The following is a 144,179-nucleotide window of genomic DNA, read 5'->3' on the forward strand; positions in this document are numbered from 1 at the left end:
ATTTTGTGTCGTTTGCAAAGCTAGTTTCGCTACCGACAAGAGCGATTACGTCACAGCTGCCAGTCATTTTCATTGGTGAAAAAACAACGGTGGAGAGCATCACACAAAATCAGCCGTTCTAATGGTTCTAAAAGTTTTTTAAAGAACTATTAGGAATTGTTTTTCTCAAGTCTAAGGTAAATTTCCTCAGTTTAGTGCAAATCTAAAATAGTTTGGTTAGATTTATGCACTTTTCGCTGTGTGAAATTCACAGTAATCGAGATCAAGTAAGCTTCACTACTTTGTTTTTGCTAAAAATGTGAAAAGGGGAAATGCTTACATAATTCATACAATTGATATTCGGAGGTGTTAAGAAACATGTCAGTTGTTTTCGTATTCACGACATCCAGTTATGTCTCTGACATAACCCACCCGCCTTTTTTCGTTGAACAAATCTGGCAGACAGAGGTCTATCGTTGAGCCATTTTTAATATGAGGAGTTGGAGCCCCGTTGGACTAGTTTTACTGGAGAATTTCTGAAATTTATTCCACTCATTTTTTTAAACTAACACTACATACCTGCACAGTCCTTCTACATCACGTAGAATAACAACAAATCTTATTTCTATATGAAGGTAACACCTAGATTTCACACTATTTTTGCAAGAGAAAAAACAACAACAAACCGTTGCAGCAAACTGAACGATTATTTCGTGCAGTATGTCGTTCAATAAGGTGGGTAATAAGTCTCATATATCATTAGAATAAAATCTATCTGAGAAAGGGTCAACTTGTATTCATGACAAGACAATCAAAGTGAGTATTTAAAAATGTTATGGGTGTTATGATCAAAAGTTGGTCAAACTAGATTCAAATCATGTCTATATTCCAAGATCATTTCATACAGAGTATAGATAAATTATTCACTCTTGCTTAGCAAGTACATTATTCGGGCATTTTGTTTGACTCATTCCATCAAGTTTTGTAGTGCATTTCCATTTTGGTAATTTCCCTCACCATAAGAACCGCAACTTGTCAGTTTTCCTTAAACTGCAACTCGCTGACAACAGCCTGCTGCTTCTTCTGTGGGCAGAACCACGGTACGCAAAAGCGGACAAATAGACCGAAAAAGGAACCGAGAAACAAGTCAAACACATTCGATATAACAAAAGGTTTAATTCACGTGTTTAATGTACAAAGTACTTCAGGACAAAGGAAAAAAAGTGGCATGTCTATGCGCTCTTGCTTTTTGTGTCGTTGAGGTTGGCGATCGTCTGCTGTTGGTAACGGCCAAGATGATTAAACGTGAAGGTGACGTGTTGTTATCTCCTACATCTTCTTGAGTCCCAATATTTTTCTATAGGACATAGCTATGGCGACCCGAGAGCACGGTTAATTTCCTTGAGCAGGACGTTGTTCGTGAAATACCATTCCATGATGCCGAGATGACAAAAGTACTACTTCAGGAAAAGAAACAAAAGTTTATTCAGGCGCTCCGGTACATATATTTTATGATTGATCATTCCGGTCGTAATTTCAATGACGCTCATCAAGCCATTGGGACAGATGGTGAGACAACACGCGATATTTCTTTAGCTCAATGTATTTGAAAATCCCTCTTCCAGTAGTCGTTGAATATTCCTGTTCAAGAAATCTTGTATGGAGAAGTTGGGACTCCGCTTGAAACAGATGAACACTTTTTTTGACAATTTTGCGACATCCAGCGTTCGATTTCAACCCATCCCGATTCAGTCTTGCTGGCGATCGATGAACTTTCTCCGAATACTTTTATTACAAGAGTACCTTACATTACCTAACAGTTATGGTCCTGGGGTGTCCATTGCTGTATCAAGCATGCGTTTCACATAACTCGGTCTATGGCTGCTTGACGCCAGCCCAGCCCATCGTAGAAGTCCGATTATAGATGTCCGTTTGATGGGTGGATCTAGAAGCTGTTGTAATTCGTGATTCATCCACGTTCCATCTTTCATCTGCACTGCACATAGATGGTTCTCAGCACCTCTCTTTCGAAAATACTAAGGGAGCGTTGGTCGGTTTCGAAAACACTAAGGGTTGGTTGATCAGATCGATGTATGTTTCCATCATCTTCTCAAGGTTACGTGTCACAATATCAATATCGTCAGCGAAGCCAAAAAGTTGTACGGACTTTCGGAAGATCGTGCCACTCGTGTCGATCCTCGCTCTTTGAATCACAGAGCAATATTGAACAAAATACAAGAGAGTCCATCACCTTGTCGTAGCCCTCTCCGAGATTCAAAGAGACTCGAGAGCGTCCCAGATACTCGTACGTAGCACATCACTCTATCAATCATTGCTTTGACCAATCGCGGTAGTTTATCCGGAAAACCGTATTCGTGCATGATCTGTCATAGCTGTTCTCGATCGATTGTTTATTACATAAGTTACGGTTAGTTTTAACAGATTAACCGAGTAGTTATCAATTTAACTAAGACAAAAACTTTTGAGTTTCACATGCTAGTTTTTTACTTTTAAACGCCATATTGAATGTTAAAAGTTTATACAATCTTCGTATCTCGTCCAACGACAGGCTAAAGATGGAGATCTTCAGGAATACTGCGCACATTTAAAATTCTTTCAGAAGAACTTTCCAAAGCAATAAGAAGTTCCACAATTACTTAAAAATCTACTTTCTTGCTGCTTAAAAATACAATCGAAACTTTTGAGAACTTAAAGTACAGAGCAAGATTCGCGTGAACTTTCTCGCTGGAGTACGCGTTTTACTTTTTGTGTACTTGAAAGTACAGAATAAGTTCCGCGTGAACTTTTTCGCTACATAGAAGCTGAACAATGTATTCTAGAAGCAGCTTAGAAGTTCGTTCGGTTGCGTCGTGCGAACTTTTAAGTGTGGATAATTACTTAAAATGGGCTGCTTAGAATGTTATTGATGAACTTTGAGAGCTGCTTAAGCTGAATCAGTCCCTTTTATCCGAACTTTTGGTTAGTTTGGTTATCTTCAATATAGGTGTCCCTGTTTGTCAAGGTGTAATAACCAATATCAAACAATATGAATAATTACAGAAAAATACACAGATTTGGCCACATACGCCTTACTCAAACTTTACCTGGTAAGCACTTTAAGCACTGATGAGCCGAAGGCAAAATGCGAAGAAAATTAAATTAAATTTGTGATTCTCAACAACAGAACATAGGAAATTTACACATGCGCCTTTGAGGCACTGCGACAATTTTTTCCAGGATGCAGTATTCACATTACAGCCACAATACATATAATATCTGATTTCGAAAAACGTCACGAAAGAAATTTTCAGCATTGCAAAATGTTTAATTTTTATTTCGCGCAGAATCTAATAAAACTGTTGAACTTCTGCATGCTGAAATACTGGTGATACATAAATATACAGTTCGGGACGCTGCCAGAACGTACGTACTATTATCCGCCAGAGCACGTGTGTTTGTCCCGGTGTTTATGAATGGCTGTAATAGAATAAATAAGCATCCAAAATTTTCATGACAAGAATTTATTATGCTGGCTATTTTCAACACGATCGACAATGTCACAAGATAAAAATTTCTGCAGTTCCTAGTAGAAATTATAATTTTCACTAATAATTGTTATTCGAAGGAACAATCCATCGCATGTGTACATATTCGTTAAGCTATTTTGTCTCCTAATGGTTTCTACGATTCCCACTAAATTTTAAATTAGATAACAATATTTTGATCGTCTACAGTGTCATATCGAATATGTATGAAAGATGGCAGTATTTATGTTATTACCACTATTTTGTTGCGTTAGCTAATCGCTTACCAAATTGAGATCTCTGGAAAACCTTTTAGATCGAATTAATTTAATTTTGCGGACTTGTTTGCAGCCAGCCCGATTTAATGAGATACTTTCTCACCATTCCCTCTGCCAGTGAACTCATGCCGTGGTCCAGAGAAGGCCGCCCAAGCAATACAGTTTTGAGACTAATGTATCGAGTGATTGGCAAGTTGAGCGAATTGCATAGCTGCAGTTCGTTTGACGTGAGCAGCTGCGCTCCAGGCTGCTGAGCCGGGTCCGGAAATGTCTGATTACCGGCAAAAGTTTGATGCTTCGAGGAATCCGTTCCCCGTAAGCTATCCGAGTAATTTCTGCTGCTGAATGATCCGTCGAAGGAGGCCCGGTCTTCGGTGTGGTGCATGAGCTTTTGTCCGATGGAATTTAAATTTCGGCCGTCGTTTTCGCTGTAAATTAAGCATCGTTTAATTCATCATTCATCATGCAGAAAAAAAAATATCTACCTTTTTCTTATTTGTGAGCTGGGCAACGCCATGGATCCCTTGGTTGTTTCGCATGAGACGCCTTTGTTTCGGTTGTCCTGTTAAAATTTGTCTTATACTGCCGGATATCGATTGGCCGTTGATACCAATTATACATGCAAGCTATTTTTGTTTTTCGATTGTTGAATTTTTCATTCGAAAAGCAACACGATGGATACAAGGGAGAAACATAAGAAATAATTATTATCATTAACATATCACATGATCATAGCATTCGATCGGACTCAAAATAGCTCTCATGTATAATTGAGTAGAAACGATCTCGGAAAATTTATGACTCATTCACATATCTTAGCATAACTCTCCGAGATCGGAAAATGTGTCGTATTTAAAATATACACTTACCGTACGTCCATGACCGTAAGGTCCAGTGTTTCTATGCTGTGCGGCCGCTGCATGCTGTTCAAAGTGAACGCATTCGTCTTTCCGTTGAAGTCCGTTCCAGCGGTATCTATTCAACTCAGACAATCTTATCCGAAGACTACGTTCTCGCTCAAGAGCGGCAATCAGTCTTTCGAATTCTTGTGACGTATAGAATTGAGAGAAAGTCCGCAACCGTTCTCGGAACTCGCGTTGATCACGATTCATACGGGCTCGTTTGGCGTTACCCCGGAAAAAATTCACCACCAATTGATAGTCACGGACAACTCGTTTCCGTCTGGCCCTTTCCCGGAGTCTTCTGGTGTAGATGTCAACTTGAGCCAATTTTAGTAACATATCGACATCATCATCGTCAGGTTGTAGCGTAAGGGTGGACACGAGTTGCTCTGCTGTTGGATCATACTCTCGCTCAAAATCATCACGATTTGGCATATATCCTAAAGCTGCTGCTTCTTCATTAGTACAGTCCATAGGAGGAAGCTTTTGTGTAAGTAACTGACTAAGAGGGCCCGTATCATCAGAAGTGTGATCTATCAACTGAGGACGGTGGTCAGGTGCCAATGACCAGGTATGGCGTCCTACAGTTCCATTAAGGAACTTAGTTACATATTCATCTTTAGCCTCTTCAGGCGTACGCGTTTCGATGTGTTTGCTTATGTCCTCCCAGTTACCGAATCCATATTGTTCAATTGCATCCAATAGATGAAGTTCCTCTCGGGCCGACCAGCCATTTTTTCCCCGGTATATAGAAAGAATTCCCGAGTCCATAAACTGATAAGAATGATCATTGCGATGCTGTCCGATTTCAGCTCCTGCACCAAAGCACTGCAAATACACACAAATTGTTATCAGCTGAGATCACTCATTACGCGGGTTGTTTTTTTATTTCATTCCCGACACTCATTCTCAACAGTTGATTCATGACGTCATCATCGGTTTTCTAGAAACGCCCGATTTTCACTCACAAAAGGTTATCTATTTTTTTACTTACTGCGAGGCAGAGCTCAAAATCCGAGCAAACGACGCAGTGCACCCTTATTCCAGGAATATCTTCCTGGCAATTCGTACAAGTATACTTGGCGAAGAGTTCTGCGTAAAAAAAATAACATGAATATGTCTAACATTACGATTTATGTGGTATATTATTTCTGAAAGGTATGAATGGTGTTGAGTACTTACCCGCCATTTTAGATGTACACTTTTGATGTGTGTAACTTTTACTGGATGCATAAGCCAATCTCAGTAACTCAGCCCAATCGTTTCGGAACGAGGATCGAAAAGTATGCCTCAGCAAACGGCAAAACGAGACGCAGTGCTCACCATTCCATTGCGAAGAGGAATGAATTCACAAAAATGAGTGTTAGACTGTAGAGTCCTCTCATTTTTCTGAGTGTACGAGAAATTAAACCACATCGAAGCTTTTTATAGCACTTCCAGTGCTCCCAAATCCTCGATAACAACAATTCACAATGCCACCTGTCAACTTCCATTTTCGAAACAAATTATAAGCGAGCTATGAGAGATAGATTATTACATTTAACATCAGACGAAAGAGAAAACTTTTGTCTGCCGTTTACTATTATGAATTACTCTCAGCGAGTGCCGAGTCATTCGAAATTACTCTTCAAAGTGAATGTTGATGGATGGCTTATTGGCCGTTTTCAAAAAAAAAACGCGTGAATTTTCCTAAGGTTGAACACTAAAATCACAAACTTTTTGACTAAGGTAACCGGCAAAATGAGTAGTAAAAATCATAAGACAAATCTTATGATGCATCAAAAATCATAAAAATCAGTAGTTCAAAAGATTAATATGAAAAATATTCCTCTATTGAAATGTTTATGATTCTGCAATAAACATATCATCTATCACTATTATAGTTTTCATACGAACAACTTATGAATTCCACAATATATGAGAGCAGTTTTGTTTGTCATAGAAATTTCGCACAATTTTCCTAAAAATTTCGTATGAATTTCATAAGGCTTTTGCATGGAATTCCAATTTTCGTGATTTCATAAAGCGGTCTTATGATTCGCAGTAGTCATGTTCGAGCCTCGACCTGGAAAATTTCTTAGTGTCGATAGGCTCAACCAACAGCAACAAATTATCAATAATCTCTTTTGCCTTCTGAATACTGAATATGGACTCGGGAACCGAATTTTGGATTGGATTCTGGAACAAAATTCGAAAACTGAATTCAGAACCTAGATTCTGATCTACCTGAATTCTGAGCACAATTTCAGGTTTAGAGTTTTGTTTCAAAATTCTGTTTCAGAATTTAGATTCAGATTATAGGTTCAGAAAATTAAGCAATGACGCTGGAACTGAATACTAATTCCGAATTCTGGAACTGATTTCTTGACTAGATTTGGGAGCTGAATATATTTCCTTAATTTATGTTCGGAATTTTAGGCCAGAATTGTGATTTCAGATTTCATATTCTGAATTCAAAACAGATTTTTGAACTTCGATTTCAGATTTTTGAACTGAATACAATTCCTTCACATTCAGGTTCGGAATTCAAGTTCAGAATTCAATTCTAGAACTTCTAGGATTATGAAAATGAGTTCAGTTTCATAACTTTAGAACTAAATGCATGTACTTAATTCATGATCTCGATTCCGAATCAGAATTTTGCAACTGAATTCGGAGCCTGTCCCAGATTTCGAGTCTAGTTCAGGAGTCCAGTTCCAGAATTATTGATCGATTATCGATATTCGGAGGTGTGAAAAAAGCTTGTCAGTTTTATTCTTATTCACTTCCATCACTTGATTATTCACAGTAATCATCTAAAAAAATCATCTTCTCTCACATTAAGAATCAATGACGGTGATCCTCAAAAAACTTTTATTCCACACTGCAGTAACAAAAATTTCAAATTCGTGTATTTGCTTATGCCAATTTCAACCAATCGTGAGTTGGTCCAAAACTGGCTCTAAAAGCGAATACAAAGTTGTCTGGTCCTGTCGTAGAGCTCCACCTTAGGTTGATGTCAGAGTGAGCGCGGAACGCGGACCGAAGCGAAGCGATTCAATGCGATGTACTGTTTTCGCATCGCATTCACTCTGACAGGTTGGCTTTGATCAACTGCAACTAGCTCGCACGCGCGCCTCGACGCTTCGCGTGACGCTTTCACTCTGGGGGAGGGGTCTTTGGTTTTGTGACAATTTGTGACAAAGGGGGGATGGGGAGTCAAAAATCGTCAAAAAAAAGCGTGACGTCTTTTAATGGACAGCTTTGATTAATTGAGTAAAAAAATACATCACAAGCCAATGCATTCTGTGGAAATCGACAGCCAACTTTATACATACAATTTGGGAACATCTCCAAACCGATTTCTCGTCAGAGAGCGCTTTTGGTGTCGTTGTCATTTAAACTATTATAGTCGGGTCTCTAACACATGGATCAATAAGTCCCGAGACTAAAGCAGAGATGGCGCTCGTAGTAAACCAGTAACCACGTCTTTCTAGAGTACTAACCTTTGCTTGAAACGGGTCAAAATTTTAAGTCGATCCGACCAGAAACAGCTGAGTTATCGAGGTTGGAGTAAAGTCGTTTTGTAGTTTGTTTAAAAAATTGGAAAACCCGAGTTTCGTGTTTTGATAAAACATTGTTTTTTAATGGGTAAAAACACCGTGCAAGCGAAACAATGGATTGAAAAATGTTATCCGGACTCTTGTCCATCAAAAGCAACGATTTGTCGGTGGTTCGCCGAGTTTAAACGTGGTCGTACCGACACAAATGACGCGGAACGCTCGGGTAGACCTGTGGAAGCCGTTACACCGGAAAATGTGAGTGAAGTGACAAAAATTATAATGAAAGATCGTAAAATGAAGCTCCGTGAGATTGCTGAGATGACAGAGATATCATATGGAAGTGTATTTACTATGAAAAATTGAGCATGAAAAAGGTTTTTTCCAAATGGGTGCCGCGATTGCTTTCGATGGAACAAAAACAGCAACGAGTCGATGATTCAAAAAGCAGGCGAAATTGAACGAATTGGGCTTTGATCTGCTTCCCCACTCCCATACTCGCCAGATTTAGCCCCCAGTGACTACTGGCTGATCTTAAAAAAATGCTCCAGGGTAAAAGATTTGGCTCATATGAGGAGGTCATCGCTGAAACTGAAGCTTATTTTGAACCGAAAGATAAATATTTTTAAAAACATGGTATTGAAAAATTGGAAAAACGTTGGAACCATTGTATCACCCTAAAAGGTGATTATGTTGATAAATAAAAAAAAATTTTGCAAAAAAAAGTTGTTTCCATTATTAGTCTCGGGACTTATTGATCCATGTGTTATATGTATATATTTTGTCTCTAGATGTACAGATTTTAAAGTATGCGAAGCGTTTTGAACTTACACTCCCTTGTTAAAAACGGCATAAATTATCATTTCAATCAACTGCTAAATTCATAATAATGAGTTGGATATTTTTGTGGTTCCAGCGATTAGGGGTGTACAAAATTGTCAATGACCCTAAAGAAACAGTACAAAACAATAGACGCTATATTCAAGAGAAATCAGATTCAAAATGCGTCGAGCTCGAGCTAAACTGCCTAAAACCATTCAACAGTGTTTTCAAGAGGCGGAAGTGAAATTTTGGCTCGCGATCTCGAAACCATTGATAACTCAAAGTGTAGTCGAAAATCGCAGTGTGTTTTTTTTATCTTTTCAAACCTGGGTATCTGTTTATTGAAGCAGTTAAAAAGAATTCAAGGATATTTCAAGTGAGTCAAGAAACGGTGATCGTAATTTGTACTATTTTGTATTTTCATGTTACATCAAGTCATGCATTGTTGATTATTCACTAGCATTTCAGTTTGTGCGATTATCGATGGAGATGAAGGAAAACGGAGACTACAATAAATGTTCATTTTCATGTATTTTCAATTGCAACTTACTTAATTCGACACAGTTCATTTCCTTTGCTTATATACACAGACAGAAGCTTTTCATTTCATGCACAATGAATGTTTTTCTCTAAATGTACGTATGTTAGAAATTATTACAAGTAATATTGCATCTGGCACTCTTTGATTTCTGTTTGACTCTACGGTGAGTTCAATCTGTACAGTATATTACGATGTCATGTAAGTTTTTTACGAGTATTCTTCTATATTTGTTATAATACGCTTTGGTCTTGTTTGACATTCATCTTAAATTCAATGCCCTTATTTATTCTTAATATTGTATTTACAGTTATTACTCAATACGGACACGTTTCTTATGGCCTCAGCTTCGTGAATGCAGGATTTCCTGACTAGTTGCTCACTTCTCTCGATGTAGTTGATTGATTAGTTGGATTTCATAAAAATTAAAACACTTTAATAAATACAGTCTTGTGCTTTGTTCTTAACAAATAACAAAATACTATCGCACTCACACATACGCATAAAATCAATCATACTCGTTTTAAAACAGATGTTTCCTAATGTTAAATGCTCGCGGAATTTACTTCCGCGCTCGTGTAATACAGTGTCCATGGCTCGGCATCGTATCTTCGTCTATCAAAAGGTACTTTCGGTAGTATGGCTGTGATTGAATGGGTACATTCGCATCCGTTCGCAGCCGTCGTTGTCATCTGACTCCTCGTCACTAGACGGTGGCGTCTCCAGAGTCGGTAATCCGAGATCCAGATACTCCTCGTTGGATGTTATCGCAACCAGTCGGTCCAAATTTTGAACTAACTCGCTGAATGTTGGTCGCACCTTTGGCTTGTAGTTCCAGCATTCTCGCATCACCACATAGCTGTAAAGAGTACGAACGATTAGGATTTGCAATTCGGCTAGAAACAGGATCCAACTGCTTACATGTGAATTGGGCAAAGAGGTGGTTGCTCCAGTCGCTTACCCTTCTTCAGATGCTCTAACAAGTTATCCCAGGTAGGAATAGAAGAGTAAGGATTTCCACCGAGCGTCATAATTTCCCAAAGTAATACTCCAAATGACCAGCTGCAAATGAGCATGAGATTTTGAATAAGATTTTGAAACAAATTCTAGTGATAGGATAATAAAAACTTACACGTCGCTTTGGGAGTCATAAAATTTCTCTTCGAGAGATTCTGGGGCCATCCACCGAATCGGTAATTTTCCCGTCGTTGTTTTCCGGTAATACTCTTGACTATGGATGTCGCGCGCTAGTCCAAAATCGGCAATCTTCATAACGAATCCATCACTAACCAGTACATTACGCGCTGCCAGGTCACGATGAATACACTAATTGCAGAGTGAAAACGATTAGAAATAAATTTTGTTTTCAAAATTTGCTAGTTTTTTTACCCTGCGTGATGCTAAATGTTCCATTCCACGCGCAATCTGGTAGGCAAACGATATCAGTTCCTTCAATGTAAGGATTTTCTTTTCTTTCTCTCCGATAATCGAATCTTCATAATTAGCCGTTCCGAAACGGTGACTTCGTAGAAAATCCTTCAAGTTTCCGTGTGGTGCATATTCGACAATAACATACAATGGTCCGTCTTTGCAGCAACATCCAAGCAGATTGATGATGTTGACATGTTTTCCAATCATTTTCATGACCTCCATTTCACATACCAAATCTTTAACATCGGCGTCAGTGTGACCCTCTGCAGAGCAAAAATAATGATTAATTTTTCTAAAACTGTCGTATTGGTTAAAAATATTACCTTTTAACATTTTGACCGCTACAACAGTGGAAGTTTGTCCTTTGACTAGCCCTTGAGCTTCTGCCATTACAACCTTACCGAAGGCACCCTCGCCGAGATTTTTACCTAGTGCTAGCTTATTGCGTGGAAACTCCCAGTTTAGATCGATGGGAAATTCGTATTCGGAGATCAGCGTTGGGTCACAGTTTCCACTTTGAACCAGAGTCGACCGTTGTTTTTCTATTCGAACGATCGGCATTTGCTGTAAGAGGGAAATAGTTTATTGTGATACGGAACTGAGTTTATGAAAACTAATGGCATTTGAAGCTTGAGTCGTATGAAATCTGAAATTGGGTAAATCAATCGTGTCAAATCACAGCAAGCGTTGCATTGGAACTAAGAATCGGAAGCTGTATTTGAAGTAATATGATCAGTATCTAACGGGGAAACAGATTGGAAAACCGACATGTGAACACAATGATGTAATGAAAACCGCGAAAATGTTACCGCAGAGACGGGACTCGAACCCGTAGCTAACTCCTAACCGGGGAAATTGTTTTACCAATTAAACTACCCTGCATATGAAAACACATGAAGAGAAAAAGTCCAATTGATTGGACGAAACTAAGCATGCTTCGCTCTACTTAGCCACTACGGTATTCACTTACAGTCCCGTATCGACGGAAACAAATTCAACAGAAACACATACAATGATCACGAGTCTATTTCTACCCATCTGCTTTTGCCGCACGATACTGATTTGAGACTTTTGTTTTTGTCTATTTCGCTATCTACGGGATAACACACGATAGTTTCATCCATCGATTTAATGGATCTCCACTAGTGTGTGGTAGCAGCAGTGACGATTGTGTGATCTCAAACACAATGGTAAAGGTAGACAAACCTTTTATTGTCCTTCAACGATTTTGTTTTAGGCTTTGTTAAGCCGTAAAGTCGCCTTGAGCTAGTTTTAATATGATCAGTATCTAACGGGGAAACAGATTGGAAAACCGACATGTGAACACAATGATGTAATGATCGATACGGGACTGTAAGTGAATACCGTAGTGGCTAAGTAGAGCGAAGCATGCTTAGTTTTGTCCAATCAATTGGACTTTCTCTTCATGTGTTTTCATATGCAGGGTAGTTTAATTGGTAAAACAATTTCCCCGGTTAGGAGTTAGCTACGGGTTCGAGTCCCGTCTCTGCGGTAACATTTTCGCGGTTTTCATTACATCATTGTGTTCACATGTCGGTTTTCTAATCTGTTTCCCCGTTAGATACTGATCATATTAAAACTAGCTCAAGGCGGCTTTACGTCTTAACAAAGCCTAAAACAAAATCGGTGTATTTTGAAGGTTCGGGGAGAAAGCAACCCGTAAGCAATCAAACAGGACACTTAAACAGAATCTAGTGACCAAAAGCCGTATCCGGAAGTTGCACAATTAGGTACTTAAGAAAAACAAAGGATACATCTTTATGGACGACGAAACGCTCGTGGAGCCATTGATTGAGGTGCTGTCCCTAGCAAGTCTAAATTCATTTCGCAATATCTGACAAGGTATTTGCAGCAGTGACAAACTAGACTATAAATTTATTAGCTGCCAAAAAAGCGTATGCTTCCGTATATAGAAGCACGAATTGGCCTGATTCGGCAAGCTGTCACTAAAGCGAAGAAGTGATATCCAGACAAAGCGAAGAAGTGGTATCCAGACAAAGGGATGGATTTCAATTCCGCTCAATTGAGAAACATTGAACAGTTGTCTAACAGAAGTTGAAGAAAAGTGAAAAGGTGTGACGAGATGTGACAGAAATGAGGTGGTGGAGGGACAAATTGGCCGCTCAGGTTAGCCAAAAATGTGTACAAAATATGATATTCGGTGATATTCTGAGATAAGCTAGAGGCATCCATCTCCAAAGAAAAACTGGAATAATTCTGTTATTATTTTCCCTTCAAAAAGTGCAATCATTTTGGGTACTTAACATTGATATCTCAATAACATGTTTCCGAGATAAAGAAGTTCAGAGATTAAATGATTCAAGCTTCAGTAATGTTGAGGTACGATCGAAAACTCGCTTACGAATTTTGCTATTACTCACCATAGCCTCCGTAACACCTGGAATGTTATTCTCTATAGGTGGCTGCTTCAGCACGATTACTTTTTTTGTCCATTGATTGACATGTTCCATGGCACGATGTTTCATCTTTTCTCGTTTTAGTTTCTTACACACGATCACAACTATTATTGCGAGAATCATGAAACATCCCGACAGAACAGTAGTCATTATCGTTATAAGCGTTGAGTGTGGTCTGACAGGATGCGCCGTTGGTGCGTCGTCCTCCGGGAATTCATCCACAACACGAAGATACGCACTCTCATAGGATGCACCGAGTGTGTTCGCCGCCACACAGGTATACCATCCTTCATCTGCATGGGTGACGTTCTCGAGACTAAGAACTTCTGGATTATCCGAGTCACGCTGTTTGGTAAGAAATGAATTTTTAGAATCAGCTACCCGATAAACGCAGAAAAAAATCTTATCATGCAAGGTTAGTAAGAGTAGGTACCTATCTCTAGGTTAGTCGATCCTTTTCATGCAATTACGTTTGCTCTAGAAACAACCATCACCTTCTTATTTTTAATAAATGCACATTCCGTACAGAATCCCTTGAATTTGACCCATTGGATGATCTTGGTAAGATCACTCAACACTTTACATTCCATAGACACGTTAGAACCGGCAACGGCAGTAATGTTCGTTAACGATTTTGTAATTATCGGCTTGTGATTAACACGATCTGTAAAAGGAAAGATATTTCGGTTCAAGCTAATACTAAACAAACCAGCACCAAGAAAACATCAATCGGAACAATCTGCCACCAAATTTAAAATCAACCATCGAGCTAATCAATAAACCACCACCATCGCAAAGAAACAGCTTCATAATACCTCCAACTTGGTAATATTCTCCGGTATCTCCGGATTAGCCATATTGATGATGTGGAATTTAATCCACTCGATATGTGGTTCGAGATCCGAAATCGTCCGGCACTCAAACATGGCCGTTGAATTTACCAATACGGTAGTGTTTTGTAGAAAACCTTCCTTGATATAAGGACGCGCCGGAAAGCGATCTAAGAAGGATCGATGTGTTCGTTACGTTGTCTCATTGGTGGGTTATGGTGAATATTGACAAACTGTACAAATCTTAAATAAACTCTTACCTTTCACTTCCAGTTTAGTGGTGAAGCTGACACATCCAAAGTCATTACACACATTACACGTGTACGCTCCGGAATCTTTCGGTACCAAATCTTCCAAAACGATCGACCACTTGGCATACTTGACCGAACCCATGCTGCGCACTATTTTTTGGTTGTCCTTCGTCCATGTTATGTTCGGCATCGGATTGCCGTCCGCTGGACAGCGAAGACGGACCATATTACCGGATGGTTTTGGCATCAATCCCACCATGTGTTCACGTTTAGTAAAAAATGGCAGTCCAGGGCTCAATTCGCCATTGGCGACTACGGCGGTTGGATGATTCTCCGTGGTTTCTCCAATAGGAGCCCCTTGCTCAACAACTCCAGTTTCTTCTTCATTATCCTCTTCGTCATCAGTTTCTTCATAGTCTAGATAATTGTGTTCGTCATCTACGTAGTCAGGACTATCTGGTTCTTCACTATCCGATAGTTGTGAGTGACTTTCCATGTTGTTATACTGAATATAAGGCACTTCTGGGTTATCCTCTACTTCTAGCTTAGTAGTGGAGTTAACACACCCGTTGCTGTTGCAAACTTTGCATGCATACACTCCACTGTCTTCTGGATCTAACGAGCGCAGAAGTATACTAGATTTATTTCCAACCTTTGTATTCAACATTCTGTCATCTTTAATCCAACTTATTCGAAACTTGGGCTCCCCCATGATCTCGCACTTCAGTTTGTAACTATCCCCTGCTTTTCGCATCACATTGATTACTTGATCTTTACTCCCAACCACGAACACCGGAGGTCCTTCGAGAAGATAGTTGTCAACAATTTCCGTAGGTACTCGTGGTGTGGTACCTTTCGACGATTCTACGATTATTGCCGAAAGCAAGCTTTTCTTCTCCAGATTGGCAATACGAGCAACACTTGCACCGCCTGAGCCGCTTCCTGGCGAATCATTTTGGTAGCTATCGGCCGCCTCGTGTTGACTGAACACCGACAGGGTCAAGTTTGACCACTCGCTGAACTCCGACCCACACGAATAGTACCCGGCATCGGTTCGTTTGACAGCGTTGAATTTTAATCTGTTGAGATCGAAAATAAAAGAAATCCTTTAGAAAAATGGGGCCATGTTTACTGGGAATAGCTATTGGTTGAAAGATACAAAATCTAGACCCAAAAACTCTCTGTGTTATTATTTTTCAGTATTCAATGAAAGACCACCTAGAAGATAATTTATGAATAAAAACTTTCGCCATTACAAACTAAATAAAACATTTGTATTTGATTGTTGTGATTCGAAGGAATTCAAAAGTATCGGCTTCTTCTATCTAATAGATATAATCGTTCCACACATGAAACAAAAAGATCAAATGAGTTCAGGCGCTGTTGAACAGTCCCTCGCACTGTGCTTCAAGAATTTTTTGGGCTACCTTTTACCAGAGGATAAATTTTGAGAAAGCTTCCCATAATAAAGTAAGAAGTATTCACGTCAAAACTAAAATCTTCCTCGGACTTCGAGACCAATACTGCCCATACTTGCATATCAGTCCCATATGGAAAATCGGCATGTTGAGAAAAAGACGATTAAAATTTTATTTTCGAATTTTTTGATTTATTGTGCTACCTAATGCTAAATCGTGGTATTATTACATGAAATATCGGTAATACACCTTTGCTTTTCCAATATTGAAACAAATGAAATTATTGATATTTGCACTGAATGGGACTGATATGCGGGTACTTTTCATATGGGACAGACATAAGTTGATATTTTTTTCACATTTTTCTGAACAAACCATAAACTTTTATTGCAACTTCTGAGAGTATATTAAGGATAGATTGCATTCCTGAAGCTAACTCAATATTGGCGAAAATCGATATGGGACTGATATGCGAGTATGGGCAGAATATTTAATATGCAATTTAACACTAGTAGCAATAATCCTACAAACGTTAACCAGTTTATGTAGTCAGTGACCTCTTTTATGATAAACCATTGAAACTTATGAAACGTGAAAAAATCATATGTAAATCGAGGCGATTAAGTAAAAAAACTGCTGTAATGTAAGCTTCAAATGTGTAATCCAAATGAATCACTTAAATTCAAATCACTGTCTTTTTTTAATTTGTTTTGAAGACCAGAAAAAAATACCATCAATCGAACGACATTCTATCTATTAAAGTGTCAATATTTCCATCAACCCCTAGTTAAAAATTTCCGATACTGAATGGGAGATCCACGCGCCAACCATTTTCTCACTCTATACATTTTCCAAATCATAAATCGCAATTTTATCGTTACGAACGGTTGATCTTTCCGTTTCCGCTTTCTACGCCGACACAGGTTAAGAGTTCAAATGAGACAACCTCGTGAACCTTCTTCAACTGCTATTCGCTGAAATCCCTCAAAACATCAAAACAATATTCATTCACATCCTACAGGGGTCGGATCGGTCGTACGATGATCATACCGCAGTGTGTTTTGTCAAACAAGAGGAAGGGAAATGTTTTCCGAGAAGTAGGCACGTGGATTGCGGGATGCTTCCTTCTGCGATGTATGTATATATGTATGTTTATTTTTCCATCATCCAATAAATGTATAGTAGGCTGTTGTATTTTCACTCTCCACGACGCTACTTATGACTGCTAGGTAGACAGCTATGAGAGCGCAGAAAAAGCAGATGTGTTTCAAGGCATAATTGGAAGTAACACTGCCAACAGAGGATTGAACCGCCCAAGGTTATGAGGAAAGGAAATTGTTAAATTTTCATGAAGTACATTTCGCAAGGCTAAAAAGTACAGTCGATATGGATCTATTTCAGCATTTTTTTTTCGGTTTAATCATTCTTGATAACTTAAATACTTTTAATAATTCATAACAAGAAGAAAACAGTATTTCCTCACAAACCACGAGAGAAAATGCAGCATTGAATTTTCTTCTACTTTGTAGTTTCGGAATTCGTATACATTTCGAAAAGTATTATAACCCCTTTTTATTTTTAGCCTGCCAGCACAGCAAACCCCGAGTATTATTTTTACTGCTTCCACTGTTACGGGGGAGTAATTTCATGGATCTGTTGAAATTGCACGCTGCGTGAAATAGGTGCTCTTCTGACAGATGAAATGTACTTAACCATACTTTTCGTTCGACCTAGCTAGATCTGCAGTATTTCCCCGAACGATGTGCTATTCACGCAAAACAAATTCACCAGTACGTCACCGAAATGCTTCCAATTCACGATTGCCACTCAAACGAGAGGGAAGAGCTTATCGGAATTAGACGTGTTCAGGAGCTGTTTTGAATTCCAATGGCATCAAATAAATGCCTGGTGGTTACTTATTTGAGAATTTTATAGGTTTCTTTTGTCTGTTCTAAACAAGGACTGCCAAACAAACATATAATCTAGTGTAACAATCAAATAAGCACGGATCAACATGCAGAACACTTTAGCGGTTGGATTGTTTGACAGACCGATTATCTGCGCCGAACAGCATTCGGTACTACAAACCGCGACTATGTCAAATCGAGCATGGCAATGTTGAAACAATAAATTAACATGCTCTTAGCGTACTATTACCTTTCTTGTGCGGCTTGTTAGTGGGGTATGTTGTACATTCGATGCTGGTCACCCGAGAAACAATACCGATTGATATTTATGTCACAATTACCAGGCTCGTTCAGGGTCCTACCCGAGTGGGGCGGACGGCGATCCAAATGGATTTCAAAAATGATCGCCACATACGCCAGCTTGACAGTTTTGAATTTTGTAAACAAACGAGCTTTCTGATTGACACTGGCTTTCGTTGTGTTTACTGTTAGACTATTGCTTCGACGGTCTAGACAGCTACCGAGATTCATTGCCTGTTGCATGCGGTAGTGGTAATTGCTTTAATGGATTACAAATTGATGGTTGCTAGCTGCAGTAAAATGCATTCTTCGCAAAGAGCTTGGCCGTTTGCAGCAGAAAGAAAGTCATACATTAGCATTCGGTTCCTGCTTTATAATTAACTGTTTCACTTACTGGTGCATCGGATGCTAGAATCGTACCGTCGTTCACTAACGGTTGATGCGATCCCCTATTCAACGGAACTCGAAGCGTAAAATGCGTGTTTATTTGGACTTTCGATAAAATTAAACATTTTTTGATAATTTTGTCGATAGAAAAAACAACAGGAGAGCACGCGAGCTACCACATAAACATTTGGTACATCTGGTATCGGTTTGGGTTTGTTTTATGATTTACAGTCGAATCTAAGCTAATGGCATGTGTTGGTCACGTGAAAGGTTGACTGAATGTTTCTTTCTCGGTCTTTAAATTCTGTATTGAGCGTGGCAATGTAATAGGAAATGCATGAGAAGTAAAGACGTATATTATCCAACTGGAAAAAAGAACATATAAATCTTTTTTTTTTATTCGTTTTAAAACTGACCTATCGAATAAACATTAGTAAGAAAAACGCCATAATGACACGCATGAAAGTCTATCATTTTGTGGAGTTACTACTTTATAGAAATCACTAGTGTACGTAAAAGCAAACGTAAAAGTTTGATGTTTCACATTTTTATCACAATTTAGATGTGCAAAAGTCTTTTCTTTTATGGGCCACTTGTCAAAAGTGTAACCTAACTACTTCCTATTTTGTTTAGCATTAGTATTAGAGACCGCTTCTAAATTGCTGCTCCTTTATTGATCAGAACCAATTGAGGTTTAAGAATATTCTCTTTGAAACAACATGCTTGTGAATAACACGTTTCACATTGTGCAAACTGCTTTGATCCTGTATGCTGATCAATACCAACACCAACTACATTGGTAAGTGAAAGGCAATCCTTTCAATTGTTGGAGGATAGACAAGAATACTAGCAACAGACAGATTCTCTGAAATCCCATATGCATAACCGGAAACACATATTACAAATATCAAAGATTCATATATACTATCTCATTGAACATAACTCAAAATTGAGTGACACACTACTCAAATTCATTAAAAAGTGCACGTACTCTGAACTTGAGTTACCACCTATCTACTCATTTTTGAGTAAGGGACAAGGCTGTCAAAATTTGAGTATATATTACTCAAAATAAGGAATAAATATTTTTTTCACAATTTAAATGAATTTAACTCAAAATTTGAGTTTTTTGCGCTCAAAATAAATAAATTCTTTTTCGTTAATGTTTATATAAAAGGATTCGCTGATTAAAATCATTCTTCTTTCTTTTAAATAGGAGGGGCAAAAAAGTGATTGAAAACCGTTCAATTTGACCGCATTGGAGTCAAAATTGAACGATTTTGATATCCTTATGTACACTCAAATAAAAATTCACGTTCGATTCACTTGAAAAATCACGTAAACTGGTTTCAAATGTCAAATTGAATGTTTTACGTGACGAAAATGAATGTTACACGAACATCCCCTAAAATGAATAGAGTCATCACATAAGATTTACGTGAATCGACCAAACGTCAAACAATCTACGTGAATTTCCAGTGTGAAAAACTCGATTTCGAAAATGGTGAACAGTGGCCCTCAAAGTGCGAGAAATGTTATTTAATCACAATTTTTTACTACATCGACCGGACCATTCCAGTATGAAAGTTTCCATGTGTTCGACTGGACCGAGTGTCTGCGTGAGTCCGGAAGTGTGCCCGCTCCTGTTGAATGCTTCAAACAGGCCGTTGGTCCACCGAAAAACAAGTTCAGAATCGGTATGAAGCTAGAGACATGTAATGCGAACTCAACCTGCATCGGTAGTGTTGTGGGAGTTCTCGGACTTCGGCTTCGGTTGGATGGCAGTGACAACAAAACGATTTCTGGAGGCTTGTCGATTCGAGATCCTACGACGTTATTAGTTGCTTTTTATTTTCAGCCGTTAAAATTCTATGCTAATTTTCTGAAATAAATGTTGCATTTTTCATGGCATTTTTCATTTCCTAGCTTTATATAGATATCTATGTAAATGTGATATGAGCAGTACATTATATTTTACCTATGAAACACGTAGCTTTTACTGGATTATTCATTAAACAGTTTTTAATTGTCAGTCCATTAAAATCTATGTGAAAAGTAGGGTGGAAAATATTCACATAACTTTCCACGTAACTATAACATGATTATTATTTTGAGTGTAGGATCTCTCACTTAGCATAATTGAAATCACAAAATTACTATTGAACACAACTATGATTGATGATAAGAATATTTGGAAAAGAAAAACGCTCTGAACTGCTAGAAGTATTTTTTCACTCAAATGTTTGAAAACTCAACGCTTACTCTAATGTATGAATAAATGCGAGAGAACTCATGGCCTTAGTAAATTTTACTCAAATCCATACTCAAATTTTGACATATTGTTCCAGTTTATGAATTGGAGTAAACGCAACTCAAACCATGAGTTATGTTTAAAGAGCGTGTAGAACAAATCATAAGCGGCATTTTCGCAAGCATGGCGCCCCAGTCGAGTCCGAAACTTGTACATCTAAGTACCCTCTTAGAAAACAACGTTCAACGGTGGACTTTCGTTTGTCCAATAGTTGGATCATTGGTCCAATGAACGTCCAATCAATCGTTCAACGGGAGGCTAACATGAGACCTTCGTTTGCCTATTTCGAAACAGATCGTTGAACCGAATGCCATTTTTTTCGTTCAAAACAAGCAGACCATTTTTAAGATGCGGATTGGAGCCCCGTTGGACTAATTTTACTGGAGAATTTCTGAAGTTTTTTCCACTTTTTTAACTACAACTCTTCTATTTCACGTAGAATAACAACAAATTTTCTTTCTATATGAAGGTAACACCTAATCTGAACCCAGCAAACTGAACGAATATTTCGTGCAGTATGTCGTTCAACAAGCGCTCAACGACCAACAAATAGAACCGCTTGCTGAGAGGGTAGGTAAGGAAAATGTCAAACTCGTGCGTGAGAAATTAGCAACACTGCGCATCCGTACATTTGACATGATATGTGAAATGTGAAAACGTGTGATGGCGCTGCTGAGCTGAAGACTAATTTCACTCTAAGCTGACAGGATCTGCAGATATACAGGCTCGCATACGAGCTGTATATAAATTTTTGAATGAGCAATGGGGAAAACACTTGCAGATGTCGCCACGATCGACACTATTTTGGGTGCTGCTCAAGTTTTTTTGTTTTTTTTTTATTCTGGTTGAGTTCACGTGTGATTGAAACGAATTGGGGTATAATGTCTTTTTTACTTTTGTGGATATCATGTGAGAATTGTTCCAATCGTTGAAGTTGTAATATTTCTGTAATAGGCAAGAGAACTTCGTTAGCGTTTTGAAAGATCGCGACGAACAGTCGAGTAGATGTAGGTAGTAGGAACTGCCGATTTGGATCGCCAATATTTACCTGATTTTACTGATTGTTCGGGAATCTAAAATCGATTCCGGGATTCGTTGAAATAACAATCTGATATCTCGGTGAAGAGCATTTTTTTGTCTTTTTGGCATAAGGTTGTCAGCAAATAATAAATATACCGATATCAGCAAACGCGTTTGCTGAGATTCTAAACAGTGAGTTAGTTTTTACCGAATTTCTACGATACACTTGTCATTTAAGACCACTTATCGGTTTTGCACGTCGGCATTTCTCATTTCTCATGGAACGGGAAAAACACAAATAGTGCGAAATTTTTTTTTTTATATTTCGCGAATGAGACTCAGCGGCGTGCCGAGTGAATGAAATTAAAATCTAAGAATTAACAAATTATATACATATTAGTAAACATCCCTTGCTTAGCCCTAGCTTTTATGTTCATGCTTTTGGATTACCGAGATTCTCAGTAATTATTGCTCTGAGAATCTCGCATTTTGTCGTGAATACTACTTACTTTACTATGGATCGCGCTTTCGAAATTTACCCTGTGCAAGAATGGGTAGAACTTAATCGTGAATATCTCTTGTTGTTGTTAACCCAACAACATGATTTTTTCTATATGCTATTGGAAATTTGATCAGCAATCAATGGTACAATTTTTAGTAGTATGAAAAAAAAACACAATTGACTCAAAATTATATTTTGCTAAAATGTTTGGTATCAACGAGTATTAAAGAGAAAAACTCATGGCGCATGTTTGCCTTTCTCGTACTCAGATGACGGTTCTGATGCAGATAGCAACATTGCACAGTGGTCCGGATCCACAATTTAGGGGGACAAAAACATTTGTGGCTTAGCCTTACACTTTAGAGCTATGATGTCTTCGGAACAAATGATCAGTGAAAGATAAGCCATATTTTGAAGCATATGGTATTAGGGTGGTTCTAATTATTAGGGTGATCCAAAAATTATTTTCCGTATGTGTTGAGATAGAGGACTGCATCCTTCGGCAAAATTGTAGGAAAACTTATATCAAGCAACTTTGCCGAAAACACTATTGTAGTATCTCTAACGGTTTTAGTGTTACAGCTATTTTAATAGATCAACTTAGGGTGTTCCTAAAAAAATCAGATTTTTTGCTCTAGCTTTCTTAATATTCACTTCTCGATTTTGGTGTCTTTGAATATCTTTTAGAGTTTGTTAAAACCAATTTTTTCATGACTAGCGCATTCAGGTAGCGTTTTCTGAACCGAAGTTATGAGCAAAACTAGTTCAAAAACAGATCATTTTTAAACTGCTATATCTAACATTGGAGCAAACGAAAAAAAAATCGGTTTCTTTCATTTGATAGAAAATACTTTCGAGCATGTTTATAGAAAAAATGGCGGAGGAGATATTTTTTTAAATTTTTTAAATTGTGTTCAAACATTGGGTTTTTTCATTGAAAAATGCTCTTTCATGTAAGACATTTATTAGCTATACATATTAAAATAAGGTATTGCTGTCTTCTAGCGTGTTAAAATTAAAAATGTTAATTCAGCTGCATAATCGGGAAGATGGAGTACACTCACGTTGGTTGTTACTCTTTTCGATAATGCTATTACAGGATCAGACGTTAAAAGATGTTAAAAGTACATTTTCTAGATTCACTAACTCTCTTGCGCTTCCTTACTGTACATACCAATAGGAAGCAAAGCATGTTTTATAATTGCAGTCCCATGCACCAGAAGTTTATGCACGGTTGGCGACAGAGCATACCATCCATACAGCTCCACAAAACGAATTCTTGTTTGTTCAGTAAACTCCTGGAAAGCAGGTACCGAAATCTTCACATTGCTGTTTATCAACGTTAAGATTATAAAAAACCGTTCAAGTATATTTCCATTTAACTCGATGATTTGCGCTACTGTGTTATATTCTTTGAAAAATCTACGACCCCAGATACCATCATTCGAGTTACCGCCTCCAGGTAATGGTTCACCAATGCTAGATCCTGTCAGCTTGGAGCGAAATCAATCTTCAGTATAGGAACGCGCAGTGCTGCTATTTTTGCGCGCAAGAATTTGACATTTCTCTTCCCTACTTCTATGTACGAGATTCGATGCGGACTCACCTGAGGGCACCATGCTCGCGAAAAAGGATGTTTCCAATGATTTATTCTGGAAATGTGCGGGCTGGATATCTTGTTAATATGATGTCTTTGCTAATACGTAACCCTAGCTGCTCTTTTAATGCCGTTAATATGTTTGTCTCTTGCTCCTTGACATGCTGATTTTGTCGGGACATGCGCCATTTCGGTTTCTCAATAGGCAAACAATAACTCACTTTTAGCCAAAGTTCCATAGATCGAATCATTGCGTGTAGAGGCGAAATTCCAAATTGATATTTGTTTGGATTATTCTCATTTGTTTCAGTTCTTGAAAAATTCAGAGCTTTTCCTGAGCGCTTGCATATGTACCAAGCTTGGGAGTGTATGCCTGTTATGTCGTTTAACACTTTCGTATCGTTCAGGCAGAACACTAGCTTCGTTGATACAAATACTTTCCCCAGTACTGTGGGAGAAAGCTCTGCAATTTCTGCATTTACTTTGTCCACTTCCTGCTGTTAGTTCCGTGTTTTCCTTTTGAAAGATTATTATTCTGGGCAGCAAAGGGAAACAGATGAAGGATAATTGTTGTTCCAGATTATCCAGCCTTCTTGCTCAACAATCAATCGCAAGGGAACCAAACAGATAGCAAATAATGTACAGTAAGGAAGCGCAAGAGAGTCGAAATAAATCAATTCGCAAGTATAGGCAGTTTCATCCGCAGATCTTCAATCGTTTAGTGAATCTAGAGGATGTATTCAAACGATTTCTTTTAACGTCTGATCCTGTAATAGCATTATCGAATAGAGTAACAACCAACGTGAGTGTACTCCATCTTCCCGATTATGCAGCTGAATTAGTTTTAACACGCTAGAAGACAACAATACCTTATTTTAAAATATATAGCTAATAAATGTCTTACATGAAAGAGCATTTTTCAATGAAAAAACCCAATGTTTGAACACAATTTAAAAAATTTAAAAAAATATCTCCTCCGCCATTTTTTCTATAAACATGCTCGAAAGTATTTTCTATCAAATGAAAGAAACCGATTTTTTTCGTTTGCTCCAATGTTAGATATAGCAGTTTAAAAATGATCTGTTTTTGAACTAGTTTTGCTCATAACTTCGTTCCAGAAAACGCTACCTGAATGCGCTAGTCATGAAAAAATTGGTTTCAACAAACTCTAAAAGATATTCAAAGACACCAAAATCGAGAAGTGAACATTAAGAAAGCTAGAGCAAAAAATCTGATTTTTTTAGGAACACCCTAAGTTGATCTATTAAAATAGCTGTAACACTAAAACCGTTAGAGATACTACAATAGTGTTTTCGGCAAAGTTGCTTGATATAAGTTTTCCTACAATTTTGCCGAAGAATGCAGTCCTCTATCTCAACACATACGGAAAATAATTTTTGGATCACCCTAATAATTAGAACCACCCTAATACCATATGCTTCAAAATATGGCTTATCTTTCACTGATCATTTGTTCCGAAGACATCATAGCTCTAAAGTATAAGGCTAAGCCACAAATGTTTTCCTTTGAAATTATTGCAATTCGTACCATTTGTACTACTGCAAGGAAAAAAATTTTTACAATATTTTTGCCCTATCATATAGATTTGTGTTAAATTGAATTCATCGTACTTTAGTATAGGTGGACCGTTACAACTCTGGTAGTAAAAAATAAAACCTTGCACAATTCACACATTATATTAACTTATGAGAACGATTTTATATATTCAGAAGTGTGATGGAATGTGTTAGTTTCATTCGTATACGCACGTTATCCAGTGATGTCTCTAACAATATGCAATACAACGGTGGCTCTACCAACTTCACATGTCTTCAATATTTTATTAATCTGAACCAACGTCAAAAAATTTCTAAGGTGCTCTGTTCTAATCTACTCAGACTAAATAATGTGTATTTAGTAAGCAGTATATATACACTAAATTGGACCAACCCATCTTTAGCCAGAAAAGAAAATTGATATTTTTTTTGAACCAATAAAAGAAGCGGGTGATATAAAGAGAACTACAAATAAACAACTGCTGACAAATCACTACATGAGAAAATGATATTAGGGACGCGAACGAAATTTATTCATTTAGTTGTTTTTATCCGATTCTTACATTCAAAGTTGTATTGTTCGATTCTGGAAAAAACAAGGCAAAACTCTGAGAAATCAAATCAATTTCCATTCATTTGACTGCTATTTCTGAGGCCTCCGGATAAACACTATGATTATTGGGCTTCAATTGAACATCAATACGAAAGATTTACAGAATGACACTTTTAAATGTAGGGGAAAGTGTTCGGTTACCGGCACCCTTTTCTTTTAAGCTTATAACTTATGACTAAGTGCACATTATGCGGACATATATACATCAATGGAAAGCTAAAGTCCCTAGCTAACAACTGAATAAAAAACTAAGTTGATTCAATCGATTGAAAAAACTTTATTATCAATTTAGTAAAGTGATAAATTTTGACCATTTCAAAAAAAGTGTTCGATTACCGGCACTCCAATATATTTCGTTAAAAATTAAAAAATATAAGTAAAGACTGCAATTATTCAAAGAGAAAACGGAATTTTTTCGTTTCGGAGGCATTTTAGATAAAAGTCTTCAATGTCTGATGGTGACTTCGCCTTGGCTCTCTTGGCCAATGATTTGGATGGTGGCGCCTTTAGTGTTGATTTGGCCGGTCTTCCACCGGCTTCGCGGGATTGAATACATTGCTGCAGTCGAATTTATTGGCTTCAATCAACTAAGCAATGTTTAATGGCACTAAGGAGTGCATTAAAGTTCATTTTCCTTGATTTAGACGATTTGTTTGAAGTCGCCATGGCTTACAGAACCAGAGAACCAAAGTTTTTACTTATATGACGGATGTATTGAAGTCGTCAAGTTGTCCACGTGTTGCATATCATCAGAGATGCCAGGTAAGGTAATACAATAAGTTTAGCTAGCAAAAACGAAAAGATCGTGCCAATTTTAGAAAGTCTCTAATTTCTTACGAATGTCTGCAAACAATCGAAGTTTCAAAAGTCTTTTCAATTTGTGATACTATAAAAAAGTCATAAAAAAATTGGTGTTGATTTTCACACAATTAAAATTTGTTTTAACCGCATCAAAAAGTTGAAGCGTCTATTTGCTTTAGTATTTGGCACAAAAAGAACGTGCTGCTATTACACACACACACATGATATTTGCCGGGATGACGCTATCTGCTTTCTGTCAAAAGTTACGGTGGGGTGCCAATCGAACACTATAGTGATTGCTTTTCCATAGAAGAGAGGGAAAAACTAATCGTATAATTTCATTCGGTAAACCTGACAGTGAGTATTCACTAGAACACGTATCTGTGAATAAGGTCATGGTAAAATACTTGAGAAAAACAGAAACATATCTAACCAACTTAAGAGATAAATTAAATAAACGATGGGTCGTTAAACTGTCAATCGTACGCCATCAAGCAAAATTTAAATCCAAATTGCAATGAAGAATATTCATTACCTATGGTTTATCAAAATCAATCCTTATGCACAACCGACATTTGATTAAGAATATCATTTATGTAAAAGGGATGTAATGAAATATCAGTTCTATTTCAGAACCAATTGGTAAATAGTTTTTCAATATCAGTGGACATAACACATGAAATATGTAAGACGATGAATGACCTCAAATTATTATAGTCTCTTATAACATAACAAACAAATACCTATGTAAAGTAAGTCCAAAATTGTCAAAAAACAAAAAGTTTATAATCGAATATAAAAAACAATCACAGTTTCATCGAAATTAAGAAAAAGTATTTTACTCTTGAGGTCTAGTATCGAAAAGCAATGTATTTTTTACTACTGATCGTTATAATCATTCAATAAGTAATGAAACGAAATTACACTCACGATTTCGCTCTCCTGTTGTCAGTTGGAATCGGTTTGCCGTTTTTGTACCAGATCGGTGTGTCGAAGTTGCACTTGATTAACAGTTTAGAGTTGAGAGGAACAGTTTCCTTCACAAGTCGCTTATTTCCTGAAATATAATAAATGAAACATCTCTAGGTTAATTATGGTTTCTATTGGTTTTAGTGAATATTTTGTATTTTTTTTTAATATTTACTGATTGGCAGGGCCGCTTTTACCAAGGGGCAGTGGGGACACGTGCCTCCGGGCACACGGTCTTAGGGAGCCCTTGATGGAACCCACCGAGCAAAGAAAAAATGGAACCCACCGAGCAAAGAAAATCATTCAGTTAGTTAAGAGCACACAACTTAATTTTGCTCCCGGAGTCATTAATACGTAAAAACGGCGCTGCTGGTTAGTAGTATTTATTCTAAAATTTCACTCTAGTTGAGAAAAGATGTAACAATTACAGGAATTATGTTGTTATCCCAATGTTACCCATAAATCGTTACAAGAAATACACATAACGATAGAAGATTGAAATGTTTTCCTGACACAAAAGGCTCAATACACGTGGAACTTTACAGCGTGACGACGAAGGAAATAAGAGAATAACGAAGTGTTGAATTTATTAAATTTGTTTTCATTATGTTCACACCAGATTGGTTGTCCAAGCGGAACAAGTCAGTCCCAATACATTTGTCATCTGTCAGGTTACTTCAAATCTCAACTTTCGTACACCAAAAGTCAGAAGGGAATCAGCAGATATCGCATCCGTAGATACAACACACATGGGACTTGTCGTATTTTGTGTATCACCTTCACAAAATTTCCACAAGATCGGAACATCAACTCGTGAACCTAACCGTACTTGCATTCCGACAGTTTATAAATGTGAAACCTTATGCCTTTTGTTTCAGATAGTTTCTTGTTTTTTTTTTGTGTACGGAATGAAAAATTAGGGGAAGGGTTTTCCCTTCGTTACACTTTTCCACTGATGACGATCACCCATGGCGTGGATGGATCTGTAGCAGTTTTCTGACGCGGTATAGTTGGTAGCATTGTCAGTGGACCGCGGCCATCGTTGAGATATCCGTAATGCAGGAAGCGAGTGTTCTACATGAAGGCAAACCGAAAAAAGATGAAACCGAAAACTAAAAATATGGAAAAAGGCAACGATGTGAATATTAAATCTACCGCGATATTTTTATTGCCTGAAAAAAAAAACAGACTAATGAAGTTCATAAAATTATCATTGGATGCGATACTTTTGAGGGTGAGACTGAAACCGTATTTTAGGAGAAGTTCTATTGAAGCTGTCGTTCAAGATATGTTTCGGATGCTTCGACACATGTTCACGTGCAGAAATCGTCGCGATTTTTACAGCGACCATATGTGATCGCACCGTCTAACGACTACGAAGTTGATCCAGTGATGTTAATCTTGTTCTATGATTAGCTCTCGCTTGAACTGGAATTGAGTGCGCTCGTTATAGACGAATCATTTTTGGATTTAATTAAATATTACGCATCGTGAACATTTGCAACCATCGTGTTTGGTAGCGCGACAGCTAGACTTGCTGCTGACGATAAAAGGTAAGTGTAAGTGCAGCACTGAAAAGTTGCTTGGTTCAACCGAGTTTGATGGAAAACTGTCCTACTAGTTTTTTTTACTCCCGAGATGGTATACAGCACCGCGACGGGGAGTTTGCCTTCATTTCGTGTCTGTAATGATAATTTAGAAATAATTACAGAACTTCACAGTCGTTTCCTGGCCTAACGGTCGGGTGCTAATCAGATCTCGGTACCCAAAGGCACTAGCCAAAGGCCTATCATGTACCGTGTTTTCTATACACATGTCATCCCTATCAACAGTTGTGTCTGTCATATTTGGTGACGAGAAGGCCTCAAAACGCACCCGTCACTGCGAACTTACTGTTTGAGAACATCTGCCTTCTCATCATCAAACATGTACCGTTCAAATTGGTGACATCGTTGGGAGCAAAATTTAATTAATGCAACATTTTCGAAACATTTTCCCTATCATATGACACATTATTATTTATTAGGCTTTTAATAACAACAGTCCTAGTTTTTAAGTAAAAATATTGTTTTTGAAACAATAGTATAATTTCCGAGTGTTGCAGAATAGTTATTTAATAATTACATCAAAGTTTGCGTTTAGGTTATCTTTCGAAAACTTTTATTTCCGTAGTAACATTCCATTTAAGTTCCAATTGAAATCAGCTAAAATATTGCTTATCAAAATGTTCATTCATTGATCTTAATATCTTAAATTGAAACATCCTTCATAACTCGAATCTTCAGGGAAATTCAGTGAACATATTCAATAAGGGGGATGGAGAACATTTCAAGGCTTGGTAGGTCTGGATGATAGTTGAACTAGAAGAGAATGAAAAAACTTTGGTTCTATATCCGCGCAGTCAACATTGTCAAGCTCGGTAAATAAAAGTGCGTGCCATCCCAAAGTTTACCTCAGGAAAATTGTTGCGATTCATGTAGAAGACAATACATCAACCGGTACAATATTATCAAAAGAAAAATTCCACGTCGCATTCGATAGGATTTGGCAACCTACTATATCAGATCTTCTGCAAGAGAAATCATGTTTAAACATGAAACGAAGTGATTTAGTCAAATGATGCGATTTAACACCAGTTGCACATATCAATATCAATACCGAGTCCCAGGTTGTAGAGCAAATCAAACTCGAAACTTCTGAAATGCACAATATTAGTAATTTGCTTAGAAGCGGATCATTTCGTCGAAAGCAATTTAGCTGAAGGGCATTTCACCTGAAGCTGTTTCATTGAATGGGTCATTTTGCAAGTGATGCTTAGTAATTAATAAAGTCAACTAGCTTTGCTAGAAATTCTTTTCTGGAGATCATACATAAATCTAGAAAGTTCAATCAACATAGTATTCTGAATTAAATACCAGGAAATAACTACGCTGAAGTCTTTTTTTATGCGAATTTACGTACCGCATAAAAAAAAACCGCATAAAAATAAACCGCATAACTCTGAAAATTCGCATAAAAAAAACCGCATAACTCTGAAACTTCGCATAAAAAAAGACCGCAGAAGGGTAAACCGCATAACTCTGAGAATTCGCATAAAAAAAACCGCATAACTCTGAAAATTCGCCTAAAAAAAGTCGCGTAAAAAAAACCGCATAAAAAAAGACCGCATAATAAAAGACCTCAGTGTATCCTTTATTTTACGTAGGCAATGTTTCAGATCTACGATTTTTGAAAAACAAAACAGGCGATACACAACCAAATTTTTGTCTCGAACAAGCGTAAAATTATTTAAATGAGCTCATTAATATCCTACACGGATAAAAATCTATTGTAAGTCCCCGGTGAACGTAGATACCATGATTAAGAAATTATGAAATTCATGAAACATGTCTTCCTATGGGATCATGTCTACTACTGATGATGCTATAAACAAAATGATGAGTTATTGCCCATGATATGAATCATTTTGATCATGGAATCATGGCCAGTTCTACTGTTAGAAAAAAACTGGTATACGCTGCCATTTCATTTTTTGTATTTTTGAAACACAAGTAAAACGCTGTTAAGGCTGCCAGTTTTTCTTGTTATAATTTCTAGATTTAAATTTTAAACTGACATAAATTATGCATCTAGAACTGGAACACTCCTGAACATGACCTAAGTGACAACCATTTGGACTTCAAACCTGTGTATTGAACGAATAGCAGTTTTCAAACGAACCAATCCTTGTTGAAATTAGCCATTGAACCTTGTTGAAATGAGCCATGAAACGGAAAGAAAAAACGCGTTTTGTAAATTATGTTGCTTATGCCATTATATCTGCGGACCAGAATTTAAAAAATCCAGTAAAAGCTTTAAAACGAGCTTAAGTTTATAAAAATCTAAATGATTTTTATAAACCTAAGCTCTTTTGAAAGATGGAATGCCATCTCTGAGATAACTGAGTGATTAAAAACAACGCATTTTGTCGATTACGTTACCTATACCATTATATCGTCAGAACCAGAAGTGATAGTCATTCGATATATGAGCATTCTCAATGGCTCAATAGTAGCTCTCAAACAAGCTTTATCGGAAAAAATTGAGCGATAAAAAACAACACGTTTTGGCGGTTAAGTCATTTATGGCATTATATCCGAAAAACACGCATACACACATACATACATGGAGACATTTTCCATTTGAAAGTTGGTATTGCCTGAAATTCTATTACCTTTCTATAGAGAAAGGCAAACAACCTTTTATATATACTCCAAATAAAACCAGTTTCAGCTGAGACATATGCTTGTATTAAAACGTTCTTATATTTAAGGGAAAATAACTGAGTTTACAGGGACAAGTTTAAAAAATGAGAAGTTGGGAACTATATGCTAATTTTTTAAAAAATGTTCATAGCATTTGAATTATATGTGCTTTGTAAAAAGATAACTGAGTGTGTTGTTTGTTCAATAATCGAGGACAATTAACCGTATTTTCTGCTCCTCGTCCGCAGACAACTCGGAATTTTGTTTGTCTGTATGCGAAGCTAAAAACCTGACATTGAGTGAAATGAGGAATTAAGTAGAAAAATACTATTATATCTTTTCCGATTTATTTTACTATAACTAGAACTTTTTTTTCGATTGTGGAAGATGTGTAGGGGAGACCGGGGCGCAAAAAGCCACTCGTAATAATTCGAACACCAAATGTCACATCCCATCGGTTAAGCCCATTGTACGTGGGCCCGAGCATTAGCTACACTCAGAAAAATCCACACGTTGATCTTATGTAAAAAATCACGTAGTTTCCAAAAATGGCTTTGTCATCGGAATTCACGTGATGTTCTTAACAACAATCAGATCATGATTGAATATGAAATGTACCGTGTGTCAGAATTATTGCTGTTGTCATATATTTTTTATGTGTCACGTACTTACTTGAATTCATTACACTCAAATAAAAATTCACGTTCGATTCACTTAAAAAATCACGTAAATTGGTTTCAAATGTCAAATTGAATATTTTACGCGACGAAAACGAACATCCCCTAAAATGAATAGAGTCATCACATAAGGTTTACGTGAATTGACCAAACGTCAAACAATCTACGTGAATTTCCAGTGTGAAAAACTCGATTTTGAAAATGGCGAACAGTGGCTCTCAAATTGTAAGTAGTGTAAATATTTGCGAGAAATGTTATTTAATTACAATTTTTTACTACATCGACCGGAACATTCCAGTATGAAAGTTTCCATGTGTTAACTGGACCGAGTGACTGCGTGAGTTCGGAAGTTTGCCGCTCCTTCCGAATGCTTCAAACATGTCGTTGGTCCATCGAAAAACGAGTTCAAAATCGGTATGAAGCTAGAGACACTGGAACCATGTATTGCGACTTCAACCTGCATCGGTAGTGTTGTGGGAGTTCTCGTATCTCGACTTCGGCTTCGGTTGGATGGCAGTGACAATACGATTTCTGAAGGCTTGCCGATTCGAGATCCCACGTTATTAGTTGCTTTTTATTTCCAGCCATTAAAATTCTATGCTAATTTTCTGAAATAAATGTTTTATTTTTCATTTCCTAGATTTATATAAGAATCTGAAATCTCCCTTTTGACTTTAACCAATATATAAAATAATAATTCTCTGGTATCTAAATTTGATATGAACTGATAGGTAAATGTGATATGAGCAGTACGTTACATTTAACCTATGAAACACGTAACTTTTACTGGATTATGCATTAAACAGCTTTCAATGTCAGTCCATTAAAATCTACGTGAAAAGTAGGGTGGAAAATATTCACATAACTTTTCACGTTACTATAACATGATTATTATTTTGAGTGTATGTCAACCATATGTTCATTTTGTGCTCGGATGCAAATACAATATGGCGTCTGTTGAAAAACCTAGAACAAACTACATAGGCCAAATCCTTTTTTGACCCTTTTTGGGTATTTATCACAGTGATTTTAAGGTAAATAATTGCTTATTATTTTCATCAACAGCTAATTTCTGTGATTCTTTCAAATGTTATTATTATGCGGTATTACGCGAGTTCTGTGTACCAAAAATACGAAACTGAAACACAATTCAATTTTTCTTTTCTTACAGTTCTAAAGAGGGGACGGGTGTATCGTAATGGTTAGTCGATGCCTTTCATGCAGCTCACCTGGGTTCGAAGTTTTTCACAAAGTTTTTCAAAGGCGAAAATTTCAAAGGCGCAAAAATTCGAATGAAAAGTGCGTCATCCACAATATCGACACTGTGAATTCTGAAAACAAGGTATGAATTGTCAAGGTATTTGAACTTTTATGTAATACTTATTACTCATGGAACTTAATGTTGAAAAATCTTCCATGGAGGGTGGTTATAACCCCAAGTTCCAACCCGGTGACCAAAATTAGGTTAAAACCGGGTATAAATAAAAAACTTTTAAATAATAATAATAACCCCAAATTCACCCACCCCCCACTTTGTGCGGGCCTGTGTTCATTTGACATGCCGCTGAGGCTTAGTAGTCGGTGAGTGTTAAAGTGTAAATTTTTTAAATTCTCTAGTGCCAGAACTTTTGGATGTATATTTCCAAGAACAAATCATATTCGGTGAATGTTTTTAGCTGAATGAAATGGTACTATTGTGTTTTATGATAAAATAATTTTAATTTATGGTTTGGCAAAATTGAAATAAATGAGTCGTACATTAATTGCTGTTTTTATACAAAAACTTGCTGATTTTTTGGAGCTCAATACAATTTTCGAGTATGTACCAACAAAATAGAACAAAAGATAAATGATGATTTGGACAAATTCTGCGTTCACTATGGCAATTTACTCAATATTCAACGTTTCAAAGTTTGCATTGAACGCTCCCGCAGAGTTCTCTCGGATAGTGCGCACAAGCGACAGCATTTTCACGAATTGTTTCCCTGAGCCAAACAGTGAATCACATTATAAGTGAAACGTTTTCAGTATTCATTTAAATTTTGGTTTTAACTAAAAAACAACTGCATTTTATTTCTCACTATTTTTTCTCATCATTTGTTATATTTCTTCAATACACAATATTTTGTTATGTTCTATTTTTTCCTGCGTCAAAATGTGACTAGACATTTTCGCCCCACCCATTTTGAGATTCTCGATTTCGATCTTGGTGCACTCCGAGCCAGATTGCACCCGTGAAAGCAGGGTTATGAACCTCAAACAAAATGCGTTTTGTTACTGAAGGTGGTATCTTTCGAACAGTATATAACATTCCGAGTGGAAGTATTATTTTCCGCACTATTTTTGCACAAGACCAAAAGTGGCCATTTCCGCCCCGGTCTCCTCTAATAATTATTTTATTTATCGTAGCTTTGAAAGTTAACGTTAATTTTAGTTTTGATTCAGCTATATACCCTGAAACCTCAATTTACGCGCAGAGCCGGGGGTGCGTAAATTAAATTTCGCGTAAAGTAAATAAAACATCGCGTTATATCAATTTTTTTGCGTAAAAAAAGGTTTTTCGAATTTCATTTGGTTTTAGTGTAAATAACATGAACAATCCTACTACGTCCGCTGCTTTAGCATCTTAGACTTTCTGAGTATGTTCTGAGACTAGGAAAATGCTGAAGAGATGTTCCAAGATCCAAGAACTACTTGGAGTTTCGTCCTTAGGGTTAGTCCCTGTGACACAGCAAGAATTACAACGGCTAATACATTTTTTGTTTGTGGTTCATACTTTTAGAGCTACACATTGCTTGCTTGTCTATTTATAGTTGTTCCATGCAGGTTCCCAGTCGTCCAAGAACTTCAATGAAAACAGGTCTTAAGCTTTATACGAGCATTCAGTAGTATATGTATAGTCTTTGAATGCTTCTCATAGTCGTAGAGCTACATACTGCTTACTTGTGTATTTTGATCTTTTCTCGGAACATTCCCTGTCGTCCAAGAACTTCAGTGAAAACAGGTCTAACGATTATATACAATATTTGTTTTCCAGATAATTTTGGATGCCCAAGCTCTTATTTAGATTCTTTGAAACTAAACAATTCATTAAAATAGTTTTCACAATATTCAACTCCCTGAAGCATGTTAGATTATGTTGTATATGTACGAGGTTTGTTCAAAAAGTACCCGGAATTCTCATTTTTCTAAAAAAATATTTATTTACTCGTCTACATCTATATGGTCCCCTTCAAAGTAATCCCCCTAGATATAATACACTTATGCCTGCGTTTTTTCCAGTCTTCGAAACACCCCTGATAGTCACTTTTTGTAATGCTCTGTAGCACTCTCAGCGATTCTGCCTTTATCTCTTCAATCGATGAAAAACGCTGTCCTTTCATGGGTCTCTTCGACTTTGGGAACAGGAAAAAATCACACGGAGCGATATCTGGTCAATAAGGAGGTTGGGGCATGATTAAAGTCTTGTTTTTAGCCAAAAAATCACGAATAAGCAACGATGAATGAGCAGGTGCGTTGCTGCCACTCGTTTCATACCCAAAACATTGGAAAAAATATGATGGCATGAGCCAACTGATATGCCAACTTCATCAGCAACTTCTCTAATAGTGATTCGGCGATCATCCATAATCATTTTTTCCACTTTTCCCACATTTTCATCGATTATTGACGTGCTGGGTCGACCGGAGCGTTCGTCGTCTTCAACGTCTTCGCAGCCATCTTGGAAACGCTTATACCACTCGTAAACACTTGTTTTTTTCATAGCAGACTCACCGTAGGCTCTCTGTAACATTTCGCACACTTGGTTACACTTTATTTCATTTTTCACGCAAAATTTAATACAAATTCTTTGACTCTTCAATTCTTCCATTGTTTGAACTAACAAAAATCGCCGAGCTCAAAAAAACACGTCTACACCAGCCGCTACAAGACAGAATGTAAACAATGAATACAGCTGAAAATTTCACCATACATTAGGGACATATGTACCAACACAATAAAAAAAAATTTGACCACCGGACTCTCCAGACGCGCGCAATTAAAAAATTCCGGGAACTTTTTGAACAGACCTCGTATATAAATTGAAATTTCCATCATTATGCAAAAATCTTTTTTCACACGATCATCGCGTAAATTAAATAAAAAATCGCGTTATTTCAAATAAAAAAAAGTCTCGTAAATTCAATTCGCGTAAATTAAGTTCGCGTAAATTGAGGTTTTAGTGTACTATAAACTGAAATTCAAGTTCGGCATAAAGAAATGCCGAATTAGATAGGTAACACGATATTTTACTGATAGCTGAGTAGCACAAATGTTTTTTTCAGACTCGTTAACATAATATTCTGATATCTCGGCAAAGCGCATTTTGATCCAAAGTTTGGCATAATAATTTGTAGTGCACATGTCAGTACAACTCAGACACTTATTTCTCATGAATGGCACAATACTTCAATACTTTTCAAATGTTTCGATATGCCAAATGAATTATGAAGGCTGTGATTATTTTATACTATAAATTAACGGAATTTTTACGGTATAATCTAGTATTTAATTATTTAAAAATGCCAGATTAGTGTTTAGTAACCTAGAACAGATAAAATATTACTCATCCGATCATTTATGGCGCTACTGTCAATATAAATCCTGTTGCTTGTATTTTCAAAAATATCGTCATAGCAAATGTGAACAAAATTTTCAATATTGAATGAAGCAGTAGTATTCAAATGTGTACGTCAATATCGGAAATTCCCTCCTGTCAATTATGTTCAATTGAAGTGATCCCATTAAGAATAACATAACACACCAAGCAATAGATTAAGTTTATCATTTGCTAGGATTAGCTAACCTACAGCTATTCAAATGGTCTATATATCACCCTTTTTCCTGATAGGCATCTCCAATTGTACTGACTATCACTAAGGCTACCCTCCGTCCGGACCCATTCCACATCCTGCTCAACTATGCCGATAGTTGGCTTACGGACAGATATTAGATCCACTTTTCACAGTACATTGGCAGAGATGCTTCGACTACCTCTATTCCTGCCTCGCTATTCAATATCTCAATGCCAAGCGTATACTTTTAACGCAATCGAGAAAAACACTCCGAGGGAGAGAAAGGGAGAGAAAGAGCAGAGGTCTGCTTATGCTGAAATTGATTGGTTGTTTATTAAGACAACGCAGTTAATTTAGGTTAATTGAACTGCGGGTCGTCTGGAATCGAGAAAACGAAGACACGTATATTGGTAAGACTGAGATTTCCTCGCTGGGACTCGGGGCCTGCTATGCCGAACCTGTAAATCATCCGGAAAACTGGCAGTTTTTCATAGGTGAATTACGTTCTCTTTGTGGAAAAGAGGAAATACGGAGCCAAGAATACTTCGGAAACATGTATCCGAGCTGCCTCCTGGAAGGCAGGAAATGTGCCCAGATTGACAGATAGAATTCTACTGCTGCAGTTCGTCCAATCAAGCATGCATCGGGAGACCGGGCATGAAACGGGAAAAGAAGCCGCCACAGTCCAGCCAATCGTGAATTGAAAGATAATAAAAGAGGAACTCCCATAAAGGCAACCCTTTTGAATGATTGCATATTCATTTATTTTTATTAGGAATTGCTTCTTGTCGGCAGATCGGGTTTGACTTCCACGTTGGCGGTAGTATCGGCAATAGCGCAAGTTGTATGGTGCGCTTTGAAGTTTAGGAAGGTTTCCGTTCGAGTTTCAGCATTTCCGGATTGAGCAGTACTGTAGTGCTGCCGTCATAATATTACTAGTTTAATAGTTCTCAAGATTTCCACATGTTATTTAGCTATGTTATCATACGACAGACCACCGTTGCTAATTGTTGAGATTCCAAAATGTCTGGATCGAGACCCAGTTCAGTAAACCCCACCACGAGGATTAGGAATTCGCGACAAATTTAGAACTGCCATAAATTAAAATTTCTGTCAGAATGATGCTCTCGCAAACAGCCACAGAACACGACTAATCACTGCGAGAGTAATTGAATGTCATTTCCGTTCTACGAATCTCGGTCTAGAATCGCATACTGCACGCATCATGCTGACCTGAGCATCACGTATAAACATCAGCGAAGCATAATGAGAAGAAGATGTGCATCTTGTCGTATGCTTCAACTTATGAATGAAACAGAATCCTACAACGTCATCGACATTGGGGACTTTCGGTTTGCAACTGCAGTGGAATTGCGATGATCTCCGTGAAACAGGGAACGAAATTAAAGCAGGTGCAGCTACCTTTCATTGGAATAATTAATTAAATAACCCAGAGGCACGCGTGGATCAACCGCAACTAACGATGAAACATACAACGGATGACGGATTGTTTTTTGAGAGCAAGTTCCTCCGGGACTCTGTAACATGGTATAGAAAGCGTTTCATAGTGTTTTCATGGAATATGAAAAATGTGTGTATGATTTACGGCTCAAGCTCGGTACGATGCGGATTCAATGTTTTGTCATGAAATGCAATTTATTTTGGTGCATTATGGATGGAACAAAAAACATTCACAATACTGATCGAACTGTTGAAAAAACTGCTGTCATTGCCCTCTTTCAACACAAAATAAGAATATTGACTTACACAATATTTCTTTTATTTGATGAAAATAATCAAAAAGACCATCCCGTACATAGCATAGTTGCTCCATTTGATTCGCTTGATGATTATATGTAACACATGGATCAATAAGTCCCAAGACTAAAGCAGAGATGGCGCTCGTAGTAAACCAGTAACCACGTCTTTCTAGAGTACTGACCTTTGCTTGAAACGGGTCAAAATTTTAAGTCGATCCGACCAGAAACAGCTGAGTTATCGAGGTTGGAGTAAAGTCGTTTTGTAGTTTGCTTAAAAAATGGAAAAACCGAGTTTCGTGTTTTGATAAAACATTGTTTTTTAATGGGTAAAAACACTGTGCAAGCGAAACAATGGATTGAAAAATGTTATCCGGACTCTTGTCCATCAAAAGCAACGACTTGTCGGTGGTTCGCCGAGTTTAAACGTGGTCGTGCCGACACAAATGACGCAGAACGCTCGGGTAGACCTGTGGAAGCCGTTACACCGGAAAATGTGAGTGAAGTGACAAAAATTATAATGAAACATCGTAAAGTGAAGCTCCGTGAGATTGCTGAGATGACACAGATATCATATGGAAGTGTATTTACTATCCTTCATGAAAAATTGAGCATGAAAAAGGTTTTTTTCCAAGTGGGTGCCGCGATTGCTTTCGATGGAACAAAAACAGCAACGAGTCGATGATTCAGAAAGCAGTTTATCGCTATTTACTCGCAACAAAAAAGATTTCTTGCGTCATTACGTGACCATGGACGAAACATGGATACATCACTACACTCCAGAGTCGAAGCGGAAGTCATCTGAGTGGCGCACAGCTGGCGAAAGCCGTCCGAAGCGTCCGAAAACGCAGCAGTCAGCTGGCAAAGTCATGGCGTCAGTTTTTTGGGATACTCATGGCGTGATTTTCATTGACTACTTCGAAAAAGGTAAATCGATCAACAGTGATTATTATATTGACTTACTGGTGCGTTTGAAGGAGGAAATCGCAAAAAAACGACCGCACATGCAGAGAAAAAAATCCTTTTTCATCAAGACAATGCACCCTGCCACAAGTCGATGAAAACAATGGTGAAATTGAACGAATTGGGCTTTGATCTGCTTCCCCACCCCCCCCATACTCGCTAGATTTAGCCCCCAGTGACTACTGGATCTATGCTGATCTTAAAAAAATGCTCCAGGGAAAAAGATTTGGCTCAAATGAGGAGGTCATTGCTGAAACTGAAGCTTATTTTGAAGCGAAAGATAATTTTTTTATAAACATGGTATTGAAAAATTGGAAAAACGTTGGAACCATTGTCTTAATTGTCTTGGAAACGTTGGAACCATTGCTTAATTGTCTTAAAAATCAATAATCGATAAATTTATTGATTTTTAAGACAATCGTTCTTCGTTTTTAAGACAATGTGCTCAAGAATGTTCTAGTTCTAGATGCTTTTTGATGACAGTTTTTAAATTTGTATCTGGTGCTCGGCAATCGTCTCAGAAAAATGTATGATGGCAATCCTTATTTTGGTAACTGTCAATTATTGTCGAACTTGTCAGCCGACAAAAGCGTTCTAGACTGGATCACGAATTACCGAGTAATCAGTAGTCAAGGGTAGAAAGAATTTTGCTCCATTGTTGATGAAATTATTATTACAAAAGTTCAGATTGGCCATGAGAAGTTTTTTTCAATAATAACTCATTACAATTAAAAAAAGACTGGCAAATCCAAAAACAAAACGTCACAAATTGCAATAAGAAAGACAACACAATGTTTAAAATCTCGATAGACGGAATTTCTGATTTCGGTACATACGTCGTTTACAGACAAGTTCAGCAATATATTATGCCGAACTTCGGCAAATTAAAATATTACTTTAACGAATTTCGGAAAAGAGCGCGGGAACTATCAATAAAATTTCGTGTGTAGATTCAAAATTGACATCAGAACTATTCGAATGACTAAAACTAAATAGTCGATTACGAAATAAATTTATTTCAGTTTAAGCGGTATTCAGTTTTCGATTCGAAATGTACACCCTAATTTTAATTCGCACTACAATTTCTTAAATATGTCTACACACTCCTCAGGTGAATTTAAGTTATTTCGGCTACACCGATTTTAGAACTCCGGTTCCAGTATCGAATCGTTTCTCAAAGCTGAATTATTTTTTCAAAAAGGCCAAATCGAACTTCAAAAACAAAAATTCAAATTAAATGACTTAAGGTCCCATACAAAATTGAAAATACGTATTGAATATTTTTGAGTTCTAAACAGAAAAAATAGTTAGATGAAAAAAATGTCTATGTGGCTGCTAGAGTTCAACGATAGATTCAAAAGTAAACTACACTCTTAAAAAATTTGAATTTTACAGGTGACTTAATCCCTCATACGATGTAATTCATAAAGACCTAATTTGTCAAATGACGAAAAATTATATTTGTAATGATTTAATGTTAGATGCGCTTCAATTTTACTGGTTTCAACTGTAACTTGCGTTCAACTAGCAGGTGCGACTATATGAATTTAAATGCACCTTTTACCAGCCAAGCAGATGCATGCTTCTGTGGATCGGTCGATTACCAGACGTACTTGCGATCCAATGATTCTCGATTCAAGTCGCGACGGTTGCTCTCAGTATTATTTACAATTATTTTATCATTAGACACATTATCACAGCGATGGTTTTTTGTCGCATTTGGCATGACGTATAATATATAACGTATGAAAAATTGTAAAAAATAAATGGAAGTTTATTTCTAATGACTACTTTCCGAAATTATAATAAGTAATATTAATGCAACCATGTCACAGTCACTTTAAATCAAAGTAGCTATTCGGTAGTAGCTATATTTCGAGCACGGAGGGTAAAATGCCCGCAAAATTCCGATTTCCTCAAAAGGAACATCGAAGTTTTTTGAAAATTTGTGGGCATAGGAATATCATCGAATTTAGAGAATTTTACATTCATGAACTTAACAAAAAATTCACAAACCAAACGTTTTTTATTTTCAATATTTTTTTTTTGAAAACTTAAAAGCATATTTTAAATCTTCGAATCTCCGGGCCTCCTCAAAAGTCCTAGCCCGGCTAATTCTCCTCCTTTCCCCCTACCCCACGGCGGCCCAGCAAACTGTTACTAGGCGCAAAACCTAAGAAAATCTAAAATAAAAGTCTAAAAAATTTGACTCGAAGGCAAATATTTAAAACAGATAATCGCCCTTATTCTGAATAACGACGTATTGATTTTTCGATCGAATGTGGTTCGATCGAATCATAGCTACCTTTGATTTTGCTAGCGTTATGGAGAATACCAATGAAATACGAGTGAAAAAACGATACGACGTTATTCAGAATAAGGGCGAATATCTAAATTCTAAAGAAAAGTATAAAAACATAGTTTCCATTGTGTATGAACCATGAAAACTGTACATAATAAGCTATGAGTTTAAAAGTAGTCATTTCTGTAATAAATCGATTCTTTCAAGCATGCTTACATCGAAACTGTCTTTAATGATAATATGAATAGATACGGCTCCAATGTTTTTCGATGAGGATCTTACCAAATATGACAAATTGCTGAGATATCTGTAGAGGATGAGTGAACATGGAGAAGAATTATGCTTATCAATTAAATTTGCAGTAGAACGAATACTCCAAATTATCGTATGTACATTTCGATATTATTTTTCGTGTGCTCGGCGTATTTGACCATGCATGTGAACGCGACCAACAACAATTGGCCGATTTTTGCTATACATGCTATACACCAAAAACGTCCAGTATGTGAAATCAGACAACACAAGGTGGTCTTTCGTGATGACAACGCACCACCACATCGTCACAAAAAATTTGGTTGAGTAGTACAATTAGAAAGTTCTTGCTCATGCAGATTACTCACCAGACCTGGCGCCATCAGATTATTACATGTTTGCATTGCTGGAGCATGCACGTGGTGATCGGTTGGCTATTATTGTTCCAAAGTGGTCCGCGACTTAAAAAGGTTGGGAATTACAGATCTAAGGTTTTTCTAAGAAACCAATTATTTATTTAATTTATCATAAATTCCATTACGATCAAAGTATTCACAATGATTGAAAAATCGCTCGTTGCCTCTTTGGCTCTCGGTACTGACATCAGTTAGAAGTAATTATTCTGTAATGGTTCTCGGAAATAATATCTAACGATTACAAATCGAAACGAATCCGTATTTATGGAAGAAGCGAGGGTTATATTCGTTTAAATATTTAGTTTTGCTGTATAGTAAAATACACACATTCCCCACATTTTTTGTTTGACTACGTTATCAATCTGTTAAGTGTATCTTCATTGAATACAATGACCACTTTCATAAATGCTCGTTATTTGTGACGCGTGCATCAGACTTTTCCAACTCATCCGTATTGTTTGCGTCAGAGGAATGTCCTTGTACCGCCCATAATCGATCCATAAATGACACCGTTTTTGACGGATTTTCAATAAAAAAATAGACACTTTGTCCGTGACCAGCATTGTGAGTCGTTTCCAATCCTCCCGTAATGGTATTCATCGTTCCTGCTTCCTTCAGCGGAACCTTCCCGACGATCAGCCGCAAATAGCGCGGTTCCCTATTTTCTCATGGTTCGGTAACGTAATTCCTCGAGACGGGAACGCGCGATGAAATTATTCTAACACCTGCGACTGTGCGCACATTCCAGAACAAAAACGGCTGGCCGTGACTGGAATTAATAGGATGACGATTTGTCTACTGTCGAGACAGATTGGAGAGCACGCATTGGGGCTTGGTAATATCATTGGCTGTCTGGAAACACTGTTTGTGTGATCGACCGTTGCTAGTCTGCACAAACAAAAACGTGGATGTAAATTTACACGCGCCTACGCTCGAGATTACGAGTGCAAAACCGTTGAAAGCTACCATTTTAATTTAATGTTTCAATTTAGCTGCTGTCGGTTTGCTCTCCCCGAGAGTGGAATCCTCTCGGTTGCCAATTGATCATTTCCAGATAACTACACTGACTCATCATCCCATCGTCATGCCTTGCCTGTATGTCTCACCAATTTGACGTTTAACGCAACGAACAGTACCGGTCCATTGAGAAATATAATTACAAAGTAAAGCATTCACTCGTGTGTCACTTGTAATCTGCTTTATTCACCATCAGACAACCAGGTTGCTTATTGCTTCGTGTTAGCGTTCCTTACAACCGCTCCCAGTAGTGCTCCCCCCTTTCTATTTACCGAGTGAAAATTTACTCGGAATAATATTTACAGACTCTCTGGTCCACGATGACGCAGACCCATCAGCAGTGGCCTGGCCACCATCGATGCTGACCGGGCAGGCACAGCAGTAGTTCGTACGTTGTTTGTTTGTCTTCTGGGGCCAACTAATTTTGGAGAGTGCCGCGAGCTAAACGCGCTAATTTCACAAAACACACCCCGGTCAGCGGCACGGTAGTTCCAAACACGCCTGTTGGCGGTCGATTCCGGAAACGATGCATCGAAAAGGTTGACGACTAATCGAATTTATAGGTTTGAAGCCATACTCTGCCACTGTATGGAAACCGTCCATTCGTGGATAACTGCAATTGACAGCTCGAGGCGTAATAAAATCCCAGAAAGGAAAACAATTAAATGTATAACCTAAACAATGGATACTTCCTGAATGTCTTAGGGCAACATGGTAATTACTAAGGACTCCATTGGTGAACATTTGTCCAATCGAGACGGGCTCGTTGCATGCTTGTCAGTTTCTAAACAGTTAAATTAATTGGCATTGCTGCAATTTCTATCTCGATTCCCTATTCAAAGAATTCAAATATTCATACCAGGCTGACATTGATTCATTGAGGCTGACACTTGTTACGCTGCTGCTAAGGAAAGGACTGACTGCAGTCAAATAGTCATCTCGTTAGTTTGACATTATTTTGCTACTTTCTTGTCCTGCAATCTACGGACTACGATATAAAAAAAAACACGAATACTTCCCAAAATTTATTCACGATAAAATGCTCTCCTTATTTTATTATATCATGCTGGACAGTCACGAGTCATCTGTGCTTCCTGAATACATAAATAAAATGATTATGCTACCGTAAGATACCTTATTTCTAACGGAAACCTACCAAAATGGCAGTACACGATTCGTTCTAAGAGGTAAAAAGTTGAAAGATAGCTTCATGTATTCGCTAGATAGTTTCTAGGAAACTGAAATGAAAACACTTGAAACTAACCAGATCACCAGCCTCTTACGAAGTCGACTTAGAGGAACAAAATTACACTTGGCTTCCGTGCTCCAATGCGTACTTCACAAACACTTAACATGTTTTAGTACAATCTTGCTTATAGTAATTGTTTATAGTATAAATAAGACGACTATCTCAAGTATACAAGAGAATAATTCAAGAATTTGCATCAGATTCAGCCTTTCCCAAGCGTCAAAGGTAATTTTGTATTTCATCACATCTTGACGCCTTATAGATTGTGGTAGTAATATTTAAAGTGCTTCCTCCTATCCTTAAGCAAACTCAGTCCATGCAAATTGAAGGTGTTAAGAAGGGTTATGAAGAAGGACGAGTATGGCGTGATGGATAAGTCGATACCTTTCCCGCAGTCCGCCTGGGTTCTGTTTTGCGATGATGCTCTTTCATTAGTTATAAAAATCTTTCAAGAGATATAAAAATAAAAAGTTACTATGAGCATTTCTTTGTTTTCGATCTTTCGAAACTTATTTTAGTGTTTAAATTACTTGAACATTAACTCAAGTATTGATTTAATTAACAAGCTTGACATAATAATTTTTATAACTGCGACAAAGTTATTGGATTCGAATATTTAAACCATTGCCGAAGGCGCCAAGGTCGTAGCTATTTCATTAAAAATGTTTTTGGAACAAGGTTTTTCACTTTAAAGTAATAATTAAAATTATAAATAATAATTTTGATCATCCTAAGCTAAATAATTGCTTATAGTGAATACATCAAACAACTTGGATGAACCGTGATAGTACAATAAAAAAAATCGTATTACAAGCAGCAATAGGTATACTAAGGAAAGCTTATCCTGTAATTGGGGTTTTTCGTTCTTTTATTTTGAGCGTAGATTAAAAGACTTTGGGTTTTCTAATCTGTATTTTTATTATACATGATATCGACTCTCATAGAAATAATATAAAACCAATATAGAGTGAAGGCTTTTAACTAGCAATAATCGCACCTCGGTTGAACCTCACTGGGTACGATATTGCCACTGCGCAAAGCTAAAGTGAAAGACATGTGCACTGTTAATTTACTATTTATTTAGTAATTTAATGATTGACAGTGATCGTCGTTCACGCTGCCTTTATCTCTTTCCAAAATTCATGAGATTTTTAGGAGAATGAAACAGTAATTTTGAATTTTGATTTTTATTTTTCGGATTTCCATTCATTCAATCCATGTGGCACCCATTTTTCACACTTTTGGACTCCTTCCATAGTTTATAAATGGTCAGGAATTGTTAGTTGTGCAACATTACACATTGCTGCCATTCGCTTTTGACTGGAAGTATCATCAAAAATAAAAAATGAAATCAAGCTTTCGAAAATCTGTATGATATAATGATAATAAATTAATGCACAACGAAGTAGTCTTTAGAACCCAAATTTAAAGATACCAAAACTTTTCTTCGTCTGAATCTTATGATGAAAGAACATTGGAAGTGATTTTTGCATTTGAGCGTCCCGAAATAATGATTTGATGAAAAACATGTAAAATCACATCTGAAAATGGAAACTTATTTTGTTAATTTCCACTTTCGTTTATTGGATATAATGTAATTGGTAATCTTTCATTTTTACCACTTTACATAACTACCGAGGCATTATCTTATCAGAAGAAAATAACCTTAAGGGTAACATGAAAATAGATGCATTCACTACGAGTTCTCGCGTAGCTATAACGGCCACATTGAACAATTCTCGAACTATTTTTTCTGCGGTAGTGCTTCTTAGAACCAAAGAAGGGTATTGTATTCGATTTTGTCTTGATTCGTTTATTGAAAGTCGAGTAATCGGCAAAATAAAATGGAGACTCTACTAATGAGATGACTATTGGCAGGGCTTTTTTTGTCAGTTCCCCCTAAGAGGCACGCTAGTGCACAATTTGTTGTACCCCCTCCATAATGTTTTACGGAGAAAATATTTAAGTCATTCCTTGTTTCACTGGTGGAAAACATAATATTTTAGTAAATAATAATAGATGCTTATTATGTTTTTATTTAGTTTTAATTGTTATCACAAAGTATCTGTTGTTTAGAATCTACGCTGTAAATTTTAAAGCAGCCTTAAAATTTTAATCAGATTTTGCTCTCGAATATTTTCGTAACTATTCTCTCGTTGTAGCTCCTATGGTATGGACAGTGTTGATGAAGAGAGTCAAATTCAAATGAATCTCTTTCGAAATTCTAGTTTTGTGAGTTGTAGAATGATTAGTGTTAAAAATTCCCACCTCCATATGGTTGATGACTCAAAAACAGAGACGGTATCAACATTATTCCGATTTGGTCTGGTTAGTTGATGATCAAAGTCATTCACAGAATTATAAGTATGATAAGCCTAAAAATGCTCAGATTGAGCACGCGTGCCCCCACAAAAAAAAACCCTGACTATTGGTATAATAGCCTTACATAAATTTATACACAAATAAGAAACCATTAGGTTGTGTTCAGATTATGAGGCAATTATTACCATTTTTGCTCTATATAGTGGTATATGTTTGCTTCGGCTCTATGAAGTAAATAAAATAGTTCAAAAATTTTTCAATATTACTGTTATAGCGGCTCGAAGCGAATGCATCTATTTTCATGTTACACTATCATCTATCGAACAAAGACAGCAGATCTCACTCTAGCTAATTGTTGTCGTATATAATCTAACTAATGGAGCTGAGATGTCTACTGAAGCCGTTACCCTATAAATGCATATATACAATAATACAGGGATTTGATTCGCACTGTCGCGAAAAACAAACTATTTCATACGACAGGACCCGCCAGACAGTGTTTGTTGCGCAAGGTATGAAACTAAGTCGAAGTCGATACATTTGTTCAATTTTTTAAAGAGTGGGCGCACTCTTCTTAGTTTCATTTTACTGTCTGGCGAACGTTTTTGTATTTCGTATGCGTTACTTTTGTCCTCGGCATCCTAACGTTGAGTACCACGTCGGTAGGAGTTACTGTGCATCATTTGACACCCGTCCCAGATGGAAGACATATGTCCGCCCGTTGGATGGTTGCATTTAGTTATTTTCAGTGAATCGATCCTTGGTGTCCGTTCAAGGAAGAGCTATTCTATGTTTTACTAGCTCTGCTTTGGGCCACGAAGTTTGAGAAGCTAAAACAAAAAATAATTCACGTGATTCATGATACCAATCTTCTCGTGCAAATAAATATTAGTTCGATCAAGTCATTAAATTCAAATTTGCTCCTACATTGATAACAATTAGTATACTGAGCGCCTCGAAAAAAAAGACACTGAATTAAATTACAAATTCTTCTGTAGACATTGCTCTGTCGTGAAAAAACCAAGGCATCTCGTCGAAGTGGCCAGATTTCTAAACATGTGTCATCACAACTTGCCGGCATCCGCACGCAACAAGCCGGCGACATCTCGGAACGTTTTTTTGCGCATTCTTCCTGTTCAAAATTAGTGCAATGCTGCTGCATCACAGTCTGCTTCTGTGGTTTTATTGTCACCGAAAATGACGATCAGACAGCGGTTCTGACTACCCCGAAGCATACAACTAAGAAATGGTCGGCGATAATTATCTGCTCTCTGCCGTGTTCGGATTTGGACATTTAATCATGACCTGTCATGGCGGGGAAGTTTGTCGAGTCCGTGATGATAGAGGATTACGTGACCACGTAGAAATCTAGAAATACAAAAAGTAGAGGCGCTGACAGATGGTGATATGTTACAGCCACATCCGACCATGCAACCACTCAAGAAAGTGTTTGAGTTTCGGATGTGGATCAAATCTCAACGCAACACGATATCTCACTTGTTCGGGTCCGTGATTTATAAATTCTCCAAATATATACCAATGTTTTCGAAAATTCTTATCGTGCAAAGTCTACTAATAAAACTGACACTTGTGTAGATTAAAATAAATTGATAAACATGTTCGTTGCTATTCTACAATTCATCATTCAGAGTCAATATTTTAATCCAAACTAACCGAATGTTATTATTTTGGCATCTCAAAATCTCTTTTGGCGGCAGTCGTGCCGCCGTTGAATTGTGTTCGTCTTTATGTATTTATCATTTTGGCAAACTTTCTACCTCCACATTTCGTAAATCATACCTACTTGACGATGTGGACTACTCGTAGACGATTAACACGACGACGACAAAAAACGATGTCGAACCGTCGCGTCGGTCAGCCATTCAAGCTAGATACTTGAGTAGTCATTTGTTCTCAGAGATCCTATTTATTGAAACACGCAAAGTGAAATAAAAACAACGGTGAAAGATGTATTGTGTACACACCTCGAAAAGAATGTCGCAAAACGTCCGAATGACGACACGCCTGTTAATTCGACGGGAAGATGTATGAGTGCTTATCGGGCAGAGATAAACATCGCTCAATAAATTGTCGATATGAACAATGGGCTGAATTCAATGGATTGTTTTTTCGAAATGTTTTTAGAGATGGATGGGAATCTCGGATGAATTTCCATTAGTTGTGGCTAAACAAGTTTGACAGCGTCATTAAAGCCATGCAGCCGTGAATCGTGATGAGATATAAAGTTAACAATTTTGTAATTTTTGCTTTGAGACCTCTCTCTCTACCGTTGCCAGCAGGTTAGAGTTAGCTTTCAACATGTAATATGATCTTCGCATATTGAAACACCTTGCTAAGTCCTTGCTTCGATAACTACAACATGGGAGAAATAATACACAATAACGATACTTGGCTGTGGGATATGGATACGACAATACTATACGAACGAGCAATACGTCTCGATCAAGTCAAGTCATTTGGCGCACTAATTCTTGACCACAAACAACAACAAGCAGCGACTGACGTCGACCTCTTTCAATCACAAGTTGCTGACAAAACAAGATGGTAGAGCTGATGTGTGGAGTGATTCCCTGCAGTTCCGTCGACAATTTCCACATTGTCCTGTAAAAGATTTTTTCTCTCATTGGTTAAATTATCATTAGCTATTTCTCTGTTACATACTAAATAAATACTTCGATGTCCGGAACCAATGCTACTTTCTCCTAGAAATCAGGTCAGTAAAAGATTCATTTACCGAATAGTCGGCATGATGGTCTCCAAGTACTGGAATTACCTGAACGTCATGAAGAGTTCGACATTACGACTTTTTCGCTACAGCTCGATGATCGAGCCAACCATATTTCGTATTGTGATTCCCTATTTGACCTCGATCGAGTTTACAGTTTAAAAAGTATTAGATTATCGAGAGATCGAGAGATAATCTATACAGCAAAAAAATTGTTTCAACCTTGATGTGATTCTCAATCGATGTGAACAAAATTTAGACGTACATCAAATAGAATAATTTTGTGTTTTTGAGAAATATTGCAGATCACACGTTATTACGTCGAAACAACGTATTGAGTATATTACATCAGCTTGACAGTATACTGAATGCGATTCTAATAGGAAATCATGAATTTTTTTGTGTAATATTACAACCCTTAGAACGACATCAATACTTTTCTCATATTACATCGTAATCGCTGCACATCAGTAGTGAGTAGTGATCATCATCGAGATTGTTACCATTCTTTTTTTTGCTGTGTACACTCGATAAGAAATACTCAAAATCTATGTTCCTATATTGCAGTTGGCCTCAAGTTTTCGGATACGTAATAACAGCGGAAATTTAAACAATAATGAAGGATTAGATTCAGTTGCAAGCAGAAATTGAAAAAAACTATCAAATCATGTTTCTTTTTCAAGTGAATTGCATGCATGCAGAATATTTTATACAAAAGTATTGCTTTTTCTCTGTAATTGCAAGATGTCAAATCCAGCCAAAACAAAACGGAAAAAATTTCGACATATTAGGAGCACATTTATTACCATAACGACGGTTGGTTTGGTCGCATCAAACAAGCAAGCCCGTATTTTCACGCATTACTCATCTTGCTTCGATGCCTTTTCCACAACTAAAATATAAGTCAAATAAAATACGTTATGCTACACACATATTTTCAAAATCCGTTTTTTTTTTCAACATACCGTGTGTCCGTTTTTTTTTCAACACACGGAAAAAAGCATTATGTAGAAGTTGACCAATTTTCGATCTCAACACCCTTGAAATGCGAAAACTACCAAAACAACCTTCACATATTGATGGGTTGGAAGTCACAGATTATAACATGATAAGTCCAACCTAAATATGTCTTCACGATTCTAATTCAAGAAAAAGATTTAATGTTATGCTAGCGGCAATATTAAACAAATGAAAATCTTTTCTGATAAAAGGTACTTACCTTACCTAACAGCTATAGACCTGGGGTGTCCTTTGCTGTATCAAGAATACGTCTCCACATAACTCGGTCCATGGCTGCTCGTCGCCAGCCACTCAAGGCACGGATGCTCCTGAGATCACCCTCCACTTGATCGATCCACCTTGCTCGCTGCGCTTCTCTTCTTCTTGTACCAGTCGGATTAGATTCAAGAATCATTTTCACTGGGCTGTCGTCCGACATTCTTATGACATGCCCAGCCCAGTTGTACAGACTTCCGGAAGATAGAGTTTTCGTGTATCATTTGCGCGGTACAGCAGTTCCATCGCTTCGCGATCTTGGTCTTCCTGGTGGCGCTTTTTCCCCCGAAAACCGTGTTCTGTCTATTCCACGCCTGTCTGTATCGTTCCTCGTTCGCTCTAGTGCGGTGTTGCAGCATCCTCGCCCTTGCTGCATTCTTCTCTTCGACCAACTGCTGACATTCGCCGTCAAACCAGTCATTTCCTCGATTCGATAACCTCGTACCTAGAACGGTTGCAGCAGTGCTACTCACGGCGGACCTTATGTTCCTCCAGCCGTCTTCAAGAGTCGCCGCGCCGAGCTGCTCTTCCGTTGGTAGCACTAGCTCCAGTTGTTGCGCGTATTCCTCTGCAGTACGAATGCTACGTAGCTGCTCGAGATTGAGTCCCGGCGTTTCTATGCGACGAGTATTGTGCACCATCGATAGTTTGGAGCGCATACAAACCGCGACAAGGTAGAAGTCAGAATCAATATTGGCACTGCGGTAAGTGCGGACATTGATGACGTCGGAGAAGAATCGCCCGTCGATGAGAACGTGGTCGATTTGATTTTCCGTATGTTGATCAGGTGATCTCCAGGTGGCTTTGTGGATATCTTTGCGGGGGAAGAAGGTGCTTCGAACTACCATTCCTCGGGAGGCTGCAAAGTTTACGCATCGTTGACCGTTGTCGTTTGTTACCGCGTGCAGGCTCTCCAGCCCGATCACGGGCGTGTACATTTCCTCCTGGCCTACCTGAGCATTCATATCGCCGATGACGAGTTTTACATCCCGCCGTGGACAGCTGTCGTAGGTTTGTTCCAGCTGCGCGTAGAATGCTTCCTTCTCGTCATCGGGTCTCGTCTCATGTGGGCAGTGAACGTTGATGATGCTGTAATTGAAGAAACGGCCCTTGATCTTCAATACGCATATTCTATCACTGATTGGCTGCCACCCAATCACGCGCTGGCGCATCTTGCCCAACACTACAAATCCCGTTCCTAGAACGTTGGTTGTGCCGCAGCTCTGGTAGAAGGTAGCCGCTCGATGCCCACTTTTCCACACCTTCTGTCCCGTCCAACAATGTTCCTGCAGTAGCACTGACATCGGACATCGAAGCCGCGGATTTGAAGCTCATCATGCAGCATTCGGTCGTATCCTGGGAAGCCAAGCGATTTGCAGTTCCATGTGCCAAGCTTCCAATCGTAGTCCTTATTTCGTCGCGTAGGTCTTTGCCGATTATTCCGAGTCGTACTTATATCCTGGTTATTCGTAACAAGTGTTTGCCGAGCGGCTTGTTAGGCCTGCACCAACCTTCTGTCTCGCCGGAGGGTCATCGTGTCAGCACTGTTTAGAGTCCCACACTGACACAAGAACGGTAATCAGCCGCTCCTAACATGGAGAACAAACGCTGTTTCGAGCCGCCACAACATGGGGAACAGACGCTCGGGTAGGCTTGCTCTCTGTAAAGAGAAAGCAAGCCCCCCCTTCCCTGTCAGCATACGACCAAGGTCCCACCGGGGTTGGTTACCCGATCTTTCCTATGGTTACTCGCACCCCAGCCGGCACCGCGGAGAGGTAGGGATAGGAGTTACTGGACAAGATGCTATGAACCACATTGGGGCCTGAATTGCGCATTGTCTAGTCGTTTACCAACTAAAAAAAATCTGATAAAAGGTAATGTTAATAAATAATTTAAGTTTTGAAACTTTAACTTTAGTTCTAGTTGAACAATTTATAGAGGGTATATCTGCGCAATTTTTTTTATGACAACCCGGACAATATGTCATTGCTTCTAAACTGATTCATAAAAAAATGAGTTGGCTTTAATTCGCCGTCTATAAAATCATACAAAACTGCAGCGTTTTCAAACATTATTTCAGAGCTAAATTTGTATTTCTGATCTATAATGTTGTTGTTTGTTTTGAAAACGTCCACTATACCAACAAGTTCTGAGATGTTCCAACAATTTTCATTATCAATATAGGTATATTACAGTAAAATAGGTGTATTACAGTAAGTCCATAAGCTAGACTTTCGATTAATTGATTTACACACAAAAATCCTATTCAAACGCGAACTTCTGGCGGGAGTAATAATTATTGCGGACAACATTTACTATACGCATGGATAGTCAAATAACTACGGAATCAAAACAACACAAATCACTGCTCGAGTTGTGCACGAACATAGATGTACAGTATTAAACGTGTTGATGTGTGAGTGGCCCTTACTTAACGAATATGCTCTCGTATATTTGTAATGAAGCGTGTTTTGAAGAAAAAAAAACACACCGCATTTTCACATGCGCTGAAACTTTAAATAAAATGATGTGCTCGCTTCGATGCAAAAATCAGCTTGGTTAACTTTGAAATCAATGACTATATGGATGTTGAATTGTTGTTTTCACGTGTAAATTTCTATCCATTGTGACACTTACTGTCATTCTGTGCAAAACATGTTAACTATAGCATAGCAGTCGTAAAATATTAAATTTGGCCGAAATGTTTGCCAATTAATTGTCCATTCTTAGAATCGTTCGAGTGACTGGGTAGACAAACGCAGCCCAGACGGGAATTAAACTACGGTTAAGCAGACCGTCAAATTAAATAAATCATGAACATGCCAGAACTCTTGACGGTCGGCGCCTGATGATACCAGAAAGAATAAACTTTGATTCACAACAAATAGCTCACGAAAACAAATACGAATCTTAAAAAAAATTCTAAATTTGCGTCCTTCTATGCTGCGCTGATTTCAAAGCCCAAACACACATACGGCGGAACACGATTGTTTTGACACAAAACAGAGGTTTTCTTTTACGTCTTTTGATTGATCTTCACATCGCTCCATGTGACCCGCAACAAGTGTCAGCTGGCATTCCAGCGATCAGTTACTCATCGTTATTTGCCGTTGAGGTTCAAGAACTGGTTATTTTTTCAATTCATGTAAAATATGATCCATTTGTGAAACGCGTATAATCCATCTGAAACAATCAACTTAGACTATAATGAGTAAATCAACAAGATTTGGTTTTTCATTTTCATTGTTGTGCCCGCGTATTTTTTAGTACGCGTAAATTTATTTATTTACACGAATTATTTACACGAATGGCACGAAAAACAAGAAATGAAATTGATAACTTCAAGAAAAGTGTCATTTGTGGAAAATGTCTAAGAATAGACACAACCAACTTGCTGAAAGTAAAATGTAAAAAAATAATAATATTGAATGAAAGTGTACGAATAGAGTACATTTTGAAATTCATTTCGGCTGTACACCAAAGTATTGCGTCGGATCAAACTTTGTCAGTGCATATAGTTAATAAATCATGGTGACGATTTCTTATGTCGCGCAAGCACATGACATGACAGTCGAAGCAGTAAGACGCTCTTTGTGAATCCAGTGTTGGGATTTTATGTTATAACTGAAAAATGATAGTTTGTCGCACAATTCATGTTCGCAAAGTGCACATCCATATCGATCTTATTTTTTTCTGGTTGTTGACTTTTCGTCGGAAACACTCCGACTGATTATGTTTCACGAAGAAATATGTAGAGGGGAAAAACACAAACAATTTTTTTTGTCTGAACCAGAACGCGGCAGACATCCTCGCATAATTGAGGCTATAAATTATGCCTGCTTCGCGTCTAGCGACATCGCACTCCTGACAGATTTTTACGATCTCTTGCCTCTAATAAAGACATCTATTAATAAAAAAAAACTTCGCTGCTGGTCTACATCACATTGAGCGCGGCCGAGAAATGCATGCAGCGTTGCTCCATTGTACACCGGTGATTCACGTATCTTTTGTTTCTTTGATAGCTGGAAACATACTTCGCTGACAGGCGCCGCCGCCGCTGCAACCGCCTACAACGATTTGGCAACACTGACGAAAACTCAAACATTGTAACTGATGCACTTGATTGGCCACTAGGGATTCTCGTGTTCCGGACCACCCAGACGGTCACTGGCCTTAGTCCCGTAGACGTAGTCTGTGAAAATTTCGCACGAGACATGAGAACGCGATCTGGGATTTTTTACGTATTCTAAATGCTTTAATGACTTGGCCGACTGAACACGGCTTTCATCGAATGGTGCAATATTCCATAGTAATCAACTCATCATCATGTATAACGAGGTTATTAATGCCTAGTTCTGTGATATGGACTTGTCTGGAACAAGTCAAGCAGAATCGTAAATGAATGCCATTCGCAAGATGATCATTGGAGATCGTTTGCTTCAGCATCGAGCTAAGCTGGTTACAGATAATCATTTCATTTTTTTTTAACTTTTACTATTGTTTGAATGGCCGATTTGTCTTCCTTCGAATTCCAACTTCAAATCGGTTGAATGTCTGTAAGGGCATCTCGTATCAATTTCGCCTACAGCAATGACACGTTTTAGATACGACTTTTTCAAACTAAACATTGGCGGGCGATGTTGGGTGAAGAAAACACTTTTCTCAAACGTTTCCAAATTTCTCTAAAGAACAATTCTAATGAGTAAGATCTGAAGAGTTTTTAGAAAGTTCAGTTTTAGTTCCACGCAATATGTTCTAGATGCTTAAAAGTACATGCACGTAAAATTTTTGCCAACTTGAATGTACAGATCAAATTCCACTTTTAACTAACTTCGCTCCCTGGAAGTACATATGGAACTTTGAGTAGCGGGATAGTACAGAATAGTGAGAATGTTTTCAAACCGGAATTGTTACTTGAAAAACAAGCTACTCTAGCCAAATCGATCGCTTTTTTGGTGAACCTTCTGACTAATTTACAATGACGTTTCAATTCAGATTGGGTATCTGAATTCTGAAAATGGATTAGTTTTCAAAGTAATTTTTAACGCCTTCAAGTCATAACTTGAAACTGTTATTATGTGAATCTCAAATTGAACTGCTAATAAAGGGTGATTTTTTAAGAGCTTGAGAACTTTTTTAAACAATAAAACGCATAAAATTTGCAAAATCTCATCGGTTCTTTATTTTAAACGTTAGATTGGTACATGACATTTACTTTTTGAAGATAATTTCATCTGCCACAACGTCGAATTTTCAGTGAATGGGCCCTAGAAAAGTTGGCAGAAAATCCGCTTTTTTATCGACAAATTTTGTTCAGCGATGAGGCTCATTTCTGGTTGAATGGCTACGTAAATAAGCAAAATTGCCGCATTTGGAGTGAAGAGCAACCAGAAGCCGTTCAAGAACTGCCCATGCATCCCGAAAAATGCACTGTTTGGTGTGGTTTGTACGCTGGTGAAATCATTGGACCGTATTTTTTCAAAGATGCTGTTGGACGCAACGTTACAGTGAATGGCGATCGCTATCGTTCGATGCTAACAAACTTTTTGTTGCCAAAAATGGAAGAACTGAACTTGGTTGACATGTGGTTTCAACAAGATGGCGCTACATGCCACACAGCTCGCGATTCTATGGCCATTTTGAGGGAAAACTTCGGAGAACAATTCATCTCAAGAAATGGACCGGTAAGTTGGCCACCAAGATCATGCGATTTGACGCCTTTAGACTATTTTTTGTGGGGCTACGTCAAGTCTAAAGTCTACAGAAATAAGCCAGTAACTATTCCAGCTTTGGAAGACAACATTTCCGAAGAAATTCGGGCTATTCCGGCCGAAATGCTCGAAAAAGTTGCCCAAAATTGGACTTTCCGAATGGACCACCTAAGACGCAGCCGCGGTCAACATTTAAATGAAATTATCTTCAAAAAGTAAATGTCATGTACCAATCTAACGTTTAAAATAAAGAACCGATGAGATTTTGCAAATTTTATGCGTTTTATTGTTTAAAAAAGTTCTCAAGCTCTTAAAAAATCACCCTTTATCATCTGACAGTTCAAATTAAAATGACAAACGCTATTCTCGTGCTAATGGAGAAGATAGAAAATGTCCGTAATTTTGTCACGCCTAGTCTTTCAGAGTTTATCTATACATCAATAAAATAAATTTCGAAATCTGAGAGAAACCAAGAACGATTTCATATCCAAGAGTGGCAAAAACTCGCTCATGAGGCTCGATTTTTTTCTATTCATCAGCTCACCTCATGGTTTACGATGCAATCCGTGGTAAAGATGAAACTCATCGCAATGATGGTGAAGATGAAACTCATCGCTGATTTAAACAAACACACTCACCTATAAGAACACCGCTGACATCAAATTATGATGGTATTGATGGTTCTCAGGTTCGATTTCATAGCGTCTAACTCTCATTCCTAGTTTTAAAAAGTGAGAGCAGAATGTGGCATCACCGTACCGAGCTACACCAGTGAGTGTATGCTTAAACCACAGAGCTGCCAACACAACCCAGATTTTCGGTTTTGTTTTTGCTGGTACTCAAAACGAGCACGAGCATTAATGTACGAAAACCAAAGTCGAACCGTAGCGGTATGTAAACCGTAAACGATTGAATTTCATGTCTCGAGCTATACACAACTGGCTACTGAACCGAATGGGTTTTCAAGCATACGAGAACATGTGTTGAGAATTCGATTGAAATGGCATCGATTCGAACGTTGGCCGCCCATGGCAACTCTGGTTGATGGGGAATACAAGCGAATCTGATTCAATACGTTGATGTACAAACTCATCAAATCACAACTCACAAATCGTCTCTCAGTGGGTTCTGACATTTGTTGTGCACTCAGCGCTCATCTGCTGATTGCTTGACACAACGATGTTGAGACGATGTTTTCTCTACACAAATGGTTACCCAGTTACTCAACTCGCTCAGTGATGCTCCTGAAACCAATTTGCAGGTGAGCTGAACTCAGTGATGATGAAGTACGGAGCAGCGATGTCAGATCTACCGAAATCTCCGTAGATCTACGGATTCGAACATTTTCTACGGATGTACGGATCCGTAGACAAAATTTACGGAAATTGGATTTTTTTCTGCGGAAATCTACGGAAATTTAAATTTATCAACGGAGAACTACGGAAACTAGTTTTGTCAGACGAGCAAAAAAAAAAGCTTTTCACCGCGAGAGCTTCCGAGAAAAATGCCAATCTACGGAAATGATACTACTGCTATCTGGCATCGCTGGTACGGAGTTAATTATTGCCAGGCCTGTTCATATCTAGTAAAATGGCGGGTGGGTAATGTCAGAGACATAACTGGGTGTCGTGAATACGAAAACAATTGACATGTTCCTTAACAGTTCCGAATATCAATTAGTTGATCAATTGTATGAATTATGCAAGCATTCCCCTTTTTCACATTTTTCGCAAAAACAAAGAAGGCTTCACTTGATCTCGATTACTATAAATTTCACACAGCGAAAAGTGCACAAATCTAATCAAATTGTTCTATATTTGCACTAAATATCCTCAGATTTGCCTTCGATTAGCGAAGAAGAAATCCTAATAGTTCTTTAGAAAACTTTCAGAGCCATTAGAACGGCTGATTTTGTATGATGCTCTCCACCGTTGTCCTCTTTTCGTTGTTGTTTCACCAATGCAAACGACTAGCATCTGTGACTTAATCGCTCTTGTCGGAAGCGAAACTAGCTTTGCAAACGACACACAATACATCTGCTCGCAGTGGCGATAGAATCCAAACGGATCCAATTTTTGTTAAGAGGTTTCTTTTTACGTGATATCGTTTGTAGCTTTTTCACTAATGGACGGTCTTAACGGCTAAAAAATTGCAGCATATAGAATTTTAATGTCGATTATTTCATTTCGGATGTGCATTTCATTGAAACAAACTATCAGGATGCTATACGGGATTCATTCCTGCCTTTCAGAAGGACCAAATTGTGGAACTCACTACGATATAAAGCACTGTTCGGAACACTTTTCTCGAAAGATTTGTTGTACAGCAGCAGATATTTTGTTCTCTCCCTCAGCGCGCGTTCTGATTGGCTGGCGTTGACATGGGTCAAATGAGACAGGTTTTTCAATAGTGTACTATTGAAATACTTCAATGCTGTTGCTATACACGTTTAAGTTGAAACATTTCGATTCTATTGGTAGTTAAATTATATCAATCCTTTCACAGATCACTGAGCCATGAGCTTTCAAAATACGAGAAAGGCAAACGCGCCTTATGAATTATCCTCTTTGATACTTGTTTATACAAAACATTTCAGAAAAGTTTATTTAGAATTATTTGAGATTATGTCACACAACTGATAATTTTATCATAAAATTGTGATCATATTTCCGATGACATGTAGCAAAAATTATGTTGATTCGTTAGATACAACAATAGATATTCACGATCAAAAACTTATCACTCTCTCAGAGGGTAAATTTTGAAAAGGCGCCCCATAGTAAAGTAAGTTGTATTCGCGACAAAACACATGTCGTATGCCTGTCGTTGGTCGTGTCGGATTACGATCTGTTCTATCGTGGATAAGTATTTTAAATCCACATGCAGCGTCCTTAGCAAATTTGCTGGTTTGCATTGGCGCAGCAGTTTTTGTTTACGCGCTCTTGGAATGTGCTCGGGGTTGCTGAGGTGTTTTTTGTTTACGCGACACTGAGGTGCTCTGCGTAAACAAAGAAATTTCACGGACAACCGCGGTAACGTTCACGATGGTCTCGGGTTTAGGCCGAACAGCTAGTGAAATGTTAGGAACATAAAAACCACTAGTCGAAAAAAATCAGAGTTCAGTTCAGTAGAGTTCAGCTCGGTTCAGCACAGACCAGACTCAATTTCTGAAGAATTAAGTGAAAAGTTAGAGTTCAGCTCGGTTCAGCACAGACCAGACTCAATTTCTGAAGAATTAAGTGGAAAGTTAAGTCTAGTTCGGAGTGTAATACAGTAAGCCGTAGGAGTATGCATAGTGGGCATTGTGAGGGTCAAGTATCAAGTGACCTCAAAATCAAGCAAGAAATAATGTTTTCGGAAGGCATCTAAAGAAGTGAAAATTGCTGTAATGAATAGAGATTTAACAGATTCATGTGTAGTGTTTAAGATCACCATGAAGTGTTGTGAATAGATTTTCTAACTAGTGGAGTATGCACTAGATTGTACTGCAGTAGGACATACGTTCATATGTGCGTAAACTTAATGATATGCCGAACTTAGTGAGACTGCGTGAAGTGTTAGCCTTATTAACAATCGTTAGTGACTTTTGTTAGATTGTGGGAAAGAACTCCCAAAACAGCCTAATCCTGCACTATTGAGAATAAGTAGCTGTTAAGTGAAAAGCATAAAAAGATAAACTATAAACTCAGAAAAAAGGTGAATTTCGTGGTATTACTCCGTATAGAACTAAAAGAAACGTCATCTTCGTTATTCTGCCACCCGCCACCGCTCGGCCGGGAGCATACAAGTGGTGACAGCGGTGGTCCTTTGCGAGGCAAAGGAAGACATCATCGGAACGCAAACCCAAGTGACTACCAGAATTCGGAGATGATCGGCAGAAGGGGGATGTTCATCATGTTGATCGAGTAAGTAATCCATGCACATTCAGTGCGCTTTGTTCGACATCTACATTCAACAGTGAATTGGGGCAACCACGCCTGATCGGGCCGTTGTCAAATATAGTACTATAAATTCGCAAAAAGAAAAAAAAAAAAAAAAAAAAAATGAAACCTAAGTTAATGATAGCATAATTGTAAAATGTCAGGACCGTGCATTGATACTAAAAGACGAGTTATTTACATACACGGCTTGGAAATTATCTACATCACACAGTTTGTTTTTTTTTACGTTGAGGAGTAAAATTTCTGATAGCCCGTTAGAATAGATTTTCGATGGTTCTATAAAGAACCGATTCGATGGTTTTATGTAGTGATTTTTGGTTTATATTTACAACTAATCTTCACATATGGGAAATACCGGAGCGAGTAATTTTGAAATTATCTTAAATGGATCAGCTCGGTAGAATTAATGAAATTGGCGAATATATTGTGAAAGAGTACGAAAATCTCTATAAAAATAAAACTAGACCCCGATCATTAGCTGGGATAATTGCAAAAAGAGAGACCCTTCTCGACGCATTCAGGGAATTAGAGAGACTAATTGGTGGTTACGAAGCGCGCGTCAGTGTAGATTGTTGGAATACATTAACAGACCAGTTTGAAAACGTAAAAACAAAATACGACGCGGCAATTAGAATATTAGACGAATCCACTATTATCGAGGCCGAGCAACTAAAATCGCCCATATTACAATTAAGTGTGGATTTAGACACAAACAAGCGCGCCGGTAACAGCTCAAACACCGCAAACATGAGCCAAAATAGGAACGAAAACGCCGAAAGATATCGGTTTCCGATGCAAACGGCGATACAATGTATTCCAGAGTTTCATGGTTCAGTGGATGAACTCGAACCATTTTTAATACAAATAAGCTATTTCGCAGACGAAATACCATTGGGGGAGGATCAAAAACCACTATTGAATGTGGTGTTGATGAAATTGAAAGGGAAGGCAGCGTCATTCATAAACAGAATACGAGCTAACACATGGGAAGAAATGTTTCAAAATCTGAAAAGACAATTCAGCATAAGAATAACCGTTGAAGGCATTTTACAGAAAATAGAGACATTAGAGCAAGGACCGTCGGAGACATTTACAAATTATGCTGATAGAGCACTGCAAATTTATGAATGCATCGAAGAGATGCAACGAGATCAACACACCGAAAGTTCCTTCGCAGAAAGGAGCTTGAAAATACATTTCATTGGGGGATTACGAAACGCAAGCTTGAAACAGGCAGCGAAAAGTCAAAAGGGTATTGCATTTAGAGATTTGATACAATTTTTGCAGGATGAACATGCGGAATGTGATCATCTGGAAAACATAGTACAACGATTACAAGCCTGTCGGATGTCAGAGAACAAACATAGAACTGCAGATCAGTTGGGCCATGTTAGAAATAGATTCTCAGGTCAGCATCAACAGGCTCACGGCAGAGCTCCACGACAACCAAATTGGGGGAATTCTTGGAACCAGGAAAGACCTGGCGGAAGTCGATCAAACGATAATAGGAGGTATTATCGAGAACCTGAAAACCGCGGTAATCAGTATAGAGAATCCGGACGCATGATGCCAAATTATCAGAATAGCTACGGAAACCGAGATGATAACAGACGTCAATATAATCGTCAAGACGAAAGATATCAAGTACGAAACCAGGGCGTGAATAACCAAGCTGAGGGCAGAACATGGCGAGAAGACAGAAATCGAGAAATGATGTATAGAGACCAGTCTCCCGCAAGAAGGTACGATGGCAGAAACTACGATCAACAGATTAGACACCAAGATAGCACGCAGAATAACGGCAGAAGATATAACAATCAACAATCCAACTATCGAAAAAACTAAATTATGGGGCGTATGAGTTGACAGAGAACCGAACACCCCATGAAAAGTATAACACATGGAATGTAATTAAGAAAATACAAAACAAGGTGGAACAAATTGACCACCAATTGGAAAGAATGACGGATCTTTCAAACAGAGAAAGAAGTTCGAGTAAAACTCGAGAAGCGAATACTATAAGCCATTCATTGGCAAGAAATTGGTTCAACGCATTCGAAATTGAAATGAGAACCACAACGAGACCTAACATTAAGAAAAAATTCCTAATTGATACCGGCGCTAGTTCGAACCTAATAAGCAGAAGATGCGCGGAAGAGATAGGTGCATACAGAATAAATATTAAAGAACAAATTCATTACACAGGAGTAATGAATATTCCGCGAATTAGTCTCGGTACTACAGAAGCAGACTTTTTAATAGATAACCTAAAATTTAGAATAAAATTTGACGTCGTCGAGGAATTAGGATTTGCAGGCATCCTTGGAATGAACTTTATAAATAAGCACGTTACTAATATAGATATCCAAAATGGCAAGATAATCTTACAAGAAAAGCAAATTGTATTTAGCATGGAAGCAAAGCCGATACCAAAGTGGCTACAATATGCTATGGGAGATACGGAGCGACAAGCAGAAGGCCATAATCAGAAAATTACAGGAGCATAGAATTCGCTTCATGATAATATAGAATACAAGTCAAATACAAACAACCTAATATATAAGGAAAATCAATACCCAATGGTAACCGAGAAAGGGTGTCAAACTGAAGAAAATATACGTAGTATAACGAAAACCAATAACATAAGCTGCCAAACCGAGTTCATTATAGCAAACGTAGACATAATAGGTAAGACGGAAATCAAAACAAATAACTATGACATATATAATAGTGTACATGACAATGTTCATAACAAGAATAATAATGAAAATGACACAGCCGATTTTGATTACAAACAAATGATAAATGAACCAGTTTTTAAAAGGGAAAAGTTTACCACAATATGCAAGGATGTAGACGAATTCAACGAAAACAAATCGGGGCAACAAAAACCTATTCTCACAGAAGACAACTATGACCTTAGCTTAGTGGAAAACAACAAATTTAAGACACTACAAGGATCACGTAGAATAGAAAAAGTTCTCGAAGTGCTAAATGCTGAAGTCTTAGAGGGTAGTTTATCAAAGCGTAATAAATATGAAATAAATAAAAAGCACGTGAATAAAAATGATAACAATAATGCATCGTATCAGAGCAATCATGAGTTATACAAAAACGACGATCGTTCAGATAGTATGCTCCCCGGTTGTGGAACTACTATTACTAATGAAGAGGAAAAGGAGTTTATTGACAGAGAGTATGACGAGGAAGACAAATGGTTCCTTGATTTAGATACAAATCAAGACGTAATTCTTACGGAAAATAAAAGATACGGTCAAATAACTGGTCGAGACCGAACGGAAAAAGTATTAGAATCACTAAATATGAATCATCTAAAAAGAGAAAATTTTAGGGATATAGAGATGATTATGGCATCATATAGCGATGTATTCTATCTGAAGGGGGATAAACTAACTATCACTGATGCGGCAGTGCACGAAATTGAGACCACGTCAAACGTGCCTATCAACAAACGGCAATACAGATTTCCGGAAGCTACAAAGAAGCATATTAACGAAGAAATCGAAGAAATGCGTAGGCAAGGTATCATAAGGCCTAGCAAGAGCCCATGGAATGCTCCAGTATTATGCGTACCAAAGAAGGACGATGAATATGGCAACAAGAAGTATCGAATTGTAGTAGACTTCAGAGCATTGAACTTGGTGACAAAACCCTTTGTATACCCGATCCCCTTGATCGATGAAATCTTAGACAACCTAGGGAACAGTAAATATTTTTCAACTTTGGATTTAAAATCGGGATTTTATCAAGTACCGATCGACCCAAAGGATGCTGCAAAGACAGCCTTTTCCACTCCAAAAGGGCATTTTGAGTTTACGCGGATGCCTATGGGGTTAAGAAATAGTCCATCTACTTTCCAAAGATTAATGAATACTGTCCTATACGAAATAAAAGACGTCAAAGCAATCGTATACTTAGATGATATAATTGTTTTTGGCACTACCGTGGAGGAAGACAATAACAACTTAAGTAAGGTGCTGAAGGCTTTGCGTCAACATAATTTGAAAGTTGAGCCGGGCAAATGCCAGATATTGAAAGATGAAATAAAATACCTAGGGCATGTGATAGATCAGAATGGAGTACGTCCTATGGAGGACAATATAATGGCTATCAAAGAAATGGCAGCACCTAGAACGGTCAGAGGCGTCCGCTCATTTCTAGGAACGGTAAACTTCTATGGAAAATTCATACCGCAACTAGCAGAGAAACGTAAACCGTTGAACGACCTCTTGCGGAAAAATGTAAAATTTGTTTGGACAGACGAATGCCAGAAAGCATTCGAGGAATTAAAATTTTTTCTGACATCCGACACACTGTTAGTTAGACCGAACTACAAAGATACGTTCGTGATCACAACAGATGCTAGCGAGTACGCCATTGGAGCTGTACTATCTAACGAAAAGTCTATCGATAGACCAATAGCATATGCCAGTAGAGGCCTAGTAGGTGCTGAAAGAAGGTACCATACGATTGAGAAGGAATTGTTGGCCATTGTCTGGGCGGTAAACAAGTTCAAACACTTCATTTATAATCAAAAATTCATCGTCTACACAGACCACAGACCGTTAATTTCAATATGGCACTTGAAGGAAACTTCGCCAACGCTAACACGGTTACGATTAAAATTACAAGGATTGGAAATAGACATTCGCTACAAACAAGGCAAGGACAATGTCGTAGCAGACTTTTTATCGAGATTGCCCGAACAGGATAAGACCCCACACACCATATCGGTAGTAACGAGACAACAAAAACGCCAACACCAGCAAGCAGAAGAAGATCTTGCGAAGCAGAAAGATGCAGAGAGTAGAGTGAACCCCAAGCAAGTTAGGGATGAATCCGGGCGATTCGCGTTATTTGAAAATAAACAGAAAACTGAATGGAACCCACACATGGACGGGTTGGAAAACATCGATTTTGGATGCGATGAGAAGGAAGATTTGGGGGGATTCTCGTACCTCGAGGAGTACGATATATGTACCAGAGAGAACGACATTGAATTCAATCGATTAAAAATTTCGACAAAGAAAATCGACGAAAACAACGCTGAGGCTACATTCGTAATAGTAAACAGCAAATCAGCATACAAGGAATTGGAGGAAATCGTAGAATTACCTCATGGTCTAAAGGACCACTTGAACGGAAGGATCTTTGAAATTCCGAATAGGAAGCTATGGGGGTTGATTTTGAACGGGTCCAAGAAATCATTAACAGATACACACGTACTTTTGGGAGGGCTAATGGATGCCTTTACAAACTGCCCCGAATACGTAAGAAATGCGGAAACCATTCAAATCATTTCATTCAGGAACTTGAAAAGGGCTCCTGAGTCGACGGCACTAAGGTTTATTGCCAAGAAATTTGGCAAGATATTCACATTATACGCCCCAGAGAAGGATCGAATGCTTGTAGCAGAGGAGGATCGCGAGACAGTATTAAAAGAATTCCACGATTCTCCCTTAGGCGGACATGTAGGTAGCAAACGTATGCGGATGCGAATGAGCCCGCTGTTCCAATGGAAAAATATGCGCCAAGACATCGAGAATTATGTCAAACAATGCGACTCGTGCCAGAAAAATAAGATTGGCAGGGCAAACAAAATTCCGATGAAGATAACTACAACATCTTCTGAACCATTCGAGAAATTATATATGGACATAGTAGTACTCCCAGAATCAGACTGGGGTAACAGATATGGTCTGGTTATGCAAGACGATCTGACCAGATATTTAATCGTAGCACCCATGACAAATCAAGAGAGCTCCACAGTTGCTCAAACATTCGTAGACCATTATATATGTAAATTTGGGACACAGGCCGAACTGGTAACCGACAATGGAACAAATTTCGTAAGTTCTCTAATGAAAAACGTATGTAAAATTTTAAAAATTAAGAAGATTACTACAAGTACCTACCACCCACAAGCAAACCTCGTGGAGAGATCAAATAGGGAATTGAAAACTTATCTTAGACAGTACGTGGATAGCGACCCAACAACCTGGGATCAGTTGTTACCATTCTTCACGTTCGAATATAACACGACCATAAACTCATCTACTGGCTACACGCCGTTTGAGTTATTATATGGAAAACGGGCAAATATTCCGAATTCAATTTACAAATATGACAATGATGGTTTATACTACGAAGACTACGTGAACGAAATGCGATCGACATTCAAGCGATTACATACTCAAGCACGAGAAAATCTAGTAAATTCCAAAGAAAAACGGAAGGAGTTGTACGATAGAAGCTCCAATGAATGGCAACCAATGTGGGGAGACTTGGTACTAGTTAAAGCCAACCCCACAGGAGCAGGACAGAAATTACAGTCGCTATGGAGAGGACCCTACGAAGTAGTTGCTCTCCCTAGCGAACAAACGACAACTATCAAAAACGGAAACAGATTAGAAAAGATTCATAACAACAGATTGAAGAAGTACACGGATTAAGTTTCTAATGGGAATTTATATTGGAACAGTTTTTGGTTAATCATTGAAGTATCACAAATTCAATCGCTATAAAGTATCACAAATTTAGCGCCAAGGTCAATATCAGGCTAAACGGATATGGACTTGAATTTTTTCTTTTCAACATGATTGTCGCCCCCCCCCCCCATAATACAAAGTAAAGAGAACTTCTTCTTCTAGAGTACCGATCAGACTGTTTAGAAATTTTACTTATTAGGGGAGAAAACCAAGCCGTGTATGTATCTCAAAATTATAATTATAGCATACTAAACTTTCAAATAACCTTTGTACGTTTTATTGTTCCCAGCAAAACTAAAAACGCATATTGTATACTAGCCTTATTAAACAAAAGGAATAATAAAATACAGAGCAAAACGAAAACACATGAAATCAAAAGCACCTAAGCAATCCGTTTCAGGATACTTCAATTAAGGATGATAACAGCTGACTAGATAAAATCGGAATATTTTTCTGTCCACAAAGTCAATAAGCCGAGCTAAAATTTACAATCCAAGATTATCATTAAGTTATGAAAACTATACAAAATTTTTTAATACCCATATCCTCGCGCCTAAGTCCGATACCATCACAATCGACTTGATGCTAACCCTTAAGGTATCATCAAGCTCAGTAAGTAAGGGGGCATGCAGCGTCCTTAGCAAATTTGCTGGTTTGCATTGGCGCAGCAGTTTTTGTTTACGCGCTCTTGGAATGTGCTCGGGGTTGCTGAGGTGTTTTTTGTTTACGCGACACTGAGGTGCTCTGCGTAAACAAAGAAATTTCACGGACAACCGCGGTAACGTTCACGATGGTCTCGGGTTTAGGCCGAACAGCTAGTGAAATGTTAGGAACATAAAAACCACTAGTCGAAAAAAATCAGAGTTCAGTTCAGTAGAGTTCAGCTCGGTTCAGCACAGACCAGACTCAATTTCTGAAGAATTAAGTGAAAAGTTAGAGTTCAGCTCGGTTCAGCACAGACCAGACTCAATTTCTGAAGAATTAAGTGAAAAGTTAAGTCTAGTTCGGAGTGTAATACAGTAAGCCGTAGGAGTATGCATAGTGGGCATTGTGAGGGTCAAGTATCAAGTGACCTCAAAATCAAGCAAGAAATAATGTTTTCGGAAGGCATCTAAAGAAGTGAAAATTGCTGTAATGAATAGAGATTTAACAGATTCATGTGTAGTGTTTAAGATCACCATGAAGTGTTGTGAATAGATTTTCTAACTAGTGGAGTATGCACTAGATTGTACTGCAGTAGGACATACGTTCATATGTGCGTAAACTTAATGATATGCCGAACTTAGTGAGACTGCGTGAAGTGTTAGCATTATTAACAATCGTTAGTGACTTTTGTTAGATTGTGGGAAAGAACTCCCAAAACAGCCTAATCCTGCACTATTGAGAATAAGTAGCTGTTAAGTGAAAAGCATAAAAAGATAAACTATAAACTCAGAAAAAAGGTGAATTTCGTGGTATTACTCCGTATAGAACTAAAAGAAACGTCATCTTCGTTATTCTGCCACCCGCCACCGCTCGGCCGGGAGCATACACACAAAATGGTAAATGTGAAATTTTCATTTGCATTAATACCTCACTCAAACCAGTCGAAAAATGCTTATGTGCGATACGACAGACGCTAAAACATTACAGTGTAATAAACAATAGAACTATACGTTAGAAACACTTCTGCCATCTACTCGACTATTCACCGCGATCTTTAGAACGTTCCACTACGTTCCGGAACGATAACAAAATACCCCTGCCTGTTATAAAAATATTCCAACTACAACAGTTTTAACACTTATCACACGATTTCCCTAAGTGTGAAAAACAACTTTATTTCCATGTCGCATAAATTACACGAGAATTCGATTGGAATAAACCAAAAATAAATTTGTCATTTTAATCAACAGCAAAACAAAAATTTAGTGTGAAGTAAATGTTGCACATGTTGCACCCAAAATTGTGGCGCTTGTGAAAGTGGCACCCAAATCGTGATGGCACCACGTGTCGCCACGCTTAATGAGCAAATTTTACACACAGTTCATAACAGATTGGCTGAAAAGTTCGTATCGTTTCTATGAGAGGGCGCCACTAGAATTAAATCCATACCATTTTCAGTTAGTACCAACCTTCAAAAGATATGTGTATAAATTTGACAGCTGTCTGATTATTAGTTTGTGAGATATTGCATTTTGAGTGAAGCTACTTTTGTTATTGTGAAAAAAATGGAAAAAAAGAAATTTCGTGTGTTGATGAAACACTACTTTTTGATCAAAAAAAGTGCCGCCGATACCAAAAAATTGCTTGATGAGTGTTATCCAGACTCTGCACCGGGCGAAGCAACAATTCGTAAGTGGTTTGCAAAATTTCGTACTGGTCATATGATCACCGAAGACGATGAACGCAGAGGACGTCCAAAAGAGGCTGTTACCGATGAAAACGTGAAAAAAATTCCCAAAATTATTTTCAATGACCGTAAAGTGAAGTTGATCGAGATAGCTGACACCCTAAAGATATTAAAGGAACGTGTTGGACATATTATTCACGAATATTTGGATATGAGAAAGCTTTGTGCAAAATGGGTACCGCGTGAGCTCACAATCGATCAAAAACAACAACGAATTGATGATCCTGAGCAGTGTTTGGAGCTGTTATATCGAAATAAAACCGATTTTTTCATCGATATATAACAATGGACGAAACATGGCTCCATCACTTCACTCCGGAGTCCAATCGACAGTCAGCTGAGTGGACTGCACGCGATGAACCGAACTCAAAGCGTGGAAAGACTCAACAATCGGCCGGTAAGGTTATAGCGTCTGTATTTTGGGATTCGCATGGTATAATTTTCATCGACTACATTGAAAAGGGAAAAACCATCAACAGTGACTATTATATAGCGTTATTAGAGCGTTTGAAGGACGAAATTTCAAAAAAGGCCTCATTTGAAGAAGAAAAAAGTTTTGTTTCATCAAGAAAATGCACCGTGTCACAAGTCGATGAAAACCATGCTGAATTGAACGAATTGGGCTTCGAATTGCTCTCTCATCCACCGTATTCTCCAGATTTGGCCCCCAGTGACTTTTTCTTGTTCTCAGACCTCAAGAGAATGCTCGCTGGTAAAAAATTTAGAAGCAATGAAGAGGTAATCGCTGAAACTGAGGCCTATTTTGAGGCAAAGGACAAATCGTACTACAAAAATGGTATCGAAAAGTTGGAAGATCGCTATAATCGCTATATCTTCCCAAGTCTTCATCTACTAAAGCTTCAATAGCACCAAATATAAAACCAGACAAACCCGCTGCAATCGGTAGAACTAAAAAGACAAGAATATCGCAAAACTATTTCTTCGATAATATCAAAAACAACCACAACAAAAAAAACGACGACGAATATTTTGACAAAGAAGCGATTTGAGAACCAACTGTGCCCCAATTCTCGCTGGATAGTTATAATCACATTTCTCCCCCTAGAACAGGGTCACCAACGATATTCAGAGTATAGTTTGATTTTACAAACGTATAATTTAATATGATAAACTGGCTCTGTTTAGCTTTTAGGACCCTGAGCCATCTCAAACCAATAAAAGAAAAAAAAACATAATAAACCATTATATTTCCCCGATTATTACTATGTAGTTAAGAGAGGCACTCTATGAAAATTCTAAAGTCTAAACGCGATTGAAACAAGTCATCTGATTAATTTGTTATATGATTTGCATATATCAGAAATCAAACTCGAATAATATCGTGTGAACGGAATATTTCCAACCAACCTTGGGAGAAGCTCAACAAGCCCGCTATTTTAAAGTTTTTTACCAGATTCTTTCACCCTTAAACTTATATTTACAGATATTTACATTAAAAAGAAATGTTCCGTGTCCTTTTCTGTTTCTGTAGAGCAAATCGATATTTTACAGTGGTTTATAAAGTAAGGGAGTGCATTTTACCCCCCTTAACTTACCCGTTTTAAATATGTATTATACAAACATCCATTTAGCGACAAAATGTTATTGGTTTGGCAGAACAACTGAGCTATTTGAAAACTTGCCGGCAACAATTTCCGGTACCCTGGGAAACCCCGAAAGGACAGAATGTTTTTCATTTTCCACTTTTCAAGTACGAAAACCGTTACAAACACGTATCCTTTGAGACGTGTGGGTTAATCGGTTCGAACAGCGAATATTTTTTATGATCTCATACGTCGATTACTCTTTATGAAATGTGTTTAAGTCAATTTTAAACTCTGGCACGAATGCTTTTCGAAAAACACACATGCAGGCTCGCGCCGATGATTCCACACATTTAAGAAGTGGAAAATTCGTACACAGATCCATCCTTCATCTGCTGTGGGTGGAAATCGCCAAACAAATCGTTCGGCTGAAATCCGTTTTCTAAACAGAAATCACGCCTGCCCTGACCGGTGGTGCGGTGAACAGGAGAGATCTCAAATTTCAAGGCTTTTTCGCTGGTTCCAACTCGGAACGGAGCTGCCATAATTGCTTTTTTCTTGTGGTTGTTGCGTTTTTGCATTAAAACGTTCAAATATCAAGTTTCTTTCCGAAGGTTGACTGATTTCCTATGAAAATAACATTCGACTGAGAGGCATTTAATTGCCGATTATATTGTTTGTGGCAGAAGCATCTCTCCGTGATGTTCAACAGCGACAAAGCATAAAAAAATCGGGATAGGGATATTGCCATTAGTTTTTGCTGTGTCGGAAGTGTTTTTTTTTTGTGGTCATGCTGAAAATATCACTAATGAGGAGTCGTTTCCATCCGTTTGTGGGACATATCACACTTGTGAAAACATGCATTGTACTATAGCAAAGGAAATCTAGGACAAACGGAAGAGTGTTGATCATTAGAAATATGTGCCATGTATTAGACGACGGAAAGGGCGTTTCAAACAAACTATGGTAAAAGCAACAGATACACCTACCTAGATTTATCCGAATCACTTCCGGGTCAGACGTAGAAATCTTGTATGATGATCCCCTTTCGATCTGGCTGTAAAACAGCATTCCCAGTACCAAAGTGGCTATCATTTTCTTCGACATTTTTCACTATTTATATACCGCACTTCACTTTTCAAAAAATTATGAATTTTTCAAAATCATAAATTTAATAGTTTCACTTTTTCGTTCACTAATAAATTATTTATTGATTTGAGGAAACTTCTAGATAACTTTTTCATTGAGCACATGATTAAAGTTGATTAGTTCTGCCATACGATAGTAGGGTAGTAACGTTGCCAGCTTCAGTTTATTTCTGAAAAGATGAACAAGATAAAATGTAACATTAATGAACTTGATTTCAAAGAAGTTCTTTTGAAGGCTAGAATTTTAATTAGTCTCACATTTTACAAATAATTCTTATTAAATAACAGCTAGTCAGAAGCAACACATGAAAAATACAGCAGGAAATTAGCAGAAATCATTATTTTAAAATTATCATATTTTGTATCAGAATGTGGTGATTTGCTGAAAGCATTAATTTTTAGTTTTCAATTGCAAAAAAAGTGCTGCAGAGTCGCATCGAATGCTCGTTGAGCATATGGTGATAATGCTCTATCAGAAGCAACATGTATAAATAACGCTCGTATATTATCTAACAAAGAACAGCACATTTTGCGAAAAATTAAGAAAATACAGTACATCGACTTTGAAAAAAACAGTACATTTTTCAGTACGCATTTAATCTAACAGCAGTGAATAAAATACAAAAGCAAATAATGATCAGATGATTTATTTTCATCATCTCAATAGTTTGTTTTATTTCCCTTTTACATTGCATTTATTAGTTCAATAATAACTAAAAAATGCATGAATTAATAATCAAACGGTAATAATGAGTTAATCATGAGAAAAGGATATTTTTGATGAGAATTTTTATTTAGTGTATTCTTTTTTTGGTGTAGACATTTCTCTTTTTTTTTTTTAATCAAGAAAGTTTGGCAAAATTGTCATGACGAGCTCAAAAACAATAATGAATAATGAAAAAACCGTATGACAAGCAGAGAAAAAGACAAATCTATTTATTAATTGCATGTATTTATATTCGCTACGTGTTGTCACTGTTCTTTCTAACGTTTTGTATTGTGGTAAAACAAAATTTGATTAATTGAAGATTTTAAAACTCTGTATTTATTTTATGATGTGAAAAATACAGTGCATTTCAAACGGAAAATACAGTACAAATTAAAATACAATACATTTGAAGGTAAAAAAACAGTGCGCAGTATTTGGGTCGACAATACTGTAAAACACAGTACGGATACGAGCGTTATGTATAAACAGTTCAGAGATATTAAATTTGATGTGAGAAATAAAGAACGTGGAAGACTATCAAAAAAGCTTCAAGACGCTTGGATGAACATGATACTTCCAGCCAAAGTAAATCGCAGCGAAATTTTCCACAACTCAATTTACGATCGTTTAAAGGAAAAGTCCAAAAGTGTGGAAAATGGGTGCCACATGAATTTCACGAAAGACATGTGGAAAACCGAAAAAACACTAGGAAAATTTTGCTTCTAGGACACAAAAGGAAGAACGACCAGAACGGATCGATTCGACAAAAAGGTAATGCTCTGTGTTTGGTGTGATCAGAAAAGTGTTGTCATATCATAAGCATTTTTCTTTTTCTATAACGTTTATTTAGACCCGGCTGCGACCAAAATGAGCCAGCGCATAAGGCAAAGTAATTTTTCTTACACGATAAAGCAAAACCGATTCAGGACACAAAAGCAATTGGCATCGATGCTATCCCACACGCAGTATCCACCAGACATGTCCTCTTCCGAATACCATTCGTTTTCTTCGATGGGAAACGCAGAACTTTGATTTGTATATGAATCGTAACGTATCGTAAACTGAACGAATTCATCTTGATGCTAATTCCAGAATTTCGCCAACACTCCCGAACTAAGAATTACAATTTCATGATTTTAAAAATCAATCCACTTATATTCAGGTTTACTATGATGAAGATTTTCAATTCCAGTGGTATAAATACACAATAACAGGTCGTTTTAATTTCAGCAAAGGTGAACACCACTTCATAACTTCCGGATGTGAAGACTATAATTTCAATTCTAATTCTACGCTGAACTATAAACGACTTGTTAATTCGATTGTCTCATTGTTTATAATCGATATTGTATTTCATCAGAAAAACAACACTTAAAATATAGAAAAGTTTACACTTTTAAGTGAACATCATGCTCAATAATTTTTAACATCTCAGATTTGAGTGCATGCTTAACGTTAACTATTAAACAATATTAAATTTATATTTGTAATTAATGTGTATTGGTTTTCTTAGAGTTATCAATAATGATATATAAAATATTTGGTTACACTCAAGGACAATGATTTAGTTCACATCATCATCACCCCAATTTAGTTGTAGTAGAGAATTTAACCCATCATGGCTTGATGCTACTCATGCCCCCGGTGTGTGATGCATAAATGACGCCAGCATGAAAAGGTGCAAGCGAATCAATGAGGTCGAGACAGGTGGGGCAAACAAAGAACTTTAGTGTTCGTGAAAAGAATTTTCTTCAGCAAAACTAGCAACATCATCATTCGTCATACCACTCGATCTAGTTTCCATTGAATCAAAGCATGTTTATTTACAAAGTTTTGGTTTTCAACACCAGCAAACCATGTACTCTGCCCCACCTGTTTATATCACATTGCAAGCGAATCGGATGTTTCTCACTCGAACAGTGTTGCTAGTGTTGCGTGTTTTTTTTTATGTTTATCTCCAACCAAGATTCCAAGTTGAAATATTGAAGACGCGCACGTAAAAGCTATACAGAATTTGAGCATTGTATACTTCCTTACAGATGTATGTCTGACGACATTTTTGAGGTCGTGTTTTATTAGGACGTACGTAATTATTTCGCTTAAACTGCGAGGTGTTCGAATAAAAGTTCGATCTGATGATGTCTTGCGATGTCTTGCTGGTTACGGTTGTCCATTCAAAATACAGAGCGCGAAAGTTCAAATGTATGAAAGGGTTACGATGCTCCTGGTAGCCGTTTGCCTGGAGTTTTGCGAATTTCGAAAAATAATCGTTGCAAATAGTACATATTGGAACAAAACTAGACGAAATTTCAATGCATTATTGGTTGCTGGGTACTCAGAAAAATAAACAGGATAATATTTAATTTACAAACAAATTTTCAGACCAGCCATCCTTTATGCAGTACCAATTTGGTCAAGTTGTTGTTCCACCAGGAAGAACACGCTTCAAAGAATTCAGAATAAAATTCTGAAAATGATTTTGAAGCGTCCTCCCTGGTTTAGTACAAATGAGTTACACAGACTCACAAATATAGAACCACTAGATGTAATGTCACATAATATTATAAGCAAATTTCGACAAAAATCGACAATTTTTCCTACACAAAAATCACAGAATTGCGGAAGCAAATGATGTCTTCATGGTAATAACATGATTATATAATAGGGCTTAAATGTCACCACTTGTGGCTGAACACCCAATTTAAATCTTTATAATTTAATTGTAACTCATATTCCAATAAATAGTTATTAAAAAAAAAACAAAATACACAGGATAATATTATTAGAATATTTGTTAAATTGTCAAATCACATTGTTGGTGCATGCACTCAGGCAAAAAATATATAGAATTTCATAATATAGTTTTCAGCCACAAGAATATCGTATGCGAATCATAAGACCGCCTTATGATGTCACGGAAATTGGAATTCTAATAAAAATTCTTATGAAATTCATATGAAATTTTTAGAAACATTGTGCGAAATTTCTATGACAAACATAATTTCTCTCATATATTGTGGAATTGATAAGTTATTCGTATGAAAACTGTAATAGTGATAGATAAGATGTATATTGCAGAGGTATATTTTTCATATTAATCTTATGAAATGGTGATTTTGGTGATTTTTGATGCATCATAAGATTTGTCTTATGATTTTTACTACTCAATTTGCCTGAGTGTGTGGAAGTGCAGAGAATTCCTTGGTTGCTAGTAGCAACATGCATCGAACTAACAATCCTTCACTACTTCAATGCAGTTTGCATAATGTGAAACAATATATTATTCTCAAGCATGTTGTTTCAGAAAAAATCGTTTTGCAAGCTCAATTGGTCCTGATCATTAATGAGATCCTTTCATAAAATCAGACCAAGCCAATGGATAACATTGAACCTGTGTTCAATTAATTAGTCGAAGTCAGATTAGTTAGGTCAGCTGACAATCGACTGATTAAGCTGTTATCGGCACCAATATATTTACTCCGGCCCGAAGAAATGGTACTGAAAAATTAATGTGAAACGATATAATACAGAAATTCTAAATGAATACATCAAATTTAATTCTAACTTTTTTTCTCAGTGCATTACATAGAGATAACGGATCTCTCATACTTGTTGTTTTCAATAGATGAAATGAATCGAAAAGCTAAGATGACTATGGATACTGTTACCCAATATTCAAAACAAATCCGATACCGTTATGGAGTTCATAATTCTGATGTTCCTTTCGGACCACCAAAGGTCGGCGAAGGATCTTCTCGTAATACGACAACACGACGCGTAGCCTGAAGTTTAATCGTCTACACATCCCGTTTGTTTAACGACAGTTTCTAGACTATAAACAATACAATTCGAGCAAAAAGGGTAAAAATTACGCTCTTTCCATTCTTGTTAGCAGTAAAAAGGATAAATGAACGCGCTCATTAAAACATTCCCGCGCTGACGACTCGGGAAAAGTAGCCGCGGAACACAAACACGTGTTCTCGTCGGCGAAGTCTATAAAACATGATACGGGGTAATTGGAGACTCCCGAGACCCGTTTTGGTTTGCCCCGCGATAATGGTGGTTTAGCCCTTTTTCGGGAGGATTGTTTTGATTATCGGACCCACGAATCACACACTGATTTGTAAGGATTGTATGGAAGCCGCCGCTCTTTTAACTAAATGTTAGTATAGTTGAAAATTAAACAATTTTAACATCTACTTCTTCGATCAATCTTTCTCTTTCGACAGGAGTTAACATGTGGGAAAGTTGAGCAGCAAGAAACTAATTTTGCTGCTAATTTAAATTTAAAACAATTTTCAGTTTATCTTCCATAAGTCCATGCCTCACACCAGAACGTACTTACACTTTTGACCCATCTGCCTAGCGTGATTGGACCAAAAAAGAATACAATTCCACCCTTGTTTTTCTTGGCTGTGCGGGGGTAGTCGCAGCAGCAACAGAAGCAGCAACAGCGGGCCATGCAACAGTTTGCAGCCGTTAGCACCCATCTTTCTCGCACTCACGCGGATTGATATCCAGGATCGGACGCGTGAAGGAGATAGGAAGACTCGAATTTTATTTAAATGAATGAAAAATTATCCTAAAATGAATGGTACACATGTGTAACAGTTTCTTCTTCTCTGCCTTCTGAGGAGGACATCCACGTTCGGTATCTTTCACGAGCGACAGACTTCCCTGCTAACGGGCATCCATTACTTTCGAGTGTCGAGTACCGGGAGCGAGCGACTCTTTTTAAATGGACTTTGTTGTTTCTGATGAGTTCGTTTTCGTTGGCAAAAAAAATGTTTTCTCAATGCACTTCGAAAATAAAAGTCTCGAAATATAAAAAGGAATTGTCCTGTCACTTGCGTTTATGCACTTTTGGTAAATGAAGAAAATGTCAACCATTGAAAATGGAGGGCAACGATCGTTTCAATGAAATCACACGTCGTAAATTATTCCGTGGTCGGCTCACACTTAGCCAACAATGAACCATTTTCAGCGGTGTTCTTAAAACCATCTTGTGTGTGATCCGAACTGTCTTGCTTATTTTACGCCGCTGCCCGAACCGACAGTATCTCGAAATTCCTATCAGCCATTCGATTGAATTGATTCGAATATTGCAACGAAGTGACTGGTACAAAAACGATTTATCCATCGATCGAAAAATGCTTGAGAGTACTTATCGCCAAGCATAAATCTCGCTACTGAGGATGGCGAACACTTTACTCCACAGGGTAACAAGTAGCAATGTATACAAATGTCATAAATAATTAAATATTTCAGATTTATACCCCTTTCAGAAATGTAACTTACTAAACATAATCTGAACGTCCATTCTGACCAGCCAATGCCCACCGTGCATTGGCGTAGTGTGCTGTAAAATACTCGACGGCAGATGCAATCAAGGCAGCATTACATTGTGAACATATCGTCACGTTCAGCACGCGGTGAACAATCGGTCAATTGTTTTAGAGCTCCATGCTCCCGCCGATTTCTGTCCACGCGGCAACTGTCAATAAATGCGCACGCGAATAGGTCCCGTGGTACCATCTGCGTTTATATGAGCTCTAATTAGTGCACGCGTGATCGCGACGAATGCCAGAACGATATCTTTCTAAACATTCTGAGGTTTCGCTGAAATGGAATCTTAGCCAGTTAGCGGTTCCAAACGAAAGTTCCCAAACAATAATGCTGAGAACGCGCTCCTGTTATTTCTACACAAGATTTATTCTACAAATACAATTTTTTTTTCGAAAACATAACTCAAACAAGTTATGCTCTCAAGTTAAAATTGTTATTATTTTGAAATCGTTTATTTGCTCCCGACATTAATCTGTGATAACCGTTTACCGCAAAGTTCAAACTACGAGGCACATTCGAAAAGTAAGGATAATTCGCTTATGATTTAATTTTTTAAACTTGTGCATACCTGTACCTGCACTATACGTGCTATTTCGGGTATTGTGTTGACTTAGTAATCATTTGCCTATCTGCGCGTGCAAAAAAAACAATAGCTGTGATAATCGTCGCTTTCACTAGCTGAGAAGTTCGCGGTGTAATGAGATTTTTGTATGCAGAAGGATTTTCAGCTGTTTCGTCCTATTTATCTAGAACTATACCTAGTTTATGGACGTACTGAGTAAAGGAAAGGTTAGACACTGATCCCCGCGTCGCTGTCTAGACCCAAGAGAACATTACAGCTTTTCGTTGGGAACCTTTTTACTACCACCGTACAGTCACAATCTCTTACCCAGTGCCTATATGTTTAAAAGAATGGCTTGTTGAATGAAATTCTAAAAGCTTTCGGAATGACAAGGAACCTGTGAACGCCGATCAACTCGCAGGAGGTGAACATCTATGCGGAGAGGTTAAGGAAGCTTGTGCTGCATTTCGGAAACTATTTCGAAGTGAACAGCTATCATATGGAAAATTGAAGCAGCTTTGTAGGAAATTAAATGAGCTAATAAAATATTTTGAAATGAATAAAATTATGCCTGATAAGTCACGTCGCGTGTGCAATTTGGTTATGTGTGACCGAATAGCATTTTTATGTTTCACAAAAACTTTTTTTGATCTGTTTCTCGAAATATAACTTGACTCGAAAGTCTGCGGATCATCCGTGAATTAGCGTTTCATGTCAATGCGAGTCCAATCCTGACTGTGACCGGGAGAACGTTATTATATTACAATTCTTAACGTTTAAAGTCATGCCATATCAGTCGCACATGTCTAAGGCCTTCTAAATGTTCATTTCCAGAGCACAAAAATCCACAAGACTTGTGATAAATTTTGAGAAGTGGTCCGAGATAGCTCCCGAAAACATCTTCTAAATTTGTAGATCATAGTAGTTGATGGCCATACAAACTTACTTTAACTATACAGGTTTCGGTATCAGGTTCCCGAAGTAGCGGTCTAAAATTCCAAAACGAAACTCACAACGATTTCTCAGAGATGAATTGAGGTTTAGGAGTAGATAATAACATTTTTTCGGAGTGTTTCCGGAACTTGTGGAACCGGAAAGCGTATAGTCAAAGCCAGTTCGTTTTACCATCAACTAACAAAACCTACCTTGTAATATTTTCCAACACAGATTCAAAAGTTTTATGGGATATGGTATTATAATACACATCATTTGAACATCAATTTGTGGAAACCGTTCAAACCATCTCCGAGAAGTCGATATAAGTTGAGTTCCGCAATATGCAGGGCTTCCGGAAACGCTATAATTGCATCGAAAAATAACAAAATCCAGTAAAGCTTATTGAATAGATTCAAACTAGGGTAAGGGCTCCATATTTCATCTCATTTGTAAGAACTTCGCCTCAAAACCCCGATTTAGCCACTAAAATCACTATAACTTTTTCATATTACTATTTCATTCGCCTTGCTGCACGTTGAGAATTGATTCACATTTCTTGAAAATTTAACTAATATTCATGAAACAGCTAAAAACACTAATGATATGTTCACTACTCTGCTCCTAATTTCATCTTAATGGATTTTTATCCATCGTATCGTTAGTCCTTTATTCATCCTATAAATTAGTAATAACGACAGCAATCAAAACAAAATATTCCACTATTCCACTCTCAGGTTCAAAATGTCAGAATTCTTCTTAAAAACGGCATAATGCCAACTATGACACAACACAAGATATTTTTAGAATCAGTTTGAAATCGTTTCAACGTTAAAAAATGTTCGGTCATTTCCGTTACCTTTCGCTTTAAATTTAAAATTTTATTGCAAAGTTCATTTGCAGAATTTTAAATAAAACCAAAAACGGAGTTACTATTAAGGCATTAGCCCTTCTTAAAACAAAACAACTCCTTTATTATCTTTAGTAAATTCCTGAATTTTATTTGGATCAGACTTCCGGTTCCGGAGTTATGGGGTAAAATGTGCCAAAATTGTGGAAATAAGCGAACCAATTTTTTTTCGGATATGGCTAAACCGATTTTCACAAACTTAGATTCAAATGAAAGCTGTTTTAGTCCCATACTAAATTCCTGAATTTCATTTGGATCAGACTTCTGGTTTCGGAGTTATGGGGTAAAATGTTCAAAATAAATCAAAATATGTGTTCTAATTTTTCTCACAGATGGCGATTTTCACTAACTTAGGTTCAAATGAAAGGTCCTGTGGTCCCCTACGGAATTACTGAATTTCATCCGGATCCGGAAATATAGGGTAAAGTGTGTTAGAAATTTAATCCAATTGATAGTTTTTGTCAGTAAACGGTCAAACAAACCGATTGCGGTTATTTTCTCAAGAATCGAAGGAAATTATTTTGAAGAATACCACAGTATTATATATGATAGTATGATTGATATCAGAAAGGTATCATTACACCACTAGGTGGATTAAAACAGGGTTTTTCGTTTATTTATGAGGATATTTCTGTGTCTTCAAAGCTCTGAGTTCCATCAGGGTTGTTTATCGATATGCACACGATGATTTCTTCTTATCGGTACACTATCGTAAATGATTGTATAGAGGTATCATAAAATTTAGACACAGCCAATCTGGATTCCAGTTTATTCTATCAATCGATGAGCTGGTTTCGGAGCCACAAAGACTAGTGTCAAGAAAACAGTTTCCTATTTTAGATAATATTTTATGTGCTAAGGTAAACTAACAGGTTTATGACGAATGCCATTTCTTACAATTGGTAAGGGTTTATCCATCTACCATTGTAATTATAAAGATCGAAGATTTGGCACACTTTCTAACCTATAATTGTATTTTCGATCATTTGCTCTTTCTCAGCTGAAGCGTTCATCGGTTAATCTCATTGTCATAAAGTCACGTTAGATTTGACAGCGAGGGCGGTCGCTCCGGGCGTAACGATTTTGGATACAAAGCGACAGTTCGACCACGTAGGGTAAGGGTTCCCTATTTCATCTCAGCTCCAATTTCCATCTCATTCCTTCACCTCATAACTTTGAACATTAAACATATATTTAAACGTACCTGAACAAAACTGTGGAACGTTTTAAAACATTTATTCTAGGTTTTGCCACACTTTCCAATTGAAAAATATAGGTCAAAAACCTTCAAACATCGCTTTCTTCATTTAAAATAAACTCACTTTTTGATTTATTTATTTGTTATTTGTTTGCTTGTTCCATCTGACAATAAAAGTCTTAATGAATATAAAGTTAAGTTATAAAATCGAGGATTGCGACACTTTCTGAACAAACTTATGCGATGATTCACCAAAATCGAATAAATTTTCAACTAGGGAGAAAGTTCGAACACACGCTGCAATAGGTTCGTTGGCTCCAAACGATGTCCGATGGAATCTTCGTAGTAGCAAACCTGTTGATCGTAGAGTTCGTTGTGAAACCCGGAAGTCGATGAGAGACAGGATTTTTGGAGAGTCGATTTCGCCGTTGATAATCTTCGCCACAAACGCAGCTTGTTGAATCTTCCTTCGTCGTTCCAGAGTGTCGCCAGGGAAGGTCTCTTAGCGCAAGCCGAATAAATCTTTTCTGAACACGCTCAATCCGCAAGTTCCAAACGAGTTGATATGGACTCCATACCAAACTGGTATTTTCCAGCAATGGTCGCACTAAGGAACAGTATAACGCCTTCAAACAATGTGGATCCTTAAAATCTCTGCTGATTTTAGCTACGAATCCGAGTTGTTTCGTTGCCTTAGATATTAAAGCAGAACGATGCTGATTAAATGTGAGTTTTGCATCCAATACAACACCAAGGTCATTAACACGGTCAACTCTTGTAAGTGTTTGTCCATCAATTTTGTAGTCGAAGATTTATGGACGAAGTATTCGGTGATATGTAATTACTTGACATTTGGCAATGCTGATCACAAGATGGTTTCGTCGACACCATGCGACAAGTTCATCTAGCAGTTCTTGAAGATGGACGCAGTCCTCATAATTACGAATTACTAAGTACAGCTTCAAATCGTCAGCGTAGATCAGTTTGCATCCATAACCAAGCAGCATCATTGAAAAATAGTGCAAACAAAAGGGGACCCATATTACTGCCCTGCGGAACTCCTGATTTATTCGTAAACGGGGATTAAACTGAGGTTCCCAATTGTACGCGTAGGACTCTACCACACAAATAGGAACTCAACCATTCAACGAACTGCGTGACATTAGGCCACTTTCTCAGTAAACACGGAAGCGAAGAATTTAGCAAACAACTCACATGAGTCTGCATCAACATCAGACTCATGTGAGTTGTTTGCTAAATTCTTCGCTTCCGTGTTTACTGAGAAAGTGGCCTCCAACATCGAAGCTGAAGTCGCCGCATCATATGTTCCTGAAAACTTGGTTGATTTGCGTACATTTATAATCACTCCCGAAATGATCAGTGCTGCAGCAAAGAAACTGAAGAGTTCGTACTCGGCTGGACCTGATGGAATTTCTTCTGTCGTTTATACTCGCTGTGCAACTGCTCTGCTCGAACCATTATGTTACGTGTTCAACAAATCGTTCGAGCATGGTATATTTCCAACGATATGGAAGCAGTCGTTCATGTTTCCAGTCTACAAAAACGGTGATCGAAAGGATGTGAGAAATTATCGTGGTATTACGAGCCTATCTGCTGCCTCCAAGTTATTCGAAATAGTTGTCAGCTCTGTTGTTCTTTCTCGTACAAAAAGTTATATATCAACCGATCAGCATGGATTTATGCCAGGACGATCCGTTAGTACAAATTTGCTCGATTTTACCTCGACCTGCTTTTCGGAACCACTTTCGGCTGAAGTTTTACAATTCATCATGTTTCTGTATATTTACTAATCGATTCGTCTCAAAACATGATCACTATTTCGCATAATTACACAACTATTCAATGTTGGATGACTTAATGGTTAGTAATGTTCACTTTCCACTTGTTTATTCAACGATTAAAGACTTCTGAAATTACCTGGTAAGCAATAAAAGCAATTCCCAATGTGGAGCAAGGCGAATTAGGCAGACATATGAATGAATCGTAGTGATTTTGGTGGCTGAATCAGGTTTTTAAGGTAACGTCCTTACAAATGAGATGAAATAGGGAGACCCTATTTCGTTTGTACAAAGAGCGTGCACCACGTACGCCGGTGGTCAGGTTATAATCGACAAGTACGACTACGTTGTCTATACTATCAAAAAAATTCATTAATTGTTGTATAGAGAATCAGGCATACTATAAATTAGACACCTACCACAGGCTCAGCATGTCATTAGAAGGCCATATCACAACTAGGTGAAAATAGTTCTTCAATAGGATTTCAATCTTCCGGGGATCAGTCTGAGTTACAAACTATTTTTTATCAATTAAAAAAAATAACATTGCTTCTGATGGCAAACAGTCGGCGCTAAATTCCTCTGCGCCAGCAACAATCATAACTGACAGTACGCATAAAGTATACTTGAATCCGCTAGCTTGACTAGTCTTTGATTTTCTGATCCGTATCAGACAACTGGAACGTCTCCGCGCGTGGATTTATTCAATTTGTTGTTTATTACTACTACTTCAGTACCGTGACGCTGTCGTCCAACCAGCAACGGCTCCCTATTTACAGATTGGTGCATATGTATCATGAACGACTCGAGATTAAGCGTAATTTGATTAATAACATAATTACAATGCCGATACGAATGGTTAACATGGGAGAATCTTTCTCCACGCTCGTCTCGACCATGAATTGATGCTTGGTGTCAGCCGGTATCGAGGGGTTGTCGTCTTTGTTTTTCTTAGATATCCAAAAATTGGACTGTATAGTATACTGTACCTATACACAACGGCAATCACTTGAGACTGACTGAACTGCACCAGTTGTGTACCCTTCGTCACAAAATTGCTCGCTAGGAGAACGATCTGGCAATAAGATTCAATTGAGTACTGCTTAAGTAGAACTTATCTGCGCCTGCGATGCCTGCTATTTTTATTGTACACGATCACATTTGACGGCAGTGACAATGAAGAAATCAACAATCTCGGCACCGTGATGGGACGTATGTTTTCCCAGCAACAAAGATATTGAATCCTCAATATTTGAAAACTTGTTTTAAGCTTCAATTAGCAATTGATCGATTATTCTCGAACTTAAATTGTTAAATCATAAATACACGAGAATTTACCGAACGAATAGCGAAATCTCAATTGAATCTTCCCTATTTCATACTACCTGAATCAGCCATGTTCCGTTGAAACCTTGTCTAAACTCACGGAATTTTTCGAAAAGTCAGGGTGCTGTCCCTGGTTTTCAAATCCTACCGAACTGTTAAGCAACTATGGTGTGTTTTTGTAGTTATCTCACCTACACCCGGCCAGTCAGTTCGGAGCTATCGACAGTCTTTCCTAAGCAGCTACAGATAGTGATCACAGTTAAACGTGGTAGCTTAATTAATTCATGAGCGGCACACCAGCAGCGATGACATTAAAGGAAACTATAAAACATTTTATTTCTAAACACTGCGCATCGCCTATCGTCCGCTGAGCAGCCGTTCCACGTTGCGCGGCATCTGATTTGGTATTCAGTAGACGGTTCGAGTTACTTCCACTGTTCACCTTACCTTGAACAATGGATACTTTGGCAGGACCTGCGACGTGGCTTCTCGGAGTGAGTGATTGCAAGTGAGAACATCCCAATCAAAAATCCACGTCACGAAATCTGCCGTGAGGCAAAAGGTAAAAATTTGTTTTCGATTTCTTTCCCCGGATTTGAAAAGCAATCGACAGAAGGCCTGGCTGTCCGTTGGATAATCCTTCGGTTCGATCACAACACAGGATGTCGAAGCATAGAAACAGAAACAGTAGCAAGACGGAATGGAACATCACAAGCAGACAAATTGATTATGATAAGAACTAACGACTCGGTGGGATTCAATTTGAGTAGTTTATTAGAATATAAAGTGCCGGTTATTTCCCGTCTTGCTTCGGGTTTCCCTTGACGAATATATTATTTTATGATGTCTTCCGTTTATCGGTGAAGGGGCTCTCTGCTGGGGTCACTTGTGGTTAGACGTTCCGCGCAAGTTTTTTTTTCATGTCTTGTTCTGAGAGATCTTAAAAAGTCAAGTGGATTCATGGTGCATGTGGGTGTAGTGATGCATTTCGACATTTGGTTTGTGATCTATCATAACCACTGAATAACAGATATTTTGTCGTGAATACGACTTACTTTACTATGGGGTGCCTTTTCAAAATTTACCCTCTGAGAGAGTGATAAGTTTTTGATCGTGAATATCTCTTGTTGTATCTAACGAATCAACATAATTTATGCTACACGCCATCGGAAATATGATCACAATTTTATGATAAAATTTTCTCTTGTGTGACATAATCTCAAATAATTCAAAATTAAACTTTTCTGAAACGTTTGGTATAAACGAGTATCAAAGGGGAAAATCCATAAGGCGCGTTTGCCTTGCTCGTATTTTTAAAGCTCATAGCTCAGTGATCTGTGAAAGGATTTATATAATCTAACTACCAATAGAATCGAAATTTTTCAACTTAAACGTGTATAGCAAAAGCATTGAAGTGTTTCAATAGTGCACTATTGAAAAACCTGTCTCATTTGCCCCATGTCAACACCAGCCAATCAGAACGCGTTCTGAGGAAGAGAACAAAATATCTGCTGCTGCACAACAAATCGTTGATAGTTTCTTTCAATATATTATGCAAATCCGAAATGAAATAATCGACATTAAAATTCTGTATGCGGCTATTTTTATAGCCTTTAGGACCGCCCATCAGTGAAAAGGCTACACACGAAATCACGTAAAAAGAAACCTCTTAACAAAAATTGGATCAGTTTGAATTCTATCCCCACTGCGAGCAGATGTATTTTGTGTCGTTTGCAAAGCTAGTTTCGCTTCCGACAAGAGCGATTGCGTCACAGCTGCCAGTCATTTGCATTGGTGAAAAAGCAACGGTGGAGAGCATTACACAAAATCAGCCGTTCTAATGGCTCAAAAGTTTTCTAAAGAACTATTAGGATTTGTTGTTCGCAAATCGAAGGAAAATATCCCCAGTTTAGTGCAAATCTAAAACAGTTTGGTTAGATTTATGCACTTTTCGCTGTGTGAAATTCACAGTAGTCGAGATCAAGTGAAGCCTTCTTTGTTTTTGCGAAAAATGTTCCAGATTTTAATGTCGTAAAGAATTATGCAATTTGACTCTCCTGAATGCTAGAAACGAATCCCTATAGCATATTGATAGTTTCGTTCAATAAGTTAGGCCTGTTGTATCATTGATCAACCCAGCGAATTAATGTTTTCTTTATTGGAAGATTATAATCGGTTGTAAACGGTACACCTACACCAACCATATCAGTATCGCACCCACGTACAACAGTTCAGCCTGGAATTAGATTACGGAAGTGAGCGGCATCCATCGGAATTCGAATTCAACTTATCACTCTCCATCACAAACGCTTTCATAAAAGGTTCTTTTCAGAGCCACCATTATTTTATTATGAAGAACTATACTGGTTATTTCATAATATTTGTGTTTCAGAATGTTAAATGTAACTAATCTGTACTTTAGTTTAGGTGCATCGTTTCAAATTCTACATACAATTTCATACAATTGATCAACTAATTAATATTTGGAAGTGTTAAGGAACATGTCAGTTGTTCTCGTATTCACGACATCCAGTTATGTCTCTGACATTACCCACCCGCCTTTTTGTGATCTGAATACTAATTTATGAGCTCTGAAAAAATTCCTAAGAAAATGTTTCTGCCAAACCTATATATGAACATTGCGAATGTCGATTTAGTCATCAGAATATTTTAACATTTGTATATTACCCAAGGAGCAGCTCATTGAAATAGATAGATTTTATAAAATAGCGAAAATGAATATTTGCCATAGATATGACTGAAATCTTCAACTTTTCTGCGTCAATCCTTTCCCTACAGACTGAGTCACTATGGATTTAGGTCGAAACAAAATCTTAAAACGACCTTATTGACCCTATATAGGCTTCAAATAATAAAATAAACGTAAACTACTGTGCACTGATGAGTTCAAGACGAACAGTAAAAGAAAAAAAATTTTGAAAGTTGTAAAAGACAAGAACAAAATGTTTCGACCACCAATTACCGAAATATTTCCTAGCAGTAGATGTAATAATATCAGACATTTATTGGAATTTGATCAAGCTGTGTAAGTTTAAAACCTGAACACTGTTTCTACAGTTTTGCATCCCCGTATAGAAAACATAAATGTATTCCTATGTTAAAAACTCTAAAAATGCACAGAGTAATTATTTTATATTTCTCAAATGCAATTAAATCCAAATTCATATCGAAATTTATCAACGCTTTCGGAAAATTTCTCGTATTGCAATAAGGGTTCACACCTCTAATTAGTCTTCGAACAGGGTAATTCAATGTACCAATATAAAACAATATGTCCCCGACCAAAGACCTAATCCCTCACCATATCCTATTTCACCCATTCTCTGACTCTCTTTTTAGGGCTTTCTGCTCTTCTGTATTCTCAATATTCATTCATGTTCAAGTGTCCTTTTTCGCTTCGAATATGAAATTATGATGTTTGGGTCGTAATATTTAAACAACATCTTTTTCCGAAAAATCCGAGTTTTACTCTGTAAAACTCGTTCACTGATAATTTGAGACAAAATTTCCAGTATCTCGCACATGTTGTATGTGACTGTTTCAAAATATTCAGGCTTTATTTCATAAATATTCCTTAATAACACTGAATCTGAAACACCCCCTAATAATAATGAACAATTTATGATTTCTTTCAAAACAATCAAAAGTTATACAATATATTCCATAAGTTACATGTAGAGCAAAATTACAAGAATTTACTTTGTTCTTATATTAGAGCCATATCAGCCTTCCATATTTTACGGGTGGAATCTACTGTTAATCGAAATCGGACGCTTTACGAATGTTTTTTTCTTTTTCTAGAAACAATCAACTGTTGCGAAATACATAGGGGAGTCGAATCAGTTTGTAAGCAAGTGGGTAAAACGCACTGAGAAGGACGATAATATAAACTCTAAATATCTCTAAATTGTGTGAGTACAATCAAAATGATAGAACAAGACGCAAACTGGAGTTGAAGTACTTTAAAGATCAATGTTAAGCAAAAAATGTATGGCATGGACGAGACAAACTCTGTTCCACGATCGAACCAACGTGATCTGTTAAATCTTACTTCTGGGTCATTTTCGAGCTCTATATTTTGTTCATTTTGAGAGGAAAAGTTGCATTATACTTCATAAAGCATTGCATGTAATCACAATGACCGCTTTTTCGATAATTGTGTTTGAGGCACGAAACAAAGAATGTAGCATAAGAAAATAAGACTAATGTAGTGAAACGACCGTTAAAATGTTACCGGGGTATATTTAAACCCGGTAGCATTTGAGCTTGAGCTTGAGCGACCACCCCTGGTTGCTACTCCGTTACTGATCGGAATTAGCTGAAACTGTACAGTGAATTTCTAGATGATCCAACCTGCAACTGGTAAATTATCCTTCAATGTACATTTTCTGGTAACCCCAGAATTCATTGATCAGAACCGGCGCCGGCCAGGCCCGAACGTAGATCATCTAAGGAATGAGAAGGGATGTTAGTCCAACACTTGTTGTTACTAGAGGCCGTATATACTACTGCGCACTCCACGAGTGTCACGGGAGAAGGATATTTGATGGTTTAAATTTTAGTAATGGTAGTATTCGCGTGCGACCTAGTATGTTCTGGTTTCAAGATGCACCACTAAACTCACTGGCTTTCCGAGTGAAAGTTTCAACAATATCCGATATTGAAGTCCCGAGGAGTCTTGATTCACAGTTCTTATTCGTGGAAACTGAAAGAAATTTTGAAATACTATCGCGTAACGAATAAAAATTTCCCTATTTTTTCTAAATGGAATGACCTACTACAAAATATTTCATTAACGAACATATTTCATAATTGTTAAATTTTTATCGCTGCTACTCGTTAGTAACTAGCACCTAATAAAATAAATTTCGTGATCATCTGCTCGTGAAGCAATAAACACCATCCGTTACAGCAGTCGTCACAGGTTACGTACATTCAGGTGCATCGAAGCTACTGCCAAATGGTTGAAAGAAAGATCAATCAGGCGAAAATTGACGGTAACACGGTGACCCCTGATTCGTATAGTTTACTCATCAAATAAAGATAAATAACGTTAAAATTTTTAACACCCATTAGCATAATCGCGTCAGATTCGAGCATATTAAAATAATAAACAAAGTTAAAATTCATATATTCGGGCCAAGTGGCGGTAGTTGCTTGTGTTGCTGATTCAGAAATAGAAAGACAACGCAATCCTCACGAAAACCATCTATCTAGGACGTAACTGGTGACTGGTTCCACCGCAAACCTCTAAACCCCCAAACCATCGCTAATACTTGGCACCCGATCTGTCAGTAGCACGACTCTTCTAACCGTTTCTTTTCTTTTGCCTTTGCTTTTGTTTATAAATCATACGCATGAAGAAACGTCTCGCGTGCCTTAAACGGCGGCCGTGTGGTGGTCACTTCGCACAAATTAAAATTCGCATTCTAACGTGTCCAACATGGTCGTAAAAATGTCCGTTTTTTTCTCTCTCTTGTGGTTTGCACTGTCCCGTGACACTGTGACCACCTTACCGCCGGCTCAACCGGTCTGAGCGCAAAATGACGAGTGCCGATTTGAGAGCGGCTTGCTTTGCGGTTAATTGTTTTATCAACAAGTCGCGACCGCGATTTTCACGCTTAAACTAATTATAATTATCAGCTAAAATTCAGGCCCGAAAATTTTTGGTACAATGTTGACCCGTGCCACTTCGCCATTTCTTCTTTGCGTCGTTCAGAACTGTCTCGCCTGATCGTTCGGGAGATTTACCGCGTATGTTCATGGGTGGTTTGGCTACCAACCATCAGGTCATTTGCCTATATCCGTCTACATCGATACCGGCGGGATCAGATCAACGCCGAGGTGGGTTCAACTGTTGTGTTGTGACAGCTCTCAGCCGCAGTAGTCTAGTTATGTATACAAAACAACATGTTAAGTTATGGTACAGATTGAACGAGCCGCAAGAAATAACGGTTGAAACGCGACAGGGTGCGGCTGAAATTGGCGAAAGAGGTGAAATTGATGATATATGACGAGCAGATGAATGCGGCATTCACCGGGTCCGGATTGCATTCCGGGTTGTGTTGGATGGGGAACCGTAAGGTTGAACTGATTGTGCGCTGAATGACGTTCCCCTTAAGGTTGCGGGATGATGACTGAGTGCAATGGTCTGTGAAACTGCATCGATTTCAAGGTTATCGATGCATTCATCGAAACTTGAATGGCAGCAGTTGAACTATTTGCAGGAATTATTGCACACTTCACACAGCTGGTTGTAGGAATGTCAACAATGTGAAAAGAATTTTTATCTATACTTTGATGGAGCGGTTGGATACCGATGGTGCGGAATCGAATGTAGAGTAAAAATAATAGCTGTGACAAATCTATACAAAGCCTACAAATAGTGTAGCTCTCAATATTGTTAGTGATAGGATCGTATTTTTATACTTTATCGTTAAGCCATTACTTGAACGATATTTAGATTGCGTTTTTCAGTGTTAATTTGAAAAACAACAGTCAAAGAAATAACTAACATACAAGAAAAATGATAATGTACTAACCATATATAAAATATTTTTATTGTTAGTAGAAAAAACTACTTTTATCCCCCTAGTAGTGTATTGATGCCTTTCTCATTGCCATTCCATTAGAAATCGATGCAAGTCCCGATGGAGTTTTTGACAATCTATTTCCAGAGCCGGAACTCGAAGACCGTCATTAAAGTACAAAGTTTTTGCGGCCATCAAATAGCCGGGCTAACAAGATTTAATAGTTAAAAACACCCTCATTCTGAAAAACGACGTATAGATTTTTCGATCAAATGTAGCGTTATTAAGAATACAAATGAAATACGATCGAAAGAGCGATACGTCGTTATTCAGAATAAGGGTGAAATCTACTTTGAAAATTTCGTACTTATCTGCGTCGTAAATTTTCATGAGCTCAGTGAACTAACTATTACACTATTACACAGTTAGATTGAGTCAATCAAACGAAAATGGAACCAAACAAAAACCTGTGCTCCTGCTACTGCTGTATAAGAAATTCTAGTTAAAAGGGTAGTAATACTTCTCAAGCAGTAAAACGAAACATGCATTGTGAGTGGATTTTGTTGTTATTGCTGTCAATATAATCACAGCCGATGAATTCGGCTGTGTTTTGAAAACGTTGTCAGTTTTCGTTATCTTTCCATTCTATATGAAATCGAACAAAGCACGCTTTGTGCTTCGTTCGCAAGACGGTGGGTTTTTCTTCTTCCGTAGCACCACGTACCGGCTTAGCATCGTCATTTTGTATGACGGTTTGAAAGTTCATCGCCCTGTAATGTCGGAACCAGAAGTTGGATCTGAGTTAAATTTTTCACTATCTTTTAAGACAATGAAAGGTTTAATTTTAATCAAGATTTGTAAAAATCGGTTTAACCGTTGCCGAGAAATAGAAGTGAGTTCCGTTTTGTGGAATTTTTCTTCACTAACATCGATGCTTTAGGAACCGGAAACCCGGGATTAGCAGTCACAAAGTAGGTTTATACAATTACCAACTAACAAGACTGCCAACTAGATGATTTTACCAGCAAGTTTTAAACAAATTTACACCTCGTTTTGACATCACTTGTGAAAAAATACCCTCGAAATTGAAAATATATAAAGATAAAGATGAAATTCAATAACAAGTTATGGGACCATGCACGGAAAAGTCAGCGATCGTAAAACAACTAAAATATTAGTTGTTTTTCTGATTTTGATTGGTTAAAATTTGGTACAACAAATCGACTGTTGTTTTAACTAATCTGTCATTTTTTATTTATCGTGCTGGCAGCTTAGCAGCGACACCCAACAAAAACACACACCACAAACATGTAATGAAACGTTTCAGTTGAGCAATGCCAAACACCCTGAGCGAACAATGAAACGTTTCAATGAGGTGTCACTCGTGCAATTAAGCAAAGACACAATCCCATCAAAGTAACTTGTATGTATGAAAGCAAAAAAATGTCTCAGTTGTTTCAACCAATTATTCAGTTATTTGAGCTTTAGACGCCGATTGCAATAAATATTTTTTACTGTTAACCTCTTCGGGGGGCAGCTAATCGTTCACTGTTTGAACAACGAAATTTTACCTAACTAACTGCTTATATCTTTATTACTAAACTCACAAGGGATATATAAATGCATCAAAAGATTACAATTCTCAAAAGGGAACTCACCAGAAAAACTCACACTTTCAAGAAAATACAAATAGTACCACTTCATTTTAGCAGCAAATTTTTAAGCGTTATGCGGTTTTAATAACATTGACATAAAACGTCTTAGAATACATTACTCTCAGATGAAATTAAAACCTTTATACTGTAGGAATATCTATTTAACACATGGAAAATTTGTTTTACAATAACCTTTTATATTCTTCTGCATACTTTCACTTACATAAAACGACCACTACGTAACTAACATAAATGACGTTCATTTACCATTGAAAATTTTCAATATGAAACGCATCTGGTGAAATGAAGAGGTTTTTTGTTCTGCGTTTTGCTGTCTTCGTTCTCCGCCAAGTGACAGCATTTGAATACAACAATTTCGGTTACCTAAATGGTTATGACAAAATCAACAGATATGTTAGTTAAATCAACAACATTTTAGTTGAAACAACCAAGGCGTGAAACAACAATTACAATATTGTAATTTTGTGATCTGCGGATTCTCCGTGTGAGACCTTCCGGTTGTCAAATACACACATACATACATTTTGTGATCTCGACGAACTGAGTCGAATAATGTATGAAACTCGGCTCTCTGGGCCTCGGTTGTAAAGTCGATTTTCATAGCGATTGCATAGCCTTTGCATATGAGAAAAGCAAAAATGTACATCAATTCAGTTATTTATACATATACAGTTTTCAAGAATTGATCAGACGGAATCACGGCCATACATCGCAGAAGATTTGATCTTCTACTGAGTACTTCGCGTCGTAATGTGACCATCCATCAGATCTTCTGGCACGAAACTGGATGGGTACACCATTAATTAGTTCAAATTGAGCTTGGTCTAGCCAATATGCCGATGTGTATCGCAATAGCAACGACGGCAATTGCCATGCCAAATCACTTGTTAACCAAAATATTGTGTCGTCTGTCTCGTCCACTAACCTATTTGTCATGAGATGGAGTCAAGTCATTTTTTTAGGATATAAATTATTAGGTTTATAACTTACGTGAATGAACCTTGGTGTGTTTGCTCGATCCCTTATCCGTATCGAATAGGCGGATCTAATCCATTTAATTATGTCGTTGCAGCCGGTTGACTTATAGCAAAGACATCATACTAACAAGATATCCAGCTCTCACATTTCCCGAACAAATCATTGGCAACATCCTTTTTTGCGAACATGGTGCCCTCAGGCGAGTTCGCATCGAAACTTGTACATAGAAGTAGGGAAGAGAAATGTCAAATTCGTGCGCGCCAAAACAGCAGCACTGCGCACCCATACAATTGACATGATATGTTGGATGTGATACCGTGCGATGGCGTTGCTGAACTGAAGATTGAGATCGCTCCAAGCTGACAGGGTCTGCTTATAGACACGTACTTAGAATAGCGTCTGATTATACGAAATATTTTTCGAATATCAGCACTCTTTGGCATAATGAAATAAAGCAATGTCGCATCATTACGTTTGCCGAAAATTGTAACCGGCCAATATTTGGGATCGCAAACGACTACCGAATCGAATATTTATGAACGTTTGTGAATTTAGCAAGTGTTTCCCGTTGTACTCCCTCGTTGTGTCCAGGGTAACCCTTACCAATGTAACCAACCTGACTTGTTTTGGAACCAAGGCCAAATCATCTTTTCTTGGCCATAAAATGATGTCAACCACTTGGAGCGTTTGCGCGGCACTGATGATGGTTAAGATTTTCACACGGTGCTGACTTTGAACTGCGTTGATCGTGCCAACAGAATAACGCTCCGTGGCGTTTAACAGTCAGCACCCGAGAGATATCGTAAATATTAGCCGTCATGAAGTGCGAAAACTTGGACCATTACTTTTTTAAATGCAAGGTCAGATAAAAAAAATTGAATCTAGAAGTGATGCAAATGTTTTTTAAGTGCACAGTCAGGTGCTAATCAGACACAAACACGGAAAGAAATCCATTACCATTTTCATTAATAAGATCTCATGAAATCTTGGGTATTATTCCTCTATGAATATTCGTCATGATTAGATTATGCGTTGCTTACGGAAGATATGCCATACGATACTCAGATTTCGTTCTCTAATATCGCGTTGAACTTTCGAATCAAGTGATAACAGATCTGGGAGTTTATTCGATAACTAGTAATTAATGGTGTTTATTTAGGGGTAATTTACAATCTTAGGAGAACAGCCATTGCTTCAAAGCGCAAAAGCAGTTTTCTCCGCTTTTACATTTTTACATTTTACAAAAAAAAAACAATTTTCTCAAAGATTTATCTTGTGCTAGCGAAGAAAACTGCTTGTGCGTTATTCAACAATGACTTATTTCCTTAGATTGTAAGTGGAACCTCACCTGATTGACTGATAGACGGGGGAAGCACTGTTTTACCTTTCGATGTAAAATCCCTATGATGTTTCCTTCATGTTTATGGTAGTACACAGAAAATGTGGTATTTGGAAACTTAAATAACTAATTGATAGCTAATTATGTTATGAAGAAACATTGCTGTCTCCTTGTTTTAACCAGTGTAACATAAAAACGAGTTCGTGCTCTTATTGCAACATTATTTCGACTCAGTCGTATCAGAACTGGTTGCGGATTGCTACTTGAGAATACACCTCCCATTAACGCAAGCAACATAAAGAACAAGTGTATTTGGAAGATTGTCTCCAAAAGCGACTTCTTCCGCTCCAGAAGTTTCATGATGATCTGATGATCTTTTGTCTGGATTTGGCATCGTGTCACTATACGAAGGACGTGCTAGAGTGGTATAAAACGAATGATATCGATTTTGAGCCAAAATTTTAAGCTCAACCCACCAAATACTCCGAAATTGCGCCCAATATAAAAATGCTAATGTGAAGAATGTAGAAAAAAACTGGGAATAATATGCGAAAAAACTTTCGATTCTGACATCGTGCAGAACTGTGGTTAAGACCAAGGTACGCGCATTCGGACATAAAGGCGAAATAAATTAAATGAATGTTACCAAAACTAACTTTAATTGTTTTGTTTTGCTTCCTGAAATTTGGTGGTAACCGGATAGAAACTCAAATTTTGACAATTAATTCTGTGTGTTCGAACTGGACACATTTTAGCATGTTTTACTATTGTTTCTGTATGTAGGTTGAAAACAAACATATTTTATACATTCCTAGCAAATTTTAGTAACTCATAGAGAAGTTTCGAAAATTCTAGTGAATCATTAGAAAAAATGCAATGGAAATTCGATTTCTAAATGGTATTCTTCAAAATTTTGAATTATGAATTGAAATACATATTTAAGTAATTAGTTCTAAGTCTGTTGGAAGGAAAGCAAGGTGCTGTCTCTTTACTACTAGTTCAGATAAATAAATTACTGTTTTATTACAGGTAATTCATTTTACTAAGTTACTTCTAGGCAGTAACTTGGAATGTTTATGTATTCCAATATTTGTTCGTTCTTCATATTTAGATAGTAACTTTAAAAGCCAGAAGAATTTATTGGTCATGATTTAATAAAGAGTTTGAATTATTTTTATATATTTCTAAACATTAGACTACATCTAGTTTTAAAGGGTTTGAAGTTTGTCTTACATTTTTTGTTCTTCGGTTGTATGTTCAGCAATTTTTGACTTGAAATGGTATGTGATTCCTTTTCTAATCCTTTAGAAGCTTTAGAAATTTTTGCGTGCTGTAATATCTCCCAGATTCCCAGAAATTAACAACAACGCATAAATTACCATTGTATAAAAGCTCGAACGCAAGAGCCCATAAGGGATTACTGGGCTACTTGAAGCGCCACTACAGGATAGTTGCTACTGGGTGATTGTTTTTTAAAACAACCGTTAAATTTCTTACACAATTTTTACTTGGATGTCTGTTCTCTGTGATTGTATCTATATATGCTTGCATGCGATATAAGCAGAGCCGCCGAGAGGGAGAAGCTAAAAACTGAATTGCCATGTTAATTATTTTGTTAAGTTAATGCATTTGAAAATCTCTTAATTCGATGATATGCGCATGCCCACAAGTTTTAATAAAACTTCGACGTTACATTTGAGGAACATGGAATTTTGCAGGTTTTTACCAGGCCACGTTTTTCTCGGAACTGTATTTAACTACCATACTGGAAGGATTCCTCAAAAATTACTAAATCGATCTTCATAACAAATCCACTCAATATTGTTTGCATGAATTTCTAGGGAACACCGTCGACTTCATTTTTCTTTCGTAACAACAAGTACCTTAAAATATTTATACAAAAACGTTTTTCTAAAAAAATACTCTATAAAAGGTTGCTTCATTTAGAATTGGAACAAACTTTTGCTCATATTGTGGCGCTTGGATTTGGAAGTTCTTGGCGCCCACGTGTCGGGAATTTCGTAGGCTTCACGTATGATTTTTGACATTCCGCAAATCGACTGTACTTTGTAAACAATCAACATGGAAGCCGAAAGAAGGGAAAAAATTGTGCACAGTTATTTGGAAAATCCATTGTTGTCTGCATCTAGGCTAGCTAAACAGCTGAAATTGCCCAGAAATACCGTATGGCACGTTATCAAACGGTATAAGGAAACATTGACGACGATTCGGAAGCCTCAAGCCAATCGTCGGAGTGGAACTGTCGACCGGAAACTGCGTGGTAAGATTTTGAAGACGATTAAGAGGAATCTTAATCTGTCGGACCGTAATTTGGCCAGAAAATTCGGTGCTGCCCATAGTACCGTGAGGAGAACTCGACTCCGGGAAGGAATCAAGTCGTATCGAGCTAGCAAACAGCCAAATCGGACCATAAACCAGAATAGTGTGGTCAAAATTCGTGCTCGGAAACTATATGATCAGATGCTGACCAAGTTCGACGGGTGTCTTCTGATGGAGGATGAAACCTATGTCAAGGCTGACTTGGCAACGGCTCGAGGGGATGTCCCAGCCAAATTTAAATTTGTTTTTGCCGACAAATTTGCAAGAAAATTTATGATTTGGCAGGGAATTTGCAGCTGTGGCAAAAAAAAACTAAAGTATTCGTTACAAATAAGACAATGACATTGGAGTGTCTCCAAAAACGAATTTTCCGTTCATTCGATCCCACGACCATCTCGTAATGTTTTGGCCAGATTTGGCAAGCTGTCATAACAGCAAAGTCGTTCAAGAATGGTATGCAGAGAAAGGGATCCAGTTTGTTCCGAAAAACCTTAACCCACCCAACTGCCCCCAGTCCCGCCCTATTGAGAAATACTGGGCAGTTATGAAGAGGAGACTCAAGGCAAAGGGAAAGGTTGTCAAAGACATCAATCAGATGACGACCTGGTGGAATAAGATAGCTAAAACGATGGACGAAGAAGGTGTGCGCCGCCTAATGAGCCGTGTTACAGGAAAAATTCGAGAATCTCTTCGAAACCGTGACGAACAATTTTATCCGTATTTTTTCTTAAAAGTATGAAGAAAACACTACATTTGCATAAAAAAAAATCTTGAATTCAATAATAAATAACTAAAATACAGGCAATTGTCTTTGTTCCAATTCTATCTGAAGCAAGCTTTATTTGATTTATTTTTATTTAAGACATTGATGAGAAGAATCAAAATCTGGAAACAGTCGTCAACTTCAGTCTTTCTAAACTGAACATTTTAAATTGAGCATCATCTTCCTACAGTTACTGTTACGTTAAGATTCTTGATTTCACAAGTACCATTAATTGTAGCTGTAAGACTAAATTGGAACTTTAATACTGAAATGTCATGCACGACTTCCGCAAGCTTTGTTATTGAACTTAATCCAATTTTATATTTCCGCTCAAAATACAAGAAAAAATTTACAATACCACCTTTTGGAGTTTTAGATAAATGAAAGACTAAATGCGAAAGTCAGATAAGTGTAGCTTAGGTTGGAAAACTAAGCTAAGTGATTAAAAACACAAAAACAGGATAAAAACTTTTTATGCAAAAACAAAACTGAAATTTGACATTTTTTTATTATATTAGTCGTTTCTGAATCATTTCAAGTTCAAGAGTCGGAATGCAAAAAATGGATTAAAAATTTGTCAATTATTTCAGAACAATTGTTTTTTACTTTCAAAGTTTTTGAGCAGACTGTAGCTACGGCAAAAAACTGTTTTAATCCACCTAGAGGAGCAGTGATGCATTTCTCATATTATTCATTTTCTCCTATATAGTACAGTAGAAATTCCCCGCAATACTACAATTTAAAAAGGTTTAGAGAAGAGTTTTGAAGATTTCATTTGCATAATACTACTACATTTATATACAACATTTAAGTTTAGTTTAGTGAAAATCTATTCAATCATATGTGAGAATGTGAAGTGAGCTCAATTTTAACACATTTGATTACTATTGTCGATACTTCTGGAACCAAAATTCACATTCGGTTCATTCAACCATACTCTAATACGACCTACACATTTTTTTACGATTCTCTATGACGATTTGAATTCTGGAAAAGAATATACCGGTAGTCGGACTTGGATAAAATTCAGCAAATCATTTATGGGACTTATCAATGGTTTATTTGGTTACAGACTCTCATGGTCTGCAAACTTGAGAAATACACTAGCCAATACAAAGAGATAGCTTATGAGAAAATATTCTTCAAATTCACATTTTTACACTAAGTACCCTACCTCGGGAACCAGAGGTTTGATCCGAACGAAAATTGGGAAATATTCTTATCGCATCTTAATGCCTTTCAGTTGAATCTAAGGATGGGATGGAAAATCGGTTCAACCATCCTCAAGAAAAGTGAGTGACGTTTTTTTCTCATTTTTGGTGCATATCACCCTGTAATTCCGAGACCGGAAGTCGGATCCAAATGATAATCAGGATCTTTGTATGGGACCATAAGACCTTGTATTTGAATCTAAGTTTGCGAAAATCAGTTCAGCCATCACCGAGAAAAAACAGTGACAATATTTGTCATACACTAACATTTGCTCAGTTCGTCTAGTCGTTTCAAAAGTCGGTTTTCTCAGTGATTTCATAGTCTTTCTATATGAGAAAGGCAAACTGATCTATGCTGTGATCTTTTCTGGGAAATAATTGATTTCGTGGAACATCTCCTGGGTATGTAGAACTTTACAGTTACATTTTAAACCAGACTTCAGTTGTTCCGAATCAGTGCTAACTAGGTTCAACCCGGAATGCGGTTGTTTCGAATCAGGAAATATGATCTTCAAACCAAGAAAATAGACTTTGGATTTCATTTCAATTCATACTTATTTCTATGTGGATTGCGAAAGCTTTGTGGAAATTTTTCTAACATTATCATGCTCATTTTAGTTAAAATAAAATCAAATTTGGAAATTCCATACGTATCACACATACCTTAATAAAAAAAATTGTGTCAATCTTTTGAATAATAACTTTTATAATCTGCACATCATTTTAAAAGTTATCAAAGTTTTCATATCAGTTAAATCCTTTTCTTCTTTCTGTTTAATTGCATACAAAGTTTTCCGAATCGATTTTCGAAAAGCGAAACAAACAGATCAAGCTCCTGAACCATAAAAAATAACCCTTCTGTTCTGCGCCATATGTAAAAACAAGCATACCTCCACAAATTCAACGTTCACAGCGCAACCTTACTACCTTCATATATTATTAACCACTCAATCACTGCCTCGGGATACCCTTCGCCCGTCATCGATCGTTTCGGGGATCGATTGGAAAAGCAGATTTCCGTTGTACTCTCTGCCAATAAAAGCTATTTTTAACCGATTCGCCGCCCCAACACGATGTGCTACAATGAGCAAAAATTCCACAGGACCAGCGACGGAACCCCGATAGACGCGAACGGAACCGCTCGGAATGGAAACCTTTCATTTCGTGTAATTCATTAAGCACTCGCGCCGAACGGCAAACGGATTAAACGGTAATTAGCAGCGCGGTGAAATATTCGATTGCGGGATGTTTTGATGTTCACTATTAGGATAAGTTGAGATCTCAGACAGGCGTGCTTTTACTGTATTGAAAGGGAAACCTGGCGAATCCATCGACACTAGAGTTTTACTTGATATTATTCTTTTCAACATCTAGATCTGATCCAAAGATTTTGGAATGTTTCCATCAATTATCCCCTAACCTGGAACTACACGGTCAGGTACTTTGAAACTAGATCTGTCGGTGTCAAACGATTCAATGAAACTGATTTCCTTTATTTATAGGGTAAACAAAAAAGTTAAACTGCTTACCTGTTATAACACATTTCGGGACTATCCGATTAGAAAAAAAATATCCAATCCTTATACAATCGTTCGTTTACTGTTTTCGAGAATTTTTGTACGACAATCAAATGTTTGGCAGATTCTTTCTACTTAAATTATATAATCTCTGAAGGATCAAATGTCACCAGATATTCTGTCAACCACATTCACTGAATCGAATCGAACTGAACCGGATTTTCCACAATGTAAAGAACGGTTTTTTGCACTGATATTTTTGAACTCGATTAGTTCATTTTTTCTATAGCATAGACCAAATTATCACTTTTTTTTCATCCACCGATTGATCAATTGATTTTTTTTTATTTTCATCAGAATTCCATTCTTCCATTCATTGTGTTCCACCGCGCACTAGATCAATCACTCTTTCACAAATCCAAGCCGATCACCACTCAACACCGATTCTGCCTTTCCTTGACCTGAGGAGAGGAAGATCCGCGTCCGCTAACATCGAATGTCGGTAGCGCACTGAACAAGCCGTGGCGTCGTGAAAATGAAAAATCCTTCTTTTGCACTGAGAACGACGATCAGGAAGAAAAGATGGATATAAAGCGCGCGGTTCCGCAGTAACGTGACTCCGGTTACCTCGAATATATGCGACGTGGTGCGTTCAACTCACGCTCTCTCACGTCACGAGAAAAGAGAAGTGACAGTCTGTACTCGAGCCTCAACGGGAAAATTCAATCTAGCCCTGTAGCACACATAATGCGAACATATGTTTTCCCTTGTAACATGCGACGTACTTTTTCTCTCATTCTCTTATTTTTGACGACCGCCGTTGCAGTTCGAAACGTAAACAGAGCATAATCCTGTTGATCATCGACTTGTCGGTCGCTTCAGCGGAAGCGCAGAGAATGATTGAGCTATGATCTGCTCTTCTGGGAGAATCTTTCTTGTTGGATATCTCTTGCAAAGCGTTTTATTTATCTCACTGTTCGATGCATACAGGGTGGCTCAAAATGTAGGTAAAATCTGTGCATGGTTTAAATTCCTCTGTTTAAAAATTTTGCTAAAGATGCTCTTTACAAATTAGTATACTTTTCAAAGGTTTGAACACGAAAACCTATTTTAATTCACATATAATAATGCCTTTCTCATATCAGTCATATTATCATATATGATACTGTGGTATTCTATTCAAAATGTTTCTCTTCGATCCTTGAAAGAAACATTAACTAATATAACCTACAGAATGAAACAGAATCCGAAAAATATGCTTAATTTTTTGTAGGAGCATAAGATCTTTCATTTAAACCTAAGGTTGGGAATATCGACTATTATCTCCCGTCGTTAATCGATAACCGGAAACCAGGATAGTCGGAATCCGTTTGTTTGGCTGCTTACTGATAATGTATAATGCTTCGATTTAAAGTATTATTTTATTGATTTATAATGATTATCAAAACAAAATATAGCGTTGGGGGGATCAAAAATGTTGCTTCCTAATATATATCGACATTTCTAGTAGCATGTATCATTGTTGTTGGGCACTGATTTGCTGTGAGGCATATCATCACAAGCGGAAAAAGTGAGAATATGGTCGTTTTGGAAAATGTGTTTATATCAATGCAATGCGATACTCACATTCTCGAAAAAAATATATTATTACATTTAGAAATGTCTCAATGTTCTCGTAAAGGGGCATATTATAACACTTTGCCCTATGCATTTAACGTCGAATGAGATAGCGATCGATAGTCGTTTTCGGCCGAAACACCAAGAACGGAAACAATACATTTTGGTGAACAAAAAAGGCTACCGAAATGAGCAGATCCGACAAACAAAAGTCGGATTTTTTGCCTGTGTGGAAAAATCCACCTGCATTAATTTCAAGCGCGGTAGAATTAGACCTATATAGAAAATTAGTGAAAAAATATAACAAAACTTGCAGTCCATAACAAGTTTAATCGTAAAAGTATTCATTCAGGGGTAAACCAAGATTTTGATATGTTTACGTTTCGTCTTTGACTCATCAGTGCATAGCAGTTCATATTGAACTGCTTAATGCAAAGCTCGGCAGTTCAATTTGAACCGCAAAGCAGACGTAAAGTTGCTGCAATTTGCTATTTGACGTGCCGAACGAAAACGTGTTTTCGACTCTTTCTGGCCGATGCTGGTTGGGTCATTCAGGGGTTAGCCTTACAATACAGTTAGTATTGCAATTATATTCGCTTCGGTTAACAATCACGTAATAAAGTAAAATGCTAAATCCTCGTGCTTTTACATGACCTTCCCCGCAGGTTACGGAAATTTACATTCGAAAAGGCATGTCGCAGTACGAAGAGATTCTTTCCGTTGAAAAGAAAGTATGACGGATTTACGATCCAGGACTTCACAAAGTGATTCTGTGATATTCAGTCAGGGCGGAGGGAGTCCTTACGAATCGTTAATAACCTACGAGAATCAGTTGATCACATGTCAGTTATGTGTTCTTACTTTGGTAATACATGCACTTAAACTGCGAAAAAGGCACCTTTAACCAAAGTTCGTTCAGCACATGCAACTTTTGAATCCAGTGCTAGTGATCCAAAAACCGTTTTCATCATCGACTCAACTAGCAACTACAATCAGTGTACAACAAGGGACGTCTACATTAATTAGAAACGACCCCAAGACGAAAAGAAAAAAAAAACGAAAAACCACTCATAAAAATCATTTTGTACAATAGAAACAACGGATAACAAGACGAGCGGCGAAAAAAGTACTCTTATTGACAAACGCGTCTGCATTGAGATATCTAGCATTTATGATTGATCAGATAATGAATTGATCAGTTATAAATATTACATAGTTTTTGAGCATTTAAATCTGCCCCATATGCTGACTGCAGAGAGAGATAAAGCCATATTAATAATAATAAGTACTAACTATAAAATATTAAACAACCGGATCATAGTCGAAAATTCTGCCATTGGCATTCCTCAGCTTAATGTGCAGATCTAACTCAGACTACATAATACGTATTTCCGCATATTGGATTCTCTAATTGAAACTAAATTTATACCACAACATAACTAATAAACAAAAAGTGCATAGTTGAACTCAATAAAGCTAAGCACTTATTACAGCAACTCTAACGGGAGCTTTTTCAACACACAATTTTTTTTCGGTTTTAAAACTAATGCCCATGAAAACTCTTCACTCGAATTTCGTCATTGTCAATAATAATAATTAATACTTCAATCAAACATATTATATACCAATATGGATCACTTTGACAAATCCCATACAATTCGAAAAATACTTAACAGCAACCGCCTCTCGTGTCAACAGAGGTTACTAATTCAAAGAGGTTTGCTAAATTTCATTCAAGGTGCACTATGCCTTGAAATGTCAAAAATCATTCAGCATGATGTTCAAATTGCGGGAAAGTATTCAAGTAAGTAAGTAAGTGAAGAAATTAGTTCGATTCGTTTTCAAAAGATGGCTCTGGCTGTTATGAATATTGAACAGTAACAGCTGATGTATATAGTTTTAAGAGGTTAGACATTTATCATCAATACTCAGTTCATATTGCTTCGAGTATTTTGAAAAATAAGCTGGTTTTTAGCCATGTTAATTCTAACCATTTTTTTACTGCCGTAATTATGAGCCATTTTGTGTTAATTAAGCAGCATTTGCGGGAAGTTTTAGTTTTCTGTTTCAATTGGTAGAAAAGTTCAGCTGAAGCGTTTTATGCTTGTGAATGTTTATGGTGATAATGATCCTATTGATAATTCATGTAGGGAATGGTTTCGACGTTTCAAGAATGACAATTTCAGCGTTGAGGACAGGCCTCGCTCTGGACAATCAAAAAAAATTCGAAGCCAAACAGTTGAAGGTATAACTCGATGAAAGTCTGAGTCAAACGCAAGCCCTTCGAATGATTTCAAGTGAGTTTCTGTACGATTAAAATCCATGGGAATGATTCACAAGCAAGACAGTTGGGTGCCTTATGAACTAAAATCTAAAGACATTGATAGGTATTTTTTCACTTACGAGAAGAACGGCCGGAGTACAAGCGAAGGCATGAAAAAGTTATACTGCTGCATGACAACGCTCGGCCTCATGTCGCAAATGTCGTAAGAAAATATTTGGAAACGCTCAAGTGGGACATTTTGCCGCATCCACCGTATTCTCCTGACATTGCTCCTTCTCATCAGAGCTAATAAAAGTCATTTTCGTTTACTCAAAATAGGCGAAAATGACGAGAAATTACTGTCACTCTCAGCTTCGCTTGCAAACTATGAGAACGAAATTCATGTCCAGTCAATGACATAAGCGGGAGAGTAATTTCAAAATTGTGTTTTTTTTCTCTTTCATTTGCCCTTTCAGTCTTTTGCAGTTTTCAGTAAAAATCCCATAGTATGCAGTATCGGTATTCAACCGAAGCTGTGAGAATTGAAAATGACAGAAATAGGTTTCACAATAACTTTTACCTGTTGGTGCTCGAATTTGTAGTAGTTTTGGTTTCCAAAGAGGTTCTGGGATGTAATTACTTCGATTTGTGATATTTTAGTTACTAGCCAAGCGTCACAGATTTTCAATACATCGATGAAAGAATGAGAATTGAAATTCTGCTGATGCTCCCTGAAGACGTTAATTTGGTTTCATCTTGTAATAGAGGAAAGAGTGACGTTGGCAATTATTCTCTCTAATTTTTTCAACGAGAAACGAAAATACTTCGTCTCTTTTCGTTTGTTCTGTTGTCGGTCATTTACGAATGAGACAATAAAATATTGAAAATGAGGGTGTTGGATTGGATTCTTTCATTGAGAGTGCGTGACAATTTTACGCTCTGCTACTGATTACTGCTTGTTCCGACGGATGCAGCACGATCTGGTCTACTTCTTTCGCAGAAATCGAAAATTGGCTTCAAACTTGGATCACCTCAAAAGACGAAACAATTTTCGAGATAAAATTCTGAAATTGCCTGAGAGGTGGTAAAAAGTAGTAACTAACGATGGATGATACTTTGAATAATATTCAAATTCGTTTTTGCATTTTTGACCCGAAAAACGGACCGAATTAATATTTACTCCCAATAAATGACCATGTAAAGATCTGCAATTATTCTGAAAATTGTTCATAAATTTCTTTAGTTTGTAGATCTTATTGGAATATGTCAAAATAGTCCAGTTTCGGTTTGATTCCCAGCTTCTGGTCGGCTATGGTCCCTAGTTTATGGTTCCAGAAGTACCAGAGATAGTGATCCAATATTCCCTAACAGAGCTCACTCTGTTTTCTCAGAAATGATTGAGCCATTTTTCATAAACCTAGACTCAAATGAAAGATGTTTTGATCACATACAAAAGTTGTGAAATTCCTCCGGATCCGAGTTTCGGTTCCAGATTTACAAGGCGATGAGAGTTTAAACTTACAAACTGTCGTTTAAGTGTGACGATGCAAAAAATGGAAAAAAGCCCAACACTGTTTACAAATTGAAAAGGTTATGCTGTTTTATTTCCAAATGAACTTTATTGGTTTCTTCAAAACCCAATGAAACGTTTTTTGAAGAATTCCTTACTAATATCTATAAAAATATGAGTAATATGAGAAAACATCATCACACGACTAGCTGGATTAAAACAGGTTATATTTTGTCATGGTGATACTGCGTTACAAATTTTTGTTCTTCTTCCTTTCACAAACTGAAAAAAAATATCTGAACGGTAAACAACTAAAGAAAAAATTAAACAGTCGCTCATACTCATCTTATGAAAAACTCAAACGGAGTAATAGACTGTCACTTTACCAATCGATTCAAATAATCTGAACGTCAAAAAATAAATCTTGCAGATTAAAACAAAACCATCACCATCAAATTCGTGGATCATACAGTAATGAATTACTCCGTAGATGTCATTGTCACGATTTTCGAGATTTAATTTACTATGACACATGGTACCGAGACGCGGTCGGCGAAAGCAGTCGGTAGCATTAATAACTAGTATTAGTACAGCTGGCAAACATAAGCGTGCTGAACGGGTTTCTTCTCTTCCATACTATTATGATTATTATTTTGGTGGCATACTTGTCGTGTAGAGGTTGTTTACCTTCTCTCCCCGTACGCCAAGAAGCATTACTTTAAAGATGGGTTCAAGTTAGATAAACAACAAAGACTAAAGATTGAATATCATGGATATAAAAGGATTAGGGGGATTTTCGGAACCAGATGAACTAGGTGAACTCGAATGTAAAACTTTCTTTTTGCGGAAGCATGCACGAATAGCAAATCCAGTTTGAAGTCAAACTAAGACGACGCCGTGATTCACATCAATAAACATAATCGAAATGATTACAACCTATCGAACCACACACCACGCAGACAGAACGTCGCATCGAAAGCGAAATGAATCATATGGGCCGGAGGGGGCTTGCCCTGATCGTATTTTCCGTTACCAAATGGATTAGACAGAAATCAGTTGACATGATGAGTACAGCCATAAAAACAGGGGAACTCCGGATCCTAGGCAAGCGTATAAGGGCATATTCAAAGAGCATTCTAGTCTAGGCTAGACATCCTCTCTTCAAGGGCATACACTCTCAATCACTGCTACAGAAGCTGGACGCGATGGAAACAAAGTGTGGTGATGATGAAGCGAGACGAACTAGCGGTGCATTGTTTTCCATTTAAATTTAATTATAGTTTCATTTCTGACACTTTATGATATGGGTGAGTTCCCCTTTCTATTTCGTAGACTTTTTGTACTCAGTTTGAGGTACTTTTCAATTTTTTGACAGATTTAATTATAGCAAACACAGTTTTCAATTTGTCAAACGATTGTCTTTCCGGTTGGTCTCTATTACTCAGTAGGTGTAACATTGAGAACTTCCGCCTCGTCGTGGGTAGATCGCATTACGTGCTGTATGGGTGTTTGTTGTTCGATACAATACGTGTCAAATGTACAGCAGGTTTCACAGTCTAAATCTTAATTTGTTGGCGATGGGAATGATTGATTTCAGTTTCAGTAGAATCTTGACTTCTGAAAACGTTTCTGAAATCAAAATTTTACGCGCAAAATAAAATTCGAAACCTTTTTCGTATACCGTACACACAGAAACCGAGACATCAAATTTTGAATATAATATACTTGCTTTCAATTAGAATATGGTTGATCCAAAACAATATTTGAAATGAACGAGTGCAATTGTTGCATAGACTTTCTTCGATTCGTTGTAACTGTTACTTGCACAGACATGGTGTCCAAGAAGAAGTTGTAGGAAATTAAATGGACATTCTGGACAAGTATACAAAGATAAAGGTTTTTCGAGAAATCGAAAACTTACAAACTCATTAAAACATTGCTTTCATTAAGCTAATTTTAGATACAAATTTACCAAAATACATTCGGGTAATTACCAAGGCGTATTTCACCGCTTATGTCACTCATAATACATTGGAACTTGATCATTGGTCTCTTTCTGAAGAAACTGTGCGGATAGAAAAAGGTGAGATTTATTGATTGTGTAACTAATGTGAATATATGTCCAGAACCGAAAATGTTCACCATTAGCCTTGAAAACTTATCAACCATCCGAATAACATCATCTTAGATTTCCGAAATCGGTTCGGGTATCTCCGACAAAAATTAGCGGATAAAAAGCAATATGAATATATATTCGTTGCGACATGTTATGAAAGTGTGTGTTCGCAACAAAATGTATCATAATGTGTAATTCCCGGACTGGAAACGTGCGCCATGACACTTCCAAACCTTATCAATGACCTCATAGTAGCTTTCAAATATGCCTGAATTTTTCGGAATGGAATTTTTTGTAAGATTTTTTATCAGTGTCGGAAAATAATTATCGAACTGTCAGAAATAATCATGCTTTCGAGTAGGGTTATTTTTGACTATTACAAATAGCTGCTCGACTGTCAAATTTTAACTAAAAGTTAAAATAATTCACAAGATGGTCCACAGCCTTAGGCGTAGCCGTTGTCGTGCTTCTCAGTGATCTCTACGCTCGACGAGTCTACTTCAACCAAGATTTCTTCGTACTACTTTCGGACAACATGAACCAATGACAGCATGTATACGTGCATTTTCCAAAGTTGAGCATCTCTTTGAATTTGGTGAGCCGACGCACAAGTTCTCACAAAAATTATTAAGTGTATCCTTGTTATAAGTTTGTTCGTTGTACTTCGTGTTATTCATTAAAACTTTTAATTGTCAGATGGATTATTTTAACAAATAAACAAATAATAAACAAATTTAGACAAGGAGTTCACAGATCTCCGGTTTTTGATAATTGTGCTGTGTTTGAGTTATTTGTAGTTAATCAATTTAGAATCAATTGTTATTATTTGTTAAATTGAATTCACTTAGACAATCACTTCATTTTGTTATCTATTATCCTAAATGTTTTTACAATGCCATCGTGCTACTAAACGCATCACATTCTCAATACTCATGAAGAGTCACCATATGGTCGCAGTACCAACCTGTAAAATAAAATAAAAGATCAGTATGGAATTTCGTAAAGGCTGGACAGACGTATTTGTTTGTCACTCTATCCGAAATTTATAGGAAAAGATATGCCCAATACTATAAAAAAAATTTAAGTGGAACTCGATGGAACTTTTTTTTAGGCCATTTCAAATTTAGTTTTAGTTATTGAATTATGGCAACCCCCTTAAAACTAATTTTCTAATCATAACTTGTTTCGAGTTATTTTTTTATGCATACTTTGTTTGGAATAATTGTAGAAAATATAAAATCCCATTTTTTGTAGAAGGTAATGCATAGATTCATTCTTTTCTGGAATAGTTATACATCATTCTACCTATTTTTACCTTGTGCCGAAGCGAAATATGCAACCTAATGCAGCAAACTTCTACAATACTTATAGGAAAATATATTCTTAATCCAATTTATTTTCCAATGAGAATATCTTGAATACTACTCGTGACCATGCTGAAACCATGAATGGTTAAGAAACGGAGGGCGTCACGCGTCTGCTATTTCTGTATCTCATTTTTGCAGTGAGCATCGCACGATCTCGTCTTAAAAATCGTATTGCTTCGCGATAACTCAATTTATTTACACGTTTAAACATGGAATCTCTTCGTAAAGGTTTGTACTTTTACAATACTTTATCATATTTTGTTTAGAAAACATTTTTCCTTTTTTTTTTAAATGTATTGAACTTTTGATAATTTTTCGGATTTTCAACAATTAAAACAAACTTTGAAAAAAAATTGCACCGAGTTCCACTTAGATTTTTTCTAATATTGTTAATTGGCAAACAGTAAACAAAATAAAAATCGCAACAGTTTGTCACTTTGCTTCCAGTGATATGCTAGAACTTACAACAAAGCAAGAAAATACAGAACAAAAAATTAGCGACTGATACTGATTGATCGAATGCAATAGGCATAGTAATGATTTATTAGGTAACATCAATTATTGATTATATTGTGAAAAGTATTGGAAAAAGTTACTCATTTAAATGCTATCTAAAACTTTGTAGTAGATACTTAGGTAATAGAGGTAGATTCTACGTAGATAAAACCAAAATAACTGTTTTTAAAATAAAGCGAATATATTTAAAAAAATAATTTTTGTACATTATTCATATCTTCAGCAAAAATACTTCAAATGTTTTTATCTTCAAAATAAGATAGAAAACAATTTCTGTTTTCTTTCAAGTGTCAAGGAAGTATTGAAGAATATTGCATTATTAAATATGAAAATATGAGTGATATGAAAAAGGCATCATAACACTACTAGGAGGATTAAAACAGGTTTTTACTATTTCAAGCTCTATGCAATAGGAATTCTAGACATTCTCATCACATTACATATTTACATGAATGTCAATCGGATGCAGCGGATACAATCGATTCGCTTTCTTTGGTCAATAAAGTTTAAACCCTCTATTCCGCATCTTCACTCCATCCTATGTAAATGACTATTTGCAAAATGCCGCCCATGCTTCAATAGCAGCGTCCGAACGACCACACTCAGAGAATCAGTGCACATTTTCAGCTCAAATAAATATCAACCATCCAGACTTCTCTGACCATCACAGTTCGTACATATCGTGTGGAGCATCTTCACATTTCACATTATTACACGTTTTCCCATCAAAACCGACCTCACTTCATCGTAGATCCGCATTCAGCTCGAGCCAAGGCCAAGATATGAGCAAACTAATCTAATCGTGTTCTATAAACCGATCACCGCTGAGAAATTAGTGCGAGCAGTGTGTTTCGTTTTATCACTGGATAACACGTTTGATGATAGGCTCTACCAGCAATGAATTTCAAGAACCCGTCGTCGTCTTCAGAAAGATTTCTCATTCCTATCGATTATTTGTAGAGAAATTCTTAACTTGTACACCTGACAACATTTTCCACAACTAATACAGACAAACCGACAGAAAAATTCTTTGTTAAAAAATGGAACACCATTCGACGTCTGATATCCCCTTTCTTCCACAACTGGAGCAATTTGTTATCAGTTTACTTTGCGAGCGAGAATTAAATGTGCTACCGCTAGGTAAACCTGTTGCTTCGTTTCTACTATCAGCTGCATGCGCCGAAATAGCTCAGTTGGGAGAGCGTTAGACTGAAGATCTAAATGTCCCCGGTTCAATCCCGGGTTTCGGCAAAAGGTGATTTCTTTTTTTTTTTTATATTTTTCCCAGATTTTTTTCGTCTGTTATTTTCAAGTACTGTAATAAGAACAATAACCAAAATTAAGAGCATGTTCAACGGTTCAAAATTTGATGGGAGAGATGTACGGTGTACGCGGTTTTTGAGCACCGTCATCCTTATAAAGTAGTCATTCTATCTTAATAATCATATAAAAATTTTCAGAATATCAGCGAATCCTTAAATAATCTCCATTGGCTTTATTTTTCCGAAAAAAAACATACGCCACCGGAGTTCGCTTTGGTGGTCGACTCTAACTTTTCCGAATGCCGCTCGAGTGAGATCAAAGCAAGGGAAATTTCACACCTTGGGCGGCCCTTTCTCTGTCGAATTCCATCCACGCGTCGGCTGAAAGATGACAGAGCCTGTTTTAGTTTGAACCGCTTATGAGCCGGAAAGTGATAGAGACGGGCTGAAGTATATAAACAGATATTAAAATTTTGTGCCTTCTGTTGGTTAGATTGAATCGAACTCCAGTGCCCGGGTCGTTTGATGTTGACTGCTTGTTGTTATGCCAGGAAGTGAGTGTTCTAACATTAAATTAGAGTATATTAACCATTGACAGGTACCTTAGCGACAGCTGGAATATTTCCAGTAATTCCGTTGTTTAGAAAGTTTTAAAATGATAACTGAATTAATTTTTTTTTTCCTATACTATGCTGGGCATAGTTTATGTATCTATTGGACAACATCGCTAGGTATGCCAAAGATAAATTTTTAAGAATCGTAAATAGTTTATGTTTCTTACACAATATTACCGATATAATTTCATAGAGCTCTAAAATTATGATTCATTGTATCTATTGCATTGGATTATGTTCGAATTTTATAATACTTTGCGAATGTACAGCACAACGCACTTGAAACACTGTATTACATCATTATATTTCAATTGATAGACACAAGCAAAAATTGTTTCTCTATTTAAACTATACTGCCCGTACTTGCATATCAGTCCCATAAGGAAAATCGGCATGTCGAGAAAAAGACGATCAAAATTTGATTTCCGAATTTTTTGATTCATTGTTCTGCCTAATGCTAAATCATGGTATCATTACATGAAATATCGGTAATACACCTTTGCTATTTTAATATTTCAACAAATGAAATTATTGAAATTTGCACTGAATGGGACTGATATGCGGGTACTTTGCATATGGGACAGACAAAAGTTGATATTTTTTCACATTTTACTGAACAAACCCTCAACTTTTATTGCAATTTCTGGGAGTATATTGAGGATAGATTTCATTCATCAAGCTAACTCAAAATTGGCGAAAGTCGATATGGGACTGATATGCGAGTATTGGCAGTATACTTTTCATATAATATTGGGACTCTGTTCAATAAACCAATTTCAGATGAAGGGGCTCTTGGTAGTTTCTATATTGCAAATACAAAAACAAACAGCAAAGTATGTTTTATTTCCTTAACTGGTGAGTTTATATGTAAATTTTAGCATTAGCTCGAATTATTTTAGCTTAGTAAGTGCGTCTTTCAATTTATTTCGAAAAAACTGATAGCCATATATGCGTAGAATTGGTGTGTAAATAGACTTTTTGATACGAAACAAATTTCTCGAATTAGAGCGTCTCAAACGCACCTACCTCGGAAGTCTCGAAAAACTTTAAACACGATTTTCACGTAACCATGTTTTTCAAAGCGCATCTATTGGTCCGCACCCATGCATTCGAAATTTACCTGAAAGGATATGCTTTTCTGTATGACATACCTCAAATGAGTATAAAAAATTTAAAATTAAAGTTTTGAAACAATATCATCTGGTGTTGTGATAATGATTTTCTCTATGTTTTGCCGTTTTGTCTTTTTGCCTTTCTCTATAGAAAGGTATTAGCATTGCTGAAAACACCGGCTTTCGAACGGAGCCTCGGAGTCCCATAGTGTTATATACCATTCGACTCAGTTCGACAAGATCGGAAAATGTCTGTGTGTGTGTGCACTTTTCGAAGCTATTTATACCGCTCAATTTTCCGCAAAGATGGCAGAACCGATTTTGACAAACTTAGGCTCGTTTGAAAGCTACTATCGAACCATTGATCAAGTTTGAAGACCAAATGGCTGTGACTTTTGGTTCTGGAGATATAATGGTATAAGTGACGTAATCGACAAAACACGTTGATTTTTACCGCTTTTATATATAAGGGGGCCAAAATTTTGGGATCACCTCTATTTTCGTAAAGATCTAGTGCTCAAAAGTTTAAGCACCTCGAAAAAAGTCCTCATGCAAAATTTGAGCTAAATCTGACATGCGTAAGGGGTGCTACCCGGTGGTGAAGGTTTGACAATTTTCGATCTTGAAAAAGTACCATAGGGGGGAGTACATGAAATTTCCAAAATCGAAAAATTTTTTTGATGCCAAAAATCTCAAAACTGCATGAAACGTCGAGATTTAGTGTCATCTAAAAAAAAGTCCCGAAAAGTCCATCTTTAAAAAAAATTTTTTTCGAGATAATACTAAATCTTGACGTTTCATGCAATTCTAAGCCTTTTGGTATCCAAAATTTTTTTTTCAATTTCGGAAATTTCATTTGAACGTCTCTTTTTAAAATCATTATACGGTTAGAAAAAAAATTAATTTGTCGATTAGGGCAGTTGTATCTCCGAAAATTTGAAGTGTCAGTAATATGATCTTCGAAATCGACCCAAAGCCCAATTTTAGTCTCGAACAAGACTACAATTATTGATATCGGTTAATCCATATCGGGGAAAATTGTGGGGTAATGAGTTTTGACGTTTACGTCACTTATACTATTCTATCACTGGAACCGTAAATAACAGCCATTTGTACTTCAACACCTAGTACGTTTGGTCGGTTACGACAGATTCGACAGCCATCTTAGAACGTGATCACTGGTCCAAAAGTAGCTTCAAAACGAGCCTTAGATTTTTGAAATCGAATCAACCATATTAGAGAAAATTGAGCGGTAAAAAACGTATTTAATCCACCTAGCAGTGATTTTATCAATCCGCATGTGTTTTTTGCATGAATATTCTTCGGTGGTTAAGTTTTCATGACATTATTTTAATGACCGTTGTTTTAAGCGACAATTTGAGATTTTAATCACTCATAACTCTGTAATGTCGAAACTGCAAATCGGATCGAATTTGAATCTAGAAGTGTGATAATCGATTAAACATGCCATGATATGTAAGTTCCACTCTAGAGTTTACGGTAATTTAAGGTACTTCCAGAGCCGGTATTCAGGAATCAGCATAACCCAAACCGATTCGTATGGCCATATGACGAATAAATTACAACTGTTTTGAGTCCAACTTTGAAGCTTTTCGGGATTGTCATCTTCTATATCGGTTTGAATTTTAAAAATTCATCATCATGTAATTCGAGAACCGGAAGTCATAATTGGATAAAATTAATTAATTTTTGTATATAAGTTTGTTTTAATTTGAATTTTTGTTTCTGAAATTTGATTAGGTTTTTTTGAGAAAACGATTGAGCTTTTAGAAACGATTTTATACTGGAACCGGAATTCTAAAAGCGGTATGGCCGAAGTCAGATAAATTCACCTGAGTAGCTGTACAGTTTACATTTGTTTCAAAATATTTGAAAATCAGTTAAGACATATTTGAGAGATCCTAGCACGAATTAAATTTTTAGGTGCCTTCTGATTGAAAACTGAATACCATTAAAACTGAAATAAATTTATTTGGATATCGAATATCCAAATCTGCAAACCCGATAAACCTGATTAATTTATATAAAATAGACATTTTTATACTAATCACCCTGTATTTCCGAAACCGGAAGTTGGATCTGACTGAAAAGCAAGATGTTTTATAGAACCTTGAAACTTTTCATTTGAATCTTAGATGATTCTTAGACTTCATTTGAATCTTAGATCGATTCAGCCATCTACGAGAAAAATGAGTTACACAATTTTGATTTCGTTTCACATATCATCCTGTAGTTCCAGAACCAGAGGTCGGAACCAAACATAATGCAGGAACTTTGTTTGGGAGCATACGACTTTTCGTATGAATCTGAATTTGTAGAAAAGAAATTTTCCGAGAAAATTAAGTAAAATTATTTGTCACACACGCATTTGCTGATCTCGACGAACTGATTCGAATGGTATATGGATGTTATGTTGTTCCAGCATTTATTGCTGTAAGTAGTTTAAAACAAAATAATTAAAAAAAAATTCTGCCATCATCTGGTTTATATATGTCATATTCGAACGATTATGTTGCCAAAAACGAGCCGTGCCAAAATCGGTCCGAGGCTAAATGTCATGAAAAAGAATGCTGTACACAATCCTTTTGGTACTTAGAAACAATTGTATGTAACAGTATAAAAAATCGTGTTTTCCGTTGCTCCCAAGCATATCTTTGTCATACAACGCTCAAAACTCCTACTGCTGGAATAGGGGAAAAAGTCGCTTACAGAAAAATTTCGATATCTCCGTTAAAAATGGACGGATTTTAACAAACTATGGCTTGTTGGATAGGTATTACCGTGCGGAATCTAAGTCTGAAAACATATTCTGTTTTCAAGGTTAATTGTGACAGATACTGTCAAAAAACTGAAAATTTTGACATAAAACTTTGTATAACTCAAAAAGTAAACATCCGATCTCAAAACCATTCAATAGCGTTTTGGGTGACGGGGAGACCTTTCATTTGCGACTAGTTTGATCAAAATCGGTTCAGCCATCTCTGAGATCTCGACCTCTTTGTTGACAACACACATACAGACACACACACAGTGACATTTGCTCAGTTCGTCGAGCTGAATCGATTGGTATATGTCATTCGGCCCTCCGGGCCTCGGAAAAATTTTCTAAAGTTTGAGCGAATTCTATACCTATTTTTTATATATATAAAAATAGGTAAAAACGCGTTGGAAGGTGCACATAGATACATACATACATACATACACACACAGACATCTCGTCGAGTTGAATCGGTTGGTATATAACACTATGGGTCTCCGAGGCTCCGTATAAAGAGGCATTTGTATAGAGAATGCATAAAAACTGACTATCAAAACTGGAAGTTCCTGTGTCATTTCACTATCCCACAAAAAATCTAAAATTTCGGTTTATTTTCGATGAGCTGATAGATCCTCTTTTTTTAACGGACCTCTCGCTTTCGGTAAATTTTATTTTGAGCAATTCCATTGAAAAATCGAACATCAATTTTTATTTGCCTATTCTTTTATTTGACTCAAATGAAGGTTCAGTTGTTTTGATGTTTTCAACCAATATTGGAGCTATATGGATTCTTCAACAAACTCTGGGACTATTTTCTGTAAAATAATTGTTGTAATATTATCTCGAAATTAAAATCTACAAATCGACTATCTCAAAAAAGGTATGCTTTATTTTTTGTCTTTACTTGAATTCCGACTCTCGAACGTATATCCGGAATGCCGAGCTCCGACTCAGTTCGTTGAGATCGCAATGTCTATGTTTGTAAGTATATGTTATGTTATGATGCACGCACTTTGTTCTAAATTTTCATCCATTATAAAAATCGCCACACGAAAATTTTTCAACTTCTTTGTATAGACGCCAAACAAAAACTAATCGTATGATATGCGTCAAAATTTGACAGAATGTGTATAAAAGTGTTGCCAAAGTTGAGAGAATAAAAGTTTACCGATTGGACAAGCGCGGGAATTTTAAAATGAAAATTCCGGTTCTTTTTTGATCATAAGGTATATGCGTATATGATTTTTTCTGTATTTTATACGGAGTGATATGTACATCTATGTCTTTTCTCGGTAGGACTGGATCGATCTTTACAAACTTAGTATCAAAAGAATGGGTATAAAATCCCAAAGAAAATGTCTGTTGTATTTTTGCCTTTAGCACATAGAAAGGTGATGCAATCACTTGAAAAACCGACTAGTGAAAATTGGCCCGGCCAAGTGTCATATACCATTCGACTCAGTTCATCGAGCTGAGCAATGTATGTGTGTGTGTGTGTGTGTATGTGTCAAATATTCTCACTAGGTTTTCTCGAAAATGGCTGAACCGATTTTGACAAACTTAGATTCAAATGAAAGATCTCGTGGTCCCATACAGAATTCCTGAATTTCATCTGGATCTGACTTCAGGTTCCGGAGTTATAGGGTTAAGTGTGTTCAATATTGTACACCGTCACTTAAACCAGCGAAACAAAAAATTGGTCCGCACCCATGCATTCGAAATTTACCTGAAAGGATATGCTTTTCTGTATGACATACCTCAAATGAGTATAAAAAATTTAAAATTAAAGTTTTGAAACAATATCATCTGGTGTTGTGATAATGATTTTCTCTATGTTTTGCCGTTTTGTCTTTTTGCCTTTCTCTATAGAAAGGTATTAGCATTGCTGAAAACACCGGCTTTCGAACGGAGCCTCGGAGTCCCATAGTGTTATATACCATTCGACTCAGTTCGACAAGATCGGAAAATGTCTGTGTGTGTGTGCACTTTTCGAAGCTATTTATACCGCTCAATTTTCCGCAAAGATGGCAGAACCGATTTTGACAAACTTAGGCTCGTTTGAAAGCTACTATCGAACCATTGATCAAGTTTGAAGACCAAATGGCTGTGACTTTTGGTTCTGGAGATATAATGGTATAAGTGACGTAATCGACAAAACACGTTGATTTTTACCGCTTTTATATATAAGGGGGCCAAAATTTTGGGATCACCTCTATTTTCGTAAAGATCTAGTGCTCAAAAGTTTAAGCACCTCGAAAAAAGTCCTCATGCAAAATTTGAGCTAAATCTGACATGCGTAAGGGGTGCTACCCGGTGGTGAAGGTTTGACAATTTTCGATCTTGAAAAAGTACCATAGGGGGGAGTACATGAAATTTCCAAAATCGAAAAATTTTTTTGATGCCAAAAATCTCAAAACTGCATGAAACGTCGAGATTTAGTGTCATCTAAAAAAAAGTCCCGAAAAGTCCATCTTTAAAAAAAATTTTTTTCGAGATAATACTAAATCTTGACGTTTCATGCAATTCTAAGCCTTTTGGTATCCAAAATTTTTTTTTCAATTTCGGAAATTTCATTTGAACGTCTCTTTTTAAAATCATTATACGGTTAGAAAAAAAATTAATTTGTCGATTAGGGCAGTTGTATCTCCGAAAATTTGAAGTGTCAGTAATATGATCTTCGAAATCGACCCAAAGCCCAATTTTAGTCTCGAACAAGACTACAATTATTGATATCGGTTAATCCATATCGGGGAAAATTGTGGGGTAATGAGTTTTGACGTTTACGTCACTTATACTATTCTATCACTGGAACCGTAAATAACAGCCATTTGTACTTCAACACCTAGTACGTTTGGTCGGTTACGACAGATTCGACAGCCATCTTAGAACGTGATCACTGGTCCAAAAGTAGCTTCAAAACGAGCCTTAGATTTTTGAAATCGAATCAACCATATTAGAGAAAATTGAGCGGTAAAAAACGTATTTAATCCACCTAGCAGTGATTTTATCAATCCGCATGTGTTTTTTGCATGAATATTCTTCGGTGGTTAAGTTTTCATGACATTATTTTAATGACCGTTGTTTTAAGCGACAATTTGAGATTTTAATCACTCATAACTCTGTAATGTCGAAACTGCAAATCGGATCGAATTTGAATCTAGAAGTGTGATAATCGATTAAACATGCCATGATATGTAAGTTCCACTCTAGAGTTTACGGTAATTTAAGGTACTTCCAGAGCCGGTATTCAGGAATCAGCATAACCCAAACCGATTCGTATGGCCATATGACGAATAAATTACAACTGTTTTGAGTCCAACTTTGAAGCTTTTCGGGATTGTCATCTTCTATATCGGTTTGAATTTTAAAAATTCATCATCATGTAATTCGAGAACCGGAAGTCATAATTGGATAAAATTAATTAATTTTTGTATATAAGTTTGTTTTAATTTGAATTTTTGTTTCTGAAATTTGATTAGGTTTTTTTGAGAAAACGATTGAGCTTTTAGAAACGATTTTATACTGGAACCGGAATTCTAAAAGCGGTATGGCCGAAGTCAGATAAATTCACCTGAGTAGCTGTACAGTTTACATTTGTTTCAAAATATTTGAAAATCAGTTAAGACATATTTGAGAGATCCTAGCACGAATTAAATTTTTAGGTGCCTTCTGATTGAAAACTGAATACCATTAAAACTGAAATAAATTTATTTGGATATCGAATATCCAAATCTGCAAACCCGATAAACCTGATTAATTTATATAAAATAGACATTTTTATACTAATCACCCTGTATTTCCGAAACCGGAAGTTGGATCTGACTGAAAAGCAAGATGTTTTATAGAACCTTGAAACTTTTCATTTGAATCTTAGATGATTCTTAGACTTCATTTGAATCTTAGATCGATTCAGCCATCTACGAGAAAAATGAGTTACACAATTTTGATTTCGTTTCACATATCATCCTGTAGTTCCAGAACCAGAGGTCGGAACCAAACATAATGCAGGAACTTTGTTTGGGAGCATACGACTTTTCGTATGAATCTGAATTTGTAGAAAAGAAATTTTCCGAGAAAATTAAGTAAAATTATTTGTCACACACGCATTTGCTGATCTCGACGAACTGATTCGAATGGTATATGGATGTTATGTTGTTCCAGCATTTATTGCTGTAAGTAGTTTAAAACAAAATAATTAAAAAAAAAATTCTGCCATCATCTGGTTTATATATGTCATATTCGAACGATTATGTTGCCAAAAACGAGCCGTGCCAAAATCGGTCCGAGGCTAAATGTCATGAAAAAGAATGCTGTACACAATCCTTTTGGTACTTAGAAACAATTGTATGTAACAGTATAAAAAATCGTGTTTTCCGTTGCTCCCAAGCATATCTTTGTCATACAACGCTCAAAACTCCTACTGCTGGAATAGGGGAAAAAGTCGCTTACAGAAAAATTTCGATATCTCCGTTAAAAATGGACGGATTTTAACAAACTATGGCTTGTTGGATAGGTATTACCGTGCGGAATCTAAGTCTGAAAACATATTCTGTTTTCAAGGTTAATTGTGACAGATACTGTCAAAAAACTGAAAATTTTGACATAAAACTTTGTATAACTCAAAAAGTAAACATCCGATCTCAAAACCATTCAATAGCGTTTTGGGTGACGGGGAGACCTTTCATTTGCGACTAGTTTGATCAAAATCGGTTCAGCCATCTCTGAGATCTCGACCTCTTTGTTGACAACACACATACAGACACACACACAGTGACATTTGCTCAGTTCGTCGAGCTGAATCGATTGGTATATGTCATTCGGCCCTCCGGGCCTCGGAAAAATTTTCTAAAGTTTGAGCGAATTCTATACCTATTTTTTATATATATAAAAATAGGTAAAAACGCGTTGGAAGGTGCACATAGATACATACATACATACATACACACACAGACATCTCGTCGAGTTGAATCGGTTGGTATATAACACTATGGGTCTCCGAGGCTCCGTATAAAGAGGCATTTGTATAGAGAATGCATAAAAACTGACTATCAAAACTGGAAGTTCCTGTGTCATTTCACTATCCCACAAAAAATCTAAAATTTCGGTTTATTTTCGATGAGCTGATAGATCCTCTTTTTTTAACGGACCTCTCGCTTTCGGTAAATTTTATTTTGAGCAATTCCATTGAAAAATCGAACATCAATTTTTATTTGCCTATTCTTTTATTTGACTCAAATGAAGGTTCAGTTGTTTTGATGTTTTCAACCAATATTGGAGCTATATGGATTCTTCAACAAACTCTGGGACTATTTTCTGTAAAATAATTGTTGTAATATTATCTCGAAATTAAAATCTACAAATCGACTATCTCAAAAAAGGTATGCTTTATTTTTTGTCTTTACTTGAATTCCGACTCTCGAACGTATATCCGGAATGCCGAGCTCCGACTCAGTTCGTTGAGATCGCAATGTCTATGTTTGTAAGTATATGTTATGTTATGATGCACGCACTTTGTTCTAAATTTTCATCCATTATAAAAATCGCCACACGAAAATTTTTCAACTTCTTTGTATAGACGCCAAACAAAAACTAATCGTATGATATGCGTCAAAATTTGACAGAATGTGTATAAAAGTGTTGCCAAAGTTGAGAGAATAAAAGTTTACCGATTGGACAAGCGCGGGAATTTTAAAATGAAAATTCCGGTTCTTTTTTGATCATAAGGTATATGCGTATATGATTTTTTCTGTATTTTATACGGAGTGATATGTACATCTATGTCTTTTCTCGGTAGGACTGGATCGATCTTTACAAACTTAGTATCAAAAGAATGGGTATAAAATCCCAAAGAAAATGTCTGTTGTATTTTTGCCTTTAGCACATAGAAAGGTGATGCAATCACTTGAAAAACCGACTAGTGAAAATTGGCCCGGCCAAGTGTCATATACCATTCGACTCAGTTCATCGAGCTGAGCAATGTATGTGTGTGTGTGTGTGTGTATGTGTCAAATATTCTCACTAGGTTTTCTCGAAAATGGCTGAACCGATTTTGACAAACTTAGATTCAAATGAAAGATCTCGTGGTCCCATACAGAATTCCTGAATTTCATCTGGATCTGACTTCAGGTTCCGGAGTTATAGGGTTAAGTGTGTTCAATATTGTACACCGTCACTTAAACCAGCGAAACAAAAAACGTAAAAAAATCCTAAACTGGTCTCAAAACTACACAAATCGATAGTCATTATCAGTAGGCAACCAAACAAACCGATTTCGGTTATCCTGGTTCCGGAAGTACCGGAAATAGTGGTCATATATACCAAAATGTATCTCACTGACTTTTCTCAGCGATGGTTTGACCGATTTTCACAAACTTCAAATGGAAGGTCTTCCGGTACCATACGGAATTCCTGAATTTCATCCGGATCCGACTTCCGGTTCCTCCAGTTAAAATATTTTCGGATGCAACAAACATTTAAATCGTAATTTTGAGTGCGTACTAGTAGAGTTTGTATGTCATGTTAGTTGGTGGCCGTACGAACCGACTTTGATTACACCGGTTCTTGGGTTCCGGTGCCGGAAGTGCATATAATAGTGAACCCACTTCGTTTTCTTAATGATGACTTACGCAATCAAAGCACTGTTTTATTCTGTATTTCATGCACAAACTATTTCTTGGTTTCTTTCAAAAATCGAAGAGAAAAATTTTGAATAAAATACCACAATATTATATGTACATGAGAAAGGCATTATTACACCACTAGGTGGATTAAAACAGGTTTGTTAAATGACTTCCGGTTCTGGAGTAATAGGGTCATTAGTGCAAGATTTACAATTACAAGAGTGTTTCTTGAGAGACCATGGGAAATAGAGCGAAAACGGGTTTGCAAAATTATCTAGTTTACAGATTTTGTTAGTTGATGACCATTTGAAATACTTTTGGATATACTGCTTATATAAAAGGGGGCTTTTATTCCTTCTTTTTGAGCAAGAATTAAAAAAATACGACTTTCCTAAGCGCGGAAATTTACATTCATTGTTTTCCAAATTACTACCTAGACAGAAACGACATATAGACACTTGAGAATGATTTGCCGCTTACTATTTACTCACCTACCGACTAAACTAGCAACACAAACGGTACATGAACGGTCATGAACAAATAAACCTACTAACCGACATCAACCGTTTGTACCTAACTCATTATTTTGACATTTTTGCCTTTCTCATGTTCCAAATTTTCATTCACATTTCCAAATATGCTCTGAATTTTCACAGAGTTAGCTAAATTGATAACTGAAATAAAAAGTTCTATCATTTCATAAAAAAAAACAGAATGTTATCAAAATTAGACTCCTGGTTCGGAATTAATGGCGCTCAGAAGTGCTTTTTTGCAAGTGACAAAGTAAAAAGAAGCGATTTCCTTAAAACTTATTGGTAAATTCTTTTGCAATTTTTTTTGGTTCTATCTGTATCCAATTCTGGAAGCGATGGTGTGAAACTCTAAATCGATTTTGCCAAACTTAGATTTAAATTTATGAACTTATGGTCTCATGGGCTGACGTGAAATTTTATTTAAGTTCGACTTTCGGTCCAGTAATTACAGAGTGAAAAATGGAAAATTTTTGAATCGTTATATAAAACGATACTGCGAAACACATCAAAAATGTTCAAATTTGAGAGTGTTGATAGTTTATGGCCAGAACCGATTTTGGCTATACTAGTCACTGATTCCCTACTCAGAAAATATCGGAAAAAGTTGTCGAATACTCCTAAATAGAGCTCATTTTGATTTCTCATAGATGGTTCTGACTTCCTGTTCCTGAATTACCAAGTAATGGGGATAGATAATTTCAATCCGTTCTTAGATGTGGCGATGCATAACACTAAATTTGCGAAACTATTATGATGGCTAAATAAACCGACCTAGCTATATAATCCATTCCGGTCTCCAGTTACGAAAATACCAAAAATAAAGAACAAAAATTCCAAAAACGAAATTTTCCAACTTCGCTACCATAGAAAAGACATCATTACTCCACTAAGTGTATTTAAAAAAGTTTTCACTTCGGTGCTCTAAAGAATGGTTAAAAACGCCCTGTACTTACGGAACCGAAAATCGGGACTTGATAAAACTCTGTATAGGTCATTTATTTGAGCCTAAGTTTGTGAAAATAGGGTGGAGAAAATGTTGTGCATATTTTTGCCATATACACACATACATACATGCGTACATACATACAAACATACAACTGTGGGCAAAAAGTAGTTAGACTTTTATATTATATTTCGCGCGGGAACCTTATTCGTCTATTTTTTTGCTTTTCTCATATAGAAAGGCTATACAATACACTGTGAAAACCGACTTTTGAACCGAGGCCCAGAGGGCCGAATGTCATACACCATTCGACTCAGTTCGACGAACTGAGCAAATGTCTCTCTCTGTGTGCGTGTGTGTATGTATGTATGTATCAAGGTGAGGTTGATAGGGCTGAAAAGTCACCACTTGTGGCTGAACACGTAATTTATATCTCAATAATTAACTCATATTTCAATAAATATTTATCATAAATAAGGTAATGTTGACAGTTTGTTTTGATTATCGAGGTGTGGTGCACACTAAATTCCTTCCGACCGGTAAAATTGTCAACAAGAAATACTATTTCAGTGTAATGCGTTATTTACACGAAGCTATTCGTAAAAAGAGGCCGGAATTATAGGTTGACAACTCTTGGTTTTTGTACCACGATAATGCACCGTCACATACCGCATTGATTCTTCGTGATTTTTTCGCCAAAAATTCAACCAATATCATTCCGCAACCACCGTATTCGCCTGATTTAGCTCCGTGTGACTTCTGGCTATTCAGCAAACTCAAACGACCGCTCCGGGAAAACCGTTTTGAGTCAATTGAATACATCAAACTTATATCGCTAAGTGCATTGAAGGTTATTCCGGAAATTGACTTTAACAACTGTTTTGAGGATTGGAAAAAACGTTGGCACTAGTGTATTGTGGCCCGGGGGATTAATTTGAGAGGGACGAAATCGATTTGGAAGATCAAATAAAGAAATTTTTTAAATTATGAACCAAGTCTTACTATTTGTTGCCTACAGTGGTACATACATTTTCCGATCCCGTCGAACTGATTCGAATGGTATATAAGACGCAGTTCTTGGTTGGTTTCAAAATGATTGCATGACTTTTCTATGTAAGGCAAAGAGAAAAGAAAAGAACATAAAAAGTTGTAAGCGATTAGGTTTTGAATAGCTCGTAGTGAATAGAATTATCAATATTACCTAAACTATATAAGATCGATAGTTTGTATCTTCGATCAAGTGATTGTTTTCAAGTTTGTCTGAAACATTGCCAAAAACGTAAGTTTCGCATCGATGTTTTTTTTGCATCTTCAGATCAAGTTTTGAAAATATAGTTTTTCTCTTCAACTTAGATCAACCGTTAAAGTGTGAAAAGTGTGATGTTCAAACCGACAACGAATTTATTGGAGATCATAATATTAATAAAAATCTTTAAATCGCGTGCACTTTCTGTCATGATCTCTTAATAATTAAGGTATGTAATGAATTACACTGCTCAAAAACGTATCTAAGCAGAAAGCGAAACAATTTTCACGAAGCCCGACGATCTTCTCAAATTAGAAGCAATTTTCGCACAACCGGTCATTTTTGCCACTTCGGTATAATATTAACGCTTTCCGCCAACACGTTCCGAACCAAAAACATGCATGCAAAACCCATTGCTATAATTAGCATTTATATTTCCGTGCAAACGATCCGAATTTGTCGGGTTCGACTAAATGTAGTGATGCGAATCCCTCGCCGTCGCTTGATATTTCCAGCAAAGTTAGCAGACGAGAAGTGCACCTTTTGCTTCCTTTTTGGCGAATCTCGAAGGCATCCGCGTTGGACGTTGCAATCGTGCAGACACAGACGCAACCCATTCATTAATTTCAAATAGAAACATGTAGGTCATTCACAGAAACGGCAATTTGCTGCTAAGTTCGGTGAAAGCAAACTTACATCCAGATGGTGCTGGTCGCTGTCAATCTCGCTAGGGAATAGAAATTGCTTCTGGTTTGAACGACTGGGTGTCAAAATTTGATGAATTTCAACTTGACTAGGAATGGAAAAACTAACTTTGCACAGTTTATTATAAATAAGTCAGAATGTATTTGCAACGAATGTTATGTGCGTTTAAGGTAAGAGAAAAAGAAATCAAAATTCATTCTGAACATAAACATCAGATCAAGTGTATGCGAGTAAGCCAAAAATAGAAGGAAACACCCGCCGCCTATCACAACTGAATGAACGTAATAGCGAAATTCCTCTAAAGCGGAACATTAACATTCTTCGAAATAAATTGTAGGTGCCAGTGCGGTAGGGAAACCGTACCTTAACATCGCATGGTTCCACTTGCAGTAAAAATAATGAGCACTGATCCCGTTTCCAGATGTGCTGGTATATCAGGACACAGCTCGGGACTGCACGTGTTCCACAGATCATTCATTGTTTTGTGAATGCGTTAGGCAGAAGGAAAGCAGCGGAAATGTATCTGCATCCATACCGGCCCGTACCACGTTCCACTATAGTGGAAACATCAGGCATTTGGTGCTGCTGTTGATATGTTTATACCGCAACGAACGGATATGCGTGACATAGTTTCTGCGATTCAGTGCTGGGTTTCGTTGATACTGGGTGCTTGGTATCTGAAAACTGTTTGACTGAACGGAAGAACGGTATGACCCGATGTTGATAGTTTCTTTTGACAGGTGCAGCTAAATGAAATACATGTTGCATTGCATTCGGCTTCTGTAGTGAGAGTCGTACGAGATTGAGTTAAGCGAATTTCTTGAATGAGTGGATACAGAATGAAATTCACTGGATACGCTCGAACAGAACCAGCCACTTTGAGAAAATTGTTTCAAGGCTGCCCCACTTGATTTAATTTAATATGATAATGATAAGCACTGCGATGATGTTGAATTTAGTATCTAAAGATGCGGATCGTTTGGAAAGGTTGATGCTGATTCTTAGCGAAGTGAAACTATTTTTTTAAGGTAAACACAACGCTTTATTTTTGTTGTCTTTGATTTCAAATTGAATAACTAGATTGAAAGGACACTTCCTTCGTATTATTGAATACTTTTTTATTTGTTACATAAATTTTATATTAACACTCTATGATGGAACAGAACCAATCTAAAACTTGTTTTAACTACTGTTCTAATGATCTGTGCAATATACAAATTCTCTAAATGTTGTATCGTAATACTAAGAATTGAAGAATCTACACAGATGCTGTCTGTTAACCCCAAAAGAGTTCGAAGTTTTAGGAAGAAAAGACTGTATTTCCAAATAAAAACATTGTACTAGAAAAATGCAACAGATGAAAATTATGAACAGAAAATTTTAAGTCGAATGATTTAGAACCTCTTAGGAAACAAAAAAACACATGCGCTATGTTGACCGCATCCGAAGACTGTCATTCATAATCGCTCAGAATTTTTCTTTTGGACGAAGTTCTTGGGAAATTGGCGGATACGCTTCCTTCGGAACAAAACCAGTATCGTTAACTTCGTACCACTCCATTACCGGTTTTGCGTGATGGCACGATTCCAGATCCGGCGCTTCTGGAGGCATTCTTCAACTGGAGCCGGGCACTTGCTGAATTTGCTGCACCAACAGATCGCTTGCCACTCCAAGCACTATCGAGCTTCTTTTTCCAAACTACTTCTTCTTCGGAACATCCAGGTAGAACTTGTCGACGTAACACTTCAGGCCGGGGATCTGATTTTTTTATACAAATTTTTTTATTCAGGCCAATTCGCGTACAAGCTATACGTGGCCGATTGAGCCATGATTTTATTAGATAGAATAATTTTTTACCGTTGGATCTCGTTGTCACCCTTTTTCTAGGGGGAGAGGAGCTTCCATTTTTATCTTGCGATGATTGAGGGGCACTTTGTTCGTGGCTCGTCTCGTCCTCCATTGCCGCATCGGTGGTATCGTTGTTGGCTTCCGTTTTTTTTTCGTTTTCCTTGTAATTCGCAGTCCTGGGTTCGTTATTAGTTGCTGTAGACGCGCCTTGTTATGCATTAATTGCAGTTGCTGGTTGGTTTGATGGTGCCACAGGAGTACTGCGCTCACTAGTTTCCGTTGTTGGGCGGTTGTCCTTGTTTTTGTTGAAGATGTCCTTTTCGCAGTTTCAATGCAAGGTTTGCCTTAGTGTGCAGGTTGTTTACAAAACTGACATGTAACCAGTTGATCTTCATACGTAATCAGTGTTTTACACGGATGTATCCCACCTTGATCACAAATGATGTAAGATGGAATTGCTTTACGTAGTTGCATACGTACCACTCGCACGCCATTCCGGATACCCGGAAAAAATCCGCCTTACTTCCCTTTCGATGGAAAGAACTTCACCGTACTGCGACATACTTTCCCGAACAAATTGATCGCTGGTCTGCGGGGGAAGGTCATGCACGCGTACTTCTATGGCATTGTCCACTATGTACACAGGGATTTTATATTTAACATTATCAGGATCAACACTGTGCACACCGTTATTAACCGAAGCAAATACAATTGCATCTCTTTCACGTTTGAACATAATGTACACACAGTTAGACGCCTTGTTGAATTGAATCTCACTTACATCATTAACGTTTAGATGCATTCGTTCCTTAAGCAAGATCTCAATTTCGGTTGCTGCTGGTCTAACTGTGCAGCGCTTGAAATCAATACAAAATGAATTTGGTCTTGTAGGCCAAGTTTTAGGCTTTGTTAAATCGTATTTGCCCATTTCGTACACTCTATTGTTCACTATATTGTATTGTCTTTGTTTCTATCGTCTCAACTTCGACTGTGTCGGATGAGATGCGAGCACGAACTGGGGAATCTGATTGGCATTTACCGCAATACAGCGGCGCGGAATGTGACCTCCGTATTCTGTTTATCGGTTCGGTTAGGCGTCTTCCGTGCCTTGAAAACATGAAGTCCTTGACATTATTGGCAACGTCCCGAATCGAGGGGCAAATTTTATCATCGTAATTCTACAGATCCTTCGACTATTCTTCGGCTGAAATAACTAATCAATACAAAGTTCATTTTGTGTTTGTTATGTTTTTGATCGTATCTGCTCTGCTCTTATTGTTGTGTAGTGATTTTTTAAGAAATATTTCTATTCAAGCCAATTTGCGTACAAGCATTGCTGATTGATCAGTTTTTGTTAAAAAATAGTTTTTATTATGGGATCTCATTGTCACTAGCTTTCATTTTCATCCAACGAGGATTGAGAGGCACTTTGTTCGTGGCTCGTCTCATCATTCATTGCCGTTTCGTCGATGTTGTTGTTGGCAAAGGTTTTCTTCTCGCTGTTGTTCGCAGTCTTCTGTTTGTTGCTGTAGATATGTTTTGTTGGACATTGATTTCAATCGCTTGCTGATTTGATGCTGAAAGCGTTCACTAGTTACCGTTGCTGAGCGATTGTCCCTGTCTTTGGTTGAAGATATCTTTTTCGCAATTTTAATGCAGGATTTACTGTAGTGTGCAGGTTGTTCACAGATCTGACATGTAATTTAATTTACTGATTCTCATAGGTAACCAGTGATTTACAAGGAAGCCACTGACCACAAATTACATAAGATGGAATTGCCTTATGCAATCGCATACGTAGCACTCGCACGCCATTCCGGATACTGGGTAAAAAATCCGCGTTACTTCCCTTTCGATGGAAAGAATTTCTCAATACTGCGACATATTTTCTCGAACGTAATGATAACTGACCTGCGGGGAAAAGTCTTGTACCCGCACTTCTATGACACGGTCCACCACGTACACAAGGATTTTGTATTTAACGTTGTCATACTCGACACTGTGCACCTCGTTGTTAACCGAAGCGAATGCAATTGTATCTCGTTCACGTTTAAACATAATGTACACAGAGTTAGAAGCTTTGATGAATTGAATCTCACTTACATCATTTACGTCTGAATGCATTTGTTCTGTAGGCAAGATTGCAATTCCGTTTGCTTGAATTTGGTCTTGAATGCCAAGTTTCAGGCTTTTGTAAATCGTATTTGCCCATTTCGTATATTCTCTTGTTCACTAAGCTGTATTGTCTTTGTTTCTGTCGTGTCGACCGTAAGCGATTTTCGACTGTGTTGGATAAAGTGTAAACTGTTGTTGTGTTGTAATATAGATATTTCAAAGGAGTTCACTAAAATTTAAATTGAACATATTTGCACCGTGTGTAGTTCTTTAGTGTCGACTTGATATTGTGAGGCTTTTATTTTCATCTAAAATTTAATAATAATAAGCAAATCAGTACAGAAATAATCAATCAATTTCGTAAGTTTATTGGTAAATTTCCTATGTGCGCCGATCACACACACGAGAGGTAATTATTTTCATCGATATTCTGCTGGCCCTTCATTTCGAGGAAAACTACCTCGCAATTGTTAAATATCACGAAAATTTATTAAATTGATCTATTTTAGAACCAGCAAATTCATTTTCTTCCATTGAAATGAGAAATCATAAGCAAGTATTTCAAACAGCATCGATAGAACGGAAGATTAATTAAGAAACATTTATATTCCATTTTCTACTATTTTGTATGCTTGATTCGATTTTTTAAATGACGTACAATTATTTCAGCGAAAAGTTTAAATTTTGACCAGTGACCGTATGTAACACCTTCTTTTCCACTAAAGCTGTCCTAAAACTGTCAAAAGAGACTTAAAACCAGAGAGGCCAAGTGAAAAATTCAAATATCTTCAAGCAAGGTTGAAAAGTCTATAAACTCGAAATAAAATCTGTGGACTCTAGTTTTCTAGATAATTATGCTAGGAGTTGGTTTAGAGAGCAAAAAAGAAAGACCTAGCGGTTTTAAAATGTTTTTAAAATTTGGACGAATGTCTGTGCAAAACATGATTTTTCATAGTCTGCAAAAAGTCGGCCACAAAACCATGTCAGCAATTTTTTTAGAAATCTGCTCATTTGAAGACCTGGAACCCCTGCTCAAAACAAACGAACCAGACACTGGCGCAGTGCTGCTAGATTACGAGAATTAGACTTGATTTCATTAATTAGACTCGATAACAAACTCAGAAAATTTGGTACAGTTTGTTTGAATAGGAAAATCCACGTAGTGGCGTGATGATGGCTTCCTCTCGTCATTCAAACAGTCTCATTAAATCATATTTTTTTCATTGGGATAATTTCTGACACGAATTCAAGCTGGTTTTTTGTATTCAATTGGTGCATCTTTTCATGAAATAGATCATTAGAGCGGTCCATGTTTGGATTGAAATCTGGAATCTAACTTTCTTAATAGAAATTGAAAATTATTGCACTTCACAGCAAAGTTGTAGGAAATATTATTTTGAGCAACTTTGCTGCTTACGCCACCTTCTTACCTCTTCATTTGATCGAGTTACAATAATTTTTCCGAGTGAAAGCAGGGTGGCTCTAAAAAATATCACCTTTTTTGTTCCAAATTTTTTGTGAACAGTTTTACAAATAAAATTGTGTTCCGAAGATTTATCGAGCTAATTATTGCGCACAATTTTGATCGAATAAGTTTTTCATTATAAGCTACCATTTAAAAGTTATGATTGTTTCGGATTATTTTAGGGCCTCTGTGCATTGGTTACTTTCTAAAAAACCAGTTTTAATCCACCTAGTGGTGTAATGATGCCTTTCTCATATATAATACTGTGGTATTCTATTCAAAATGTTTCTCTACGATTTTTGAAATAAACCAAGAGATTGTTTGTGCATTAACTACTAGAACATGAAGAATGAAACAGTTCTCTGATCGGTTGGGCCATCCATTAGAAAACGAAAAGGGCTCACTAAAGACTGTCCCAGGAAGTATGGACGCACTTTGATTTCGCTGTAAATAATTCACAAGTGTTAGATACTCAAATTTTATTCGATATACTGACAATATTAGACTACAACAACAGAATATTGTTCTCAACATTTGCTACTTAGCCATTGTAGACTAGCTGGGGCACCTTCTTGCGAACGTTCCTCATTAAATTCCGTACAGACTTCTTGGCGACAAGTTTTGACACTTTTTTCAATCTTTTTCGAACTGTTGAATGGTTTCGGCTGCAGAGACATGTTTCCTAAGATGTGCCTTCGTTAATGCACAAAATTCCTCAATTGGTCGAAGTTGTGGGCAATTTGGTGGATTCATGTCTTTTGGGACGAAAGTGACATTTTTGGTAGTATACTATTCTACCGTTGATTTCTAGTAGTGGCAAGAAGCAAGATCTTGCCAGAAGACAACAGGATCCTTGTGGCTTCGAATTATGGGTAGAAGTCGTTTTTGTAAACATTCCTTGATATTTCGCTGTTCATTGAAGCAGTGGCGATGAAGGGTTTCGAAATCTTACCGCAGCTACAAATTGCTTGCCAGACCATAGCTTTCTTACCAAATTTTTCGACTTCAATCGAAGTCTCGGACTGGTCTAACACTTGCCCTTCTCGCACCGTATAATACTGTGGTCCCGGCAAAGAATCGTAATCGAGTTTCACGTTGGTTTTGTCGTCCATGATTATGCAGTTCAAATTTCCAGCAAGAATCGTATTGTACAGCTTTCGAACCCTCGGTCTGACCGATGCTTCTTGCTTCGGACTACGTTTTGGTTGTTTCTGCTTCTTATAGGTTCGAAGATTCAAACGTTCTTTAGCACGAAGAACATTTGACTTCAAAGTGCCCACTTTTTTGCACATCCCGAACTGAAACCTCCTTCTTTTGCTCGAACGCCAACTGAGGGTTAGCAGGACCTTTTTTCGACCCGTTTTCGGTTTATCCTCAAAGGTGTTATCCTCACCGAACTTCCTGATTGCATTTCGCACGGCATTTTCACTTACTTTTTCCAGTTTTGCTATCTTTCTCAGTGGCAGTCCGCGTTCTGTGCACCATTTGTACACAATTTTTCGACGTTGTTCTGCTGAAAGTCCACGCATTTCGAAACAAACTAATAAAAACGAATAAACAACTGCACAAGTGGTTAGAGAAGAGTGGACGAAGCCATAAAAATTGACAGATTCTGAAACATTGCGAAATGGCAGCGGTTTCTGGTTGCTCCATACTTTCTGGGACAGTCTTTATGCACTTCCAGCACCGGAACTCGAAAACCGGTATAATCGAAGTCGGTTCGTACGGCCACCAAACAAATTTTGAAGATTTTATACAATTTTCCCATCGCACACTAAATGACGATATAATTTTTTGTTGGATCTGAAAACATGCTGTAATTTTTGGTAGGACCATAAGATCTTTCATTTGACCCCAAGATTGGGAATAACGGTTTTGAGTACATTTTACAATTTTTTTACGGTTTTTGTTTCGCCGGTTTAAGTGACGGTGTACAATATTGAACACACTTTACCCTATAGCTCGGGAACCAAAAATCGGATCCGGATAAAATTCAGGAATTGCGTATGGGATCGTGAGACCTTTCATTTTAATCTAAGTTTGTGGAAATCGGTCAAACCATCGCTGAGAAAAGTGAGTGAGATCCATTTTGGTATATATGACTACTATTTCCTGTGCTTCCGGAACCGGATACCGGGAACCAGGATAGCCGCAATCGGTTTATTTTGTTGCCTACTGATAATGGCTATCGATTTGTGTTGTTTTGAGACCAGTTTAGAAAATTTTTTACGTCTTTTGTTTCGCCGGTTTAAGTGACGGTGTACAATATTGCACACATTTTACCCTATAGCTCCAGAACCGAAAGTGGGATCCGGATGAAATTCAGGAATTCCGTATGGGATCGGAGGACCTTTCATTTGAACCTAAGTTTGTCAACATCGGTCAAACCATCTCCGAGAAAACCTAGTGAGATTAATTGACACATACACACACATACACACATACTAGCTCACACACACACATACACGCTGACCAAAAAACTGACTTTTCTAGTAGCCTGTAGCGTTTTCGTACGACTTTCTCGGGTTTACGCCACTTAGCTGACTACTGATTCCACTCCGAAGTAAAATGAAGTATCCATGTGTCGTCCACTGTCACATACCGATGAATGAAATTCTGTTCATTGGGACTAAACAGTGCCAAGCAACTCTCTGAATCGTGAATGCGTTGTTACTTTTGTTCAATTGTGAGCGATCGCGACATTCATTTGAAATTCCATTTGGTCATGAAAATAAAGGTAGTTTGACATTACAAGCGTCATCTCTGGGTCACTTCCTGAACCTCTTAAACAATTCGTTATTTTAAATCGATTATCTACTGGATTACTATCGAGTCGCTAGCAATACAAGTACAACTTATTGAATTTCCGGTGGTAAGTAATCGTGCTCAGCCAAGTCGGTGTCTTCCCAATGCATTTCATTTCCTTCCGATTCTTCCTTGCACTCAAAACGAATCCTAGCTTAAAAATAAAGATATGCCACCAACCACGTTGTTGATACATTCGCTGATAAAAAATTATCAAAGGACATATATTTTATTGTCCTTTCTTTTTATCAGCTCACACCATCATTGACGTCTTTATTGCATGTTTTTGGTTGCTTTTTCAGAATTTCGGCTAAAGGTTGCACTTCGTTCAATCGGATTATGTTACAACAGCTACCGATCGCTGGTTAGTAGGTAAACCAGATTAGGATCTCGGGTCTTACTGCAGTAAATTTCTCATCTCCTCCTCCTCCTCCTACAACTGCATCCTTTCGTAATCGATTGTTCGTGTTCTTCTGTGTTCTTTTGCGTTCTGTACACATATTGAACCAAGCTGATGAAGGCGCCCCGCAATAAATCATACCTATTCCTGGGACCATAGCGGTAAATACAATCAGCTTCAAATTACTCCAATCCTTTACAGCAGCTGAAACTGTAGCTTGAGACATCTGGAAGATTGTCTTTTCTTGAACACCAGAAACTGTGATTTGTTGTTGGAATGATACACATTTTCTAGTGCAAATGGTTTGTTAAAATTAGGAACGATACATAACGATCTTTGAGGACACAACGAAAGTTTCTCTAATTTAATCTAACAGTAAAATTGCTTGGCACTATTGAATGTAATAGATAGGTAATGGCACCGAAACAACATCGTCTTCGTTTTGATAATGATACATCAGATAATGGATTGCAGTTCATCTTCGAGTTGCCGTCCGTCCATGTTTCAGAACGAAGGGTCAAGTTAATCAAATTCAATTGTTTGTTTACTTGATCTGAGCAAATGGAGAAGCAGCAGAGTAAACCAATTTAAAGTAGCATAACCGACTTGTTTCTCCATCAGGCAAATATGTTTCCCGCAAGGCTGTTGCTTATATTTATCGGTATGCTCGTTAGTAACTAGTAACTATATAAATAAATTTGAACTAAGTAAACTCGTCACATGCTTTCTACCGATGGTAATTGATGCGATGCTCAAGACGAGATGAAGTTTGAATCACACATAATCGACCAAATCGATAGAAATTCTAGTTCATTCAAATTGAAATAACATCATATTTTTAGTATGTCGTCCAGATCAAAACAATTTTTTTTATGTTCCACAAACATGATTGATTGCTGCACATGCATTCTACTCATTGGATTCTATCCCCTCGCAAAACGGTATTTACTTCTCGACATAAATTTAATTACTACCGCTAGATTACATCCGACCGCACGAGAATTTGATCGCTCCTGTATGCATCGACTCTCAGTTCTAACTTTGACAACTTAGATTTACAACTATTTTATCTGGGAAGCAGTGGTTATTCCGAACCACGTTATTTGATAGCACGATTTATAGGCTGCGGTGTTTTTCGAAATACGATACAATTTTAAACTACTTATTAGAGCACGCATCTTGGAGCAGATCCCGTTGATTTACGATTGAAGATTTTCAATGTGACAATAGGTATTGGTAATACGAAAAATAAATCTAGCAATCATTTCTCAGTGATCCGAATGGTTGTCACATAACACCTGGACCCCAGCACTATGCTGTGTTGGACACTTTGAAAATGTTCTAATAACCTCTCGCATACTTACAAAAATGCGTTCGTAAATTTAGTTATTTTTATCGCATCAATCCTGTTCAGGCTATTTAGGAATAATATTTATTTAACTATTTTCTTTGTTATATCTTATCCAATTGAAATCCACTGATTATCAATTACCTAATTGAGAATGAGAAACAACATTCGGTTTTGCCTTCAATTTTCAGGGAACCGGCTACCTAAATAAAATGTTCTTTGTTATGTTGTCAAGTGGTTAAGTGGTCGAGAATGAACAAATGTTTGTTTGTCTCTGAGTGAAAATTTATGCTTTATAATTACCCTTATCCTAGTAATTACTACACAAATTACTATGAAATATTCAAATTTTTATTAGTCGATAGTATTTATTCATTTTCAAACCACCAATGTTATTCTAAATCTCTTTAAATGTAGCTGGCCTAGTTTAGACTTTTTACTTGACACATTGTTGGAAACATAACTCATAATCTAATATCAATAAAATAAACACACACATTTTCAGGAAAAAATGCATTCTGAAACTTTGAAACTGGCTTGCTCAGAGCACAGTCACTCGATACTCTCGGCTCTAACACGACGAACCAAAAGTTTGTTCGGTTCCCAGTACCAAAATTTGTCGCTATTGATGTTATATTCAAATTCAAATTTCTTATTAATTCGAATGCACATTTCAAATGCATCGTACAACTTGTTGCATCCTCGACGGACCTGACACGGTTTCTTTGTCCCCCGGATGGGCAGCGGATGAGGTCTCTGATAAATTATTCATGGTTTGTCTCTCAATTTTCGGCATCCTACCAAATGAATATAAATTATTGTTCTGTTGTTGATAGTTGCTTTGAAATACAACAGACAAAAACAAGAAGATTTCTTAGCATTTTGTGGGAGCTATCTTACGAAAGATCCATGGTAATCGACTGTACAAAATTCCAGTATTTTGATGCATGCATGCATATGTATTTTGATAAAAAGAAGTTCATCGTCAATAAACTTCCGGATTTCGGTAAATCCTATAAAATTATTCCGGCACATTCGCTTTCATTTTACTGACATGATTTGTTTTCCCCAATTCCATAAAATATTTGCCAAATTTCTTTCTATTAATTACAATGAAGATCTTCATTAAACATTCGGTGAGAATCGTATCTGTTAAATTGATTTATTTTCAGAAGTGATAAAGTAAAAACTTTGTCTTGCATCGTGAAAATTGCACGCGAAACGCTCAATTTTCTTTAATCCCTGTAATTTCTTGTTGGTAAGCAAGATTTTCATTATTTATTTTTTTTTTTGAATTTCTATTTTAAACTTGTTATTTCAGATATATCAAATGGCAGGTGATCACGTACTTTATGCTACCATCGGTAATGAATGATGAACAAGTCAGTATAATTTTGACAGAAAGATGTTCATTGCAGCTCTACCGAACATTCAGCAAATGACTCTTTTACTGAACTGATTACCGAAGCTTCAGCTGTTTGAAAGTCAGTAAAAATTTTTCCGACATCTGAAAAAACTAATCAGTGTATACACGGAAAGTCACAACTCTGTAAGACTGCATTTGTTTCAACTGAAAGCTTGTTATTCAACGTGCAACATTTAGTTAAATGTCCCAATATCGTTATATAAGTTTGGCATTCAGTCACATTCGGCGACTTTCAGTCCAATTATTTACATGATTTATTATTACCGTTAGGACACCAGTTTCTCACAGAGCTCAGAGCCCAGAATGTTTCAACACATTTTCATTTCCGGAACCTGAAGTCGGACCTGGATTAAATTCAATCGAAACATACGCGACTTTTCGTGTTTGTGAACATCGATCCTGCCATCTGTGCAAAATCGAAGTGAGTTTCGTTTCGGTATTTTTGATACCTACTTCCGGTGCTTCCGAAACCGAAGACCGAGGATTGGTATAGCCGATATGAGTTTTGTAAGGAATTTCGAATCCAGTATACAATATTTCTCACATATTTGGCGACGGTTAAAATGACGGTTTGAACTTTACAATATGCATCACTCATAAATATGTACTTACTACTTCATAAATATGTACTTCACTAACTTAGAATCAAATTAAAGGTCTCGTTTTCTCATTGAATTTTACCAGGATCGAACATATAGTTCCGGAGTTACAGTGCCATATGTGCAACAAATATAAAAAATGTTCACTTAATTTTCTACTGCGATGCCCGTAAAAAATAAACCATACAGTATAAACAATTGATTTCTCATTTCCAACGATTCAATATTTTGTTTCTACGATTCACAATTGAATGTATTGTACACGTGGTGTTTCAAACAATATGCAAACTGTATATTTGATAGTTTTCCAAGAAAACATGTATGAGAAAATATTATGATTTGAATTGTTACGATACTTAACAACCTATACATTCTATTGTAAAAGGTATGTTCAGAATTAATTTAGTAGTGAAAAACAATACATTAATATATTTTTCAATGGTCGAAGCAAAATTGTGGAAGGATTTGTAACAATAAATCGTATTGTTTTTCTACAATATGGGCTGGCTAAATCGATTTCCACACCTCACATTTAAATGGTATTAAATTAAAGAATTAATCTTCTACTTCCTTAAATTTCTATTGAAATTTGGACGAATCCGACTTCCGGTTCCCTAATTGAAGCATGGTGCGTGAATATATTTCAATTTCCAGCACGTAGCGATGCGAAAAGCACCATGTTCCTTGAAACTGAACAGCGATTTGTAATAGCTTGCGGGTTTGCTAGTTGATGATCCAGAAAGTTTTTCAAATTTTCTTTTGAATTTATTTAGTTCCTTGTTTTATATTACAAGAAAAGTCTTTATGTATCTAAGGTCACGTTTTAAGGTCAGGAATTGAAGTTTACAGAAATAATGCAATTTTTTACCGAATGGTCAGTTATACGTAAGATTTCATAACATAATTTTGTAATGTCAGCTGCCGAGCTCTTGTACATTCTGATTGTCATGAAAACTAACTGTCAAAATGTTATTAAAATTTTCCGTAAATGAATTTTAATGAAACGATACGATAAACGTTCTTCAAAGGCTCGTTGCTCGGTGAATATGTTTTTAAAACATCAGGTATTTGTTAGATGATTCGTTAGATTGATTCCATTTGGTTTACAGAACTGTTCGGTACCCATTTGACAGCTCGACAAGATAATATCAACGAACGATCAGTAATCAATACAATTACCGAACGTTTAGCTTTTGAAAGTTTGATAAAAAATTACCGACTTCCAAATTTTCTACGCACGTGTTCCTTTAACGACACAGTTATTGTAATGGAATTCGGTGATCAAATGATACCTTGAGAACGGTATTTTTAAGATTTAATACACCAAGCACATCAATTTGTACCCTTCCTTAAGTTTGTCTTAATCAATCAATTTCCATCTCTGAGAAAACGACTCGAATTCCATCCTTTATTACCGGTGCTTCCGGACTATTAAAACGGTCAGCAACTAACAAGACATTGAAATAGCTTTGAACTCAGTATACTAACAACATATATCAAACTAACAAGACACGGCAGTTTGAAATTCACACTCTTCATCCTATACCTACAGAACCGGAAGTTGGACCAGAAATAATTTCACCTCTATGTCCGGTACTTCCGAAACCGGAAACCGGGGCCCGGCATAGCTGAAGTGAGTCTATATAGTCATCAACCAGCGAGACTGGTGAACTAGAAGAGTTTACTGGCTAGATTGAAGAAATGAATTGTCCATTACATTTTCATTTATAAAAGCACAAGTATAATATACCTTGTAATTCCGGAACCGAAAGTTGGATCCGGATGAAACTGAAAAAGTGTATGGAATCATATGATCGATTTAAATCGAACCAGCCATCAAGAAGAAAAGTTATATTTTCGTCTATTTCTCATTAACATTTCATAAGAAATCGATGCAAGTTCCGATAGAGTTTTGACAATCTACTTCCAGAGTCGGAACGCGGAGACCGTCACAGTCGTATAAAGTTTTTCAGCCATCAAATAGCCAGTCCTACAAGTTCAAATAGATATAAAATCTCCTTTGAAATTTTCGTACTTATCTGTGTCGTAAATTTTATGGCGATTAGACATTCTGACCAACATATAATACGTTCAGCGAAAAAACTATTCTATCAAATGCTGATTGTAAAGACAAAGACTATGCACTATTTCAGTTGAGTTAATTAAATGAAAACTAAACCAAACAAAATGCTGTGCTGCTGTTACTGCTGTATAATTAATTCAAGTTAAATGCGAAGTAATACGCAACGCACAGTGAGGAAAAAACGATCAAAAACGATCAAAAACGCGACTTTGCTCAATAATTTTATAAAAACATGAGCAAATATTTTCAAAATTAGTATTTCTTATGCAAATTTTTCTGTAGAATCGATTTATGATAGTTAGAAGATCCGCAAAATTCATTATCATGCCCGTTTTGCTTCAATTCCTCTTTTTTCTGACTTTATTTTGAAAACTAACTGTGAAACTCACGAAAAAATTTTAATTCCACCAATCGGAATGTATTCCTGACATGCTCATAAGTTAGATAAATGGATTGTTCTTAATAAGATTGACCGCAAACAACTGTATTCTGTTTTACCCCCAGTCATCCTCTTCCGTGAATTTACAGAAAAAAAAGTTCTACTGATCGGTGTTTGGACCAATTTTGGTTCTATGTTTCGCATATAACCTCAAATAATAATTTACAGATAGTGTTCATGATCGCATGCTTCGTGCTACATCGTTTTACCCCAATTTTCCGACAAATATAATTTCATGTTGAATTCAGATTTACAATCCCGAAGCAGATCCAATATGACCTACCAATATTGGTTCATATTACGTGCAAAACATCTGTGATCCAATTAAACACAATGGGAATGACAGTACTAGCCTGTTTAACCCGTTTTACCCCAATTTATTTCATAGGTCGTATTTCTGGTTAAACTTTCTTTCGCATACCGAAAGCAGGCTGATTGCGGTTGATGGAAATCGATTGATATTACGAAGAAAGACCTGAAAATTGGATTACAAATGAATTCAATGTGGAGCAAAATCTTAAAACTCAGTTAAAGGATAAATTGGGGTAAAACGGTATAACAAGATTCGTGCGATCATTGAATTCAATTGTAATCCTATTTTCAGGTCTTTCTTCGTAATATCAATCGATTTTCATCAACCGCAATCAGCCTGCTTTCTTTATGCGAGAGAAAGTTTAACCAGAAATACGACTTTTGATATAAATTGGGGTAAAACGAGTTAAACAGGCTAGTACTGTCACTCCCATTGTGTTTAATTGGATCACAGATGTTTTGAACGTATTATGAACCAATATTGATAGATCGCATTGGATCTGCTTTTGGATTGTAGATCATATTTCAACAGAATATTATAACTAGAAAATAAATGGGGTAAAACGGTGCAACGAGTCTTCTGCTGTCAATAAAACTACTTGCAATCGGTTTGTTAGACTTTTTTACATCGGAAACACTCTATTCGCTCTTCTGCAAGTTCTTCGGTTTCATGTTATATAGTTAAGTTTGAATACAATGCATTATAAAAAGGGAACTTGGGGTAAAATGAACATGAGAGCGTTTCGTGCGGTCCTTCTAAATACATGGAATCGATTTTACTGACCATTTTACACCGAAAAAGTGCATTGTGGTCAGCTGTATCGTGCCTCCAAAAAAATCGTCGCGTTTTTGGTCCATTTTTCCCCACTGTGCAACGTAATAGAACATGCTGTGTTATTGAATTTTTATTTTTGTTATTGTTCTCAATATAATCATTTGTAATCACAGCCGATGAATTCGGTTGTATTTTGAGAACGTTGTAAGTTTTCGTTCTCTTTTCGCTCTCCTATACATGTTATACAAAATTGAACAAAGCACGCTGTGCGCTTTGTTAGTAAAGGCGGAGGAGTTTTCTTCTTCCGTACCACGTATCCATGCGTACCAATTTTGCATCGTCATTTTGTATGACACTTTGAAAGTTTTGACACCCTATATTTTCAGAAGCGGAAGTCGGATCTGGATGAAATTGCACAATATCTTTTAAATCAATGATAGCGTCAATTTGAATCGAGATTTGTAAAAATCGGTTCATCCGTTGCTGAGAAATCGAAGTGAGTTACGTTTTCGGAGTTTTTCTTCACTATTATCGGTGCTTTCGGAACTGGAGACTAGTATTAACGAAGTAGGTTTATGTATCCAACAACTAACAAGTCTACGATGGGCTGGGCATGTCATAAGGATGTCGGACGACAGCCCAGTGAAAATGGTTCTTGAATCCAATCCGGCTGGTACAAGAAGAAGAGGAGCGCAGCGAGCAAGATGGATCGATCAAATGGAGGGTGATCTCAGAAGCATCCGTGCCTTGAGTGGCTGGCGACGAGCAGCCATGAACCGAGTAATGTGGAGACGTATGCTTGATACATCAAAGGACACCCAGGATTATAGCTATTAGGTAAGGTAAGGTAACTAACAAGATCTGCTAACTAGACGAATTAACCAGTAAGTTTTATAAAAAACTTACACCTCAATTCTCCATCACTTGTGAAAAAATCTCGTGAAATTGAAAATATTTCACTTATCGCGCTGTAATACCAGAACTGGAAGT

The 144,179-nt window shown here is 37.1% G+C and overlaps 2 protein-coding genes and 2 non-coding genes across 6 annotated transcripts; 1 reads left to right on the plus strand and 3 right to left on the minus strand.

The window, feature by feature from the left end:
- Positions 1 to 3,484: 3,484 nt before the first annotated feature.
- On the minus strand, positions 3,485 to 6,009 carry LOC131440384 (transcriptional adapter 2B-like). Of its 2 annotated transcripts, none has more exons than XM_058611641.1 (5): positions 5,866 to 6,009; positions 5,678 to 5,775; positions 4,651 to 5,511; positions 4,267 to 4,343; positions 3,485 to 4,209 (listed from the first exon to the last, which is right to left on the minus strand). In XM_058611641.1, the coding sequence occupies exons 1-5, from the start codon at positions 5,870 to 5,872 to the stop codon at positions 3,831 to 3,833; spliced, it is 1,422 nt and encodes a 473-aa protein (XP_058467624.1). In that variant the 5' UTR covers positions 5,873 to 6,009; the 3' UTR covers positions 3,485 to 3,830. The 2 variants fall into 2 exon arrangements, with proteins under 2 accessions (XP_058467624.1, XP_058467625.1); XM_058611642.1 differs by having other exon boundaries at positions 3,966 to 4,209; positions 4,267 to 4,407.
- A 3,433-nt stretch (positions 6,010 to 9,442) lies between these two features.
- Positions 9,443 to 102,892, minus strand: LOC131440385 (fibroblast growth factor receptor homolog 1-like). 2 transcript variants are annotated; one of them, XM_058611644.1, is made up of 11 exons: positions 102,384 to 102,892; positions 73,055 to 73,383; positions 27,875 to 28,001; positions 14,542 to 15,611; positions 13,946 to 14,115; positions 13,416 to 13,796; positions 11,337 to 11,577; positions 10,972 to 11,276; positions 10,715 to 10,908; positions 10,504 to 10,644; positions 9,443 to 10,441 (listed from the first exon to the last, which is right to left on the minus strand). In XM_058611644.1, exons 2-11 carry the CDS (start codon positions 73,170 to 73,172, stop codon positions 10,201 to 10,203), a joined length of 2,988 nt encoding a protein of 995 aa, XP_058467627.1. In that variant the 5' UTR covers positions 73,173 to 73,383; positions 102,384 to 102,892; the 3' UTR covers positions 9,443 to 10,200. The 2 variants fall into 2 exon arrangements, with proteins under 2 accessions (XP_058467627.1, XP_058467626.1); XM_058611643.1 differs by lacking the exon at positions 13,946 to 14,115 and adding an exon at positions 14,267 to 14,451.
- Positions 46,530 to 46,667, minus strand: LOC131426788 (U4 spliceosomal RNA). Its single transcript, XR_009229203.1, has one exon. It is a non-coding gene; the product is annotated as a U4 spliceosomal RNA (small nuclear RNA).
- Positions 102,893 to 112,938: 10,046 nt separating the features above from the next.
- On the plus strand, positions 112,939 to 113,011 carry Trnaf-gaa (transfer RNA phenylalanine (anticodon GAA)). Its single transcript has one exon. It is a non-coding gene; the product is annotated as a tRNA-Phe (tRNA).
- The last annotated feature ends 31,168 nt before the right edge of the window (positions 113,012 to 144,179 follow it).

This window comes from Malaya genurostris, chromosome 1 (assembly GCF_030247185.1).
Source record: "Malaya genurostris strain Urasoe2022 chromosome 1, Malgen_1.1, whole genome shotgun sequence".
Taxonomy (NCBI): domain Eukaryota; kingdom Metazoa; phylum Arthropoda; class Insecta; order Diptera; family Culicidae; genus Malaya; species Malaya genurostris.

Excerpts from the sequence above, each read along its gene's own strand:
- LOC131440385 (XM_058611643.1), bottom strand. The coding sequence starts at position 73,172 with ATGTCGAAGAAAATGATAGCCACTTTGGTACTGGGAATGCTGTTTTAC. Across the intron at positions 13,797-14,266 it reads AGAATATTACCAAGTTGGAG|CGTGACTCGGATAATCCAGA; the intron begins GTATTATGAAGC and ends CTTACCAAACAG. Across the intron at positions 11,277-11,336 it reads AGCGGTCAAAATGTTAAAAG|AGGGTCACACTGACGCCGAT; the intron begins GTAATATTTTTA and ends TTTGCTCTGCAG.
- LOC131440384 (XM_058611641.1), bottom strand. Across the intron at positions 5,512-5,677 it reads ATTTTGAGCTCTGCCTCGCA|TGCTTTGGTGCAGGAGCTGA; the intron begins GTAAGTAAAAAA and ends GTGTATTTGCAG. Across the intron at positions 4,344-4,650 it reads CTTACGGTCATGGACGTACG|GACAACCGAAACAAAGGCGT; the intron begins GTAAGTGTATAT and ends AAATTTTAACAG.